General features: G+C 26.8%; 4 protein-coding genes across 4 annotated transcripts; 1 reads left to right on the top strand and 3 right to left on the bottom strand.

The window, feature by feature from the left end:
- Window positions 1–14,987: 14,987 nt before the first annotated feature.
- On the bottom strand, window positions 14,988–15,943 carry LOC145837306 (uncharacterized). Its single transcript, XM_082945108.1, has 3 exons — window positions 15,917–15,943; window positions 15,745–15,781; window positions 14,988–15,370 (listed from the first exon to the last, which is right to left on the bottom strand). The coding sequence occupies exons 1-3, from the start codon at window positions 15,941–15,943 to the stop codon at window positions 14,988–14,990; spliced, it is 447 nt and encodes a 148-aa protein (XP_082801234.1).
- Window positions 15,944–21,440: 5,497 nt separating this feature from the next.
- On the bottom strand, window positions 21,441–32,507 carry LOC145848245 (membrane-bound transcription factor site-1 protease-like). Its single transcript, XM_082953849.1, has 15 exons — window positions 32,129–32,507; window positions 30,913–31,089; window positions 30,482–30,745; window positions 30,126–30,309; window positions 29,840–30,020; window positions 26,861–27,074; window positions 25,801–26,019; window positions 25,018–25,282; window positions 24,691–24,812; window positions 24,403–24,541; window positions 23,732–23,961; window positions 23,400–23,501; window positions 23,210–23,329; window positions 22,724–22,864; window positions 21,441–22,302 (listed from the first exon to the last, which is right to left on the bottom strand). The coding sequence occupies exons 1-15, from the start codon at window positions 32,453–32,455 to the stop codon at window positions 21,844–21,846; spliced, it is 3,144 nt and encodes a 1,047-aa protein (XP_082809975.1). The 5' UTR covers window positions 32,456–32,507; the 3' UTR covers window positions 21,441–21,843.
- An 8,544-nt stretch (window positions 32,508–41,051) lies between these two features.
- On the bottom strand, window positions 41,052–76,088 carry LOC145838725 (cilia- and flagella-associated protein 54-like). Its single transcript, XM_082946384.1, has 52 exons — window positions 76,001–76,088; window positions 74,894–75,109; window positions 74,015–74,158; window positions 73,638–73,739; window positions 73,455–73,568; window positions 73,003–73,198; window positions 69,720–69,818; window positions 68,615–68,727; window positions 67,813–68,087; window positions 66,337–66,466; window positions 65,523–65,658; window positions 65,183–65,361; window positions 64,900–65,063; window positions 64,517–64,690; window positions 64,248–64,386; window positions 63,416–63,494; window positions 61,955–62,160; window positions 61,342–61,624; window positions 60,986–61,146; window positions 60,350–60,472; window positions 60,086–60,219; window positions 57,550–57,766; window positions 57,035–57,321; window positions 56,690–56,861; window positions 56,403–56,552; window positions 55,899–56,109; window positions 55,543–55,667; window positions 55,152–55,318; window positions 54,817–55,050; window positions 54,428–54,631; window positions 54,060–54,206; window positions 53,858–53,977; window positions 53,525–53,680; window positions 52,902–53,034; window positions 52,724–52,838; window positions 49,361–49,547; window positions 48,801–49,004; window positions 48,397–48,610; window positions 48,107–48,279; window positions 47,438–47,550; window positions 47,226–47,365; window positions 46,919–47,020; window positions 46,596–46,700; window positions 45,760–45,870; window positions 44,880–45,053; window positions 44,555–44,740; window positions 43,793–43,915; window positions 43,052–43,219; window positions 42,715–42,849; window positions 42,251–42,510; window positions 41,793–42,120; window positions 41,052–41,373 (listed from the first exon to the last, which is right to left on the bottom strand). Exons 1-52 carry the CDS (start codon window positions 76,001–76,003, stop codon window positions 41,077–41,079), a joined length of 8,628 nt encoding a protein of 2,875 aa, XP_082802510.1. The 5' UTR covers window positions 76,004–76,088; the 3' UTR covers window positions 41,052–41,076.
- Window positions 76,089–85,963: 9,875 nt separating this feature from the next.
- LOC145843150 (glycogen phosphorylase, liver form-like) lies at window positions 85,964–99,758 on the top strand. Its single transcript, XM_082950615.1, has 19 exons — window positions 85,964–86,091; window positions 86,570–86,722; window positions 88,538–88,685; window positions 88,884–89,020; window positions 89,836–89,982; window positions 90,099–90,210; window positions 91,160–91,242; window positions 91,356–91,499; window positions 91,611–91,850; window positions 92,093–92,256; window positions 94,698–94,827; window positions 94,888–94,989; window positions 95,127–95,207; window positions 96,258–96,383; window positions 96,702–96,823; window positions 96,895–96,994; window positions 97,707–97,828; window positions 98,771–98,978; window positions 99,125–99,758. The coding sequence occupies exons 1-19, from the start codon at window positions 85,984–85,986 to the stop codon at window positions 99,314–99,316; spliced, it is 2,619 nt and encodes an 872-aa protein (XP_082806741.1). The 5' UTR covers window positions 85,964–85,983; the 3' UTR covers window positions 99,317–99,758.
- The last annotated feature ends 3,547 nt before the right edge of the window (window positions 99,759–103,305 follow it).

Here is a 103,305-nt window from a genome sequence, read left to right as displayed (position 1 = left end):
ATATCTAAGTTTAATACACATTTAATGTAAATTTTAATAAATACTCGAAATGAAAAAAAATCATTATCTTTTTTTTAGTTTAAAAAGTTTTTATTAAAAGTATTGAAACAATTTATTTCTTAATTCTTATTTAATGACAATATTGAGCAATGAGCTATGCTCATTGAGCATACTTAAACATTCTTTGTGTAAAAATTTACACACAGATGTTTTAAGTATAATTCTGATAAATATAAAAATTACAGCAAAATAAAATATTCAAGTTAGCAAAATAACTAATTAAGATTTTTGATAATGACTTGTTCTTTGTAGTTATCAATTTATTTATAAATTTCTTAAAGAGAAATATATTTCTTAATTTACTTAAAATCAAAAAAATTTAAATTGAATTTATACTTAAAAGTACTTATCAAATTTTACCATGTAGTATATTAATATTTTATTAAATTAAAATTTTTAAATCTTACTATTTGACACAATAAGCTTAAGTAAAAAATTAAACTATAACATACTGACAATTTTATTAATAGGGTAAATATGCAGTAATACTTTTATCACAGTTATATTTTCTATAACAATTGAATTCAAAAATTATTAAGGTAATCACATGTTTAAAATGCTAGATTTTTGAAATTTTTTTCTTACACTTAAACTAGAAATTTTATTCTTTTTTTAATATAGTTATTAATTACTTTAGTTTAAACTTTATTTATAGGTACTTAATACCCTTTTTAAACTTATTTTATTTTTTACTGCTAAAAATTTAAGCATAAATAAATTAGTTGTAAAATAAAAATTAAATATATTTTACTGGAACAATAAAAATTAAATAAAACTCAAAAAGGTTATTATCTAGTATTGAACAATAGAATTAAAAAAACACAATTTTATAATCAATTTGAGCTTTTGATCACTTTTGTGTCTTTTTATAAGAAGCTTTGATTAAATAGTGTTAGTTTTAATGTTTAAGTTTCTTTAATTTTAATACTCATAAATTTACAAATAAAAACAAACTAGATTCTTAAAAAAAATTTGATGGCTATTTTAAAAACTATATGTATATATAAACGTTATATTTTAACAATAAACTAATAAAACAAAAAAAAAAAAAGAAGTAACAAAATTATAAGCAAAAAATTATGAAATTGCTACTCATTATTCTACTATATGGGTGGAGAATTTTTTAGTCTGCTGGCCAGGTATAACAAAATAAAAGCGGAGTGGGTAAAAAATGTCATCAAGAAGTGTAATTTTGAACAATTATACTAAAAGAGTTATAAAACACTTGAAAAAAGCAAAATTGTAACAAAATAAACCTTTTATAAACACTACTATGTACAAAATTTTTTATTAAGATTAATTTAAACTTACTGCTATAAAATAACTCAATTTTATTTGTTTTCCACAATAGTCTTTATGATTTTAAATTAAGGTTAGGAATCTTAAAGACTATAAAAACAGCCTGAAGTACTATATGATAGCCTTAGTTTATTTGAACACCACAAAAAATTTTTTTGAGTCAGGAGTGCAATTATATATAAACTAGTTTGAATTTTACACAATTGACTGCATATTTATTATCTTATTTTGCACAAGAAAATTTTTAAGTTAAAAAAAAATATTTAAATATACACATTTTTAGTCTAGTCTACTTTTAAACTTATTTTTATAGTTATTACAGGGTTTCTATGCACTAGGCAAAATTATATTAAATCAGACTAAATTTGAGTTACATCTAAAATAGTTTTTATAAAATAATGTATATGCACAACTTCCGTTTATATTCAGTTTTATTTTCCAGTAACCAAGATAAGCATTGTTTATTTTCCCATCATATTTGAAAAAAATCTAAATTATAATTTAACTCCTTAAATTTAAATATTTTACTTTTTTATACAACTATGAAGAATATATAAGGTTTTTATAATGACAAACAAAACAAAAATTAGTTACAAGCAATAAAAAAAACCACTGTTAAATTATATATTACACATTTTTTGTATATGTGTTGTCAATATTTATTTTCACTTACAACTGTCAACTGTAAACATAGAGTAACTTAAATTTATTATCTTGCAATTATTTCCTATAATGCGACCAGCTATCAACGGGCACTTACACCCTTTAAGTTAACTTTTATTAGAATAGCAAACACTGTAGATAAAACTCTTAGTTTTTGGTCGAGCCATTATTCAAGTCCTTATGTTACAAAGCTGTATAAATTTAAAGAAACTTGAAAAAATCTCAATAAGTTTTTTTCTTGATGTTTAACTTTGTAATTTTGAAAAGTAATATTATTATCTTTTAAGCTATATTATTAATACCTTAAAGCTGTTTTTTTAGGTTCTACCATTATAAATATAATATAATTATGATTACACAATTTAGGAAATATTGAAAGAATATAAAATTCCCTAAAACAAAAGATCTGCTAAATAGTTCTTTTTTGGTCAAATCATAAATTAATTAAAACATTCATCTAGTACAGTTGCTTGAATATATACTGTATTGTATAGTGTATGTATTGTATAAACTTGAAATATATGTCTTTATGATTCATTCTAACTTTTGTTTTTATAGTTGTATCTAGCTATTAATAATTATAATATTATTAATTAGGTGTAACAAAGCTTAAAAAACAAAAAGGCAAACGACAAATAAAACTAGAAATTAGTTATAAATTGTACAATGTTAAAAGCACAGAACAAACAAAAGCAGAGCGTTATTGAACTAAATATACAGACAATGAACTCAACCACACTACCGGCAAAAACAGCATCCGAGACAACCTATAACCAGTTTCGTCCTTACTAGGACTAATCAGGCAGGCAAAGTCGCGAGAAACCGCTGTTGAGGTCTGACCAAGCGCGCTAAAGTATATAAGCATTGAAGCGACCATTTGTGAGTAAGGTTGAAAAAAGTTATGCAGTTAACTCGTTCACAGCTTAACATCTAAGATATTACTAGCTTGTTGTGAGATTATAGTCTACGCTGTGCCTGCTTATGAGTCACAATGATGACGAAACCGTTCGTAGGTTGTTTCGGATTCTGTTGTTGTTGACAATGCGTTTAAGTTAGTTATTTATAATTGATGGCGAAAACATTTCAATTTTTTTAATGATCGCCGAAATAGAATTACTGGTAAATGAACTAACTGATTTTGATCATTTTTAGGTAATAAATAAATCGGACTATGTCTTTTTTTTCTTGTACAAGATTGAAAGTTTTATCCATAAATTATTATAAAGTTTGGTCTACATTATAAAAGAATATTAATTCTTGTAAATTTGATATTTTAGCTTGAAATTCTTTTTTTAAAGATTGAACTTCAATACGCGTTAAACTTGTACACCTACACAATATAATCTAAGATTTCGATTATAGAGATAAAAATTATGCTAAGAAAAAAAAAGTTGTCAGTATGGCAAAATGCAGAAAACTAAAATTTGTTTCTAGTAATAAAAGTTTGGAATTTTGTGTTTTAAAAAGAACATAGACCTAATTTTTTTCATATAAAAAAAGCGATAAACAAAAATAATTAAAATTGACTAAACGAAGTAAAATCTATAAAAAAGTAAAGGTTCGATAATTGCTTATTTAAAAAATTGGAATTGAGTTAAAAATCAAAGGATAATTGTTTTAAACATTTTAGTATGATAACTCAACATACATAAAAAATACGGGAACGGGTCACTTTTGCACGATCGTCACTTTTGCACGAAGACACTTTTGCACGAGGGGACACTTTTGCACGAGCGTCACTTTTGCACGAAGGGTCACTTTTGCACGAGGGGACACTTTTGCACGGCGACTCTTTTGCACGAGCGTCACTTTAGCACGAGCGGACACTTTTGCACGGCGATTCTTTTGCACGAGCGTCACTTTAGCACGATAAGACACTTTTGCACGGCGTCACTTTTGCACGGAGGGTCACTTTTGCACGAGGGGACACTTTTGCACGGCGACTCTTTTGCACGGAGGGTCACTTTTGCACGAGGGACAGTTTTGCACGGTCGTAACTTTTGCACGCAGGGTCATTTTTTGCACGGCGTCACTTTTTCACGGCGACATTTTTACACGTCAAAACTTTTGCACGACGCATTTGCATGACGGCATTTTTGCAAAGCGTCACTTTTGTACGGCGTTATATTTTCACGGATATACCTATGAACTGCGAACATGTTAAACAATCAGTCAATTTTGAATGGAGCTTCACTTTTGCACGCTTCTAACTCAAATAAAAATTAAATAATATTCGCTTTTAAACCCAAGATGTTTTAAATGATTAAAATGTGGTATTGTTTTAATGAAATTTTAAATTTTAATGTAAACTTTTTATGAATTTATTCTTACAAAATTTTGTTTTACAAAATAATTTTCGGTCAAAGACCTCGTTAGTGCTTGAATAAAGAGTTCTTAAAAAAAAGTTTTTATTTAAAGTTTTACGGAGAACAATATAATTACGTACAACAATTCATTAATTCATGTTTATAATCTTTATTAAGATAAACTAGATGATTAACTAAAATAAACTAAAATTTATAACTCTAAATGAAAACAATTTTGAATACATTAAATAAAAATAATCTTAACCTCGTTAAATTTTAAACAGAAAGATAAATTTAGTTTAGTAAGGCTTTAAAACACGAATCTTGAATATTATTTTTTACTTATATTTTCTTGATGTTAAAATTAGCATAATATAGTTGTTAAACAAATATTTTAAATTTATTTCAATTTTAAACAATTGTTAAAGAAATAAAAGATAGTTAATTTATGAAGTATAAAGGTATTTCAGATTTTACTTGATGTTTATTTTTCAGTTAAATTTTTAATTTAGCGTGAGAATAAAAAGAGCAATAAAAGAGCGCATTTTTAATGATTTCAATTTGGATTATTTCATTGCTATAATGTTGCATGATCATGACAAGCCAATGAGAGAGTAACATTTGGAAGTTTGAACTTATGTTCAAAGAAAATATACCATATTAGTTCTTAACCGCTGCAACATTTCAATAATGAGGCTTGGCAGAATTCTTTTTTTATCGGTCAGTTGAAATATGGAACAGACTCACAAATAAATTAGTTTCTTGGAGAAATTTTAAAGAATTTCGATTAAAGTTAAAAAGTTTTATCAGAATTATATTTGTGTTAGTAAATTAATAAGTAACTTTTATCAACCGTTGATTTAATTTTAATATTTAGCTTAATTTATAGTTCAATTTTATTAGCAGCACCTTTACTCTATCAATAATGAGTCCTTTTTCAATGTATTTAATTATTATTCATCTAGTCAGTCGATTGTTAATGTCCTTCGAACGTTAGGCTTTTATTTTTGTTTTTAGTCAATGAATTTAAATATTTGAAGTTGATCTTTCTACATTAAAACGTAAATAAGTATGAGTTTGTGGTTAAAATTTTGCTTTTTATGTTAACCTATGAATTATATATCAAATTATGTTTTTATCTTTCTTCTAATAAATAAACTATTTGTGTTAATTTTATTTTTTGTTTATATGTCTTTCAGTTTAAGTGATCTAGGTTTTGATGCCTAGGTCCATCATATGGACAACAAACTTTTAACCGTATAGTAAAATATATAAAAAGACATAGTTGTTAATTAATATATTAAAGTTCAAAATTAAGTAGAACAATTTACTTACACTTAAAAGATTTTTTATCCTAGTTTCTAAATAAATTATTTTTTTTGGCCCTGGTATGAATCTTTTATAAATAATTTTATTTTATCTTTCCTTAGTTTGTTTCTAACATAAACTTTTACTGTTTAAGATTTCAAATCTTTTATTTTTTGCCTTCATTTTAAGTATGTTATAAAATTTTAGTTTTCAGTTTCATTTTATGTTAAAAATTTGGTACTAGCTAAAAAATTATCTACTAAAATGCAAAGTTGATGTTCCGTGCAAAAAAGTCATCGTGCCAAAAAGTCGCTGTGCAAAAATTTCGTCGTAAATATGTGACGTTGTGCAACAATGCTACCGTAAAAAAATGTCGCCGTGCAAAAATGACTCTGCTTGCAAAAGTGACGCTGTGCAAAAGCTTTCCATCGTGCAAAAGTGACCCTCCGTGCAAAAGAGTCGCCGTGCAAAAGTGTCCCCTCGTGCAAAAGTGACCCTCCGTACAAAAGTGACGCCGTGTAAAAGTGTCACCTCGTGCTAAAGTGACGCTCGTGCAAAAGAGTCGCCGTGCAAAAGTGTCCCTTCGTGCAAAAGTGACGCTGTGCAAAAGTGTCCCCTCGTGCTAAAGTGACGCTCGTGCAAAAGAGTCGCCGTGCAAAAGTGTGCCCTCGTGCAAAACTGACGCTCGTGCAAAAGTGACACCCACCCAAAAAATACAGTTCAACAAAAAAAAAACTTAAGTGTTTAAAATTGTTTAACTAATATTGAGTTGTTTTGTTTTATTAAAATTGCTTCAGAGTTTAAAATAACTTGTTTTTGTACATTTTTTTGTAAAATATTTTCATTATTTAAATTTATAAGATTACATTTATTTTCTATTTCATTCATAAACAACAGATAAAAAATCAAAAAATATTTTAATATCTGTCGTTAAACTAATCCTTTTATGTTTATTTAAAGTTGTTGAAAACTGATTCCAGAAATATTTAAAAATATCTTCTACTCTGTGTTGGGACGACACAAGCATTGACAAAATTAGTTTAAGTGGTATTTAAGTGGTAATGTGTAACTTCGTAATTAGGAAGAGGATTAAGTAACTAAAAGTAAGTAAAGACATTGCATTTTTATTTGTTTGTTTTTAACTTAAGAACACTTAGTTATTTTTTATCTGATTATGTTAAAATATCTTTAAAAATACTTAAGATTTTGCAAAAAAAAAATGGCTTGTAGATATCAATAAGGTTTACAAACGTATGTATTTTTTTTTTCAAACTGAAATTACTTTTTTAGATATAGTATTTTAAATATTTTTTAAAGAATTTGAATTGTCATGTAACCACTGTGGTGTAATGACGAACTCATCATAATCGACCACTAAAACCTTGTATAAACCATGGTCTGGATGTAAAAGACTTACCAAAAGTTTATTTAATCTCATTCTGTTTATTTTAATTTAAAACGAATTGTCTTTTTATGTCAGTCTTATTGGTCATCTAAAACTTATGCAGAAGATAATACTGTAAAGTTTACTTATAGTATTTAAGTTATTGTACTGTTTTTAACAATGCTTTTACTACTAGTACAGTCACTTTTTTTTTCATAAATTTCCGTTCTACGAAAGTGTTATAGCTTAATAATACTGAAAAACGGTTAAAAATAGTTTACTTGGAGTTAACTCGAAATTTTTTTGAAAAAATACTAAAACCACTATAAATATTTATGATACAATAAGTACATAGTTGTTGAACCAGTTCAAGGGTAACATGCTATTTAACATGCTGTTTTGCGTAATATACTAAAAAATATTGTTTATAATCAGGCTTTTTTACACAAGTAAAGTATAATTATGGTTTTTTGTAATATTTTTTGCTACTAACTTAACAAAAACACCTTTAAATTCAAAAGTGCAAAAAAAAACGTACGTCAGCTAACTTGAATTCAAAAAGTACTAGGAATATATAAAACAACATAAAAAAAACAAGAACAAATTTTGAATTTTTTATCTTTTTTAAAACATAAAAATGACCGAACTCTAACACAAAATTTAATGAGTTCTACAAAATATATTATTATATCGCGAAATCTTCTTACTTTAAATTAGTATTTTAATACAAACTCTTTCTTGTTCAACCAGAACTTGTGGTTATCTTGATAGCAATACAATACTTTCTAATATATTTGTTCTGCTTAAAGTATTTCATTTTCTAATATCATACTTTAAAAACTTAGGAAAAAGGTTAGTACAGTTTCGAGTATAATTTTGATATACTATTTTATTATTTTTACTTCCTAAAAAGTAAATATACCTTTATAAGTTTTATGCAGAAATATCTTAGTATAAAAATGGTATGGTTTCTTAATGTTAAGTAACTGAATATGATTTTTTTTGTGAATCTTATAATTAAAAAATCAGGTTAAAAATTACCAGTTTTTAGTTGATCTTTAAAAAAATTAATACCGAATCAGCTAAAAAATTTTTTTTTACTAATAAGTTTGTATTTTTAACATAGCGAAAACGAGAAAGTTATATTTTTGTAATATTTACTTCAAAAAAAAAAGCTACTTTTTCTTTATGAACTGAAGTTTAAATATATATTAATGACCAAAACTTAAGCATACAAAATACAATTTTACGTGTAACTACGCGTAGGAGTGAGACAAGTTTTTACTTAGCTTCAACTAGATTTTTAAATTTAGTTTTAATATACATTTAATGAAGCTTACTAACAAAATGGTTAGTTTAAGTCAGTATAATTTTTTAATCATGTCTAAATAAAATAGTGTTAAAGTTTTTAACTCAGAAATAATAATTTTATCAGTTTAATTTAACTAAAACTGTATAATGTAATGTTTAACAAAAAGTTTAGTATTCGTTTTACAAGGCTTAAGTTAAATATCGAAGTAATGTTAACTTAACCCTAAAAGTTTAGGTTAGTTTTATGACTAGTTTTTTAAATCTCTTATGTTTTTAATGTTTTTGCTAAACTTCAGTAGTTAAGCAATTTTTTTAATACAAAAAATACCATTTAAAGAAACTTTATTTAGTGATAATATGTAAGCTAAAAAAATGTTTGACATAAAGTTCGTATATTAATCTTAATTTTTTTTAGGGAAGCACTTTATCTTCAGTCATTGAAAGTTTTGTTTACTTTCTTTCATTCAAAAATGAAAGCAAATTCTATGATGCAGCTAAATGTTGTCCCGGTTGTCAGGTTAGTTTAGTAAATATTACATTTTTAGTTTTTAAAACTCTGTTATTTGTTACTTATTAATCAGAATTGACACAATCTGTCTATTTTATTAAGAATAATTATACAATTTGTTATCTAACTTAGTTAAAATGTCATATTCATACAGTTAGGTATAAAATATAAAATAAATGCTGATTCTCTGAAGCTAGTACTTTTTTATATAAATGAATATTTTAGCAGCAAAATTTGTTTGGTGGAAAATATTCTATGTACAAGCTAAATACTTTTTTAAAATGATCAAAAAATCCGAGTATGTACAAAATGTCAAATAATTTTTGTCATTTGAAATTTTCAAACATAGATTCTTTTTTTTTTGCCTTTATTCTTTAAAAGCTTTGTATATCTACATGTGCATCAATTTAGAAACTAACAAGGTTTAGTTTTGTAAATAATTTATTACGTTTAAATCTCCAGTACGTAAATTAAGTTATGTACAAATTATAATTTATTAGTTGACATTTTTGTAATCTGAATAATTAGACGTAAATGAAAGTATTTTGTTTTTTCTTGTTTAAAACCTTTTTCTAGATTTTGCTACAAAAAGATATAAAAATAACTAAAATATGGTTATTTTAATTACTATAAACTATCTCTTTTAATTAATATGTTTTAAGTAGTTGTTTTCTACCATCATTAAATTATCAGTAAGATCTAGATAAGCATTTTTTTTTTAATTTAAATAATTTTTTGAGATATGGCGCCTAAAAACGTTTTATAAGAATTTTAATTGTCAGAATTTTAGTTGTCGTAATTTAAATAGTCGTGTAAACGTTTAAAATTTATCTTAATTTCTGTCAAAATCATACTTTTTGATCTCTTAAAGAAAGAAGCTTTAAATTTTGCTGTAATTCTTTATAAATCAAATGTTTATTTTTAAATATCGATATACATTTTTTGTGCTATAGTAATAATTTTTTACAAGATTATCGTTTTTTTATTCTAAAGTTGCGTGGTAAATGTTTAACCGACTTAATTGATGTTCCGTTCATTGTCTGCTATACAAGTATCTTATTTAGACAGATAAACAACTTAACCAGATTTTTGAAGAAAAAACCACCGAAAATATAAAACAACAATATAAAGAACCAGTATGTGGAAACATACAAGAAATTTTTCACTTAGAACGTAAACTTTACGAAAAGTTGATAAAAGTACAAATAAGTAAAGCAGAGCTGTACAATGACTTAATGGAAAAAAATATTGAATACACAATTGAACTCCAGAATATTGTCATTGAGCAAATTAAATCAATGAGTAAGGATTTAGATGATAAATTTACAAATCTTGAAGCTATTAACATGGAAAATTTTTCTGATCTGTATAGAAAGATATCAAAAATTGGTTGCACATTGTTTGAAACTCGTGAAGAAGTTAAAAATAAAAGCATCAATAAAAATTGTGTATTAATTAAAAACAGAATAAAACAAAACTAACTGTTTCTTGCTTCTTCGATTGCTAAGTTTTTTTTAGTGTTTAGAGTCTTTGACAAAAAGTTTTGCCTTTAATAATTTTAGAAGTTTAAGAACTATTAAAATTTTGATAGTATATTTACATAAATAATCATAAGAACTAAGTTATTTAAATGCTACATTGTTGAAAATATAACTAATAGTTTACATGTAAAGTTATTAGTATTAAGTTTTTTTATAACTGCTGATTTTCATTGCACATTTCTTTTCTGAGAGTACAAAAAACTTTTACTAACAACTTTATAGAATAATAGTTGATAAAATCAAATTGTTGATAATAATTTGTGCGGTAATTGTCTTACTACTTTTTAAGAAATTGATTTTTTTTATTTTTAGTCGTTAAAACTTAAAAAACTTCTTTATAATAAACCATTTCTTTAGTATTTCTGCTCTGGAAAAACACAGACTTCAACTTTATGTTTAATATAAAAGAAGTACAATTTTTTTGATCAACTCAAGACAACAGTTTTTACTAAAAGTGAAAAACACTTAATATGATTTGTATAAGAACTAAAACTCATTGCTTTGAACAACCATAACAGTTAAAAAAACTCAAGTCAAACTATCAAAAAAGTTGTAGATAAAGCAAAAAACAATTTAAAAAAAGTATTTGAAATAATTAAAATAAAATAAAAAAGCGAAAAAAGTTACAGGGTAAACATAAAGCTTATAACTAATTTTAAAATAAAATTATAATAATAAACATATAGATTACTCCGTAACTCACATTAATAAATTTAAATTTTCTACAAGTAAACTAATGTGTGAACTACAGAAAGTTTATACAAAATTTTCGTTCTAAGGTAACCAACTGTATATAAATATGATAAGCACTACTGAACTTTATTACTAATACCACAAAAAACCCCTAAGATTTTTTGTGAAATTGTTTTTCTAGACGTTTATGAAAGTCATCAGTTATTAAGTCTTCCATTGGTTGTATATAATTCATTTTACAAAGAGCAATTTTTGTTTGAGATTTAGCATTATCAGGCATATTACGGTTAGTATTAGTGTTGCTCTCATCATACTTTTCACTTACGTACTGTTTACGATTAAGTTGATCAATTTGCTTATCTCTGTTTTGAATGCGACTCGGCTGGACCGGTAGAGTATATTCTGTAAGCTGCGCTCTTTGTCTTATATAAGATCTCATTACGTCTTTTCGAATCGTGCTACCTTTGTATACACTACGATTGTTTTGACACGACTGCATATGTTTGTTAATACTGCAAGAGTCTTTCGTTGAATTTAGGTTTTCAAACTTACAATAACTTTCTGTTGAATTTTTGTCATTATTTAAGTTTACATTTTCATTATTTATACTGTTTCTACTCAAAACAAAGTTTAGTGTACTAAGATTGCTGGTACCGTTCAAAAATTCATTTATAGCTTTCAAAGAGTTTTTATCGCAAGCTTCTCTGTTAGTTCTCCCCCAATCTTCGTGTATACTTCTAAAACCACTAATGTTTGAAAGATCTGAAACGTGAGCACTAATGGTATTTTGAGTATTACTTTCGCTGGTGTTTTCTTTATCAATTTTGTTAGTCTGGTTAGAGTTATCTTTTTTATTACAACTCAAAGAATCATTTTGCTTTTCTTTTTCAATTTCCGAAGTGGTTTGCATTTTTTCTAGTCCAGAGTTTTCTTCAACTTCAAGCTTAAGCTTTGTTTTAAAGTTTATATCATTATTCTGATTAACAATAGTAGTTTTTATTAATTTGTTATCTATACTCATAGGAGTTATTTCTATTGGCCTTTCTATACAAGTCGAATTCTCTACGATGTCAGGTATTTCTTTGTAAGGTTTTTTTTGAATATTGTCATCAAAATTAAAAATAATGTTTGGTAGCTTTGCTGAAACTATATCCTTTTTTTTACAACTTATCTTATTTCTTTTTTTAACATGTGGGTTTATAATTTCAGTCAAGCTGTTTGGAACATTAAAGTTTTTTTTTATTACTTCTTGTTCTTCATGCTTCTTTTCATAAATACTTTCTGTTAAGTTTCTTCCAAAGTAATTAGTTTTTTGTTCACTTTTAAAACTTTTTCTATAAAATGAATCTTCTAAAAAAATCTCTTTTTGATCTGTAGTATTTAAACTAACTGGTAATACTGCTTGATTAGCTTGGAAAAATTCTGTAACTTGTTTGACGGTTGCACTTCCCTTGAAATATTCTCTTAGCGGAATGAAGCTTTCGTCGATAGAGTGTCTATTTGTTGAGTTCCAAATACTGTTAAAGTTTTGCATGAAGTTCTGTATGTCTGGATTAGCAATATTCACATCATCATGAACTACTTCTCTGCAGTCTACAGGACTTCCACTGTCTTTAGGAATTTCTAAGCCCATCCAAACTCGTAAAAGCAGTTTAACTTTTGCAACTGTATACTTTACTTGGTTTTTATAATCAGTTTTAATTTCACGAGTTTTACTAGTTTCAGGCTTGTTACACAATGGTGCTTCATTATTGTTCAATTTGCAGTTAGATTCCTGGTTCCTATTTGTTTGTTTGGCAAACTTGCTTTCTATGTAGGATTGTAAGTATGAAATCACATTGTATGTTGGCTCAACAGATTTATCGTTACCACAGCTCTGAGGAGGTTCATTTTGTATAATGTCAGTATCAGATATTGATACCTTTTTTCTTTCATTGTTTGTTCGATTTCTAAAATCTTTATGAAAGTTAAGATACTCCTGTTTTATAGCATCTAAACTGCTGTTTCTTTCTGTTGCCTCAGTCCCAATACTATCATTACTGTTTATTAAAGAATTATTGTTATCCCAATTAGAGATTTTAATCACAACACTTTTGTGTTTTAATGAACTACTTTCATTAAGTGTTGGTCTTAATAAAGTTTCGCTTTGAAACTTTCTAACTAAAGTTTTTGGACTTTCAGAATCGCTGTAATCTACTGCTTTGTTAAAAATTACATGTTTGTGTTCTTCTTCCCTATACTCCATACTAGAACTTACTAAGTAAACTTCACAAAATCAATTTATACATATTTTACAGACATGAAACAAAAATATTATGACAAATATATCAGACTGTTAAACAAAAATATCTTTTCTCAAGTATTAAAAAGGCGTCAACTTTTGTTTCTAAGCAACATTTTATGGACTTAAAAATGGTTAAGTGATCAAATAAAATCACCAAACTAATTATATTTCATTTTTATTTATTACACGAACGTTTTAAAATCTATACTAGTTTCATTTTCAAGTGAAAAATGTTAAAAAAGTTTGAAAATATTTAGTTAGTAAAACAGTTTGAAAAGTAAGTTTTAATTCTGACGTATAAACAAATTTAAATAAATACAAATTTTAGAGTTTTTTAAGTAAAACTTAAGTTAATATATGTTAATAGCTTTGCATTTCTATTCAATGCTGTTTGCGTATTTAGTTTAGGCTGTTCTTCCTCAATCAATATCGATTCTAGGCTGTAGTGTTCGCTTTGTAAAGCTTTGAAACGATGTTAAGAATGCGAACTCTACAGCCTGGAATCAATATTACCTGAGAAAGAATAGCCTAATTTAAATACGCAAAAGCACTTGATTTTGTCTTTCATTGTCCGTCTTATAAACTTATATTGAATGCTCTAATGTAGGTTTCCTAATACTATAACTGTGTTCAGTAGTGTGCTTAAGAATTATTTAATTTAGTAAAGAAAACTTTATAAATAACAAACGCCTTATACTTTGTAACAAGTTTAAATATTGATATCTATTTTAAACTACAATAGTTAATAAACAAAAAACAAAACAGTACCGTTTAAAAAACCAAGTGTAGTTAGAGTAATAAAAACTTGCGGAACTTTTATAAGTTTGGAAACCACTGATCATTAAATTCATACACTTTCCATGTGAATAAAACTTTAGTTAGCTGAACATATTTCTAACTATATTTTATGACATCAAAGTTTTTAATTATCACTTATTAAGCATATTGAACAAAGTCTATGACTGATCAAAAACTTTAACTGCTGTTGGAGATAGTAAGAGGTTGTATTCAAAAAGAGTTTATATCAACTTATTCTTTGCAAAATCGATAAAATTATCGACTTAAGATAGGTAACTTTTTTGTATACTTAAATCATAAAATAATTTTTATTCATTAACGATAACCAAAGCACAATAAAAGCTATATTTTCACTAAAAAGTAAATTATCAAGTAAAGTCTGTTTTTCTAAACACTTTTTAACAAATAAACTTATATTATACCACTTATGTATCTTAAACTATGTATTTTCTAACAAAGTAAGTCTTTAGCTTGCAAATAGCGTAAAAAAAGAAGCTTGCTAAAAAGCTTTTGAACACTTTTGGTACATGTTATGAAAATTAAAACTTTTGTGGGATAAACATTACTTATTTAATTAATTGGCAAGTTGTAATTCAAAAATAAACTTACTTTTACTTTCCCCATCATTATTATAGATAGAAAGACAGTTGTTATAAAGTACAGCTAATGGCTGTTAAAATAAATAACTTTTACCAGTTTGCTACAGTACAAGAAAAAGTTTAAATAAATATAGCAATCAAAATTGAAGTCGTTACTTTATGTAAATAGCATTATAAATTTATCTGACTTCCATGCTTAAACGGTAAAGCTTTTTTTTAATCAAAACTCGTCTCTACATGGTCAACTGGTTTCTGAGACCTGGTGCAGACTTGCCGTAAAAAACGCCGCACCAAATCGTCCCGTTTTCGTCGGAAAACTTCCCGTTGCCCTCGATCAGATTGTTTTTGAAAGTGCCCCTGTAAGTGCACCCGTCCGTCCACGTGTACCTCCCCTCCCCGTTGTACAGGTTGTTCTCGAACCCGCCCTCGTAAACGGCGCCGCTCGGGTAAGTGGCCAGCCCCTGGCCTTCCATCCGGTCGTCCACCCATTCCCCCTCGTAGACGACCCCGTCTTTTTTGTTGGTGTATTTTCCCACCCCGCTTCTGACTATGGTGTCGTCCTCTGTCACTTTGAACTCTCCTTCGTAGATGTCACCGTTGGCGAAAACGAACTTGCCTGGAAAAATATAAAATTTTGCTTTGCTTAATTTAACTATAAAACCTAGAGTAGTTGTTTTACTGATTTAAAAATCTAAAAAAAGTTCATACAAAATTGACGATAACTAAAAAGTTCAAATATATGGCTAAAATATTTTCGTCGTTGTATTAGAAGCGATGTATTAGCAAAAAAAAATTGTAAGGGAAGAGTAAAACTAAAGTTTTATTTTCTGAATAGACTATATAAAAGTCTATAGAAAAGAAGTAAACTCCAATAATTGTTAACCGTTCTAGTGTGACGTGTGTATAATTCAAATTAACACTAATAGTTTGAGAATTTTTAAAAGTAGTATTAGTTTAGTTAGCTTTATTTATTGTTAATAAAGTTCTTACCAGTTTTTACCTTTGGTTTATCTCCTACATCATTTACCTAAAAAGTTATTAGGTTTATTCCGTTATATAAATCAACAAATACAAGATAAAAGTAAGATTTGAACCTTTTGTGCTATATCTGTAAAAAAAAGTTACTTGTTTATTATATTTATCAAGTAATAGCACATCTTACCAGTGAAGTGTTTTCTTTAGTTTCCATATTAAGATTATTGTTTTCCAAAATTACATCGTTTCAAAAAGTTAAGCTGTTTTTTAGTTATTATAACCATGACGACTTGTCAAATAAAACTACTTTAGTTTCATGCTGAAATTACTAACTAATTTCATGATGTTGTTCAGACCTATAACTGTAAAAATGTCGGTTTTTTTTAATACAAATATTAAAAATTATTTAAATTAAACCTATTATGAAAATAAAAAAAGTCAACTTTTAAGTTTTAAATATTTAAAAAGTAAGAAAGTGTGTTAAACAAAAATTATCTAAAATTATTAAACTTCATTTATCTCAAATAAAAGTATAATGAAGCAAAAGTTATTAAACTAACATCCTAGTATATCCCAACTTGAAGCTTTTGTTTACATATCTAAAATAGTTAAAAAAGTTTGAAGTAGCATAAAACTTTGCCTAGTTGAAAGTTACGAGGTTATGTATCAGTATTTACTTAACAACGAACAAAAGCAATAGCGTTATGGAAAGTAAAGTTTCTCTAAAACTAGACTAATTAATATGCTTTATTGACTTCGTAGGTATAAAAAAAAAGTGAAAAACAAGTGCTGCTCTCTTGGCGCTCTGAACATAAGTCGCCATCTTGGAAAAGCTAGATGACCTCCGGGAGAATTTTCTTATTCAACAACGTCGACGGGGCGAACAACTCAATTTGAGTTGTTAACGTGCCATACTCATAAGCTTACGCATACTGTAGCAGACAACTTCTTTAGATCAATTCGAACATTGAACTCCACGCATAAGCCCAAGCATTCGGTGGCATAACTTGTTACTTTTATTTTTAATTTACTTTATTTCATTATTGTATCTTTTTATCTTGCGCGCTTTACATCCGTAGTCAACGAGGAAGTATCAGTCCCTACGTTCTGAACCAGTAAACTGTACGAGCAACCATTTGTTGCAGTACAACTAAAATTGTGAACTACAAGAAGCTTTCTCAAGTAGTAAACCTTTCTTATTGTTTTTTTCGTTTTATTGTATAATAAAGCATATAGATATTTGTTAGTCTATATTTAAACTTAAATTATAAGTAAAATGAATAGGGTATTAGCTCTTAAACCCTCTCACACTCGGTCGCAGACTAAAGATAAAGATGGCCCCGAAGCTACTGCTAATCTGGCTTCTGTCGAAACTGCCAGGCGGTTTTACACAAAGCTAGAGACCCCAGTAGTTCGGAGTACATCACAAGTATTCTATTTGATCAATGTAGTTAAAATATTATAACAGAGAGACTAAAGACAGTAAACAGCTTATTTATATGCTTAACTCAAGCTGTTTCATAGAATTATTAGATTTACCTTTAGCTTAATTTAAAGCTAGGAATACAATAATTCATAGTTTTAAAAATGTTTAAACTATGTTTCTTACAAAACTATAATTATTTTTTTGTGGTACTGAAGTTTAAACAATTATACATAACAAACTAGTGACATTGGTACTAAGTATAAAATTTGTATTTTATATTTTAGTTTATAAGATTTAGCCATTTGAAAACTTAAGCATATCAATTATTTTTTGCCTACGCTAATTGTTCATGATTATTTTAAAAAAACAATAGTTTTTAATTTTTAAAGTTAGATAAATAGCATTTTCAAATTTTTCAAAAAAAATCAGAAGATGCAAATACTTTCAGGGTTGCCACTCTTTGAGTCAAAAAAAATGCCATGAGTCATCCTGGGTTTTTTTCAAATCCTTAAAAAAAACATTTTGCCTCTGGCGCAAACTATTTATACTTTATTTTCTTTTTTTCTTAATAATTAAAAGGAAGGCTTTATGTATATGCTTCTCTGCATTAAATTTTTCTTTAAACTTATGAGAAATACTGTTTTTGAAGTTTTAACATTAAAAGTTTAAATCAATTAAGATTAAAAATCATAGTTTGTGGATAATTTTATGTAAACATGTTAGTTAACTTTACATAAAGTTCAAAGACCTAGAATCACTACCAGATGAGAATCCACAAGAGGCTCATCGACTTGAGATCATCATCCGAAAATGTCAAGCAGATCACATCCATCGTGATCGAGCCAGGCGTAGACGTTGAGGACACTACCGCCGACGACAAAATGTTGACGTGTCTCGTGTTTTAACTTTGTTTTAGACGAATAAATTAGAAATAAAATAAATATAGTAGAGTTAGTATTTTTCTTTTACATTTTAATTAAGCAACTTTAATCTAATTATTTAAAGTACTCACTTGAATGCAAATTTATTAACTTTAATTTTTATATAAACTAAAATCATGATAACTATTAAATTCAATTTTAAAACAAAAACCACGATGTTATTTCTAAGAATAAGGGAGAGCTAGCCAAAAGGCTAGAAAATTTTTAAATAAGCATTTCAAAATCAATTAAATCATGCTCTTGAAAAAATTAGGTATATAAAATAATAAAAACCGCCCTGAGTCATCCTAACTTAAAAAAAGTCAGAACATCCAAGTCTCCCTAAAATTTTCTAGAATTTCAAAACATCCTGACTCTGGATCAGGGTTTTCCAACCGGGGGTGCTCGCATGGTACTCACTGTTTTCTTCATCGACATGCTTTAGCAGCAAAAACTTTTCCTTCAATTCTAAAAAATGTCCTTGATACTTATGTGAAGGCCATCAACTGGATTAGAGGTCGTGCTCTAAAGTCTAAATCACCGACTTTTTAAGTCGTTGTGTCAAGATTATAGTAAAGAACATTCAGTTTTACTTTTCCATATAAAGATCCGCTGGCTATTACGTGGAAGAGCTTTAACGCGAAACGAAGTCAAAGCTTTTCTTAATAAACCATGCCAAATAAATGGAGTCAAAAGAGTTTGATCAAATACTAGCTTATTTGAGTGACATTTTCAGCCTTATGAATAACCAGAGTGTTTCTATGCAAGGGAAAAATACAAGTATATTAAAACTTTGTGAAGTGTTAAATGCTTTCAAAGATAAGTTACTTCTCTGGTGTCGAAGAACTAAGAGGCAGTTTATCAAATTTTCCACGCTCGAAGAATTAACTGATAAAGATGAGTCTTTAATTCCAAATGTGCCTGTAGAAATTATAAATAATTTGGAAATACTATCCAAGTCATTTGATGGATATTTTGGAGTAGGAGCACTGGAAGCATCATAAGAATGGATAATGAATTCATATCCTTTTAGTTTGTATTATATGCCGGATGATGAGTTGTTAAAAGCTAAACTTATTGAATTGTACACGAACCGTTTTCTAAAAATGCAATTTTAAAGCAAAACTCTGGATCAATATTGATGTTGTGCAATGAACATGTTTCCAAGACTTTGTAAAAAAGCACTAAGTATGCTCATCCCATTTTCAACGACTTCCTTATGCAAGTCTGGATTAAGTACTCTTTTGTCAATCAAAACAAAATCTAGAAAATGCTTTAATTCACATGCAGACATTGGGATTGCTATCAGCAACAAAGTGCCATGTTTTAAGAAAGTTTTGTGCAATAAACATTAACAAAAGAGTCACTAAATTTAAAGTAGATTTTAAATTAAAATCTAAATCTTTTCAAAATAGTATTGCATAAACAGAAGTTTAATTTTTCGTTAAATACCTTGTGAATATTTGCCAAACGACGTGTCATTAGGGTTTTTTTCATTAAAGATATAGGATTTGTTTTTTATTTTCGTTTACGTTAATTAAAAAAAATTGTTTAAATATGTATTAGTTATTATTTCATTTGATTAAAAAGTGAAATAAAAAAAAAATTAGAGATAGTGCAGGCAAAACAACAAGCGATGAGCTCAAAACTCACTTGCTTGACCTTCAGAAAACGTTGATCGTTGCAAAGGGGAGAGTGAGTTCTGATGTTTTCTACTTTATAAAAAAAAAAAATCATTTTAATAGTTTGTTGTATTTTTAGTACTTATTTATTACAACAGTACAATATCAAAAAATGATACACAAATCTTTATCGTTCTATTTCAAATTATTCTTAAATAAATCATTGCATGTATTGCAAGGGGTGCGAGAACAAATTGTAACTTTTTAGGGGTGTGGGGCATCAAAAAGGTTGGGAACCACTGCTCTAGAGCATAACTGTTTATACAATAAATCTTACCATGTTTTGCCTACTATCAATTTCATTAAGGCAAGGGGTCGGAAAAATACGTCGAGCAGGCCAAATTTACAATTTTGTTAAGCATGGTTTCCAAGTTTTTTAAAGAAATTTCTTCCAGATTTTTAAAAGTACGCGTTTTTGGGTCTATTTTTAGTTGAAAGCTAAGTTTAAAAAATGTGTTAAGTAGTATAACAATATTGAAAAGATAATGTAAACCTACTTTAATTGTGTTTAAAAAAAATTTGATGATGACAATTTTTTTTATCTAAATGGTAGATTTTTCGTGTTAAACTAAAATCTTATTACTTAACATGTAAAAATTGTATAAAACTCCAGGATTTAAAAAAATCTGTTCAAAATTGAGGTTTTTTATTGATTTTTTTTCTTAAATTTCAGTTTTTTTTAGCCTAAATTGTCAAATTCCAGGATTCCAGGTTTTTTGGCAACCCTGGTTAAGGTTAGGGGTTAGAAAAATACGTCCAGCAGACCAAATGCGGCTCTCAAAGCAAAAATCTGCAGCACGCGTTGCATTTATTAACTAAAAAAATATTTTCAAACAATTAAAACAAGTTTTTTGCTTCTAGTTAAATCAAAAAAAAACAATTTACAATTAGTTTCTTAATCAAAACAATTAGTAATCACTAGTTTTTTCTTTTTGTTACTATTTTGGTTTGAATAGTATTTAACATTGACTAGTACATTTATTTAAAATATCTGAGGCCCACAAAGACTTTTCTCTATGCAGTAAGAGCAAAGTATTGTACGAAAATTGGCCCGCGACTTATGAGACGCTGCTGACTAATGACTTAACAGTAATACAAAAAAAATACTGTTTAAAAATGTGAATAAATAAAAAAAATAATAATGAATATTAACATTCTAAAATTATAATATTCTTTTCTATAATAAACAAGTTTTACCTATAGTTGTGTAATTGTAAGTTATAAGTTTATTTAGTAAACGTATCATAAAATTTAGTTTACATAAATAACAAATAAACCGTTATACTATTTTTTATATATTTTTAAACGAAACAAACTGTCTAAATATTGTATAAAATAATTATTTAAATTTATCATAAATTTGTGTATACAAAAATCTTAGCCATATATATATATATATTTTATGAGTAAAAAAAACTAAACTAAAAATTTCTTACTATAATTATTACATACTTTAAAAGTTTTGTTATAAAACGAAAACAACGCAATGCTTATAAATTCTTAAAAAAAAGTAACAGTAAAGTTTTAAAATATTAAAAAGCTTAATTCTTCTATTAACTGCAATAATAATTTAAAACTTTTTATGTAAAAACATTTATGAATAAAGTACTCGAGAACAAAAAAAAACGTAATATAAATAAACCACAAATACTTTAATGATTGATACAAAAATAGATGATACTGCAATTTTCATTATGTAATAATATATATTAATTGTAAACAATAATCATGTAACTATTAAAGCTATCCATAAGTTTTATCAGTATAGTATAAATAAGCTTTAAAAACTTACACAGCTACTAAGCATAATAAACTAAAATATAAGCACTACTTTCATAATATTATTGATTTAGAATGTCATTAAACAAAAACTATTTTTTATATTTTACCGAATTCATTTGTAACGAAAGAAGTTAATTCTATCATAAAATTTATATTTCAATCCTTTTCAAAATTGTATCGTTTAAAATAACCTTTCATTTAAAAATTTACTCTACAGACAGATTTGTTAGTATTCAGCCACAGATCACTAGCCGGCAGTATGTAAGGTCGAACAGTTTGCACCAAAAATCAAATGAAATTTGTGTCACCTCTGAGTGGTGCTCACTGGCGAGTATTGATACTGATTTGCTTCCGCGTCCGACGACAGCTGCAGGAGCAAATCGATGCTTTCCTGATCGCTGTTCGACCTCCAGTTGAAACGCTTCCACCAGCTGAAGCAGCAGCGGATGACGATGCGGGGAGCGAGAGTTCTGCGGCGGCGCGTCAGCATGCACTTCTTCAGCAAGTAGTAGAAAACAATGCATGCCACGATCATCACGACCACCTTGCTCCACATCACAGTCGACTCCTCGTCCCCTCCTCCGATGAAATTCTCGTCGATCTCGGGGAGAGCCGCCACGACCTTGTTGGTGTCCAGGGACAGTGGCTGGCGCGCGAGCACTGCCACTGTCTCGTTTTTGACCTGCGGCTTGACCCAGGTGAGGTGCTGGCAAACGGGAATTTCCCTTTTGACGAGCTGAGTCGCGGTCTGCGATCTGAGGACCTGCAATTAATTGTTAGCACTAAAAAAAAAACTTTTACATGTTATAGGTCTTAATTTATCTATAAATAATTTATATAGCCAAATAGATGTACTAATAACTTTATAACTTTTTCAAACTAAGTTTAGATATGTATTATTATCATCATAATAGCAACTAAAATAAACATTTAAATTAGTGTTCAAACAAGATAGAAACTGTAAGATTACATGCAAACATAAACTTTTGTTTAGTAAAAAATACTTTTCGACTGTTGAATGCCTTGTTCATACACACAAAGTTTAAAGTTTACTTAGTTTATAAACGGTTTAAAATTTTTATAATACTTTCAATAAATATATATTCGTAATATAGCAACATTTTAAGTATACTAAACTAATAAGCTTTTTTTACTCGCATTAAATAAAGTAAAAGTAAACTTACTTTTGAATAATTTTCTAAATGGTTATCAGGCATTCTGTGAGGTTTGTTTTTAGCATTCCATTTGTAAGTACCAGATACATCTGCCTGGCCTAATAAGTCTACGACAGAAACTTCATCTTTGAACTTGTAGGGATACAGTCCCTGTTTAATAACAACGTAAAATTATTTAAAAATAAAATAATGTTTGCTTCTCTGTAATTTTTAAAGCTTACATTAAGTTTAGTTTTTAGTACTTTTAAAAAATATGTAAGATTATATGAACTCGTTATATCTTTAATTAACCATTAAAAATCAAATTTAACGGTGTGAAAACATAATTGAAAAAATTATTCTATTATGTATGTACAATCAAGAGCTTTTGAGAACGTTCAAATCTTATTGTGAAACTTTTAAGAGTGAGAACTACAATAAAACCAGCAGATTTTAAATCAATTTTTGGTAGGTTTACCATTGTAAAATAAAAAATACAACTAATAAAAGACTTACCATAGAAGTATACTCTAGCATCTGGTTGAACATCCAAAAGCAGTCTTTTTTATTATGTGCATCATCAATACAGTTCGAATCTCCGTATACCGCTATGCGACCTGAACGATATCCCTCTAGCTAAAATTAAGTTTAGTTGCTGAAATTTTTGCTTGTTCTTTAACTACAAAAATATTAAATAAAAATTAACCTGATGAAGACCAAGTATAACGACGTCCTCTTTATAATCACTTTTTTCGTCAACGATTTCCATACCTTCATTGCGTAGTTTTTGTTTAACAATCAAGGAACGCTGTTAATTAAATTTATTGTTTATACTTTAATTTCACATTGTTAAAATAGCTTATGCCCGGAAAACAACCATCCATAAAACGAACTAAAACGAACTAATACCAACTACAAATTATTTACAGCCTTACACTTTATCAACTTAACTTAGATAATAATTATACTTGTTACATTAAATTGGAACCATAAAACTATAACAAAAATTTACTGAAGAATACGTATGCATCAACAAACTTTTGGAAATTGGGATATACTTGTTCCGCTTGCGTAATACATGTTTTTTCCAGCCAAACTGAAGCTGCCCTTGTACACTTGTCCGCCCAGAGAAACGCCGAAGTGCCTCAGAAGGTCGTTGAGGGCGGGCACGTTCGACCCGCCCGTTTGAGGGTGCCACCAGGACTGAGTGTTTTCGTCGAAAAATTTAATTTTTGCCATCACAGTTGAGTTGTACCAGTCGGCAAAAACTAAAAAATAATTATTAGTTAACTAACAGGCTGTTGATCTTTTAGTGGTGTATATAAAAATTTTCTCAACTAAAGCTCACAAACTGTTACTAAAACAAGTAGCACACAACTAAAGTCAACTTTGTTGAGTATAACAGCTAAACATTTTTTTATGTTACTACAATTTACAAAACTATTTCAAGTTGTTCCTGTTAAAGGACTGCTTTCTTACATACTAAATCAAAATCAAACTTACCTTTCTAAACAAGGTTTCTTTTTAAAAACTTTTCTATTAGGTGGAAATAACTGCTGAGGGGCAAAATTGTAAAATGTTAATGAAATAGTAAGTGGGAGTGATTAAATTTTAAATTTTTGCCAAAGAGCGATTCTGAATATTAGTTTGAAATTTTTTTTTCGCATTAAATAAACACATTATAGTCTATTTATTTTGTTAAAACAAACCAATCAAGCTGAGTTTCTTTTCTAGAACATCATTTTTCAGCTTTAATATTTCTTCATCGAAAAACTCCTCTTCAGGATCAACTATTATCAACGTGGAGTAATCATCTGCATCGAAACAAGTAAAAGGCTGTCCTAAAACCTATCATATTAACTACTCTCAACATACTAATCTATAAATAGTTTAAGCACTAACAATCGGAACCTTAATAAAAAAAAGTTATTAATTATCAAACCAGGTTTCACGTGAAATATAATGAAATTAATTAAAAATAAAACTCATAATCAAACTTCTATGTAGTACCCTTGCTGTCTCAAGTACTGGTATAAACCTCTGAAATTTGTGTGTATATGATCTGCATTCCAGTCAAGCAAATCATTTTTTGTTGATAAATCATCACGCGGGAAATATCCTATAAAAATTTCAAGCTGAAAATATTTTCACAACTTTTAAAACTATACGTATGTATATTTGTATTTGGTTTTATAGTAAAATTTGATTGTTGTGTACAACTTAAGAAACTGAACATAAAAAAATTTTGTTGTAGAAACTATTTCCTTTTAATTATTAAAAGCACTCTAGCATCTTTTTTAAACAAAAACTAAACACAATCTTACCTTTTGGATAGCGCAGATTGTGAAACTGATCCCACAAAACCCTTTTATCTCTTGGAGGTGTTGGGATGATTTGGACATTCATGGGCAGTCTTAAAACAGACTTGTGAAAAGTTTTTGTACCATTAACCGTAGCAGCAGACTGTAGTTCTATGCTAACGTGGCCGCGAACAAACCCGTCCCAATTAGCAGCAGATTTCGAAACAGACATATGGATGGACATGTAACCACTCCATGGATACAAAACGGGAGAATTCGAAACAGAAATCTGTTAAGTTCAAAATTTAGTCTTTTTTTTTAAACTGACATTTTAATATATATGCCAAATTTGCATAAACAAGTTTATTAAAAAAAAAATGTAAAAGATGTAAAAACTTTTGCTTTTCAAAAAAGTAAAACGTAGTTAAAAAGACTCAGAAGTAAAACCTGGGCTACATAAACGCTATGAATATTAGTAAAAGAACAGTAAAATGTGCGCCAATGAATACAAGTAAAAAATAAATATATCTTTTTTGCTAAACTGTTTGAAATTTAATATTCTACAATTGATTGTTAAAATTAATATTTAAGTTCAATAACTTTTTTACCTTAATATCTTATAAGATACTAAAAAAAATATTATAGTTATTAAAATAAATGTATTTATAATATAATGCATTAGAAAGCCATGTTTAAGAAATTTTTTTAAAAGACAAACTAAAGGTTTTCGCACTAAGTTACCCAAGTAAACATTATACTTTAAAAAGTAATAACTTTTCACGTTCTAAGCTTAAAAAATCAACTAACATCAAGAAATTCTTTATGTTTAGCATTATGGGGATTCCATGTTGGTTTTCCGACAACTTTTCCAGTCACCCCCATGCCATTAATCAAGGTTATATTGGCTATTATGGGCATGCCCCCGTAATAGAGGGGCTGGCTGCAATAAGGCCACATGTATGGACAATCGGTCCAATCCAACTCACTTGGAAACAAACTTGCCTGCGGCTTGTAAGAGTGCATGACCTGTGCAAACAACATTTTTTCCACAAGCAAATTCGTAATTTGTATGTGTAAGTTAATAAGATAAAACCATTGTTGTTTAAATAAGTTTGCACTTGATCACTCAGGTCAAATTCGGTTCCAAAACAAACTTAAAACAAAATTTTAATTTAAATATACCCAACAAAAAATAACAGATCAATTTGGGCTTTATTTCCGCTATAATTGTGTACGTGTATACAATTAGAGTACTATTATAAAAAATTCTACATAAAATTACGAACAACTTTGCAGGTATGTTGTTAAATGCTTAATTTTACTGATACTGTTTTACTACGATTCTTATTTATGTATGCTTAATCTTTATTCCGTTAAAATTTTACATTTAGATCACACTCACAGTTTCTTTTTTAATTATAAGTTAATAACTTCTAATACACACAACTTTTACGTCAGGGTCTTTTAAAGGGGGCGAATTTGCCCGCTTAATTTGGGAAGTAGTGTTTTAAATAAACAACTAAAACTTTGTAGGCAGTTTATTCAACGTTATTCCTTAATGATACTAACCAATTTCGGTTCTAACTAATGTTTAAGTCTAATTAAAGCTTTCAATTACAATAGCCTAGAAAAATTAAGTAAAAACAATACAGAAACTAGATAATAAAAAAAAAATTCTACTTTGATGCAAAAACTTTTACTAGCTTACAGTAACAAAAAACAAGTTTTGACATTAAATTTGAGTGAAAACAATGTTTGATTTGAACTTAAAACTTTTATTGAAAATAAAACCTAAAAATAAACTTTCCATGGTCGTTGATATATTTTTTGTAACAAGTCAGATTTAGTTTTTAAAAAAATCATTAACCTGGTATGCATTAACAAGATTGACGCTTCCCCTTCCCTGCTCGAACATGTTAGCACCGACAACTTGATCGGCTGAGTCCATCAGCACTTGCTTGACGGAAGCAGGGTTCATAATTTTCCTGTCCTGCTGATTAAGTGAGCTGAGCAATAAGGCGATCACCCCTGTCACCACCGGTGCTGCAACGCTTGTTCCTGATAATGTTCTGCATTCACCTCTGTACAATACAAACTGTTTACATGTATTATTAAATAGATGAAAAAAAAAGTTTCACTTTCAGTACTTATATTTATGCTGCATTAAATTTCAATTCTGAAAAAAAATATTTAGCTTGATAGTAGTCAATATTGTTTTAAAATATCTAAAATTGATAGAATGGGGTTTTAAAAAACAATATTTTGACTGATAAACATGATATGAAATAACTATCAGAATGAAATCATCTACAATTTTTAATTTTATTCAACCAAAAAAACAAATGTAATAAATAAACAGTGAGGCTTAAAAATCCTGACAATTATGAGTGATTTAATTATTTGCTAGTATAATAAGTAATATAATATATTTATAAGTGTAAGTTTTTTAGTGTTTATTTTCATAACCATATCTATGTTGATAGTAAGCTATATCTCTGTATCAAAACATATAACCGAATTGTTTTTAGCCTGAACTGAAGTGAAGGTACTACATTTAAAAAAAAATATAAGTGTTAGTTTAGCTCGAACAAACATAATAAGTCAAATGATTAATAACAGTATGTTTTATTTAAGAAAGTTGTGAGTAAAAAATCTAAAACAATGTAACAAAATAATTTGAGGTTGTATTTTAAAAAGTATAATAAACATTTATAAGTTTTTCTGCATCTCTGGTTGCTGTAAAATATTACTTATGTAGTCTAAAACTTAAATATGTATATTTTTTAATAGTATAAAAAAGAATTCAACTTATAGTTTAGATTATGTATTATAATATATTTATGTTCTTAAAAACTAAACTAACAAAGTATTCTACTACACTGCTAACTTTTAATTATATAACTCTTTTAGTTGTTTCTTTGTAAAGAAAAGAACTCAGCTAAAGTTATATTTTTAAGTTAAAAAGTTTTTTTTTTTCAAAACTTTCGACAACATTTACAAAGAAAAAAAGCATTGTATCAGATTTTTAAAATAAAAACTACTATATCTAAAAGTTAATTGATACTTTTTTATTTGGTAAAAACAGACCTTAAATTTTTATACAGAGCTAATACTAATTTAAAAAAAATTCCAGGACCCCAATGTTCAAAATAAATTCAAAAATAAAACAACTCATTAAAGTTTAAGTATTGAAAAGAAGAACGCTAAGTTATTGTAAATCAGTCAACCAAAATGCTTCAAGGTTCCAATTAAGTAAAATATATGCCAATAAGATGCTGGTTTAAAATTAACTTTTGGGTATTTCATTAAAGACTTTTGTAATTTGCTGTTGAAATGTGAAAATAATTATATTAAACATATTTTAATTACTACTTATAAAATGACTAATACTAGTGATCTAATTGTGTTTGAAAGTTTGCTTAAAGTTAATGCTTTATCAGGTAATTTTTTATTTAAAAATAGTTTTTTATTATTTAACTATAAGATTAATTGTAGATGACTTGCTAATACACTTGATTTATGATACTCTCAGACTTATTTGAACTCGAAATCTGGCTAGATTACGCTTGATTTAGTAGCTGTCTTTACAGATCTTGGGAGTAAGTATTGATATTAAGAATCAAATTTACATTTAAATAACTAAGTATGAAATATAACTAAGTTTATTAATTTCAGTTAACTGTTGATAAATATCTATGATTGCAAGAAACTTTGCTTAACAAAATAGGCTGCGGAAATGAGAAGCAGGAAAAATATCAATATTTTCAAACATTCAGAATTAAGCTATCAATCAGCTAAATATTTCATATTACAACCTATATATGATGTGATAACCAGAAATAACTTCTTTATCCTAACACGTTGTAAATGTTTAATAAAAAACATAAAAGGTTTTGAAACCAAAAAAAAAATCTTGTTTTACTTAAAAAACAAAAACAAATTTTATAAGGTTTTTTTGACTATTTATAAACGTTCAAATTCATGATCTTTATGGATGTAATTAAAAAATGATTGTATTGCATTAAACATACGTAGCAATAAAAATTATACAGTATTGTAAAATAAAATAAAACTGCTTAAATGCTAAAAATATAGAAATTTTCTAGGGCTAGTTATTTATTTTCTCATAAAAAATAACTTAACAAAAAACAACAACTTTTTTTTTTTATAGAAAATACTTATTAAAAATATTAGGTATAAATAACTTTTTAAAGGATTTACAAAAATTCATGTAATTTCTTGAGAAATAGTCAATTTTCGTAAACAAATAATTATTCATTAATAATGTTCTTGGACTTACAAAAGTACGTATATCTACTACTAAACTTTTATTTATCGAACTTCAAATGTTTAGTCAGTATTACCTTATCAGTATTTTAATTTTAACTTCTTGAATTGTTAAAAAAAAATTAGAGTCTAGAACTCCCATTAAAAAAACAGTAAATGATGTTTTTTTATAGAATACAAATAAAACCCCAAATGTAATTGTAAAAATTTTAAAGATTTTATTTCAGTAAAAAGATTAGTAAAAAAAAGTTAATAAATTCTTATTTCAAGTTTAAAGCTAACTCTAGTCCACTATAGTCTTTTTTATGCTAAACCTTTTTTTAATAAAATAATTTGTGTACAATTTTATCAGTGAATTTATTTTTTAATTGTTTAATTTTCTTAATTTTTGCACAGTTATAGTTATCAGCGGTTTAATGTAGTAAAATCGTTTTATTTAACTTGACTTTGAGGCCACAAAAAAAAAATTTAAACTTATTATCAAAATACATACTAAATACCTGGTTTTAAAATAAATAACTAATGTACACATTTTATTTTTCAGTAGTAAATTGTTTACCTAGTTCCCGATCCCCAAACATTTGACACGTAGGTAACAATGTCTGGTTTAACCCTGCCGTAACCCAACGGTAACTCCCAGGTTGTCATCCCTCTCGATGAAAATTGAGCAATAGAGTTCAAAGATTCCATCCCTCCCACACCAATTACATCCATTTGATCGGCTGGATTATTGAGTGTTCCTAATTGTTGTAAAACAAGTATAAAAAAAAAAAAAAAAGACATAATGCTGTTTTAATGAAAAAATTGTACTAGTTTTAATGGTTTTTTTATAAACAAACAATAACCGTAAAGTGGACCATCATTTCCAATAGCTGAAACCATAATAATGTTGTTAGCAGACAGCTCTAAAACTTTGTCTACAAAAGGTTTATCCAAAAAATCAGATCCACCAATACTCAAGTTTAAGATATCTACTTTTTGTTGTATAGCATAATTGAATGCATCTAAAAACCATGATGTATATGAAACCTAAAATTTAAAGTTATTTCAATAAAACTAAATACAGCAAAAAATATTTCACCATGAAGTTAAAAATAAAAAAATTCAAGGTTCAAAAAATAAATATGACTCTTATTTTAAACTTAACCACCATCAAAATAAAGCTTAAAACTTTTATATTTGATAATCAACGCTAACTTACTTGACTGTTTGTGAAAACTCTACAAATAAACAGTTTAGCTTCAGGAGCAAGGCCTGGACAGGTTGGACTGGAACCACCAATCACACTGGCAACAAATGTACCATGACCAACACTATCATCTGCAATTTTCTCCCCTGTCCAATCTGTCCTCTGAACAACATTTTTGAAATGAGGATGCAAGCTGGACAATCCAGTATCAAATACTGCTATTTTAACACCCTTCCCTTTGTAACCTGCTGCCCATAGTCTACCAGCTGATAGTTTCTAATTATAAATAATGACATTTTATAAGTATAAAAACCTAAAATTTTAACTGCATCAAAAAAAACAGTACATAAAACTAAAAATATAATATGTAAAACTTAAAATAAGAAGACTTTAAGATACAAAAAAAGAAGATATAAAAAAATAAAATTTAATTAGTAACTAACTTCAGGTATTGAAACTCTCTTTGGAATAACTCTAAATAAGGAACGCAACAAAGGATGAACAATTTTATTTTCTGTATAACTATCATTAGAATTTATAAGAACATGGTTTAACTTTCTCAAGACTTTTTTATGGTGAGTAATGCTAGTAATTCTAGAATCAGTCAAGATACCTTTCAGCTAAAATTGAAGAAAAATATTTAAAACTATTTTACAATTAATCGTATTTAAATTTTATGTTTTGACAAAATATTACTAGATTAATAAATAAATATGCCCTTTAAATAAATAATAATTAAAACATAAAAGAAGCATTTAAATATACTTCTTCAAAGTACAGTCACATCTTGCAAATCTAAGCACTTTAGTTAGGATTTTAAAATTCTCAAAAAATACAAAAAATAATAATTTGAAGATCTCAAGGATTATAAATTTGGTGCAAAATCAACAAAATTTCTCCAAAAACTACAACATATAAATTCCATCGAAGGTATGAATTTTTTGAGGAAAATTCTAGTATGTTTATGAAGCTATATAACTTTAATATTGATCCTAACGAGTTTTAATTAACGCATTCAATAATAAAAATAATTCTTTGTTAACTAAATTGTTTTTATAATTTGTTTATGTAATATTAATTTTTTTTAAGCGCCAAACTCTTTACTATGTGTTACTTAACATAAAGTAAAATATTTCATCTTAATTTAAATACGTAAATAATATGTTACATTGTTTTATTATTTAGAGTAAGCATGTAAGCTTAGCAAAAGACTAAAAAAAAATATTACCTTTTTCGAATAACATACACAATTGATTTAGGTATTTTTAAAATAAAGCAAGTTGTCACCTTAGACTGCAAACAAAAAGCAAAACAGAAAAATACGTCAAAAGCAATTTACAGTTGTACAAAATAGTATTTGTTAATAAAATAAGAGAAAACAGACAATATAGTAGGTATATTTGCTACCTCTCTTTTAATTATGTTATCTCGTTTAGTTAAGCATTTTTGCTGTAGACACATGAGTAGATTCGCAAGATGTGAATGTACTGTAAAAACAATTGTATTTATAAAGAAACAAGACCATTTTATTAAAAAAACTAATAATATTATAATTATTATGTTGGTATTTTAAACATTTTATTTTACAAAAATATTAAACATATATATATATATATATATATATATTAAGTTTTAGTAAAAGTTAAAGAATCAAACTACCTTTTTTAAAGAAAAGTCATTCACTTTAATAACATCAAAGTCACTTTTTTTATTAACAAAAAAATTGTTATGAGGAATTATAGACCATTTAACATCAATCAACCTATGGGACTCAAAAAGTGACAACACAATTCTATGTCTTTTCTTTTTTGAATAGTAATCATCAAACTTGATTATATACTCATTTTTAATTGCTTCTGAAGTAAATTCTTCTTTTGTTTCCAAATTTTGTTCATTACTAACACTATATGCTTTACTTTGCTGAGTAGAGCTGCAAAGTAAACAATACAAAAGAATTATACTTGCAAGCTTGTGATACCAAATCATTGAAAATTTTATGCAGATAGTTGTAAGTCTGGTTCATACAGCATTACTTTTTAAAAACCTGAAAACAAAATTAATACAATTAAAACAGAAAATTATAATTCTGAAGTACAAATTAGCTATTTGGTATTGTAACATAGAACTTAGATCCTCTTAACATCTTAGATTACTTAAATTCAATTTAATAAATATAATAAATCTCTTAGCTAAGTCTAATATGCTAACAATAAATATTAAAACAACATGTTAAAAATTGTGGCATATGCCTGTCATGTGCCAGCTCTGACCTTATTTACTGGTCTGTTGAATTTGAGATGTTTGATTTGCAAATCTCTTAGTTGATGTAGAGTACTTTGACTGAAAGTTGAACACATTAGATTAACACTTGTTTGTTCAATTCATTCACAAAACTTAAAACATTCAAACAGATAAAACTAAGTAACTAAAAATTCAAGGACAAGACTTAGCTGAAACTCCTTTAGGTATTTTATTCTTATTTTGATCTAGTGTACTAAGGAGTTTTTTAAACCAGTTAAATTTAGATTCACAAGCTTACTTAGAATAATTGTGTTAAATTAGTTTTAGATTATGCTATATTAAATAATAATAATTGCTTGTTTTACAACTAGACTACTTTATATAGAAACTAAATTAAATAAAAATTTCAAACATCAATTGGATAGATTTAATTTTTATATAAGGATTTATATTATAGAAACACATTTTTTTCTACACAAACACTGTACTTAAAATATCTCATACTTTTTAAGCCATAATACTTATCTATTATAAATATACTATCTATTTCTAAAACAAATACTAAAGACTGAAATTAAAAAAAAAATCATTATAATTACAAATTTAACTGCTGTAATTTCAAGCTTTAAATATAATTACGGTTCAAAACTACAAGTGTTTTTTTCAAGTATCTAAACTATTACTAATGATGAAAATTTCAAGAAGCATTTCTTAAATAGTTTATTATTAAGTTACGGACAAGACATCAAACTGTATCTGTGGTGTTTGACGTGATAATCAAAAGGTTTTTTCATACATCAGGTCCTTGACTACCCACTATGAGCACTTATTTTATGTATTATTTTCAATAAATTTAATTCAATAACAAAGAAAAATAAATAACAATTTCTAAAAAATAGCTTTTGTATATACAGTTCCTATTCACTTTTCTGGACTTCACTTATCCAGGCAGTTTCAGTATAAAAAAAATTCAAAAACACTTAAATTTTAAACACAAACATTTTTGTAAGATACAGGTATTTAAGCTGTCATAAAGTAAAAAAAAAATCAAGTGAAACTAAAAATTTTGCAAGTAACTCTTTATTATGACGTAATAATACAACTACATTTAAAATTGTTTAAAACTAGTTTAGTTATCAAAAACATTTTTATGCAAAGTACCAAAGTAATTCAGATAAAATTATTTTTAAACAACGTTATTTAAAATAAGACTAAAAGTATTTTATCTTAACCTAAAAAGTTTCTTTGATAGTTTATCAAATTTCAAGTGTTTTTTAATTCAAACTATAGCTTAAAATTTTGGCACACTCAACATACCATATTTTAGGAAAAGACAAGACATCAAAAAAAAAAAGAGAATGTTGCACCAACCATCAAAAGTAAACTTTAAGTTAGTAAATGGTTAAAATAAATGTGCCAACGTCTTTTTTAATGGAGCAGTATAGCATAGGCATGTCAACTTTGTACAACATTTTAACTAGTGAAGAAAAGTGTAAAAAAATGAAAATTTTTTTTGTACTTATCTGGAAAAATGCTTATCCGGAGACATTTACAGAAAAATCTTGCCCACCATGTCCAGATAAACTAATAAGCACTGTACTACTAAACAAGTTGTTAAGTCTTTTTTAAATTAGTACCCATATTGTAGTTAACCTTTACTTAATAGACTCATTATATATACCCAGTTTGACTGAACTTAAAACAAAAGACTAAGTAACCTAAATATTTAAATACTTACAATTGTAAATAATTGTAGTAAACAAAAAACTGTTTTACAAATTTTAATGCAAATGTAGAAGGCTTCTTCATACAAAAATTTATCAAAAAAATAGTTTTAACTAGAAAAAATTATACTTCATACTGATTATTTTTGTACAGATATACCTAATTTTTTATGCACAACAACAAAATTAAAGAACTACTGTTTATTGTTTTTTTATCGTTTTGTCACTTCTAAATAATAAGATAAATGTTATGAAGTACAATGATAAAGCATCTATAAAAACTATTAAAATATATACTAAATACCACAATATCAATTTCCAAACCTATTCAAAACTATTATTTATAAAATAAAACATACAAAAAACCTTATAACTTTCTTAAACTACCATAAAAATATTAAGTCCTTTAGAGATACACCACCTAATATTTTAAACAATTTCAATTTGTTGTATACACTGTACTTTGCTGTATCAAGCAATTTATTCTTGAATTTGCAGGGTTATCAGAAAATGTTCAACTATAAAATAGTGTTTACCAATTGACATTCCACCAAGGGTTTTTCATTTGAAAAGATTTAAAATGTGGAAGTTACAACCAGGGTGAATGGACTGGTTTATAGAAAGACCTTCTAATAATTGAGCTACACACAACCTTCTCTATAAACACTGTCTTTAAGCATTAATTATTACCAGGCACGTAGCTCGGTACGTTTCTGCAAATTTACAGAAACGTAAACATTTGTGCAAAAAAACTTGCTTTTGTTTTGATTATTCAGCTTTTAAGACCTTGTTTCTTTAGCTTTCAGTATTCGTTTATACTTGGTTTTGCATTCCTGAGAGATAATTTTTACATTTCGGGTACTCTCTAGCACTTTTAGTGTTGTAATTTTGAACAAATTGAATACATCTAAATTGCAAACAAATTGCTTGGTGTTGATTTCTGTTATCAAATAGCAAATTATTGTAAAAAAATCCATTTAGAAGCTGTAGATTTAGTTTAAATGATGTGAGAGAATAAAAATAGTTAGTGCAAGAGAGGATCTTTTACTATTGAAATACTTGAAATTTAGATTTTTTTGTGTTACAGAAGAGCAAATACAGATAGAAGATTTATAACAAGATGAATTTTTAAGTAGATGAACCTCAAAGTAAACTAATATGAAGAATTAACTTTTGTTTTAAATCAAATTGACTCTCTGAGTTGAATGTTTTAAGATTAAATCCCTGTGGTTGACAAATATACAAAAATAAAAAACTTTTGAAACAGTGATGATAATATCATTTCCTGAAGTTTTATCAAAAGATTAGAATCTATTAAATCAGAAAAATAACACAACAAGACTAATAGCTTGCAAAAAGAAGACAAACTGAAAAACTCAATAATATAAACATTTTTTCAAGACTAATATAAAAAAATTATAGTTTTTTTTATAGTTTAAAACTTTATTTTTTAATTAAAACTTGTTTTAAGATTTTATAAATGTTTAGGTTACTTAAAGTTTTTATTTTTTCAAGATTAATATAAATAAATTATATATTTTTTTTGGTATTTTAAAACTTTATTTTTTAAATAAAACTTGTTTTAAAGATTTTATAAATGCTTACCTTACTTAAAGTTTTTATTGCATTTTTTAGCAAAGTTGAAAAATTTAAATTGTACATTGTTGCCACACACACAAAGTATCCTGGATAATATAACTGTAAATTTTATTTTTCTACAAGCATTGTTGTTTACAATACCAAGATTTTTGTATTTTATTTTTTCCTAAAACGTATCAAGAATATGTATTGTATCTGTTGTTTCAAAATGAGTTTATAAATTTTAGAATGGTTTACAAAATTTATAAATATATCAGTTTAATTTTTTAATCAATGTTTGAAAAATGATAAAAGATTTTTAAAATAGGTTTTATAACTTTATCAATCTAAGATTTAAAAAAATAGGTTAATACTATTTATTTTAAAAAGTTTATAGTTGTATTATTAATTCATAACAAGTTTAAAAAAAATTAATATATTTTAAGTGTTAAATCTTTATGTTTGAATTTATTTATATGTTTTACATTTTATCTGAAAAATATTGATGTTTAATATTCAAAGTTTGTGGTTATTTAACTAAGTTGTTTTATTTAAGAAGTTTGTTTTGGTAAGAAAATGTTTCATTCTTTTTTACAGCTTAAATCTTTATGCTACCTAAGCTAGAAATAACATTAACAAAGACGTGTACTCTTCTTTATGAATTATTGTTGACAATAATAAAGAAATTGTACATCTGAATTTTATTTAATGGTGTGAACTTTTTTATTTTATATCTCTTTTGTTTGTTACTCAACTCCTAAAGTTTAAAATTTTTATCTAATAAAAGCAACAATTTTTGCAAATGTATTCTGAATTGGGGAAACTGTTTTCAAAGTTATATATTTTAGACCTATCAGTAATACTATCAAAATTAAATTCTTAATTAATATTTTTATTTCTAATGAAAGGTTTTATAGGTTCATAAAAGTTGCAACACATAAATAATTAAGGGGGTCATAAGCAGTACAAATTGCCTTGTATTCAGTTATTCATTATACTTCAACATTCAATTTATTTTTAAATTTTTAACAAAACTGCACACTTTCAAATAAAATTAAAGGTTTAACTACTCTATTCCCGCTATGACGTCATCACACGTTATTCTTGATTTTTTTTGCAGATTCCTAACTTTTTTGAGCTAGCTACTTCCCTGATTATTACCAATAGTATAAACATGTTGTTCTAATACTATTAACATGATGCCATATTAGTTCTATACTATAAAACCCCCCTTTCTGAAATATTCACATAACAAGTTTAAAACTCATTGTTTTACTTAATATTCGAATATTATCCTCATAGCAACTGTAAGAAAAGAACCTCTTATTGTCAAATCCAAGGTTATTTTAAAATAATGACTATTAAAACGGTTTCACATATAGTCTGGACATATTTTGAAAATAAATTATACGCTGATTAAAAATAAACGTATTTATAGCAAAAATTTGTACACCTGTATAAGAATTGACATAATTTAAGTTTTTGTGAAACCTGCTGTTGTAAAAGCTGTAGTTTCTTAAACTGAGGTTGTCATATTCCTCGTCTTAACGAATTTAGTGTAAAAAATATAACCAATTTATTTAAAAGCTTTATTTATAACTGCTCGCTCTTCTTTAAAAACAAATCAACCTGCAACTGCTAGGTGCAGACCAATTAATACTATATGACTGGTAATTGGTTAGTTAGTGTTATTTAAAATTTGAGTAAAAATAAAGTAATGAAATTTTAAAACTTTTAGAAAAAAGTTTAGATGTTGAAAGTATTAAAATAGTATTGATATTAAGAGTTATTAAAACGAATAAATAGTTTTTAATTATTTAGATAATTAAAACTTTATGAACTTTTAAAACGTAAATTACTTTTGAAGATTTTTTAAGTGTAAAAAACACAACATTTGAAATATTGCAAAAGTTTAAGAACTGAATTTTGCATTGCAGATAAAAACTAAGCTATTTGTTTTTATCATTATCTTTTACGTTTTTGTTAAAATAGGATTTAAAAAAGTGTTACAGACTGTAAAATTAGCTAAAATATTATTAATATTTAAATTTATTTTTATTTTTGATAAGACATTTTAAATCAGCTATTTTAAAAATATAAATTAGAGTAAAAGACATTTTGAAACTTGATTATAACAAAAATCTTTGCTGATTTTATTTAACTGCTTTAAAAATTTTTGAAGCACTATTTCTTTTATTAGATTAAAATGTTTAGTATTTTAAACTGAGTTTAAAAACAACTAGTTTAAAAAAAAAATCGAAGTTTTTAGGTATTTGATATTTCTATATGTAGTAGGAAATACTTATTTATTATTATAGTCATAAATATAATTTGTCAATAGTTACTTATTAAGAAAAAAATTCATATTAAATTAAAATACTACCTCTTTTAAAGTTTTGAAACTAGTTAAGCAATATAAATTTTGTAGTTACAATCCTTAAAAAAAACATTAATTTGTTAAGTTTAGTATAGTTCAAAACTTATGCTTTTTTACTTCAATTAAAATAATACTAATTTGAATATCGTTAAATCTAAAATAAAAAAAGAATTTTTAAATTACAGTTTTTCCTCTACACTACAGCTAATGAGTCTACTATAAAAAATTATTTAAAATTTTAGTATAAATGTATTAAAAAGGTTAATTAGAGACATAAAAAGTGTTTTTTTATTATAAAATTAAGTCTTTGTTAGTGTGAAAACTAATCTATTCAAGTTATAAAATCAATTTCCCTAATGATAACTGAACTTCTTGGTAACTGTCTAATTTGCACGAGTGTACAAAAATTGCACGAAGGGTCACTTTTGTACGAGCAGACAATTTTGCACGGTTTAATTTTTTTTTTCTGTACTAATTTTATTTTTTTTACTATCACTGTTACCCCTAACCCCTACCCTCGGTCGGTAGCTTTTTTTTATAATAATTTTTATTAGTTATTTTTACTATCACTGTTACCCCAACCCTTACCCTCGGTCATTAACTTTTTTTTTTCTTTTCTTTATTATTATTTTTTTTCTGTATTTTTGACTCTCGTGCAAAATTGACGCTTTGTGCAAAATAGTCTTCGTAGAATTTTTTGCCCTCGTGCAGTTTTGTGCAATTTAGCCCCCTCGTACAAATTAATAACCTCGTGAAATTTTGTCTTCGTGCAATTTAGACCCGTTCCCTGAACTTCTAAATATTTTACTGTTATAACATATATAACTTTTTTAGAGAAATTTAAATAATGAAAAGTGTTCTAGTTTATTTTATTCAGATGCAAATGCAGCTAAACCGTTGCGATATTCTGTGTATAGAGTTGTTTAAGCGATCGTACTATAGTTTCTTAACTATAAATTGACAAGATTTTTGTATAAACAAATTAAAATCAAAAATCTTGTCTATTCATGATAAAGAATTGCAAGATATAACGGAACTTCATTTATAACAGCTATACTTTGTAAAAAAATATAATAAGAAAATGCTAGATAACTAATTAACATTAAATGGATACATTAATCAAAGTATTTTTTTGATGTCCATAATTATAACTTATCTAAACAAATTTTCGGTGTGCAATCTAGCACTAATAATCTTGAAAAGTGTTAACTATTTGGGCCTTGATTTTTACAAAAGGTTTTTGCTCAAAAGTAAACAACTAAGTTCAATCTACAATCTTACCTGTACGTAGGTTTTTATTGAAACTTGACATAATTAGGAGTCATATATACAATTAGTAGATCCATATTGACCCTTTTCCAAAAAATTACCAGTTAAGCCCATTTAAATAGGTTTTCATAAAACTTTGTTTATATGTAATATAAGACTAATTACAAAAATTGTTGTTTTAGTACTTTTACTTTTGTTTATTTAATAAAATTTAAAGTTTACAGAGTACCACAATTCGTGTATTGATAAAGTTTTACTTTATAAGTTTACTTTGCTAACAAAATGAATAAGGCTTATAGTATTGTAGGTAAATACGAAAATTAAATAGATCTGGTTAAATCTTTATAATACAAGTTAGTTTAAGTAAAAAGGGGACGGGTCAAACTTTTGCACGATGGGTCATTTTTAAACGGAAGTTCAATTTCGCACGAGGGTAAAAATAAAAAATAAATTAATTAATAAACAAAAAACATCGACGAAAGGTAAGGGTTAGGGGTAACAGTGATAGTAAAATAAAATAAAATAAAACAAAATAAAAACATAAAAATAAACTAATAATATTTAAAAATAAAACTGTGGAAAAGTGGCCCTTCGTGCAAAAGTGTTTCTTTTCGTGAATATTTGGCACCGACTCAAGTAAAACTTTTTTTTTGAAAATTCTGATTACTGTAAGTTTCATGGAAGACAAAACTTGATACAAATATTAAAGAAAGTTTCATCCCTAAAATTAGCTTAATAAACACTAAAAAGCTTTAGAGTTTTAAATAAATACAATTACTTAACACGTGCAAATATGTATAAATTTGATAAAACACTTGGTTATACGATCTAATTACTTAACACGTGCAAATATGTATAAATTTGATAAAACACTTGGTTATACGATCTCATGGTGAATTAATTAAAATTAAAAATCGTTAAAATATTCAACTTAAATATTTAAAAACAAAACAAAAAATTTTAAATGTTTTTAATATAATTGTATTTTCGAAGTTTATCTGTTTAAAAGACTTTTTTGATTTATATAAATAAAGGTCAAAATTTTCAAAGTTATCTTTAAAGTGGTAAAGCACAGTTGACACATAAATTTTAAACACCAAAAATACTAATTGAACCAAATTTTTGACAACTTAACAGCTTAGTAAAAAAAACACAGTATTTTATTGAATAAAATATTTTGCACAGTATAAAAAATTATTACACTTTTTTCTGCTAATGATACAGTTTTAAAAATATCAAAAACAATAAACTTTTATAAATTGTTTTATCCTTAGCTATGAAACTTATTAAGTAATAATGAATTTATTAAAAATAATTTTATAAAGCATGTTTGTAAATAGTGATAAAACAAAAACAAAATTTAAAAAAAAATCAAAACAACATCAGTGCGAAGATATTACTTTATAAAACTTTTATTTTCAAGAAGTAAAAAAATTCGAAATCCAGTTTTTAAGAGAATGACTCGAATTGTTTAAACAACACCCATTAGTCGGTATCGAGCACAAAATTTCTGCAGTTTCTAAATTTATTTCTCCTTTAAACTCATCAACATTTTCAACACTGTTCTTACCTGATAACAACAACGCTAATTCCATAACTGTTTTACGCCATTTTACACTCAACTCTCCTCTTACACAAATTGTTTCCGAATGAGATTCGCTTTCATTATTTGTATCGTTTTGCATTTTTATTTTACCTAATTGTTCGGTAGTTTTCTGTTTAAATTACACAATTTTTTTTCTTAAAAACTAAAAATTTGAAACTGAAAAAGTTAAATTAACAATAAGAGATAATTAGTACTTTGCAAAATTTTTACAAAACGTTAAGCAGAATTAAAATAAGTATTAAATATAAACAGTTCATTACAAAACTATTTGTCATTTATATAAATAATCAAAGATAAAATCATTTATACCTAAACATACTTTAACCAGTAAAACAAAAACGGAAGTATAAACTTAAATGAAGAGGTAAAAAATTGATGCTTACTTTAAAATCATTAAGGTAAACTATTAAATATACATTAACACAAACTTGCCTTGTTAAATAAAACTATTACACGTACTACACTCTTAAAAACTATATAAAGTATTTTACATGTTGATACATTTTTTTTTACTTGAAAGAAATAAACCTGCTTCAGGGCGTGCATCTTCTGCCTCAAACTTTCAAGCTTGTCAAGTGAAACCGTTACGAACCCGACCGAACAACCTTCCGAATAATCGAACCAAAACAGCGTTGTGACGTCACAGTCATCGCACAAGTGGTTGTGGTTGTACGTGATGCAGAATATTTGTTCACCTGCGGGCAGGTCGAGGGACGGCGACCTTATCATCTGGTAAATAGGCAGGTTGTCGTGGAGAAACTGGTGGGTTTTGTGGAGGAGGTTAGAAATGCAGGTGTTTCCCCCGACCGAAGACTTTATCACCAGCTTGTTGTTTCTCAATATTTCAATTGATCTCCTATAGCCGGAAGTTTGAGATAAATTACATGAACTTAAAAAGTTTTTAGTAGTATAACTTCGTTAAAAAAAAAGAGCTGATATGGCAAAATAACAACTTAATGTTATGAAAAATAAAGCAACTGACTGACCTGTAAACTAGCAGGTTGTGGTTGAAAATTGTGTTCCATTTCAGCTTTCCTTTCGTCATTTCCTTCATTTGCGTCAACAACCACGTCACATTGAACTCGTCCTTCGCCACCCAATAACCGCCACCTCCTTCTCCTCCCGAATCTTCATCTTCCGAATCCTCCTTTTCTTTAGGTTTTATGTCCTGAGGATCTATTACATCGGCTATGATGTAGTCGGGCACTTTTGAGTAGTCTTCTTGTGTGAACTCAGCTTCAATAACCTGCATTAAGCGTAGTTTAATAATAATTACTTAAAAAAAAACATTTTTATTAAATTTGTTCTCTACAAACAAAGAAGTAAAAATATTATCACAACAAACTATATCAGAAATTAATAGCAACAAGCTTACAAGTTAAGTAATTAGGTATAAAGTACTTGTTTTTGCCAATATTAAGCATTTTAATCAGTGTTTTAGAAGACTCACCTTAGAACTGTTTGGTAGAGCAAACTTTTTGTTATCCATAAGTTGATATTTATATGCGGCATAAATGAGCTCACACGCGCGTTTTTTGTACTCTTTAACCAACAACTTATCCTTTTGTGAGTCATCAGGTTTGATCTTTTGTATAAATAATAAGGGTTTCGGATCAGTATAGTATTTTGTAAAAAATAATGACGAAAAATTATAAATTGAAAAAGTATTTAGACTGATTGATAGTATAATAGTTGAAAATGTTATTTTAAACGAGTAAAAAAATATAAAAAACAAATCTTGAAAAAAATTTTGAACGTTTTTTACAAAATAATTGATCCAATCTAACTTGTTTTTTAGAAAACATCATTTCAATCAAAACCATTTCTAAGCACAAGAGTCGAATAAAACTGTAAGAATAGCTCATATTTTTTGTGACAAGTTTTAACAATTGTAAACTTTTTTGATGCATAACATCGATGTTTGACATGTCAACTTCCAAAAACATTCTTCGGGCCTAAAAGACATTTATAACTACGTTGAGTATGTTAAGGGACCCTACGTAAAATAACTAATACTTAAACACTAAACACTATTTGTAGATATAATTATACTTTAAAAGGTTTAAAAACCTTTAAGTTTTATTTAAAACCAAATTTATCACAAAAAATAAAAAAATAAACTTAGGAGTCTTAAATATTGAAACAAAAATACATAATACTTTAGACTTTTAGAGTAACTATGATAAGAAAATTATCAGCTCAAATAGCATAAATAGTAGTACAAATTATATTCAAAACATTTAACCACTTAATAATACATATTTACTTATTTGATAGCTTTTTCTAACCGTTTTATGGTGAATTTCCAGATGTTGTCATAAAGTTTCTCAAAAAGAGCAACAAACGTAATAAAAGTCAATGAAAAACCAATAACGAATCAATAAACTATAAGTAACATATAAATCCAACTCAGGAGCTTACATAATGTAGAAATTTAGTTATATAACAAGTTGTTAACATTTCTATAACTTGCTATTCTATATTTAAATTTCTGTTACTAATATCAAACAGCATTGTTTAGAACAAACCTTGCAAAGTTGGTATCTTATCTCATTTAGTAGCAAGTTGTGTTCAGGCAGTGATGAAATTTGCAATGATTCTTTCAATAAACGTATTGCGAAGCTAATTTTATCTTTTTCTAAACCTGAAGTCTGTTTTTTGAGATTGTTGCTTTAACATAAACATATTTGCAGAAATAAAGCAGTATAATTCGCTTTATTTTTGGTTAAAAATTTACAAAATTAGTGATTCGGAAATTTATATATAAAAGAATACTTCAGTCATTTAATAAGACTAATGAGATCTTAAACTAGTAGTTGTATAGACTAACTTTTTAAATAGTCGTAAAGTTTTTAAAACAATATGTAATTCTATTTCAGAGAATTCTATTACATCATTACTTTAAAAAATTAAACTTTAGACACTTATAATTAAATCATAATGTTTATTAATAAATATAAGATCGCTTCTTAGAACATAGACTTTTCCCAATATTTTAAATCCGAACTTACTTTCTTTAATATTCGAACTTTTTGAAAATATTATATAAATGCATTCTAAAGTTTCCAACTGCATTTTTAAATATACAACTGAATATAAAAACTTTTTAACAACAAAAAACATAAATATGATCGTATAAAAAACATGATTTCAATAATTAGTCAAACGTTATACTTTTAAGTACAGTTGAAAACTTAGTACCCTAACAAAACAAAAGACTTTACAGGTTATAAACTGCATATTTAAGTTAAAAATTCAGCTATTCAGGATAGTTTTAACAAAACTATTACTTGGCTCAACAGCGCATTCGCAAGTCTAATGTTGGCTTGTATCAGCAGAATGTTGCTTGAAATGTGTTGGTTTTCTAAAGGTAAAACGAGAGCGAAGCACCCATCTCTTTTGTGTAGCACTTGTTCGCCTTCATCGACAAGTTTATTTAATATCGCCGATCTTACACTAGTGTAGCAATCCAACAACTAAAACAACGAAAACTGTACTGTAAATTATGTAGGTCTAAAATGAATAAATAAATAGTTAAAATATTGAAAAAATAATGACAAAAAATCAAAAACTAAACACATCATATATAAAGCATTTGTTTCTAGAAAAGCATACTTCGCTCTGTGATTTCTTTTCCAGCAGAACGTTAAGATCGGTGAGTTTTAATTGAGCTTCGACTAATAAACTGTGACCTTGACAAGAAAGATACTGTAAACTTTCAAGGCACGCAATACAGTCCTCCAGCATGTGGTATGATTCATCCGTAGTCACTCCATCTAAAGATGATCCCTGGGAAATTGAAAAATTATATATATATATAATTTAAATCAAAATAATTTTAGTTCTGTTACATTGCAAAAAAACTTGTTACGATTTGTATCAAACTATTATGTTAAGCAATACTTTCTTTATATTTAACATCTCAACATACTTTTTAAACTATATGAACATTTAGAAAATCTTAATATAAATACATTCCCCAGATGTTCTTGTGCTAAAACTTTATTTCAACTAACGGCGTTTCACTGCTCTCAAATAAATAAGAATAGAGCTTTTTGAGACTCCGTAGATCTGTTCTTAAATTTATTTGAGAGCAGTGAAACGCCGTTAGTTGAAATAAAGTTTTAGCACAAGAATATCTGTGGTATATATTTCGATAAGCTTAGCTTATCAGGATTTCCAGGATTTAACGCCTTTTAACGTTACATCTTATAAATACATTCTAAAGTTTTGACTAAGTAAATAAAAAACTTGTGGCCGCAAACACAGTTTAACAAACAATTACTTTAAAGCTTTAGCTAGATTAGAAACTAAAATATAAATTGGTCTAAGTTCAATATCTATAGACAAAGACATAAATACACAAAATGTATCTATACTTAAGCAAAGAAAGTAATCAGCATAGAAAAACAAACTTAATTTAATTATTAGGTATTTCAATATTTCTTTGAAATAAACTGTTTCCTTAAAAACCAACGAAAACTTGAAAACTTACAAGTAAGAGAAAAGCTGCTTGCATTTGCACATCGTTACAAGCTTCAGCCTCGTTCAAACCATCGGCGCACAACGCCTGAGCTTGGCTAGTCATGTCTTGTCTTTCAGATATCTTAAATATAGTGAATAAAATTAAGTTTTAAGACAGTACTGTAAAAACATTTGATTATTATTTCAAATAGATATGTTTTACTTTAAGTGAATGATAAAATTCAGGACGGTTTTTTTGTCTTTATTGAAACAAATATTTATAGAGATTGATCAAAATGAATAGTTTAGAATAGTACAGTTACAGAGCATAAATATAAAATGTTGATAATAAGCAAGTTTTAAACAATATAAGCACAACTAAATTTAATTTTTTCATATAGAAGTTAAATTTTTCTTAGAGGAATTTGATACAACAGTATGTATAAAACTTAGTTAAGGAATTCTTAAAACATTCTCTAGTAGTTTTATGACCTAAACAAAAAACCTTAATAAAAGCTTATTACAAAGAAAACTTACAGATTAAGTAAACTTGAAATTACTATTTTTATTTGTATTAAACGGATATATTAAGTTCTAAGTTTAAAATTTGCAAAAAAGTCTATGAAAAGTGCTAAATGCAATTAAAATTGTTCTTTGTAGTTATGGTAAATAAATTAATTTAACTATTGAGATTGAAAATATATTAATTGTATAAATAAGCTTAAATCTAGAAATATAAAGAAAAACAAACAAAAATTGAATTTTTTTTTCAAGCTTCCCGAGAATTTTTAAACTATATAAAAATAAATTTCAATGTATTTAATAAGCTTTGATACAATACAACTAATAAAAATACATCTTTCTTACCTTAGTGAATCCTTGCAGCTCAAATGAAGAAGCTAAGCACAGTTTGTGTCGACAATATAACCAAAATTGAGGTGATAATTTCATGCGATATAAATTTTCGATTAACTGTTATTTTTATAAAAATTGTCTGCGTTGTTACCTTAAGAATTTCAAAATCTTAATAAAATGCTTTAATATACGTTAATATTTGCTATAAAACTAATTATTGTTTTGTATATTAACAAAAACTCATAAGACAAAGTGTATAGTCATACTTTTTATATATAAACTATTCAACACAGTATATACAACAAAGTAAACTAAGAAAAAGCATAATAATTTACTGTGAATGGAGACTTTAATGATTGGTCTTTTTTAGAAAAAATATGTGAATTTTGAAGGTAAAAAAGTGCTGACACGGCATGTAGAATAGCAATCGATGAAAGCTGTTGAAAAAAGTATTTGATAAAGGTAAAGTTCTTAAAACATATGTTGAAAAAATATGATTGTTATAAAATAACAACTAGACTTTTTGAAAAATCATAAAAAGAGACAAAGTTTATCAACCATTGATAAAAAATTAGTAAAGTAGTCACTAATAATTAGCTGAAGATCTATGGAATAATAAAAAAGAGCATTCAAATGGCATACCTGGTAGCTTATATTTATCTCGCACAACAAAAGTCTACAATTAGTTACAATCCACAGCTCAGAACAAGTCAAATCTGCTTCGTTTTTATGACTTCTGAGCAACGTTGATACTATATTCTCGGCAACCGCCAACAGCATTCCTACATATTTAAAAATAAAAACCGTCAAAGTTGTTTAAATTTTTGTGTAATTTTAAAAATCACACGAAATACCTTTGAAGAGCGAAGGAGTGAGCTCGGAGTTTCTGTTGATGAACATGGATTCGATGTAGGGACTTCCCGCCACCTCCTCCTCCTCTTCTTCGCGACGCTGCTTCTTCGCTCTTCTAATGATTTGAAATTACTTTTTGAATTCATTACTTTGTAAACTTTTAATTTATTTAAGATTACTATGTTATCTACAGTAATGTTACATAGTATTCATCTACAAGTATAATTATCGGGTGAAACATTGGTTTATAAAGAATGTTACATGGCTTAATTTAACTTATGCAGTAAAACAAATAGTTCAATTACAAAACACTAAGTTGTAAACAAAACACTCAAAGACATGTTATTAGAGCACTGAAAACTAAAAATTCAAAAATATTTAATAAATATTTTTTTTTTTAAACAATTTAGTTAAAACTTACAACTTAAAACAAAACTAATCTTAAAAATACATGGCTTGCCCTTATATAAAAGTAGTTACATAGCTTTAAACTCATCATAAAATTACAGTACGATTACAGTAATTCATGTTAATATATAATAAAAAGACAACAAAACAACTTATATATTTTTTTAACCTAAATAATGTTATTTTTTGGTAAAAACATGATCTTTTATACTAAAATAGCTGGTTAACCATGTAAATATTATATAAAAAATAGCTAATCTTACTCGTGTGATATTTGAAAGTTATTAAGTGTCGGCCGCTGAGGTAGCTCTTGTATTTTGTTAGCCATGATAACCAACAATTCAGCCACAGCTAAAGTTATGTCACACGTAAGGTGAGCTCCGTACTTAGAAGCCAACTTCGCGCTTATTCGCTTTCCTGCTAACACTTCCAATACCTATAAAACGAAATTCCAATCATATGATAAATAGTATATGATTTTATTATATATTAAGTTTATGAAAAGTGTTTATTTACTATTTACATCTAGAAGTAAAATACTGTATAAACACACCTGTAAGTTATCTTCATGGCATAGTGACTTACTGCAATCGAGTTTGCTGTTCAACGGATACTCTTCTACGGGGGAGTAGCCGGCTGTTGTTTTGTGAGGCAAGCAGGTCCCGTAAAGAAGGTCGATGGCTTTTTTAGTGGCGTGATGAAAGTTGTGAGCTTTCGTTAGCGCACGTAGCTTTATCAACCTGCAAGCTGTTGATCTGAGTGTGTCTCTGTTCAAAATTATGCATCAATTATGAAACAGCTTGTTTAGCATACGTGCTGAAAGAATGGTTTACTTTCAATGCATTTGTACAACATTATTTGAAAAAAAAATTAAGAATTAGAACAATACTTTCAAAGCAATAAAACAACACACATACTTTAAATGAGTTAGAATTGAAAAAATAAAGTGTCTCATACTTTGCGATGAACGTTGATATATACTGGTACAAAGTTGTAACAGGTAAAACCCTGATGAAATACTTGTTTTCAACCATTTTAACACATATCCACTGCAATGATTCGAGAAGTGACGGTAGATTACAGCGGTTTTGATCGTTGAAAATACTTATTGAACTCATCAACTCAAAACTTTTGTTTTCAGGAAGATCTTGTTTGAAGCAACTGTTTTTGTGCACTACTTTTATTTGAGATAAAACTCTTATAATTTAATTTTATCAATTAATATGATTAAAGAAAAATCTTAACCGCTAACAGTTTTATTAAAACTATCATTAATTTATGAACTTTTGAAAGTACCACAAAACTTACAAAAAGTTACATTAAAGCAAGTATAATTAAAAAGCAATAAATCTACGTTCCTCGTCGAAAGCAACTTTCCTAAAAGCTTCAATTATGAAATAAATCAAAGGTTATTCAAGTTAGTGTTGCGGTAAATTTGGCTTATAATTTATATAGACTTATAAGTATTGTATGGCTTAAAACAGTAACAGCACGAATTACCTATGTAAAAAAATAACCTATGACTGTTGGGCGAGTGATAAGTTTCAAGGAAGTTCTCGCATTCTTCAGGAATGATTTCATAACTCGCATAATCATAATAGGCGGTAGGGTGAGGCAAACTGCACTGGAAAAGACACTTGACAAGATGAGAAGCTAACATCAAGCAGTTCAGCTTTGAGTCTGAATCTTCCATACAGTACTGGCCTGTTGTAAATAAAAAATAAAGTTTTAAAACTACATGGTGCCCATCAGTGGCGTCGCGTGGTATTTTTTTTAGGTGGTGCACAATTTAAAAAAATATCAATTATTTTAATAAAAATATGTTTTTACTGTCAAGTTTGAAAACATCTGAACTTTTGCTACACCTGAAGATAAGTTTTGCTTTTAAGGGCATAGGGGGATAAAACAATTTGATCTTATTTTATGTAGTTTTTACTAAGCTACAAGATGCTTTTTACAGATTTTAAAAATTCAGTATATGTTTTAAGATATAGCCGGTCAAAGTCAAAGGCAACAAAAGGTTCATAATGGGAGGCACAAACTAAAACACTGTTTAAAAAAATGTTTTACCCCCCCCCCCCTTTATGCCCATAACATCTACTTTAGAATTATTTTACTTAAATTACTTTATACAGTTTTAATTTAACTACAAGTAATCTTTGATCAATATAAAAAATTCTTAAAATTTTTGAGATATGGTAATTCACAGTCAGAGGTACAAATGAATCCTTATTTTTATAATATAAACTCAAACAACAAATAAATCAAATCACTAAAATCATATCTTTTTTTTATAAGTTGGCCTCAAAATCTTCAGATGTTTCTTTTATAAAACAAAAAAAAATTGCTAAATTAGATATTTAAAACACCAAGAAAAAAAAAGTTATAACAAAAGTTTTTTTTTTGTATATATAAAAATATATATTGATACTTAAAAATTGAAAACTTCTCTTCAACAAAAGTATAAATTTTTAAAAAAATTAGGATGAAAAAATTTAATTAAAATTTGTTTTAAAAATGATGGAGAACATAGGTTTTCAGTAAAATTGTATTTTTTGCTGTTTTGGTTTGCTCCTTGTATAATAAACCATTGTACTCTCTAGCTTTGACTGGTTGTAACTAAAAGTTTAATTGAAAATTTCAAGTTTATCAAAGAGTTACTATTAGCTTTCTGAAAAAGTTAAAATAAGAACAACATGTAAAAAAGTGCCTATACACCCTCCCCCCTTACTCCTCACTAATTTGCACATTTTTTCTTACAAACATTAACATTTTTGTTTACTTTTTTTCTAATTTTAATATTTTTTGTTGGAGGTTTAAAATTCAATAGTTTTTTAAGGGTATCTTTTCTTTATTTAATATTTATTTGTTTTTCATTTTGATGACAGTATTTTTCTCAGGAGCTCAACTTTTTTAAGTTTAGTTGTGAGGCTGTTGAACTTTTCAAGAATTTTAAAGATAATTTATAAATATGTAACCATTATAGAAGTAAAAGTTTGGTTAGTTAGTTTTCATGTGGCCATAGGGGTAAAACACTTATTTTTTAATTTTAAATAACCTTGTTTTTTTCAGAGTAAAAATTAAAACTGCTTTAGTCAGCCTGAATATTTTTCTAATTTGGTCTGTTTTAATTTATCTTGGGTCATCTTGAGTTTTTAACATTTCTAAGTTGTCATGATTATGAGGCAAGGCAACCATGTTTCAACAATTTTATCTAAAATTTTTGCTTTGTTTATGAAAAAATTAAACAAAAAGTTATATAAAGTAGAGGTAGACTAAATTTTCCTAAAATGTTAAACTACTCTAAGTAATCAAAGTTTCTAAATTAAGGCTACTTACTTTATTTAAATATGTGATTGTTTCAATAATACTATTTTTCATTTAATTTAAATCTAAAATATTTTTCTGTAAGAGTGAACTAGAAGTTTATAATAAACTTCTCAATTCTTTTTTTCAGAACTTGAATTTTATTATTTATTTTATTAACTTTATGATAACAATAATCAGTTATAGTTAAGTTTATGTATGCAGATTAAAATAAAAAAATCAAATTTTTAAGACTTTGGTAATTTAGGGTTTTTATCTTTTTTTTCAAAATATGCAATTTATGACAAATCTTTTAATAGAAGTGGTCTGTTAAATTTAAAAAATCATGTGGGTACATAAACTCAAGTTTAATCCTTTGCAGTAGCTTGCTTTGTATTTATTTTATGTTTACAATAGCTTGTAGATGATACTTAAGCAAGTCCTGTTTTAGGGAGTTTTCAACTTAGCTTACTTACCGCAAGATATTGATTTTGCGGTAATTCTTGAAGAAATTTTGCTTTTTTGAGTTCATTTGCGGCAGTCAGCTAAGAGTTTGCGGCAGTGAAGTGAGCAAAATGGTCGTTTTCAAAATTGAAGTTTTAAAAGAGATTTCGTTCAAAAAAATAACGAAAACGTTATAGATACTTATATTTTTTCTTAGAAAATTTCAAGGTGGTGCAGTTGCGGCAGTGCAACACCCCACGCGACGCCCCTGGTGCCCATTATGCAGTAGCTTTTAATACTTTCTAAACTTGGAATAATTTCCAAAGCTTTTAAGTATTCAACAAAGCTGTCATCGAAACACTCAAAGAGTTAAAAACCTTTAAAAAAATTAACTCGTTTGACTGTAGAAATTAAGATTGTTTTTTATAGTTATTTATTTAGAACTCTATAGTTAAATAAAAAAAATAAATATATTAATATATATATGAGATTTTTAAAAGCAAACTTTCAATGAAAAAATAGTAAAAATAAAAGCATTATAATAATTAAAAAACTGTTGATAGTAAACAAGACCAAAGTTTTTCAGAAAAAAAATTTGGAATATATTCCTACACACAACTGAGTGAATTAAATAACTATTAAAACTAACTTGTTAACACACAGAAACATGTCTTAGAGTAATAAAGAAATAGTAAATTATGGCAATTCGAATTCTACAATATTCTAAAAGGTCAGATCTCAAAATTTAGTTTAGACTTTAAAAAAATGTTCGATTATAATGATTAACTTTTTTTTTTCAATAGTTATTCAGATTGAAAAACTATAACAACTAAAAATATCTATACTTTATTAAGTTTTTAAAACTTCTTTTAACCACAACTCAAAAGTATTTTAAGTTTAAATAAAATAAAATGTTCATGTAGGTCTAACTAATAAGATTAGAATAATCAAAAACATTTAAAAAATAATTCATAATAACTAAGAATTTGAATTTTCAGATTTGAATAGCCGTGCACCTAACTGAGTGTTGAAATTATAACTCCTTAAAATACTCAAGAGTTTTGTTTTACAAAATAATTCTATAGACAATAAACTCTAATTTACATTCACATCATATAAAAAACACTAACCAATTTTAGCAACAACAGTAATAGAATGTAAGCAACCCCAAACACCAACTTTTTCTATAAAATCATAGTTCGGGTTTTCCATCCATGATATTAGAACCTTTTTACGTTTTAAAGCCTATATAAAAATATTCATTACAATCCTTAAATGCAGTTATACAAATATAACAGTTATAAAAACTTGGTCTAATGAAAGGCTCCAGTATATCATTGCGCTTTTCACATTACCCTGGTAACAGTAAACATCTCCGAGCTCATTGGCTGCTTGCGAGGTCACATGGTCGTCTTCAGTAGTTTTCAACAATTCTAAGGTGCTGTTCAATAAAACAATTTTATAATAGTACTCATATTTACATATATATTGCTCTTTAAGATTAAACATGGAATTCAAAATGTTCTACACTATATACCAATAACTGGTGTTTAAGGTTATTTTTTTGTATTTTCTGTTTTCAAAATACTTTTTAAACCTATTGCTTAGCTGAATAAAACGTACTAAATCATGACACACACTTTAAAGATTATAGCGCACACTTAAGTTTTAATAATGATAGGTAAATTTGTTATAATAATGTATATCAAAAACACATTCTTTTAACTAAAGAAAATATTATTAAAAAGTTTTTTATACTAAAGTAGTTGAAAAAAAAATTGTATGTTTTAATTTTTATATCACGAAAACTAAGTATATTTATATAAGTTGGTGAATAAATTACTTAAAAATATTATTTTTCAATAATTTAAACTTTTGTGGTATTAAAACAAATACTCAGTAGTTTTAATTAAAGAAACTGAAAATAAAACCGGGTATAAGATTGGACGACAGTAGACAATGAAGGTCGTTTTAAACTTGAATCAATTTCTAATTTTTCATATTCTATGTGTTTTACTGCTGTTGGAATTATGTCTTTTGTTTCTGCATCGTTCGATTGATTTAAGTCTTGTATAGATTTCTTCAAACTGTTAATAAAAAATGAACTAACTTAAAATATTTAGTACTTTTTTTTACTTTTAACTACTACAAATAAAGCTTTCTTTCGTAATTTTGTTGAAATTCAGATTTTAAAAATAATTAACAGTAATTACAAGTGTTGTAACTATTTAAGCTTAAGTGGTATAGCTCAAATATAATTTTACTTAGTATCTGCAGGATTATTCTGAATTGAAGACAGATATATCGCTAATAGTTTTCTTGAGTTATAAATAGATCTACACGTGTAGTTTGATTCGTTCATTACTGACTTCATATCGTTTATTCTGTTAAATTTTAATGGAAAATGATAAGATTTTTAATTATTTTGTTTTATTTGGTATGCAATTTATACAACTTAAAACAAACGTTTGTTTTGGATCAAAAGGAACAGAGGATAACGCAAAAGCTTTTTTTCCAAATTCGTATAAATCGTTTGAAGCTGTTAAGAAAGCAGAACTGTTTCTTTTGTTCGTGTTCTTTTTTGATAACATCAACTCTAACTGATCGTAACATCTAAAAAGTTTTTTTAAATCAAACAATATCGAGTTTGATATAAATTTGTTATTTAAGTTGTAGTATAGATGTTACTCGCAAAATTACAAATACTATTTGTAAAGCTGTAACTTTATTGCTATGTACTTACGAAAACTTTAGAAAGTTAAACATAATAAAGTCTGACTATTTCCACGTTGATTAAAGAATTATATGAACCTATTAAATTAATTAAATTTTACTTGTTAGCATTGTTTCGCGCTTTTACCGGCAACTTGCTCATTGCTGCCACCATGTGTTTCTGAGGATGGGGTTCGCCTTCGAAATGTTCGATTCTTTGTGCCAGCTTGTGCTGGGCATGCACGAGAATTGGCGAGATCGTTTCTTCAAATCGATGGTTGCTCAGTGATGAAAATCGCAAGCATATGTCGATTAGTTCTTCCCATCTGATTTGAAATTTGTAAAGGTAAACATTTTAAGCCAAAACATAAAAATAATAAATAAGAAATACTACTGAACACTTTTACTTGATGAAAACGGTTTGTTTACTTGTGAAAATATTCTTAAAATATTCTAATACTAATAATTACACTAATTATTGTTTCTTTCAATTTCTTTTTAACTATCAAACCTAGTTTGAATATGGAGCAGTTGAATTGAAGATAAAACCGCTTTGAAAACAAAACTCTTGTCAATGAAGCTAGTGTCATCCGAGTAATCGGTCCAACTGAAGTTGGAGCCACCGCTTTCCAATCTTATATCGCAGTCTTCCCCACTTTCTTGTATTGAGCCGGCTTGCTGCATCCAAAGCCACATGTCCAGCAGCATATCCGCGCACATCGACAAGCTCTTGCACGAAATCGACCTAAAAGTTAGTTAAAAAAATTACAATAATTTGGTAGATCTATTAAAACGTACTTTTTTAACCATGCTTAAAAATTTTTGTATATTTCTTAAATTTTAAACTTGATGTGGTTGATAGTTACGCCTCCACTGACGTCATCGTTGTCTCTAGCGTACTTCATAGCTTTGGTTACGCATGAATGAAGGTCACGTGACAAATTTTGCAACAAAATCCAGTGGCGTCCCCTATAGGCGAGGACGAGAGCTCGTCTGAAGGACAGTATCGAAATCTAACAAAGAACATATTTTAAAAACATTACGGTTTAAGGATATAACTTTATGGTTCAGTTTTACCATCGAGTTTATAGCTGACTGCTATAAATAAAGATATCATTTTATTTTCTATAGAAGTCAGCTTTAGACTCGATGATAGAACTGAATTATGGCATCAAAAAAGGTAAACAGTTTATTTTTTACTTATTTAAAGTCAACATATGAATTTCCGAGCAACCACCCTGTATAAATCAAGAAGAGTGTTGGTGCCGATGATTGAATTAGGGTCTATTTGAGTGGATGACACAGAAACCAAACTTTGATTCTCATGCAACTCACCAGTGCCCTCAAGTATTTGCTTGGAGGCTGTTGTTTTTTTATTAAAGCATTAACTTGAAATGGCAATATATTTACACTAACTATCAATAAACTTTTTTTTTCATTACCCTTAAAAGATTTCAAAAACCACACAGCGCTCATAGAGCTATTTAAGTTATAACATCAAATTTACTCTGAAATGTTGAAAGTTATAAAATACATGAACTAAAAAGTAGATTGCTAAAGATTAACCCAAAGTTTTGTTATTTTTCAACTAACTGAAAGTTTTTGTTAATCCATCTGCTAACTTTTCAATTGTGAGTCGATTATCTTGCAGTTCTTCATTGCTCGTTGTTTTTTCTTTCACTTTTGTGTGTTTTTTCTTAGTTTTCTCTTCAAACTTTGACTCTTCTGCTGCACTGATTTCAGCCTGACGGGCTTCTGTCCAGTCAGTGATCAAAAACCCACATTTTGGTAGTGACCAAAGCTCCTGCATTTTATTTTGTTTTTTTATTCACCATATTCTTTCAGCTTTAGTCTATATTTCGATTTTATTAGATTGAAGTTAAGACATTTTTAGAAAGAAACTAAAAACCTTTGTTTATAAAATTCCTTTTTATAAAATTTTAAGAATATTTCTAAAACTTTCATCATAGAAATTTTAATCTTCATACACAAACACTGCTGCATACAACAAATTTAAAACGTTTGAAATAATTTTAATTGTAACCGAGATATTTAATTTAGCAAACTTGACTAAGACAATGTTAAACTACAACCAACATGACTGAGAAATGTTACGTCACAAAAGCTGTTTTGTTTTATGTTCAATTTTTTCCGACGAATGTCCAACCGCTCAAAATAAATTTGTATGTGCATCAGACCAACTAAGCGGTTGAATTCAGATCTCCACGGAGTTTCTTCCACAGTTAGCTGTATAAAAAATTGACAATAAAGTTTAAAAATATAGTTTCTAAGAATTTTAGTAATAAGAATTATACAACTACATCAACTTATACTTTATATTTGTAAAAATTTATTTTAGAAGGTAGTCAGTGTTTAATCGAAACCTTACGAAGTCTTTTAGTTTTTTGCCACGCACGTAGAACTGGTAAAAAATAAGCGGCTAATTTGCTTATTGCAGTTCTTTCCCTATCTTCCTGCTCCGGGGAATAATTAATTGAATTTCCTTTTTTCTTCCAAAAAGGAACAAACTTTTTTGCTACCGCAGCATATTTTCCGCTAAAAAGTAATTCATACTTATTTCTATAGTTCAGATCTAATTAATAAATATATCACTATGCACTTTTAAACACAAAAAACAATACTTAAACTTAGTATTTTCTAATAAACTGTAGATACCGATTTGTAAGAAAAACAAGAAATTTAAAAACAAAAGACTCAGTACAACTCACTACTCGGAGCCGTTGTTATTGTATCCCGATTTTCGCGTTTCAGCTCGCGATTGGGCGGCCTGCGTGAACTCAACAACCGCAGCTGCGTACCTCTGCGCTTCCACACCGCCCTCCCTTCCCCTGCCGTCTGCCTGCTGGCTGTTGAACCCTGTCTGCGTCTTCCTGCCGACGTTCAGGGGCTTGTTGACGCACATCGCCTCCTGACGCTTGTGCAACGTCATCAGCACGTCCCTGCTCCACGTCAGCGCCTGCTCAATGTTTCCGCACCTAAGTGCGCGCTTCATGACCTGTCGATTGAAAAAGTTGGGATGTTTAAAAATTGTTTAATCTATAGCAATAAAGTCTTGTTGTAAAATACTTGTTACTTTATTTTACGTAAAATGTTGCAAAACTGTAAAAGAACTACCATTAATACTTGCGTAAAACATGTGTAATAATTATGTACCTTTTAAGTATAATTCAGAAAAACAAGTAGATGTTCGACTGAAGAAGCTATTAACAACTGGAAAACTAACAAACACGAAGAACTCCACGTACCGCGTCCTCTTCTTGAACTTGACCACTTCCCTGAAAGCCACGGTAGTTTTCAGCTCGTACAACCTGCGGTACACCATGGCGCTCTCCTCGTTGCCGCTCATGTCGCTCGTGTTCGCCTCCCCACTGCCCTCCTTCAACGTGACGAACTTGCGCTCGAGCATGGTCAGCTCGTAAGATTGCGACATGGTCTTGGATCTGGTTTGTTTTTAGTGAGTTTCTGCACTTATCTTGGTGTAGTGAATAGAAACAATTATTTTAGAAAAAATTGAAAAAGATAGATGATAAACACTTATATAAATGGGAACGGGTCAAAATTACACGAAGACAAATTTGCACGAGAAACAAAATTGTACGAAGATACTTTTGCATGAAGACAAATTTGCACGAGGGGATTAAATCGCACGAAGTGACAAAATTGCACGAGTTACAATTTTGCACGGAGGGTCATTTTTGCACGAGAGTAAAAAAAAACATAAAAAAAAACATATAAAAAAAATATAAAAAACTAATTAATAAAAAAGCAAGTAGAAAAAAAGGTTACTGACCAAGGGTAAGGGTTAACAGTAAAGGTAAAAATAAAAAAATAACTAATAAAAATTTCTATTAAAAAAACCGATCGAGGGTAAGGGCTAGGGGTAACAGTGAGGAACGAGTCAGAAAATAACGGGCGTCACTTTAGCACGGAGTGACACTTTAGCACAGTTTCACTTTAGCACAGGCTGTCACCCCGTACTAATATGTCACTCCGTGCTAAATCATTTAGATGTACAGTCTAAAAAATCTAATAACATAAAATTACCAACTTTTCAGAAAATTTTATGGCTAAAGAAGTTTTCTAAACACAAAAATATAAATAAATCTTAATTTGATCAGTCTACTTATTATATAAAAAAATATTTAAAAATTGTTTAAAAACAAAACTATAATAAAGAAACTTTAGATAAACCTGACTGTGAATTGAAAAAAATATATAGCTCAGAAATAACTTTAAAATGAAAAATAAACCAAACTATTTATTCTCAAAGCTTTCATCATTTATTTGACATTATCAATGAAATAAACGGCTTTAGTACGAGCGGACGAGCGGCTGTTTCGTTTTGTTTCTAATTTTAATGAAAACGGTAACTTACTGGAATTCCTACGCGGAATACAGTATAATTTTAGTAAAGATTAATATAGATTTGTAAATTTCGTTTTTGTTCGTTCTGTTAATAAACTTTAAACTAGTACTTTACATTCCAACCTTTTCAGCCAAGCAAAATGTTTAAATAAATTGTAAGTAAAATATTAGTATTTTATTATGTGAATTAAAATAGTATAAAGTTTAAGAACATTTAATTAAGTATTTAATAGTTCAATTACCATTTAATTTACGAACTTCTTGTTTTCTTGTACTTATTTTTGATATTAAGTATAGTTCTTCTCAAAAAATATAGCCTAATAAGGATGTTTTCTAGCTTATTGCTACCTACGAGTGATTTCTCTAAGTATAATTCGTAATTTACTTTAAAAGGGTGCCAAGCTTTGTCTTACAATTGACTCTTTACTTAAATATAGTTTTAAATATAAACAACTTGGTAGATATACATTTTAAAGTGCCTTAAATTCGTAATCAATAGGATGCTGACTAAATAAAGTTTAATTTTTAATCAATTTTTAAAATATGTACTTAATTACTTAAAATATCGATCGTGCAAAAGGGTCACTCCGTGCTAAAATTTTACACCGTGCTAAAGTGACGCCGAGCTAAAGTGTCAGTCTGTGCTAAAGTGACGCTGTGCTTTTCTGACATCTACTCTAACAAAGGTAGTAAAATAAAATGAATAAACAAACTAAATAAAATTAAATTAAATTAAAAAATTTAAACAAATAACAAAATTTAAAAAAAATAAAATAAATAAAAAATCCAATTTGTGCAAAAAATTATTCGTGAAAATTGTCTGCTCGTGCAAAAGTGACCCTTTGTGCAAAAGTTCTACGTGCAATTTCATCTTCGTGCAAATTTGTACGCTCGTGCAAATTTGACAGCTACCCTATATAAATAGATTGGTTTAATTACACTAGGGTGCAGATTTTGTAAAGAAAAAAAATCAATACTTGCCTTGGTGCCAAACTAAACAAGATAACACAATATTGGACAAAAGTTAACGTGTTTCTCTTTATTTATAATATAAAACTAGTCGGAACTTATAACCACTGAAAAAACTAAACTTTTTTTAAACATGGCTGAGTTATTTGATCGTATTTAGGTTACTTTAGCCTTAATCGTTTGAGTAAACTAAGAAGTCAGTAATCTTGCATTATCATACATATAAAAAACATACAAATAATGCTTGATAACTTTTATCCTTAATTCAAACTCAACCAAACTAAATGCGTTTGTATGAATTAAAAAAAAACGATTTCAGTCGTTAAAACTTTGTGCTGTAATAGCAATGCAACTATTGTTTTAATTAAACTATCATTTAAGTACTTATAACTGTTCTACGTAAAATAAAATATGCTATTAATTACTTTCGTTGAGTCTGCAGTTGTTTTTTGTTATTTGGTGTAGAAAACTTTTTAGGCGAATTAGAATTGTTTTCAAGTAACTGCTTTCCTACTCTAATACTCCACAATGCTAGAGATAGATTAGAAGATTTAGCAACCTTTAGAAATAAATCCAATATAACAGCTTGTTAAAATTCAAAGTAGTTCATTTTTTGTTCTTTTTATAATAAAAAAGCAACAAAAATACTATTCATAAGATAACAATTATCAAATCAATTATCAAATAACCTTTGTGACATAGTTGACCATACATCCTACCATATGTATAATTGATTCGTTTAGAACCGGTGAGCGTTTGAGTTTTAAAACATACGCCAGAGTCTCAAGATCCCTAAGACATCGTACAACAACCTTAAAAGTTAATATTGTCTATTAATACTTACAGTTAATACTTAATACTAAGAAAAGTAAATTTACCATAGAAAAAAAATAAGAAAACAGACAAAAATAAGGTTTATAGACTACAATGTAATTCTTTTGAACTATAGTACAAAAAGAAATGCTTCGTTTTACTTTAAAAAGTTTTATAATTGAAAGTTTGTATTATAGTATCGCTTTTTTATTGAGCCTAATCTGTAGTTTTTAGAATAAATAGTTGTGTACAGGTAAACGGCTTTACAAACTCTACAACTCATGTTTTTTTTAATTTAGTGTATTGATATAAATTCTAAGTTTATTTTTATTTTTTTCGATAGAAAAATCTTACAAACTAAAATTTTACTAGATAGCAAATTATGTAAGTGCAGTATATTGAAAATAATCTCTAGTCGGTCAAATTTTTCGAGCTGCAAGAAATAGTGTTTTAGTAATATAATGATCTTAGTTACACTTATTATTTTATTTTAATACTAAGCAAAAACTAACTTCCATAAATGGAACCGACTTTATACCAGCTTGCAAAATAGGGCTGACAAGGCCGTACGTTTGAACAATGCATTGAAGGTGGATGTTACCATCTGACAGCAAGTTTGCTAGCTCCATAGCAACCAGCATCTTTTCACACTCATGAAGCCGATCTAATTGAGCTATTAAAACAAAAGCATTAACATATAACACAAAAATTAAATTAATTCGGATGTCTTTTTTTTAGAAAGTTGCATAAATCCCTATCACAAAACAATTAACAAAAAACTGTTGAAAAACATATATGATATAATAAAAATTTTGACAGTACTTACAAACAAAACATGTTTGTTTGACAAAAAAAAATTAAAACGTACTCGGCATTAAAATACCCTCTTTTTCTATGAATCGGTCGCAGTGAAGAGACTTGTCGCGTACTGAACATTCCACCCACAATTGCAACGCTGTCAACGCATGAAGTAACAACAGAGGAGAAGAACGTAGTATGACGTCCTCGTTCAATTTGTGGATGACGAGCTTGTAGTCCGTATGCGAAGATATGACGTCATCGCTTTGCGGCTGATCTGTCACGACGAAGTGGTTCCATATGACTTGACACGCTTTTTCGCACAACTTGTCAGCACCCAACTTGAAAGAAGTCTGAAAATTTATTTATGTAGAAAAAGAGAATAAAAGCTTTGAAAAATGCTTTTAGTCTTAAAATTTTTTATGATATACTATTAAACATATTTTGTAGGTTAAATTAAGTAAAATTTTGGACCATTTAAAATAGTTTATCACAAAACATATTTTTTTCACAGCATTATTTAATCAGCGGAACTTTTCTAAATGTTTTATAGAAAAATATTTTAACTTTATTTGAAATGCTTAGTAAAAACTAAAACTTCAATAATATCAGCAAAGAACTTACTTTTGTTTGACTTAAATCAACATTAAATTGTGTAAGTACATCTTATTTATCATGATAACCTGAGCGAAATGATAGTATGTTGATAGTACAGATTCAGGAAAAGAAGCGATAATTGGCATAGTCGATTTGCCAATATTGCCTCCAATTAACCGCCCATCGGAGTCATAAGCTGCCACTGCGAACATGTACCTGTTGTTTGCATGTAATCCCTCAACACGAAATATGATGTCACAATCTGATTTCGCTATATAAACTTCTCCCGTTCCTATAATAGTAGTTTTATAGGCTTGTTACATAAAAATTATATGGTAACATTAAAGCGATAGAAAAATGGTAGAATTAGACTTTAGAAAGTGTACTTTTCTTTTTACATTAAACAATAGTTTTGAACCTCTCAAGAAGATTACTTTTAATCTGTAATATAAAATGATTAAACTTTTGCAAAATCTGTAATAACTTATACAAATAACTAAAAAATAATAACTCACTATATATAGAATATTTTAAAAGTGTATCTAAGATATGTCAATAATCATAAAAGTATTGTTTTTGTCAGTAATCATGTAATATCAAAGCTTTGTATAAACTTTGTTTGACATTTTTCAATTTAATAAACATAGGCCATAGGGGGGGGGGGGGTAAAACACTTTTATAACAAAAATTAACCTTTGCTTTTATATGAAAGCTTTAAGTACAGACTACAAAGTTTTTATAGAATTCAAAAATATCATTTAGCTTTTGAGATATTTTATAATAAGTTTCCGATACAAACGTATGTACCGCAAATTTTTTGGGGTCAATTTTCTCGGAAATTTGAAAATTCACTATAAATCTACCTCCTCCTTCATTTTTCAAGCAATCTTCTTCAAATTTTCAGGAAATGTTCCTTATTTTAAATGAAAAAACATTACTTATAAATTTTTATTATTTATAAAAATAAAAATTTTATCAGAAAAATTATAAAAAAAGACTTTTAATCCCCCTATGGCCTTGATATTTCAATACTTTTTTTATCTACAAAACTTAATATTATTCAATATATTAACTTTTTTTTTTGTAAATACATGTAAAGATACTGATAAAATTCAATACCACTATCGATTTTTATACTATGTTACTTCATTTAAAAAATAATTCGTTAAACCTATTATAAGGAAAATACATAGGTGATCACTTAATAAATCGAGTACAACTGTTAAATAAGTAGAATTAAATTTAAATGCATTTTCTATATAAGTAACAAAAAGTTTTTCAAAAAAGATAAAAACTTAAATAGGAAGCTTTATTAATTACATTAGTAAACAAATATTACAAAAAAAAAACTTTTAATAGTGTACACAAATAAGGTTGATGTTTAAAATGCATTAATCAAAGATACTTAAAAAAATAAAAGTTAATATTTAAAGTTTTTCTAACTCAACCTATGAGGAACCACATAAAAATGCAAAAATAAAGCTTAGGTACGGTATACATTTTAAGTAACGTCATTTCAATCTACTCTAGTTTAATAAAAATAAAACCTTTAAACTCGCAATCACTTTCCCTTACTTTCACGTTGTTACCAATAGCAGCCCGCGCAAAAATTTTCCACCAAGAAACCTTTAAAAAACTACATACAATAAATTATATTACATAAGGGCATAGGGGGTCCAACATTTTTCTTTTTTTTAAAAATTAACATTAGCACTTATTTCAAAGCTTAGAGTATATACTTTAAGATATTTTTTATAGAACTTAATATTTCAATTAACTTTTGAGATATAATAATTTTGTATAAAAATTCAAAAGACCGTATGGAATCAAAAGTCTTCAAGGCCGATTTTCTCGGAATTTTGAAAAAATTACTAAAAATCTACCTCCTCCTTCATTTTTTAGCAATTTAATTCAAGTTTTCAGGAAGTGTAGTTTTCAATATTACAAACAACTTATACAAAGCGGATTTTGAAAATAATCCAAAAGTTAATGACCAAAATTTTAAAAAAATTTAATTTTTTTTTATCAACATTTTTTTTACTAATTTTTTTACAAAAATTTAAAAATCTGTTTTCGGCAAGTTGTTTAAAATTTATTTAAGATTACTTTGAAAATTTTTTAAAACAATTGCTCAAAAATTGAAGAAAGAGATAGATTTTTCGTGAAATAGTCTATTTTTGCCCTTTTAATTTGCGCATCCCAGAAAGAACCTATTGAAAGCTCTAACTTTGATCGCTTGTATCTCAAAGTTGCTTTGAATTAAAACAAGCGGTAAAAAATAACAAGTAGCTTATCTAATTGTGTAAAAAATAAAACTAAATTTGAAAAAGTGTTTAAGCACCCTATGCCCTTAACTATAAAAGTGATTATTGTTTTTACCTTGGTATTTGCAGGTTCAAATAAAGGTGGCTTGAAAACCATACAATTATAACTTCGAGCGAGCAGAATAGGGGCGTTTGGAATACTGGCATTTTTTATTGGTTCGTTGCATAAAATTTTTTTGTTCTCCTTATACAACCTATTGTTATCAAATCAAACTGTATTTTAGAAAATCATAGAAAAGTTATGTAAATAACCAGTAAAACATGTGTTTTAAACTCTACAAAGCTAGGTGTAAAAACAAATATTTCTATTATTACTAAATAAACTTCAAGTTGTTTATAGAGAATCTCTCAATTTCTTTTATAGATTTGTTGAGCGTGTTCTCAACATACATGGTTCCCTCATCATCTCCGTTTAGAGCTTCTTGCATGTACAAAATTGCTTTGGACAAATGAGAATGTCCGACAAACTTTTTTATACTTTCAGGCGAAATTTGGTCACTAAAAGTTTTTGTCTAAATTATCATCTGAAGATTTTTTTTTTCCTTAAATGAAAATAGTAACTAAAATGTTTCATTTAAAGAGATGTAAAAAGTACATTGTATAAATACAAAATTTGTTTTGAATAATTAACGAAAAAAAAAATATAAAGAAATAAATGAAAGTTTACACTAACAAGTTTTACCAAAATATAATATTTTCAAACTTACATAAAGTTTTCAGGCAAGTAGTAAGTATTGCCGCTTTGATTGACATTAACCAGACGTGAGTGATCTTTCATGCAAAGTAAAATAGTACTCAGCCGATGGTGCACAACTAATAACTCAACATTCAATTCTCTAACTATTGACTCGTGTACAGTTGTTTTAGAATTCTAAAATTTTAACTCTAAGTAACTTTTACTGCAGAATAAGTTTCAAGTTTTTCAGCTTTAACAGGCTTGAAAACAAAACCAAACCACGTCTTTAATTAGTTAACATTTGCTAAACTAACTGTTTCTTCAATGTCAAGAACAGAAGTGTCAACAATTTTACTCAAATCATCAACCAAAAAGCGCAGATTTCTCTGATTAATGGCAATTATTGTTGACCTGACAATATAAAGAGCGTTGAACATCTGAATAAGTGGACTTGTTCCTACTGACGAGTAAACTGCGTGCAACTCCGAACCTCCTTCATCGGAAAATGCAGCGTTAATTTTGCAGGTGTAAAGTTCACTTATATTAACACTTTCAATTTAAGCAAACTTAAACACAGTATTAACTGTTAGTTTAAAAATTGTATTAATGAATTTTAAAAAATAAACTGTTTTTCTCAGCTAAAACCGAGCAAACCTTGCGTGGAAGAATTGGAAAGGATTTCGAGTCCAGAAGCAAGAGTGAGCGCCACATGAGCCAGCAGTGGAGGATCGAAACTGGCCACTTGGAGGTGCAACATGCTATTGTGGACTATCGTTAACACATGCAACGACTGTTTGTTAATTTTCAACTTAAATAAGTTAATTAATAGACAGAAACTATAAATAATTCTAAGAAGATAAAATAAATAAAAAACTAATTCTTTTTGTAGCACCATAACTTTATTGAGCTAAAATTTTACTATAAATCACAATAATTCATTATCACAGTTACCTTTAAAAATAAAACTAATTTATACGTTTAGAATATTACAAATAATTCAAACTAAATTATTTATTTTAATAGTTTTAAGATCAGCTAATTATTTTTTGTTTAATTTTGTAAAAAAAATAACAATCTCAAACTTAACGTTAAATAATTTGATAAAAGTATACCTTATCAATATATCAAATAAAACAACTAAAATATTGATAACTTTAAACTAACACATATATAATTTTAGCTTAGTATAATGTTAAGTTTTAGTTTTATTATTCAAAAAACGCTTGTTTTTTTTTAAATTAGTCAGTCGTTAACGAACGTATTCTCTTGGATATTCACTTAAATATAAAAAAGTTAAACTAAGAAAATTTAAGCGTTAAAAAATTTTAACAATGCTGCAAAACATAAAAAGTATAAATGCAAACGATTTTGAAAAAAAAAGTGAAGTTTTTTTTTTTTTGAACAATGATGTTTAAACAAATTGTCTACAATACTTACTTTACTAAAGAAGTAACTAACAAGTGCTTACTTTAGCAAAGTTTTCAGATTTTTGAGCGGTTAATTGGGTTATAACATTTTTATTGTCTAAAACTTGGTATTTGGAAAATATTGTTTTACATTTTGACCACAAAATGAGAGTGACATCGAAGATCATATCCCTGGTAACAAAGTGTTTTAAAATTTGAAAGAAACTAAAACAAATCATATTTATACTAAGCTATAACAACAAATATTAGTTTAAAGGTAGGTGCATGGATAAACCGTAACTTTCTAAGTAAGCTTCATTCAGCTTGCTTCCCAGTTAAATGTTTCAGTTAATTAAATTTTATTAAAATATAATGAATCCAAGGAAGTTTTATAGAAATAGTAAAAAGATGAAAAAGTTTTATTTAGTTTATTAAATTCAAAAAACTTTACAAAACCTCTACACCAAGGTTTCCAAAATATATTTTAAATGGGACAATTCAAACTCCGACAACTGAAATTCTGAAAAAAAGTTTAAAGACCATATCTAAAAAAGTAAATAATATCAAAAAAATGGGTTGCAACTTTATTAGTTATGTACAGACAGTTTTTTTTTTTTGAAATATAAAATGTTTTTTAAAGATATGGCTATAATAAGTAATTAAATATAGTATTTATTAGTAGATCTTAAACTTATCTTAAAATAAATACTTTTGTTAGTCTTTACTTTACGATCATGATTTTATTAAATAGACCTACAACCCCTTTTTTTATTTTGAAAAAATTTGTATTACTTTTTGATAAAAATTTTTTTAAATATATTTTAAGAACTTGAATTGTCATGTAACCATTTTAAATCGCCTTCTATGAAGAAAGTTATATAGTAATCGCCTTTTTAATCTAGGGATCGGCAGGCATTTGGTCGCAATCCTATTTCAAAATTATAAAATTCTTGCAGGGCTCAGTTGTAGTTTTAGTTACAACGTGACCTTTCTTTTTTAAATCTTCATTACAAACCCCAGAATATCTTGTGTATAAAACTCAAACCAACCAGAGTCTACAATCAAATTAGTAAAAAACAATTAACAAGAGTCTTAATATTTTGTAAACTTTAAACAGAATATAAATATAGAGTAAAATTGAGTAAGTCTTATTTTTATTTTTTCTATTTCAAACATAACTTTAAAAAACTACAAACTTTAAATACTTTTAAAACATTTTACTTTTTTAATGGCACGTACAAGTTCAAAATTTAATATTGTTTAAAATTTTGTTTCATACTCCAAATACTCTTAAAGTTACTAGTCAAAATGAAAAGGTTAAGTTTTCAATCAAAAAAACAAAAATTAAAATTTAGAAGTAAATTCATATCTAATTATGTAGTACATTTGTAGTAAGTCTTAAATGTTTTATATAAAATAGATTTTAAATAATAGATAAATTAACAATACATTTTCAAAAAAGTAAGCTTTAAAAAAATTAATTATAATTAAAAGATAATAAAATTATATGTAGATTTAAAGAAATAAACTTAACTCACTTATCAATAATTGCACATTGATCTAAACCTTGAGGTTCGAAAACACTCTTATCTTCTCGAATGCAATACAGCAGGGTTTCCGCCAAATTAACTAAATCTTCTCCCAAGTGAGATTGTCGTCCAACCGTTTGTGCTGCTTCTGAAATTGCTCGCTTGCCCTGCTGGCTGGCCTGGTAACTACGAGTGACGCGCTCCACTGTCAGCAAGAGTGCGAGGCAAAACTCGTACTTGGCCCACTCCATCTGCTCTTTCTGGTCAACTTCGTCCTGGCGCTTCTGTTGAAAGTAGTCGCAATGTACACAAAATATAGTTTTTCCAACTTAATTGTTTAAAACAATGTTGAAGTTATTACTGTGAGTTTTTTTTTTTTTGAAGCTTTTAGTCTCTAAACATACTTCTTGTAAAACGTTTTTTCTATTATGATAAAGCTTCAAACACTATATTATGTCAAACATTATTCAAAAATTACACTTTAGCTCTTTAAAAAAGACAAAACACTACATTGTTTAATACAATATATTCCAAGTCAACTCCTTGCCTTTTTATTCTAGTTATCAGTCCAGTTAAAAATTTTGAACTTTGTGTTTTAGTTAATTTTTTTTTTTTTTAATCTCAAATAAACATTTCAGCGATATACTATTAGCTGCTTTTTTGTTAGTAAATCAGACTTATATAGCTTCATGTACTTGATATGTGCGTCATTAGTAAACATTGTTTTTTTTAATGAGTTTTTTTACAAAAAAACTATATCGAAAACTATTGCTAAAGTTTTTTAATATAACTTTTAACTTTTAGATTTAACCTTGATGAAGATGAGCACACAGTCTACTAGATTGTTGTACATCGACCACTGTTGATACGAAAATGCTAACTTCGTCAATCTGACCACTGAATTTAAGGTAACTCCGTTTAATCCTGAAAAAATGGTGGATGATTGAACACGAATGTAAAAAACATCAAAAACAAAAAATACCTTAAAATTAATAAACGCATTGAATACAACGCTTTAAGTATGTCTTTAACTTAGTGATTTTTAATATGACATTAACTTGAAAATTTTTATCATAACTTTTTTTAGTTTAAAAATTATAATTTAAATAAAACCTTACATTTTTACATTGATGATGTATGTATTTTTTACTTGTTTTTAAAATAATAGACTATTTTTTATCTTAACTATAAAAGTAGCTTTGTAATTTAAAAAAGAAATGTATAGAAGTAGATAGGTTTTAAATAATATGAAGACTAAGAGGTAAAATATCTTTTAACGTATCTGTAACGCTATTCGCTTAAAAGCGTTGTTCATCAAAAAACAAGTCGAAATTTGCTATGTTTTGGTTGACGGAAAGTATAATTTAATCACTTACTCTAATCAGCTCTGTTAAGCCTGACTTGCAAATAAATAAAGTGTAAAATTAGTGAATGAAAAGTTATTTAGAGCTTGTTTACAAAAAAAAATAGCTATTTTAGATGTTATCGCAAGCCTTATTGTCCAATCACTAATTTCACTTCTAGTTGATGTTAAATTGTAGCTCACATTTTATGTACCTTTTATAATAAACTTGTAGCGTTTATAAATAAATTCAAGGTTAAACTCAAAATTGTGAAGTTAATGAATAGTGTAGCACTTAACTAATTAAACATTCTCTACATTCAATTATGAACATAATCTTAAAAGGATCTAGTAGCAAAAGTATAGGTTAATAAATGGTATAATGTTAGATATCAATGGTTCACAGTATTCTTTAAGTATATCTACCTAATTTCATACTAAAAAGTTTGTTATCGATATTAAGAAAAACAAATTACTTCATTTAGTTATAAGTAATAAAAATCATGGGGTGTATATTATCATTTATAAGTGTTGTAAAATCAAACAATGATAAAGAAGTATTGTGATGGAAAACCTCGGTCAGCAAGTTGTTGCAACGATAAATCTCTTCTGACTCCTGCGAGTGTGGAATGATCGGAACTTGTGGCAATCGAAGTTGAACTTCCGCCTCCCCCTGTTACAAACATCTAAAATTTTATAGCAGAATTGTTAAGTACTTTAAATGCATGTTACTGCATGAAATTGTCAGTAGATTGAAATCCTATATGAGTCAGTAATAAATTTAATGATACTAATGGTACCCGCACATGCTTAAACATGGTTGCCACTGATTAAGCTGAGAAAAATTTCCTGACTTTTTCTGGCTTTTTCCTGACATTTTAACAAAATTTTCCTGACTTTTCTAAATCAGACTCTTAAATTAAACTTATTCTAAAATACATAATATAACACTTGAAATTATATAAAGCTTTCAATCTAAGTTTAATACAGGTTAAAAGCAACAGTTTTTTGCTGAATTCTATCATCAAACTTCCAGTACATCACTTAAACCATCTGTGTATGATTGATGTTTGTAATAAACAGCTCTATCAGCAAAATATTGTATTATTACCTTATAAACACAGCTTGTCTGAAAAAAGACACAATTTTTTAGCATTTCCTAGCATAAATGTACCTAGATAAACAAACGACATATAAGGAACTTTTATAACTAAAACCTTAATTAATAACAAACTTTCACAAATATAATCTTAAAACAATAACAAATTTTTACAGTTAAAACCATAAAACAATAAAGAACACATTTTGTTAGAATTTCCTAGCATAAATGTATCTAAATAAACGAAACGACATATAAGGAACTTTTACAATTAAAACCTTAAATCAATAAGGAACTTTCACAACTCAAACCTTAAAACAATAATTAACTTAATCAAATACTGTTTTTTAAAATGTATGTACTAAAATTTGTTTTCTCCGTTTTTTTATTAGCACTTCAACCTCTTCATCTAATGAAGATATGGTTTCCTTCATCTGAACTGCATTCCACTTCATTTTCTTAGCAGTTAAAATTATTGCTTAATTTTATTCAAATCGCTCTCATCTGCTGCTCCTACACTTGTTAAAGAGAGTCTTTTCTCTAAATCAAACCACAACTTGTGGGCTTCATTTCTTTTTTTTGGCACTCATTTATTTTTACTTTCGTTTATAAATTATTTCCTCTTATCATTTAGTATAAAAGTTGTAACAAATAAATATACTCTTATTTACTTTGAAAACTCAACTTACTCTACAAAAAATACAAATAATAAGTAAACTTAATCTTAGCATATACCTCTCTTATAATTTATTTTATAAATTTAAACAACTTTGAAAAAATTATAAAGAGGTAAAGTATACACATTAACTTGTTACATAAAATACTAAACTAACTGCTTAGTTATAAAGAACTCAATTATTTACTTAAACAAAAAACACTTTGATTCTAAAATTATGCTAGATATACTTTTGTGTATATATCACAGTTTCACTATGGAAGTGTCCTTGCTACAGATCATCAATACTAAAAAGCTTACAAAGTCTGCTTGTTCAAGTAGGGTACTTGTTCAATATGTTAATAGTAAATTTTTGCAGTTTTGTAAAGGATATTTTACTAATTTATACCAGATGAAGGCATTGAAAATAAAATTAAGGGCATAGGGGAGGTAAACACCCTTTTTTGGTTTTTGATCTTATTTTATATAGTTTTTACTAAGCTACAAGATGCTTTTTACAGATTTAAAAAATTAAAAATAATTTTTGAGATATAGCCGGTCAAAGTCGGAGCCAACAATAGGATCCTTATGGGAGGCGCAAACTAAAACGGCAAAAATAGACTATTTTACTAAAAATCTATCTTCTCCTACGTTTTTTGAGATAAATACCTCAAACTTTCAGGAAATGTTCCTTGATATATTTAGAAAATTCTGTCGTAAGGAATTTTGAAAAAAATAAAAAATTAAAATTTTATATAAAAAATAAACAAAAAAAAAACAGTTTTTTTTTGTTTTTCTTTTATAAAATTTTTATTTTTTAATGTTTTAAAATTCTGTTCCGACAGAATTTTTTAAATATATCAAGGAACATTTCCTGAAAATTTGAAGTAGTTATCTCAAAAAACGTAGGAGGAGATAGATTTTTAGTGATTTCTAGTTATTTGCCGTTTTAGTTTGCGCCTCCCATAAGGATCCTATTGTTGCCTCGGACTTTGACCGGCTATATCTCAAAAATTATTTTGAATTTTTTAAATCTGTAAAAAGCATCTTGTAGCTTAGTAAAAACTATATAAAATAAGATCAAAACCAAAAAAGGGTGTTTACCCCCCCTATGCCCTTAAATATTTTTGTAAATTTCTAGGAAAATTTTGGAATTTTTTTCCGACTTTAAAGAACTTTTAACTAATTTTTACCAATTTAAAGGCTTTAAAAAACATGGAATTTTGTTAATTCAAACTGACAAAATCTGACTTTTGTTTAAACTTTATCAAATTTCCTGACTTTTTTTCAAACCCCCCCATTTTTTCCTGACTTTTGTTATTTTTTTTAATTTTTCCTGACTTTTCCTGACTGAGTGGCAACCCTGCTTAAAGCTAAAATTATTTAAAATGTACGTTGATTCAAAACGGATTTCAAATGACATTAAACTTTTAGTAGATATTTTGCAGACAAAAACTAAAGTTAAAATTTCTTTTTTGTTTTTAAATTTAAACTTTAAACTAAATTAGGTGCATAAGTAAAATATGGTGTTTTAGCTAAATACCAATTTTTAAACTTGAGATGAATAAAATTTGAAATACTGTTTCACATCTACAATGTACCTGAAGCCAGACAAATAATTGAAACTGAAAAAATACTTTTATTGAGTATTGCTTTTCTTAGGCTTTTTTAAGATTTATATAATAAATGCTGATCTCATTTGAAATATTTTGACATTAAATTTAAATACTTAAATGTATTTAAAATACTTTAAAATTAACTTATATAAAACTAAGTTACTTATAAATATAAAAGAACCAAAACTATTTTAAGTTGACTAAAAAAAATAACTTAAATAATATTTACAGAAAAGCATTTAAGTACTAGTTTAATACTTGTAAAAATTGTCATCTTTCAAAGAGTATATGTATACTAAAAAAGGTACAATGCTACATCAGTTCAACCAAAAAATAATTTGATAACAGCTTACAAAAGAAGAAATATATTTTTCAATTTGTTTTAAACATCACTGATTAACTAGTTACATATTTCAAGAAAGTAAGAATTTAAGTGCTGATTTACGCTTTAAGTAAAACAAAAAAAAAGTTTAGTACAAAAAACTACCAGCTATTATTTCTTTAGCAGCAAAGAAAAGTTCTGCGCTAACTTCGTTTATTTCATGAATTTGATCAAACTCAGCAGTATGAAATATTCTTCTATGTGAAAGTGATAGCGCTTCGAGAATAGCAACAAACTGCGCTGAACTACCCTCAAAATATTCGTTTAAATATTTTTCTGTTGTTGTCCGAGGCCAAGGAAGCTTTAACAAAAATTTAGTTAAAAACTACAGTTTCTTTTTTTTAAATAAAAAAACCATTTTAACGTTTATAAAAATTAAACAGTAATTTGTTTACACAAAGTTTTTGTATTTTGTCATGTATATAACATATTTTAATATTCTTATGCTTAACTTTAGTTAGATAGTCAGTTTAAGATAATACTAAAAGATATTTTACTTTAAAGTCTAACAAAAATAATATTTCTTTAATTCAGAGACATAAAGTAAAAAGTTTTACCTGTGCATTTTGCTCTAAATCTTTTTTAATTTTGGGCCTCAATACATTTTTTGGAAGTCTTCTACTTTCAAAAACAACTCTTTTAAAAACTAAAGATCCGATTTTGCGCGAAACCTATGTCATTTTTACCATACTTAAACAACTAAGCAGTTAAATTTTCAATTAAGCTAAACTAAGAACAACCTTTTTGAATATTTTCTTATAACTAGAATTACTTGGATCACAACTCATGTTTTCCAGTTCACTGAGTTCATCAATTTTTGTTAAAGCTCTAGTTGCAAAATCCTGTGAAAAAATTTACTTTTCTTTATTGTTCTAATGAAAACATTGATACACTTTTGTTTTAACTTAACTTTTTAATTACTACTTTGTTAAAATTTTCAAGTTTTATAATTATTTTAGTCAGTTTATTTTAGTTCTGTACAAAAAATGTAGTTATACTTTTACATATTTACTAATTGAACTATTAACTTTCTAATATATCTAAGCTAGATTCTTAAAATTAAAGCCAAACGTAGTAAATTATAGTTGTACAAAAGCAAAAATTCAGTAATAAAAACTTCAGCATGTTTAGAAGCGTTGCAGTCGAAATATGCCTGACAAACAGCAGCATACAAAGTAACACGCCATTCTAAATACTTAACTTGTAGCAAAGGCATAGAGCTTTCCATGGTAATGGCAGCCCAAAGTAAAAAATCAACTACCTGTAACAAAGCTGTCAATAAGTTAAAAACCTTATTTTTTTTAATTAAGCGGTTTTTATAAATACTAAAACTAGAGTATATTAAAATAATGTAAAAATATTATGAGTAAAGCTTAAAATATTATGTTTGTTATGCTTATTTAAGATTATTTTTTACTACCAACTTTTCCAGCAGAAACATTAAAAAACTATTTAGTTTGTATTATTATTTAATATTATTTGTGTACAGCAGAAAATTTATTGTTTTGCTTTAGTATTGAAAACTTAAAAAAAACTTTTTTTTAAATAAACAGTTGCCGAGTGTAGAATCCTCAGTATTAGTTTCAAATTTTTTTCAACAAATAACCTTACAGCAAACATCAGTAATACCAAAAAATATTTAACATGATTAATAGTTATTAAATATTTCACTAATATATTATAAATTTTTAGTAAATAGCTTAATTCATAATATACTCTACTGAAATAAAAATATAAACTTTGTTAGACTGTTAAGTAATTTAGAATAAAAAGTATCTATAGAGAATTTTTGCTTAGGCTAACTTGAAGCTATTTAGATTACAACTACCTTTCAAAAGAGTATTAATTTTCTCTTAAGATGCTAGCAGAAAACATATTGAAGTTTATGACAAATTAGTTTAATAAATATATTTTAAAAACAAGAAACTTAATTTAGAGCTGCATTAATAAACTATATTTGAAACAATGTCAACAATAAAAAAATAAAACTATTGACCTTTAATGAATGTCCAACTGACATGAGAGCATAAGAAATTCTATAAATCAAAATAGTGGCATTATAAAGAATCCAACTTAGGCTTTCCTTGCTTATTATAGTCTGCATGAAAGTTCTGATATCTCTCAAAGCTTTTAAACATGCTTCAACAGACTCATTGTTCTCGAAATTATCATCTTTTTGTTTGACTAGCATAAAATTGCATAAAGACATGCCCTAAATCATATTTTTTAACTAAGTATTTTTTAATTGACAAATTAATGATAACTTTATTTATACAAACAAATATTTGTTTTAATGTTATGTTAAAAAATTTATTGGTTGTAAAAAGTTTTTTTAATTTCAAAAACTTTGCTAAATTATTATAAATATGATTCATATTTTAAACTAATGTTTCCATCATATTTTTGATAAAACTCTATAAAATAAGATCATAATATGATCAATCTTAATAAATAATATTTACCCCCTATGCCCTTTACTTGACAATCTTTTTTATTAATTAATAGACATCATAAAATAAACTCTATAACTTCTTTATACTTAATTGTTGTTTTATAACATTTCAAAGACTATATTAATCATAAAAATATATAAAGATTATATATCAAAAATTCATTTAAAAATTTTGTATATAAAGCTGTTTTAGTTTTTGTTAAAAACCACTATTTTAAAAATAACATTAATGATCCCAAATAGCAAAAACATTTACTTAACAAGAATTTTACTTTTACTTAAAATCTAACATTTACAAATTTTTCACTTTTTATATTAATTATGAATTATACTGGTTGATTAAATTTTAAAACCTTAAAAACTTACGTAGAGATTATTAACAAAAATTATTTTCCAATATTAATACTTGACTAATTTATTTTTCATAAGAATTCATAAACAAAAACAACAGATACTAGATTTGCGTCTTTTTTAACACTTATATTCTATATCTTTAAACACTTCAATATATAAAACTTTTTTTTTGTGCTAAATAAAGTTTTTTTTTCTTGAAGTATGAAACTTCTACATACTCAAAAACATCAAAACTATAATTTGCACGCTAAATTTAATATTGTCATCAAAAAATGTTAAGAAATGGTATCAACTAACCATTATTGCTCTACAGTACAACTCAATATCCTTAGTCTGCTTGGATTCTAAAAGATCTTCAATTATATAACATTTGTTTTTGGTTGAGTTTTCTTTATTGCAAAAAAATACCAAAAATCTTTCGTAGCATTGGTCATTTGCAGTTTGAAATACTTTCATTTTTGTTAAAATATCTCCTGTTTCAACCATCCTTAAGTAAAAGAGCTCAGCAGGTAGCCTTTTTTCATACTTATTCCAAACATGAAACAACATTTTATTCCTAAAATAATCATTAATTTACTCTCTAAAATTAACTAACTAAAAAACAACTTTGGAACTTTCAATAACTTAAAGACTCAAAGTTTGTAATACTCAACTGTTTCAATATTTTTAAAGGTTGCAAAAATACAAGTAAAGTTTACACAATCACTAAAACTTAAGTGTTACATTGAGTAAAGAGCCAACTTTAGTTTACTTTTAATTTCAAACTAATCTCACAAACCCTCTTATAAAATTATTTTTTGTAGAACTTTGTGAATCTGGAAAAGAACTTTGCTTCTTAAAATTTTCATATACTTCATTCAATTCCTGCTCAAAAGCTATAACAACTGGATTTTTTTCATCTACTTTTCCATAATAAGCAGCACTTGCTGGCTTAATAACTGCTTTTGCTGCATTTGTTAAAGCTTGTGACATTGTATTTTAATTATTCATCTAAAAATTATTTACCTTTAAAAAAAATTATGTGTTTAAAATAACCCAAATGCTTTTAAAAACTTAATATAATTTATTTTAAAATACTCTAAGTTTAGATTTATGTTAACAAACTGTACAATTGTAACAACAACAGAAGCTTTTACTTTTACTATCAAAAAAATAATCATTTAACATAAATAAAAAATACTAATGAAATATTTTAATTATTTTAAAGACAACCTAAATACAATTCTAATCCTTGCATGAATATTTTTTGAAATTTTTAAATGTAAGTAAAAATTTAAAACAAACTTAGTGCACTTTCTTAATAAAAAATTAAAAGCATAAATACTTTAAGACCAGAAATTAAACATTTTTTTTTTTCTTTCTTATAGTTTTTTACTACTTTTAAAATCTTAATAAAACAGTTTAGTTGTAAAATAAAACAATAAAAAGTTATTATCAAAAATTATACTAGTTTAAAAAAATATAATTTAGCATTTATATTTCCATAACTACTGATCCTGAAAATAAGACTAATTTGTCTTTAAGTTTAAATGCTAAATTTTATTCTTCAAAAAAATATTAAGTACATAAAGATTCGGTAAACTCAAGTTCACAAGTGGGAGGGTGGAACATTTTTGATTAAACTAAAATTAATAGATTTGAATAAAATAAACGACAGTAAAATACAGAGATTATGGATTAAAAGATTATTATAATGATGGTTTGAAGTAATTTTAATTTACTTATTTTTAATTATTAGTATCACTAAGAACAATTTTTCTTCCTTACGCTTTCCCCCTACAGATTATAAATTGTTGTATATTATGTTTGTAAATGTGTAATCTTTTATAATCAATACATACATATATATATATCAAAATTTATTTGTTTTGTTTTTTGTGCATACTAAGTTATATTTGATGATACAGGACTATTTGTTTGTAATCTTTTTTACTATGTTATGTTTAGTTTTTCATTTTCATAGAATGTAATTTGCTTGTTTCACTTTTCAGGTATATTGTTTAAGCGGCTCAGGTTTTAATTCCCGAGTCTATCTTCGCACAATAAACTCCAATGATAATAATGCAAGAGTATGTAGTGTTGGCAACTCCGCGATCAAGTTTTCAAACCTTTTTTCAACATAAAAATAAAAATATTTTATGCTTTAAACTTGTAATTAAACAGTTAATTATTGCTTGTTTTACTAAATTTTTTTTTGAAGTTTTTTTTTGTAATTGATATACCACATTTTCTTGAAAATTTAGCCCTTTGCTTATAAAAAGCTACTTACTCTTGTCCTTGTGTTATAAAATTCTACGATGTAAGGCTGTAGTGACAAAGCATAGTAATGTAAAGTAGTTAAAAAAACTTTCTGTTTTTTTTTTTGATTTATTTTAACATAGATAAAATTTATAGATAAATAAATTTCATAGATTATACTTATGTCGTTTTAGTAAAATTCAAAAAAGAAAACAAATTATTTTGAAAATATAAACAGTATACTTTGCACTTCAAAAGTTACAAAAGTTTAATTTTAAAATTTTACTTTTAATTAATGAAACCTATGTATTAATTTATTAAAAAAACTTTTTTTATAATAGTTAGCAATAATTTTTTTAGTTTTAATAATTATGTTGAAAAGTTTAATTGTACTTTATAAAAAAATTTAATCGTAACCTTAAGTTCTAAGTTTCTAAAAAAACTGCTATACAACTATTCGAATTGAGCATTACATTTAACTTTAAACAAACAATGAACTTTACCGCAAGATCAACAACAACAGCATCCCTGACAATCCTACGACCGGTTTCATCCTTATTAGGACTCATCAGGCAGGAATAGTCGCGAGAAACCGCTATTGTGATCTTAAAAAAGCGGGCTTAAGTACAATGTACTGAAGCGACCGTTTGTGGGTATAGTTGAAAAAATGACACAGCTTAATCATTCACAGCTCAACGTCTCATATATTGTCAGCTTGTTGTGAGATTATAGTCTGCGCTCGTTTGATCAGTTTTAGCCAGTATTTATTTCGGCCATCATCAACAAGTTGAGATGTTTTATGCCATCGATAATAAACAATGAACTTTACCGCAAGATCAACAACAACAGCATCCGAGACAATCCTACGATCGGTTTCGTCCTTATTAGGACTCATCAGGCAGGAATAGTCGCGAGAAACCGCTATTGTGATCTTAAACAAGCGGGCTTAAGTACAATGTACTGAAGCGACCGTTTGTGGGTAAAGTTAAAAAAATGACACAGCTTAATCATTCACAGCTCAACGTCTCAGACATTGTCAGCTTGTTGTAAGATTATAGTCTGCGCTCGGTCGCTTCAGTACATTGTACTTAAGCCCGCTTTTTTAAGATCACAATAGCGGTTTCTCGCGACTATTCCTGCCTGATGAGTCCTAATAAGGACGAAACCGGTCGTAGGATTGTCTCGGATGCTGTTGTTGTTGATCTTGCGGTAAAGTTCATTTTTTATTATCGATGGCATAAAACATCTCAACTTGTTGATGATGGCCGAAATAAATACTGGCATTTAACTTTAAACAAATTAACCTTCATGTAGTACTCTGAAAACTTTATTTCCAAAATCTTTGTGACTAAAATTGTTAGCAATATTTACGACTTTTATTTTATACAACAAACTGAAATAAACAAAAAACTTCTAAAATCAGACACAAAATTTAAATTTTTCAACATAAACATACATAAAAATTGCAAAGTTTTGAAGTAACTTATTTAACTAATGTTTAACTAATCATTTAACTTATGTTTATGCATGAATTAACTTATATTTAATGATAATATTAAATGATAAACACTAAACAAATATAATAACTACTTACTTTGTTTGTATTACAGCGGTGTTAATAGATTCTTATAGTACAATAAAGGAGTTTAAATATAAACACTAGTTTTACTATGACTTAACATTATAAGTTGTAACAATTTTATCTCAAAAATAAACAGCACATCAGTCTTGTGATCGGATTTTCTTAATATTAATAACGTAGTATTAGTTTTAACTTACCTAAAATTTTGACCAACGATCAATGAATTTTTCTTTATTTTAAACAAAAACTTTCTTACATGTTTAGATGTTATGTAGGTTAGTGAAGTTATTTACAAGCATTTATAGAATTTTAAAAAGTGTTCAGGTGTTACTTAACAAACTACGATTTTTTTTTAAACGTACTTTTTGAATATCTGCTTTGCAAGGATTGTTTTAACTTTATAAATAGATATCAAATAAGTCTTAAACACAAAACTTTTAGGATTTGTTTTTTTTTCTTTAAAAAATTATATTTTAATTAACAATAAACTTAATTTATATAAATAAAACGTTTTGTCACACTTTACTCATATTGTAATACCTAGAAATACTTTATATTTATGATATGAAAATGAATACAAAAATAACTTTCTTTGAAATTTAATGAAACACTAAAATATATTTGCGGTCATAAATGTGGTCAAAGAGTTTAAATTTAATTAATAGTTAAATCTTAAACATAAGATAAAACAACGAAATAGTTACAAAAAGCTAGTCAAAGATTTTTGTTAAGCATTTTTTTATATCAAAAAACTGTTATATCAAAACAAAAATAGTTGATTTAGCAACTAAAATTGTTGTGTAAGTTCTTTGGTTATCCGAAAAAGCAAATTTTTGTAATTCGATTTAAAAAAAATAGCTTAAACAATTTTTATAGAATATTTCTACAAACTTAAAAACATTTTAATTTTTTGGAACGATTTTTTTTGTTTAAAATGTACAATATTAAATAAAACTAGATAAACTGTACGGATTCTTTAACTAATTAGATTATAAATTTTACTTGTACCTAAGCTAAGACCTCTAAAATATATAAAAGCATAGTTCTAAACAATAACTAGAAACAAGTTAAATTTCCTGTAAGTAAAGAAAATACATTCATTGACTTTGTAGATAACAAGTATAATACTTTTCAATTAATTTACCGCTTAATGTTCTTATAAATGGTAGATAATATAAAAAATGAATACTCAATTGATTTCGTCATTTTAGTACTGGAAGATCCTCAAAAAAATTTTAATACCATTTTATTACAAGACAGTACATTTTTTTTTTCATTACACTTCATTAAAGTTTGAACAAGCTTTCAGAGTTACTTATTCCTTTGTTAAAATCAACTTAAAATCAACTTACTAACGAAAATATTAGAAACGAGATATTCAGATTAAGATTTATTGAAAAATACACAAATAATAATCATGACAAGTAACTTAAAAAAAGATTATTAAAAAAAAACAAATCGAAAATCAAAATGGACTATTTGAAATGTTAATAATATCTCTTGACCTTGAGTCTTGATCCTTTATCAGGACCAACTTGATTATTTAAATTAGGTCGAAGTTTTGTAACTAACAGAGCTTCTGTTGGTAATAAATTACTATAAGCATTACAAACTTTGATAACTTCAAGGTAGTTATAAACTTTACTACAATTTTTAATTTTGTACAATTCTTAATGTGTTAAAAAACTTCACTGTCAAATGGACTTACAATTTACATGCTCCTTTATTTTTACGAATAGTTGTCGTTCGGTCTTACCGATGTTTTGGTTTTTCTGATCGCCTGGATAAGTAAGTTTATTGACCACATAACTTTCATTTACACGATAACTTTGAAAAAATCCTTTGGAAAAAATAATTCCCCACTCTTTTTGTTTTCACAAAAACTTTCGCAAGCATTGGGATATAAATACGTGTTGCGTATAAAATATAAAAATAACACCTGGTTTAGTTTTACATTTAAGTTTTATATTTGGGAAGTTTGTATTTAGAGTGACAGTAAAATCTCCATTGAAGCTGCAAAATAATTACAGGTATGCTTAGTTTGTTCAAGGTTATGAATGATACATAAGTATCTAAAATACTTTGGAGTTGAATTAGCACTATTTACTATATATCGTTTATAGTTGCAAGGAGTAAAGTTTGAGACTGATGTTTTTTTTTACCATAGGAAAAAAAATCTATATATCCAATGCTTGTTTTAATACCTAGGGTCTATGACAGAAAGGTCTTTCTCCACACCAATCCATTGACCATAGTTGTGAGCGTTCACTTTTTTCTTTCTAGTTATTTTAAAGCTGTGCATGTTGGTCTTAACAATATTAAAAACTGAAAAGTTTTAGTTATTTTTCATAACTGCTCCTGGGATTAAAATTAAAAACTAATCTCCCCCCCCCCATTTCAACTTTTCTTTACAAACCCTAGAATATCTTAAGTAAGTTTTAAATTTCCCATCAGTTGTCATTATCCATCAGACTTTTTTTTCAATGGAAACCCAAGAATATCTTGTGTAAGTTAGTTTTATTAAAAATTCTATAATTGCATGGAATTTTAAATTTTCTGCTTTTTACTAATTGTTCCTTACACACTCTTCTAACAATTTAGGAAGCAATAATGTCCCTTTTAGGAAACCCTGTTGTTCTACTACCTTTTACTACATTTTTACCCATCATTGTTAAAGATAAAAACTAATATAATCTTCTTAAAGGACTCTTTTAAACAACTGATGTTTTAATTTTTGTCTTCTATAATAACTTTGAGATACGCCCTACTACAACTAGTTTTCTAAAATAAATAAAAGTTTCAGAAAATAGTAGAATTTTATTAAAACTTAAATAAATAAAGTTTTATTAAAATATAAGTCTTTAATAACAATATTGATGCTAGAAATTTTCATTTACTATCAAATTTAATAAATTCAAATAGTATATATGTATATATATATCAGATAAAAAATATTTTTTTTAAGTTTCATTAACACTTTTATCTACCAGCCTTAACATTTTAATATGTTATCATGACAATTTTAAATCTATTAATTACCAACTTTATTTTATACTTTACAGTAGATGTAATTAAACAAGTTGCCACATACTCAAAATAACTCAGTGTGTGGAAACTCTGTTACTTATTACTAATATTATTATTTGTTACATTTACTATAACTTAAATAGTGAGTTAGTAGTAACTAATAATGTAGATTGTTGAGATATTTTGAACTATTAAGCTAAGCTAATTCAAGTTTATTTGATTGTTTTTTTCAAAACTCTGACTAGTTTGGAAGTTTTTCTTACATCTAAGATAATTTTTTATAGCTTTAATTTTTTTATAAATAACTATGTATTTATCAAGTTATTTTTATATTATTTAGGTATTTACGCTTGATTAACAGTATTAAAAAAAAAACTTATGCATTTAAATTTCAAAATTCTTATTTTGTGTTGACTACCTAATATGACTCCGGATAGTTTTTTCTCACAGGATTTTTTGCTTAAAAAATTGCAGCAATGAAGTATGATTGACTTACAAAAGTTTGATAGATTTTTAGTTTTCACAGTTTTTGAAAACTATCAAATTAGTAAAAGTTTTCACTGTTTAACTATTAAGACACACTATTTATGGGCATAGGGGGTCCTACTTGATTTTTAAAAGTTGATCTTATTTTATAGAGTTTTATCTGAGCAATCAGACATTTTTAACTGCTTGAAAAAATTCAAAGTAATTTTTGAGATATAAGCGATCAAACTTAGTGACCTCAATAGGTTCTTAATGCAAACTAAAAACGTGAAAAAAGACCATTTCACTAAAAGTTTATCTTCTCCTTCATTTTTTAAGCCATCTTCTTCAAATTTCCACAGAAGGTCTGTTATTAAATTTTAAAAAGATTGAATGGTGGACTTTTTTAATTTTGAAAAATAAATTTTTTATTAAAAAAAAAAACACCTATTTTTAACAGTCTAAAATTTTTATTTTTTAATATTTTTAAAACGCAACATTTAAAGTCTTTTAAACTATTAAAGGAACGTTTCCTGAAAGTTTGAGGTTTCTAGCTCAAAAAATGAAGGAGAAGATATATTTTTAGTGATATTTTAAATTTCTGAGAAAATTGACCCCAAAAAATTTGTGGTCCAGACGTTTGTATTGGAAACTTTTTATAAAAGTTACAATATCTCAAAAGTGAAATAATTTTTTTTTATTCTATAAAAACTGGCTTGTAATTATTTCATATTTTCATATTCGATCCAACGTTATTTTTAGTAAAAAAAATGTTGGACCTCGCCCCTATGCCCTTAATACAGAAGATGAAGTTTTTAAATCAATAAAATAAGTACATTGTTCCCAAAACTACACTTACAGTAAACTCTGGGAAAACTTGGCTTTTCATAAATCTACAGAAAAACTCAAGATTAAGTTTAAAAATTAAATATATCAAAGTAGCTAACATTTTCAGTACTAATAGTTAAGTATATCAGCTACTACTACACAAAATGAGTTAAAAGTAGTAATGCAATTTAATTTAATTTTTAAAGGATGTAGACCAGTGATTATAAGGGTAATTGAAGTCTTTGAATACTTAACTATAATAAAAAAAGTTCTATGCACTCCAAGCTCAACATTCCTCAAAAATATAGTTACTATTCTCAAAGTTTATTGTAAAAATAAATTTCAATACTTAATTTAAATGAAAACGGGTCAAATATACACAAAGACACTTTTGCACAAAGGGACACTTTTTCACAATGACACTTTTGCACAGAGAGTCACTTTTGCACAAAGGGTCATTTTTGCATGAGTGTAAAAAAATATATTAGTAAAGCATTATAACAAAAACAAGAAGAACAAAAAAAAAGAAGAAAAATAAGTTTATTGACCGAGGGTTAGGGGTAACAGTGATAGTATAAATAATGAATAAAAAAATAACTAATAAAAATTATTATTTAATAAATAAAAGAAAATATATTATAAAAAAAAGAAGTTATTGACTGAGGATAAGGGTTAGGGATAACAGTGAAAGTAAAAAAAAAATCTAATAAAAATTATTAATTAAAATGAATTAAAAAACAATAGATTTAATATAAAAAAAATTACAACCAAGGGTAAGGGTTAGGGGTGACAGAATTAGTGAAAATAGTAAAAGTAAAAAATTTAAATAAAAAAAAAAATAAAAAAAAAATTAAATAAGTTAAAAAAAAATTCATCCGTGCAAAAGTGTCCCTTGGTGCATTTTTGACTCCTACCCACCTTAAATATACAAAAAATATTTTTTTGCCGGTCATCATCAACTCCAAAATAACTAGTGTAAGTTTAAAAGCTCCTCCTAAATATGCCTTTGCTCTTTTTTATTCTCTTCATTATAAATTTAAGAGTATTTAGTGTAAGATTCAGAATGAGTTTTGTGCACATTGTGGAGACTACTAGAGTAGAAAGTAAGTAGGAGAAACCAGGCTGTTGTTTATGATTCTGTTTTTTTTCTTTACTTTAAAAGAGTACTGATGGTTTCAAAATCAAATATTTTAATCTAAACAATAGAATGATAAAATAGTTTTTTTAAGGTGCATTTTTTTATAAATGAAGGATTATACAAAATTTACAACTAAACTTCAGCAACTTTAGAAAAGAGCGTATTTTTAGGCTTTAACTTTGTGCCTTTTTTATTTAAAAAAAATAGGTAATTCTTTGTGAACAGAAGTAAGATACGTGTGTACAGTAATATAATATGCTGTTTATTTTAAAGTTGGAATATTATTTATTTATAGGTCAATAAAAAAATATTTATTAAAAAATGTTGGTCTAAGAAGAGCTTGTTGCATAATCACATATGAAGTAGTGTCTTTTTTATATAGTTTATTTATAGAAAAAGAAATTAGAAGCTTTTAGCAGTGACTCAAAATTAAACTAAGCTTTTTTTGTAACTTTGTTCCAAAAAAAAAAAATAAAAACTAAAAGTTCTACTTTCTTTTTGAAAATTTCTTTGGAACCCTTGATAGATGTAAATAGATATTTGTAAATTAAGTTTACAAACAGTACTAACTTATAATGAATGGAGGTAAAAATGTTATTAAAACACAATGTATATTTTTTAATTTGTGAGAATCTTTATACAAAACAAAATCTTCATTGTTGAGTTGATGTATGTGGTGTACTTTTTTTAGTGTAAATTACAAATTTTAGCAAATAATGCATAGTGTAAATTTATGTTTTGTTAAACAAAACTGCTAATTGTTTAAAATGATTATTACTTTCAGTATAAATAGTTAAAAAAAATTGAATAAAAATAAATAGAAATATTTAATTAGCTTCTTACTCAAAACTTTATTTTCAGAAAAGTATTTTGAACTGATAATACTATACTTAGCTAAATTTCTTTAAGTTATTTTTTCAAAAGTAAGTAAAATATCAGTATACAGTATAAAATATAGTAAATCATAAAAATAATCATTAGTTTGTAGTTTCTAAGAATAAAATGGAAACTAATGAAGAATCTAAAATACCTCAAGTAGATAAAGATAAAAGAAGACAGATTTCAGTAAGAGGAGTAGCTGCTTTAGATGGTGTAAATGATATTAAAACTGTTAGTTTAATATAGATTATTTAAATATGTTTTTAAAATATTTTGTTGCATTTATGAGTTTCAAGTTTTTTATTTTATGAATATGTATTAACTATTCAGTGAATTTTTATATTTACTGTAGTTTGTTTATACTTATGTTTGGAAAAGTTAGATTTTTAAATATTTTAGTTGTTTGTAATGCTTTAGTTTTATTTCTTTGCTATAATCATGTTTAAATACAATTTAAAGTATTTGCTATTTACTCTCCGTTTTACATTTGCAAATAACTTAATGTTTAAAAATTTATTAAAATCTAGTTATTAAATTAAAACTTTTACTTGTGCAAGTTGCTAGCTGTAAAATATTTTTTCTACTAGTTGTTTATTAAATGAATAAGAGTTTTAGTTTATATAGTTAACTTTTAAAGAGATTGTTAGTTTATTATGCACCAAATACATATTTGTATGTGTAAATTGAAAATGTTATAAACATTTGTTAGGCTTTCAATCGTCACCTTCATTTCACTCTTGCCAAAGATAGAAATGTAGCTACATCACGCGATTATTACTTTGCTTTAGCAAATTCAGTTCGTGACCAACTTGTAGGAAGATGGATTCGTACTCAACAATATTACTATGAGAAAGATCCAAAAGTATGTTTGACATTTTTACCATACTCAGTATTGTTTTTGTTTGCAGCTTTAAAATTAATCTGGCTTTAAATAAAACATATATTTTTTATTTTTTGAGAAGTTTGTTAGTTGTATAGTTTTAATATTAATAAAATTAAATTAGATTTTATGTTTAATTAACATATGTACTATATTTCAAAGAAATCTGTTATAAATATTTATTTAACATAGATATTTAGAAAAAGTTTTTGAAATGTAAAAGTCCTCTCATGTATCTTCGATACGTAGATGACACTTTTGTTATGTTTGAAAATAGACAAGAGAGCTCCAGTTTTCTTAATGATCTTAATAATCTTCACAAAAATCTCAGTTTTACAAAAGAAGAAGAACACAACAATTTGTTAAACTTTTTAGATGTTTGTGTCCAACGATCAGTTGAGGGGGAACTTTTAACTAAAATTCATTGTAAATTAAATTTAGAAGCATTATATGTTCCGTGGGCATCTTTTGGTCCAGTCAAGCAGAAGTTAGGAGTTTTAACGGGTATGGTGAAGCGTTTCACCAGACTTTGTTCTCCTTGCTTTCTTGAAGGCGAGTTGAAAACACTTTTCTTTCGCTTGGTTATCCAGGTAACTTAGTTTCGAAAGTTATAACAAGAGCTAGAAGTTCAACAGCTTTAAAAATGATTGGCCCTCAGAAGTGTTCAGTATACTTAAAACTTCCTTACCTTGGAAATATTTCTGAGAGGTTTTCTAAGAAAATTTCAGAGGAAATAAGCCAAGTTTTCAGCTCTGTTCATTTAAGAACAGTTTTGTATACTGATCGACCTCTAAGTGGAATTTACAAGATGTTTCTCCCACACATGAAAAAAGTAACATCATCTATAAATTTAGTTGTCACTGTGGTAGTGACTACGTGGGAAAAACATCTCAAAGGTTTCATGTAAGAATCGATCAACATGTTCCGAAAGTCTTGAAAAAGTGGTTTGATGGCCGTTTTGAGAAACCAACTAAAAATACTTCTTGGCGATTGGGCAACATTTGTTGGACAATCCTGAGTGTGTTAAAAATTATAAAAAGGACAAATTTTCAGTCTTAGTGAGAGCGGAGAACTCTTTTCAATTGCATATTCTGGAAGCCTTATGTATTCAATCTTTAAGGCCCAGTTTATGTAAGCAGAAAAAGTTCGTTTACCAAACTAGACTTTTTAAATCCTTATATTAGTAATTTTAAAGTAATTAGTTTCTTGTTAAACTTTATTTTTAAGCATAGTTTTAATTTAAAATTTTTATTGCTTCTTTATTTAGATTGTTTTAATTCTACCGAGTTTTATTAGTATACCAAAGTTGTTTAGCATTAGCACTTATTTAATTTTTAACATTTGATTATTACGTCATTTTATATCTTAAAACTTTAAACTGCAGTATAGTTTTATTTCAATTTGTATTCATTCCAATTCAGTAGGAAACTATTTCTGACGAGTCCTACTTGAAAGTACTTAAATAAATTTAAAGAAAATGAAATGTATTCTGTTATATATTTTTAGTAAGTTATGCACCGGAAAAAAGCTGTTCAAAAAGTTTTATACAAAATTCTAAATAATAAGATAAAGCTACAATTTGTATAAAAAACAGTAAGTTAAATTTTTTGAGTACTATAATATTGAAAATGAAATTTTACTTTAACAAGCTGTTTGAGGTATAATATTTAAACAAACATTCTATATTTAAATATGCTTTTTATTTTTATGCTTTTTCTAATACAGTGATGTAATTTTTCTTAGAGGTACTTTAACAAAACTAGAAAAAATAATTTAACAATTTAATTCTAAACGTAGAGAGTTTACTATCTGTCATTGGAATTCTACATGGGTAGGACTCTTCAAAATACGATGGTGAATTTAGGTTTGCAAAATAAGTGTGATGAAGCAATGTACCAACTTGGTCTTGATATTGAGGAATTAGAAGAGCTTGAAGAAGATGCTGGTAATTTAGTTTAAACACTTTTAAATTTGTATTATAAAATTATACCTTTTTTATTCAAAATAGACAACACATTTAATGCTTTACATTTCTTGGTGAAGTTTACTTCGGCACTGTTTAAATAGTACTTAATCGATTTCAGTTGTATGTTTAACAAAGTATTTTATTTATAAAATACTATAATTGTATAAAATATGAAAGGTCTTGGCAACGGAGGGTTAGGAAGACTAGCTGCATGTTTTCTAGATTCCATGGCTACTCTAGGTTTAGCTGCTTATGGATATGGTATTCGTTATGAATATGGTATTTTTAACCAAAAGATTCGAGATGGCTGGCAGGTAATTTTACAATTAATTTATTTATACCTTTGTCAAAATGACATTAAGTGTATATATTCTTTTAAATTATGTTTTATTAAAAGATAAAAATAAATATTTACATATTTGGATATAATAATTATAAACTATTTGTAAACGAAAGTTTTTGCTGCTTTTTGGAATTTAAGAAAATAATTACTATATTTTGACATCCATGCTGAAAAAAATGTTCAGGTTTTTGTAAAATGTTGATAGAAAATAATTTAAAAACGTTTCTATATCTGAATGCTGTTAAATGGTTACGATAATACTCAGGGTTGCCACTTTACCTGGAGACCTGAAAAAACCTGGAATTTGACAATTTAGGCTAAAATAACCTGGAAAAACCTGGAATTTAAGAAATTTTGAAAAAAAACCTGGAAAAACCTGGAATTTTTAGTAATTTTAACATTTTCAGTAGTAAAATTTTAATTTGACACAAAAATTCTATCATTTAAATAAATTTTTTTTGTCATTATCAAAAAAATTTTAATAAAAAACACATTTAAAGTAACTTTTCAGTATCTTTTCAATGTTTTTATACTATTTAAGACATTTTCTTATACAGAAATTAACTTAAAACTAAAAATAGACCCAAAAATCTGTACTTTTAAAAACCTGGAAGAAATTTGGAAAATCTGGAAAAATTTTTGAAAAAACGAGTGGCAACCCTGAATACTTTAGGTATTACAAAAAATATTTAAATAAATAACATTGCCATTATCACAAAAACTTCATTTTTATTTTTAGGATATGTATATATTTATTAAATTTTTTGATTTCAAAGTATTGTTAAGGTTGAAGAAGCAGATGATTGGTTAAGGTATGGAAACCCATGGGAAAAGGCTCGTCCTGAATATTTAGTGCCTGTTCATTTCTTCGGAAAAGTCAATCACAACGATCAAGGTTCTTGGGAAGAAGCCAGTGAATGGGTTGATACTCAGGTTTGATGCTTTATTATTTTTATATTCTTGTAAGTATATACTTGTATACATGAAGTGTTTCTTAGTAATTTTTTCTAGTTCTCTACCAGCTACTTTTTAATTTGAAAATAAAATAGGTTGTGTTTGCCATGCCTTATGATACACCCACGCCTGGTTATTGCAACAACACGGTCAACACTCTTCGTTTGTACTCTGCTAAACCTGCCAACTCATTTAACCTTGGAGTCTGTGAGTGTCACAACATAATACTATAATGTTTATAACACACAACTTATTTTAATTGAAAGCCATAAGGGGACGAAGGTTTCTTAACATAAATTAACATTTGCTCTTATATAAATTCTTAGATTATGAGCTATTAATCAATATTTTTAGAGTATAAAAGTGTTAATCGATATTTGAGATACAGTTATTATCCAATATTTATTTTAACAGTTTATTACAAACAAAACAATGTTTCACTCCTATACTTGCATATAGGAGATTCTCAGTTGTTGTAAATAAGTCTTATTCAAATAGAATTTACAACAACTGAGGATCTCCTATATGCAAGTATAGGAGTGATACAGTTATTATGCTTAAAAGTTTTCAATACAAGCAAATAGACCAATATTGTTTCATTGCTAATGGGAAGTTTAAAGTTTTACTAAAATCTAAGTGTTTTTAATATTTTAAGCTGTATGCCTAACGTGTTAGGTAAACATTATTTTTCTAAATAATTTATAAAATTTCGTGTTTAAAAAAAATAATATAAAAATGTAGACAAAATACACGAAAAACAAAAGATCGTTTTTCTAAATAAAAATATTTCATTAGAGTGATTAAAAATCGCTAAGTTAAAAAATAGTTGTTATGGAAGAAGATATATTTCTAGTAAAATATTTTTTTTCGTCTTTTTATTTTTCACTTTCCATATAAAACCTTTAAACTCACGGATGAATTAATTATCTCAAAAGTTACTTTTTATTTTTTAAGTGGATAAAAGTGTTTAAAATTTAAGCTATGATAAAACTCTACAAAATAAGGTCAATTTTTGAAAACAAGGTTTACACTAAAGTTTAATTTTTATAAATCAGTTAGTTAACTGTAGAATAGGTTATTCTAATACCTTACAAATTTTAATTTTTTAACTTTTGTTTTAATGTCTTTAATAATTATTTAATTTTTATAAATACAGTCAACACTGGAGATTACATTGAGGCTGTTTGCGATCGAAATTCAGCAGAAAATATTTCAAGAGTCCTATATCCAAATGATAATGTTTGTACTTCTTTGATCGTATTTCTTTAATCAATAACACAAATAATTTTGTTTTTTAACACCTAGATATAAATTAATGAGATTTATACCAAGTATTTGTGTTTTCTTTTCAGTTTTTTGAGGGTAAAGCTCTTAGGCTTCGCCAGGAATACTTTGTAGTCTGTGCTACTGTTCAAGACATAATTAGACGATTTAAGTCTGCAGCTTTTGGTGATAGAAGTGAAGTTAGAACTAGCTTCGTTTCGTTTCCTGACAAAGTTAGTTCTTTAAGAGTTTATATTTTGTAAGTAAAACGTAAAAGAAAAAAAAAACATTGTGTTTCTAATTGCTCCAAACTGAGTGTAATGATGATTCAGAATGATATTTAGGTGGCAATTCAATTAAACGACACGCATCCTTCGCTCGCAATTCCCGAACTGATGCGCATCTTCGTCGATGTTGAGAAGTTAAAGTGGGACGAGGCGTGGGACTTGGTGTTGAGGACGTGCGCTTACACCAACCACACAGTTCTCCCCGAAGCTCTCGAAAGGTGGCCCACACAACTTCTCGAACAGATGCTTCCGAGGCACCTCGAAATCATTTACATGATCAACCACAAGCATTTAGAAGTTTGTCAAGATTTTTAACAATACTTTTTGCTCAACGAGTCTTATTTATATAAAATAGTTCTAAGTCTGTTATTTTTTTTATTCCAGTATAAAAATTTAAAACAATTTTTTTTGTATTAGTTAAACAGCATTTTATAAAATAATACTTGTAGCCTTTGAAGCTTATTAAGTATCTCCACTGTACACGTAACATATACTTCGATCGAATAAATTTTAACAAGTATACATTCTACTACGAACAGAAAGTGAAAGAGCACTTCCCCGGCGACGAGGACAGGCTGCGGAGGATGAGCCTGATCGAGGAGGACGGGGAGAAGAGGGTGAACATGGCGCACCTGTGCATCGTCGGTTCGCACGCTGTTAACGGCGTTGCTGCCATTCACTCGCAGATCATCAGAAATCAAGTGTTAGTGTTTGGTGTTATAGAGTATAACTGCTTATATGATTTTCAGCAGGAAGTCTTTAGTTAAGCTTTGTTGTATAAACCAGTGGTCGTCGAGGTGTACACTGGTTCACGCTAGTGTACACGAAACTTTTTTTGGGGTGCACAAATTTTTTAGGGTACGCGAAACTCATTTAGGAATGCACGAAATTTTGAGATTAAAAAAATATACAAAGAGTTAGATTGAGTATGTAGTTAATGTTTAATAAAATATTTAAAAAGTACTGAACCGGGGATTTGTAGTAATTGCGGAGAAGTGTTCAATTAATAAGTATGTAAGACAAAGCCATATAAATAAAATATCATTGTGAAAATAAGGTAAAACAAATAAAGAGGTCAACTAAAAAGAGGATCAAATAAAAAGTTTCAGCTTCAGTTGTTAAGTGGTTTGCATGTAAATACAAACTGAGTTATGACTTTTAAAAAGAAAAACACCAATAAAAGTGTTTACGTAGTTCCACAACTAGCGGCGCTTATTAAAATTAGATCTTGGAGTGCACCGATTTTATTTCTTGCAGCTTGGTGTACACAGAATTTGATTAGCTTGACGACCACTGGTATAAACTATTCATAAACTCTTTTTACTTTGTTATTCCTTTAAAGGTTTCAATTGTTTAAATATTTAGCTGTTTTTATTTAATCGTATAATCTTTGAATTTTTTTTTCAGTTATTGGATTATAAAACTTAAGCTTATGAATATTGTGGTTAACCTATATAAGCTAGTATATTGTGGATTTATTGTTTTTAACAAAGTTTAAATAATGTTTAGACCAGTGGGTATATAAAAACTAATGAACAATGCTTAAGACTGATTCAGTTTTAGTTGAAAACACAAGTTGCATCTTTTAAATTTTGTACCTTTTTATGTAATTATTTAAAGAAATATGAAAAAAATCTAACCCCTTAGTTAAAATTTATAATTTTTAGTAACCTTTAAAAAAATGTTCTCTTTATTTTAATTTTGTAAATAAATGACTTGAAAATATGGAATTTTCAAACCTTTAATAAGAATGTTTATTTTGCAATATTAGATTTTTTCTAAGATTAGTTTATATTTAAAAATATGTAAAAAAAAAAATTATTTTAAGCGTAGTTTCAAGGCTTGAATATAAAACAATTTTAGTATCTATTGTCGTTAAACGCTTTATATTGTCTTGTTTTTGTTATAAAAAAACAAATGTAGATTTTTTTTTAGTTACTATATTTTAATCTAAGCTTATGACTATTGTAAATTTTATGGTAGTGTATTGAAGATTTATATTTTTTACAACATTTTAATCGTGTTTAGATTAGTGAGTATATAAGTACTAATGAACAATGTTTTACACTGATAATTTTTTTGCTTAAAAACAAATTTATATTCTTTTCGATTTAATACATTTTATTTAATTACTCAGAAAAATAAGACATATTTTCTAGTCTCTATGTTAAAATTTATAAATGAAGGTAGGTATTTAATATTTTTGAAATTTATTTTTACAAGGAAATGACTGAAAATATTGAATTCCTAGAGCTGTTATTACAATGTTTTTTTTTTTGCAATACTAGCTTATAAAAAAAAGTTATATTCTTAAATATGTATATAATTTTGTTGTTTCAAGCGTAGTTTCAAGGCTTGAATATAAAACTCTTTAAATATTTACCTTGTCGTTTTACGCTTTATATTGTCTTGTTTTTGTTACAGCAAAATAATGCCTATACCGAGTTTGTTAAATAAACGACAGTTTAGCTTTTAGTTTTAGTTAGTTTATGAAACTAAATATGTTTAATAATTTTCAGTAAACAGGAAGAAAAGAAATACATTTTTGTGTAAAATTCTTGATTGTTTAAACTTTAATTCATCTTTGTTAAATGTAACAACTTTATAACTTAAACTTTGATGTTTATAATTGGTATTGTTTTTACTGTTATACGGTTCGTTTTTAAATTTTGCTTACAGTATATACAGCTAAAAAACTCTAGAATTCACTGAATTGTTATTTAATGTTTTATTTATGTTTTGCCTAAATTTTTAACAACAGCCAGAAATAATTTACGTGTGTAAGTTTTTATACTTAATGTATACAGAAAAATTAGAACTACTATTTTTTTTCTACTATTCACCTTAGTTAAATTTTATAATTTCCATATTTCCTTTATATTTTCTAGGCCTTGTTGTTAAAGCAACATGCTTTTTTCATCACTTGAGCTCATAGCAACGTTGCTAGTTAGCGAAATACTAGTTAGTAATATTCCGCACGTGCAACTAATCACGACGTGAGCATGCACTGCATGTCTCGGGGCAAAAACACGTTGCAGTGCTGGCGTATTTGCATACTTGTATTTTTAAACACTTTTTGTAAAATATTATTAGTAGATTATGTCAAAGGTTTTTTGCAGTGGTAAATTGAGCTTCATACTGCAGGTTCAAAGACTTTGTGGAATTGGCAGACAAGATGGGAAACACGAACAAGTTTCAGAACAAAACGAACGGAATAACTCAGCGAAGGTGGCTGCTTCTCTGCAATCCGTCCCTGTCTGAACTCATTACCGAGGTTTGTTTCGCTTACGGAAATAAATTGATGAGCTTTTTAATAACACTTTCGTATTTGTAGAAAGTCGGGGAAAGCTTCACCACCGACCTTTCTATTTTGAGAGGCTTAGAAAAATATTTGAATGATCGAGCATTTTTAAACCAAGTTCACCAGATTAAACAGGTTAATTTGACATCAAAATAATAGTAGTTAACCGACTATTCATATAATAAAAAACGTTTTGTTTTCTACATTTATAATATTATTTTAAGTTATTATTAGACGAATTAATATTTACTTAAATTCTTTTTCTTATTTAGGAAAACAAATGCAAGTTAGCCGCGTTCGTCAAACAAGAATGGAACATTGCAATTGACCCGTCCGCTATGTTTGATATTCAAGTAAACAAAAAATTTGTTCCTAATTTAAAGTATTTAAATATATAATAAATTTTAAAAAAATTCGACTCAAAAAAGTTTTTCAAGTTTTTTTAAAGACTAGTAGATTTTTTTTTATATATCCAACAAACTTCATCTTTTTTAGTTTTTTATTACTGAAAACAACATATTTGTTTTACAATTGTTTAAAAATATTAGTTAGAATTAAATGATAATATTCTGTAAGCTTCAATTATACAAAAAATAGTAAAATAATAGTCGTTTAGCTTATATTATTTAGAAAATTCTTTTTAAGTTGTTTAAGTATTTTAGTTGAAGTTTGACAACAACCTATAATTTATTAATTTTAATACATTTGTTATTAAATGTATACTTGTGATATATATGTGTGTATTTTTAAAACTTTAACTAAATAAAAGACCTTACTAATAAACATATAATCTAATACAAGCAAATAGTTTACAGAATTTCACGAAAAATTGTTTCTTTAAATTTTTTTATAAAAAGTCCATATTTTTTCTAAGCTTTATAAAAAATAAATTTAACTTTACAAATATTAACAATATGATTTTGTTGTAATGAACTTGTAAGGCATGTAGTAGCATTGCATATGTTTTAGCCTAGAATTTAGACTATTTTTTTTTAAAGTTAGTCTTACAATTAAATTACGATGTATTCAAAGTTTTATTAAATTATATTTGTTCCACTACTAAGGTACACAACTGGTTTAATTTTTGAGTTTTTTTAGTGTTTCTTTATCAAATACTTCATTCATGATTATATTTACATGAAACGATATTTTTTGTAAAAAAGCAAGTAGTTTTTGTTGCTATAAACAAAAAAGTATTGCAAGTATTATGAAGTATGTAAGTTTGTAAGATTTTAAAAACTATGATTCATCTTTACTTGAAACACAATTGAAAATTTAAACTGAAAATTATACTGAAACTTTTATTCTTAATAGTTTTGTATTCTTAATAAAAAAAATTGATAAACATAAACATATAAATAATTTTAGCTGTACTTATAACTGAAAGTATTAAATTTTTAAAGGTGAAACGCATTCATGAGTACAAACGTCAGCTGATGAATGCACTAAATATTGCCGTAATGTACAACCGCATCAAAGCAGAACCGCACAAAAGTTTCGTCCCAAGAGTTGTTATGATTGGTGGAAAAGTATGTTGTGTTATAATAAGTATTAATCTCTATTATTCAAGTTTACATATCTTAGTAGTCCTTCCTTTTTTCCTAGTAAAATACGAATTGATAGATAAATTGTTGCACAATTTAAAAAATCTAATTAGTTCTGTTTATTTTAAATAATATAAAAATTGAACACAGTACTCATAAATAGTTTTGCAGAAGTTAAAGTTTTTGCAGCAACCAAAATATAAATTTAGAAATGAATAGCTTTGTAGAAGTAAAGTTGTTTTTGCTTGAATCAATATCAACTAACTTAGTAATAATAATACTTGTTTCATTGATTTTTCTCAGGCAGCACCGGGGTACCACGCAGCAAAAATGATCATTAAATTGATAAACTCTATTGGGTCTGTTGTCAATAACGACCCTGTTGTGGGTAATAAGCTTAAAGTTGTCTACCTTGAAAATTACAGGTTATTAAATTGTTTTTACCGCTTTAGTTTAATATGTTTCTATTTCAGCTGTTTAGTAAATAACTTTACAGAGTGTCATTGGCGGAAAAGGTGATTCCTGCTTGCGACTTATCGGAACAAATTTCAACGGCAGGAACTGAGGCGTCTGGTACCGGAAACATGAAGTTTATGGTGAATATTTTAATACTTTACTATTATAGGAAGGTTTTTGAACGTATTTATATACCATTTGCAACTTAATATGAATAAGTTATTCATTTTGTTTTTTATACTTTATTACACAAAGCTTTTCAAAATCATACAAGACTTCTTTGTCAAGTGATAAATTTTAAATGAAATTTGAAAAAATGTTTGTTAAGTGAGTAGCTTAAAAAATAACTTTAAATTATGACGTATGAATAAATTAAAATAAATACAAAAATTAGAGATTCAGTATTTAAAACTAAAGGTATGTTTATTAATAGATTGTTAATAATTTTGTTTTACCATTTAATGCTACTTGCGAATCAATATTGATTGAGGAAGAGCGACCTAACTTAAATACGCAAGTAGCATTAAATGGTAAAACAAAATTATTAACAATCTATTAATAAACATACCTTTAGTTTTAATTACTGAATCTCTAATTTTTGTATTTATTTTAATTTATTCATACGTCATAATTTAAAATTATTTTTTAAGCTACTCACTTAACAAACATTTTTTCAAATTTCATTTAAAATTTATCACTTGACAAAGAAATCTTGTATGATTTTGAAAAGCTTTGTGTAATAAAGTATAAAAAACAAAATGAATAACTTATTCATATTAAGTTGCAAATGGTATTTAATACTTTAGTATTTTACTTTAAAAAATACTTTTTTAAAAATAAATTATGCATCAGATGAATGGAGCGCTGACAATAGGCACCATGGACGGAGCGAATGTTGAGATGGCGGAAGAGATGGGAGTTGAAAACATGTTTGTGTTCGGACTCACCGTGCCACAAGTTCAAAAACTCGACAGGTTTGTTTGGTGTATGACATTTTCTAATTTTAATATATTTATATTCGCTTTTTCGGAATGTTGTTTGGCTATGTGGAATATACATCATAATTGTTTTAACTTTTATAAAAGTAGATTACTTTTTTGGTATTTTTATTACTTCTGATATAAGAAAAAATAACTTTACTGAATAATAATGATTTATAGTTTTTCTTGATATATAATGAGATCTTTGAGATCAATATACTTACCTATTTCAAAAAACTCGTTAAAGTAAAAATATAAATAAAACAACTGTTTTTGTGCGTATTTACTTTGTTAAATTGACAACATTTCGCATATAAATAAACAGATCTACAGAGTCTGTAAGGCTTAACATAGACTAGAAAAATGCTTGCAACGATTATGTACAAAACATGTATTTATGTGATATATTTAAGTTGTTAAAATAAGCTTAAAAAGTTATAAAGTTTAACAAAGAATTACGTATCAGTAGTAAGTGAATATCATGATAATAAAACTTATTAAGTTTGAAAATAAAAATAGATTATTAGACTATAAAAAACTCTTTTTTTTTATTAAGCTTAAAGTTAAAAAAATATTTTTAATCGTTTTGATTAATCTAAATACAAACGTATAAATCGTCAACTTAAAAAATTTAAACTAAAATATTAAGATACAAAAAAAAAAGATTACAAGATATAGCTAGGATATTTTGTAAAAATTTTACCATTTTATAAGTAAATTTGTTTTTTTTGTTCTATTAAAAATCGATTGTGAATAAGTCTTTTTTTCTTTTTAATTTTTAAAGTGTTACAATTTGTCCTAAAATTCCTGTTTTTCATTAGAGTTCAACTAAAATTGGAACACGTGTGTGCAAAAAATAATTAAACTAAAAGTTAATGAAATACTTTCAAATTGTCAGTTGTGTTTCTGGTAAATAATATGTTTGATGTTTTATAGAGAAGGGTACAACGGTAGAAAATATTACGAAGAATGCAAAGAATTGAAAAACGTAATTGACCAGATTGCAGGTGGATTTTTCAACCCCCATGACCCTGGACTCTTCTGTAAGTTTATGGAGAATCTGATCAATTTCGACAGGTTCAAAGTTCTTGCAGACTTCCAATCGTACATGGAGTGTCAAGAAAAAGTCTCAGAAACTTACATGGTAAGAATTACTGTTGATACTAATTGTCTTTCTTAATTTTTTATTTAAGTTTTTGTTAGTTTTCGTAAATATATAAAATACTTTAAAACAGCTATACAATATTGAACATATTTTAAACACAAATATTCACACGAACAACTTTTTAGAATGTGGGCAAGTGGTCTCGTATGTGTGCGGCCAATATAGCTGCCAGCGGAAAGTTTTCCAGTGACCGAACAATTGCTGAATACGCCAAAGATATTTGGGATGTTGAGATTCAACCCAATATCAAAATACCAGCTCCAAATGAGCCGCTGTTTGAAAACGGCAGCAATGGGCATTCTTCCAATGGAAAATAAATTTTGACATTAATATATTTTTCTCTTCATTAAGATGTTTTAAATTATATACTTACTTTTACACTCTACTTTTTTTGTTTGTATTTTTATCGATCTTACGCTTATACCAGAATTTTTACACTGCAAAAACACTTGGCTTTACTTCGCTGTATGACTATATTATGCAATATAACCGTCTGATTGTTCTATTACCACCTTTATGTTTGCTTTTAACTTATCAGTACATTTTTGTCATTGTTTTAAATTTAGAGCTTAGATTATTATTAACAACCTGACGCTTTATCTTACACAATTATATATTTTTGTACTTGGAAATTATTTTTTCATTATTGCACGTTATTCGAAGCTTTATACTCGATAGCTTTTTTAAGCAGCATACTAAATTGTACTTGTGAATAGCTTTATCAAACAGTATCTTAAAAATAAACTATATAATAAATAATGCATTTTATGAATTTATATTGTAAATGATAATTTTCGTACTGTTAGAAGTCTTACTTATCAAAATACATAGTGGTTTTCAACATTAGTGTTAAAGTAACTAGCAAATATTTTAGTTGAGAACAAAGGTAAACTTAGTTTAATTAAGACAACGTGCATTAATTTTTTTTTTGTTTTTTAGTACATATTTGTCAAGTACCGCTAATTAACTGTACAATAGTAAATAGTCATAAGAACTATAACTATTTAGATTCTAAATCAATGACGTAGGTTACTAAAAATTTAAATCTAAGTATTTTTTTTATTTTAAAAACTTTTTTATACCCCATAATATCATCTCCATATATTCCTTGTAATTTAGATACAAAAAAGAAATACCTTACAATTTTTTAATAATATAAGATAAAATCTTTAAAAAAAAAATCAAAAATGACATCAAGTGCGTTGGAATATAAGAATAGCAATTTTTGTGCAGAGACTATATTAGAGATCAACTCAAACCTATTTATGAGTTGATTAAAGCCTTATAAAACAAAAAAACAACAATTTTTAGATAGTACTTAATTTATTTCATATTTAGTAATTTTAGTTTCAACTTCACAATTTAAATTATAACAGTAAAAGAGACCATAAATTTTTAAGCAAAAGTATATTTAAAGTTATTTCTTGAGTAATCAAATCGAGTTTATACTTTACTTTTTAACTTAATTTTTACAATGTTTTTGTTTTTACGTAATATCTGCATAGAACATTTCGTTTAGTAAGAGTGTTTTTACAAGACCAATAATTTACCTACTTTTTAAGTAGGATTTATGCAATCACAAAAACTTTTTGAACTTCGAGTTTAGAAAATAACGTTCAAAGATAATTTCAATGTACAAAAATAATGGTCATTAAGGTATCAAATAAAATACTTTTATACTGTTTTTTTAATTTAAAAATCTGATGTAACTAGCAAGTTTAGCAACTAATAGTACAGTATACTACCGCTTAAGTACGCACTTTTTTTGGTACGCATCACGCCTTAAGTACGCACTTATCCAGAAAGACAAAGTAAAGGATGTTATACTAGAACTTATAAGAAATTCCAGTTTTTTTGCCTAAATTTTCAATCATCAAGTTTTTCCAGATTATTTTATGTTTCCAGGTAGAATGGCCAACCTGCTGAGTTAGCCTGAGACTTTTACAACTTTTAAACTAGGGTGAGTAATCCTGAGTAGTCTAAAGTAACCTGAGATTATGACGGTCCTGTTATTAAATGTTAATAAACTAAGTACTTATGTAGTGGTTGCAGAAAAGTACAAAGAATAATGATATTTGAGCTGTAATGCTATAAAATAAATAAATATAGATGACAAAGTTAAAAAAACCTACGAATACAAAATAGTTAAGTCATATATTAATTTAAATGTACATACATTGATGTTTTGAAAATGTTTGGTAAACACAATGTAGTTTGGTACTTTTCCTCTAACAAAACAAAATGTAGCTTAATATTTTTTTAAGTCATTGACTGACATTGACTTTCTATATTAAATGTATGTATTAATTATGTAGAAACTTTTAATAGAAAAAATAAATCATTTTAAAATTTATTAAAAAATTTTACAAATTAGAATTATGTATTAAATGTTATTTAAAATAAAAAGACTTGTTTGTTTGGCTTAATTATTTGGTGGCTAGTTGTAAGAAATAAAACAAACAACTAAATTTCATATTATACTATGTCGTCAAAAAGTACGCACTACCCGTGCTAAGTACGCACTTTTTGGTCGGGTTCAATTTGCGTACTTAAGCGGTAGTGTACTGTAGTATCAAATGGTTTTGACACTAAAACCAACTGTGTTTATACTATCTAAAAAGCAACTAAGTTTTACGTGTTTTTGTTATAAAAACTTTTTAGAGTTTATGTTTTTTAGAATTTATTTAAAAATTACGCTCTTGCATTTGAAAACTTATAAATGTCTTGTAAACTACAAAAACGCTTTTTAAACAATTATTAACTACGTATTGAATGTATTTTAAAAGTTTATTTTAAATACTTATGTGTTTTGAAAAAGTGTATGTCTTCATATAAAATAAATATACTTACATAAGAATTCTAACATATTTATTTTTTGATAAGGTAAACTTCGGAGAAATGACAAACAAGCATAATTCTATTTAATAGTTGTTGAAATAAATTTTAATTAAATTTTTAAATACATACTACAATTTGTAATTTTCATAAAAAGTTTATTCAAAATTTGTAAGTACAAGGAATTTTTATCGTAATTTTTAAATTATATTTTTTTATTTGAAGTAATGTTTCATATACTTTTTAATAGATTGCTTACATAAAACTTTTCTTAATTTCTTATATATAACTTTATATATCTGTAGTTAGTGTATCAACAACAGAGTATCATTAAATTTCTCAAAAACAGTAACACATCTTAGTTTGTCTGGTTTTCTCTTAAAAACTACATTTTTATTTGTTTCGTTTTTAATAACTTAAAATTACTTAACCTATACTTCTATAAAATCATAACAAAATTTTTAGTTCTAAGTCATAGTGTATTTTCATAAGACTAGTTACTTAGTAAGAACATTCCTTAATAAGATGTACTAGTAGGGTTGTTAGTTTTAAAAAGTCATTAAAATATTTTTATTATTTGTTAACGGCTGTACTAAACCTTAAAGAGCATTTAAATGTTTCGTTAATATCTATAAAAACTCATTTAAAAACTCAAAAGGTTGTTGTTTTTAATTATACAACAAACACTAACACGAATAAAATCATTTATTAGTGGACTTCAAAAACTCTTTTTCTTGTTTTATTATTTTTTTATTTACTTGATTTTCTCACAAAAGTATACTAAATTGAATTTAAAATCAAAAAACTTGGGTTTTATATAACAAATTATTTAAGTTTTATATGAGAGGTCTTGGTACATTAGCTTCGAAAAATCCATCCATTACAAAATTTCCTTTTTCTTTGTATCTTGCTACTGTGTACGAATAACCATTGCTGTCATAAGCAACTGCGCAACCGAGCCTAGATGTACTTTTCCATACAAGCTGAGTAAAGTGACCTAAAAAAATATTATTTGATTTCATAGATGAACAAGCTTCAGTAAGTATTTATTCACACTTGTAAACTAAATGATAATTTATGAAACTTGTAGCTAATAACTAAACAGACCAGTAGCAGAAGACCATTGAGGGTTATTGAAATCATAAAGATTTATTTCGTTGTACCAAAGCTCAACCGCTTTTTCGACGTCTGCTCTAGTGCTAGACAATGAAGTTCCCATAGCCAGGTTTTCACCTACAGTTTTATCTGAAGTATGCCTTGGTGGGTTGTTTGAAATGTATGTAGCCCATCTATAAACAATCGCATGTTTATAAATTTAATTCAAATACTTTCTTTAAAGTGTAAAAAGTAACAAACAAGCTTTTAGGAATATCGGTATGTTTAAATTTAAAGTAAAAATAAGACTACTTAATAGATATTGAGCGTTTTTAGTTGTTTGATTTGTTGAATCTTATTTAAAAGCCATAAAAAA

Source organism: Thalia democratica, chromosome 1, assembly GCF_965202585.1.
Source record: "Thalia democratica chromosome 1, ktThaDemo2.hap1.1, whole genome shotgun sequence".
In the NCBI taxonomy this organism is placed as follows: Eukaryota; Metazoa; Chordata; class Thaliacea; order Salpida; family Salpidae; genus Thalia; species Thalia democratica.
The sequence above is the reverse complement of the archived record's forward strand: the minus strand, read 5'-3'. Positions and strand labels throughout refer to the sequence as shown.

Bases quoted from the DNA above. Each gene is read 5' to 3' on its own strand.
- LOC145837306 (XM_082945108.1), bottom strand. From the start codon at position 15,943: ATGGAAACTAAAGAAAACACTTCACTG. The intron at 15,782-15,916 runs GTAAGATGTGCT...ATAACTTTTTAG, and splicing joins CTAAAGAAAACACTTCACTG to GTAAATGATGTAGGAGATAA. The intron at 15,371-15,744 runs GTAAGAACTTTA...ATATTTTTCCAG, and splicing joins TAAACCAAAGGTAAAAACTG to GCAAGTTCGTTTTCGCCAAC.
- LOC145848245 (XM_082953849.1), bottom strand. From the start codon at position 32,455: ATGATTTGGTATCACAAGCTTGCAAGTATAATTCTTTTGTATTGTTTA. The intron at 25,283-25,800 runs GTTAGTTGATTT...TGAACTTAACAG, and splicing joins AACATAAAGAATTTCTTGAT to ATTTCTGTTTCGAATTCTCC. The intron at 24,813-25,017 runs GTAAGATTGTGT...AAATTTTTATAG, and splicing joins CAATCTGCGCTATCCAAAAG to GATATTTCCCGCGTGATGAT.
- LOC145838725 (XM_082946384.1), bottom strand. The intron at 53,978-54,059 runs GTTTGTTTTAAG...AAAATTTAACAG, and splicing joins CCTTTTGATCCAAAACAAAC to AATAAACGATATGAAGTCAG. The intron at 43,220-43,792 runs GTTTGTTCTAAA...AATGTCTTTTAG, and splicing joins TAAGATACCAACTTTGCAAG to GCCCGAAGAATGTTTTTGGA.
- LOC145843150 (XM_082950615.1), top strand. From the start codon at position 85,984: ATGGAAACTAATGAAGAATCTAAAATACCTCAAGTAGATAAAGATAAA. The intron at 90,211-91,159 runs GTGAGTGTCACA...TTATAAATACAG, and splicing joins CTCATTTAACCTTGGAGTCT to TCAACACTGGAGATTACATT. The intron at 96,995-97,706 runs GTGAATATTTTA...ATTATGCATCAG, and splicing joins CCGGAAACATGAAGTTTATG to ATGAATGGAGCGCTGACAAT.